This window comes from Sciurus carolinensis, chromosome 2 (genome assembly GCF_902686445.1).
Source record: "Sciurus carolinensis chromosome 2, mSciCar1.2, whole genome shotgun sequence".
Lineage (NCBI taxonomy): Eukaryota > Metazoa > Chordata > Mammalia > Rodentia > Sciuridae > Sciurus > Sciurus carolinensis.
In genome coordinates this window covers 47,801,914-47,946,092 of record NC_062214.1, presented here as the reverse complement: position 1 = coordinate 47,946,092, position 144,179 = coordinate 47,801,914, and the positions used below count along the sequence as shown (strand labels likewise).

At 40.7% G+C, this 144,179-nt stretch overlaps 6 protein-coding genes across 10 annotated transcripts in view; 3 read left to right on the top strand and 3 right to left on the bottom strand.

Annotated features, from left to right (window-relative positions):
• Cstl1 (cystatin like 1) overlaps positions 1 to 2,177 on the bottom strand; it is a 4,569-nt gene extending 2,392 nt beyond the window's left edge. Inside the window, exon 1 of the mRNA XM_047539255.1 lies at positions 1,959 to 2,177. Coding sequence (XP_047395211.1) covers positions 1,959 to 2,177 — 219 coding nt within the window. The remainder of the gene's footprint in view (positions 1 to 1,958) is intronic.
• Positions 2,178 to 28,149: 25,972 nt separating this feature from the next.
• On the top strand, positions 28,150 to 72,999 carry Napb (NSF attachment protein beta). Of its 2 annotated transcripts, XM_047538929.1 has the most exons (11): positions 28,150 to 28,316; positions 47,595 to 47,674; positions 50,441 to 50,557; positions 52,335 to 52,381; positions 52,528 to 52,605; positions 59,523 to 59,578; positions 59,749 to 59,833; positions 67,497 to 67,601; positions 68,599 to 68,667; positions 69,048 to 69,098; positions 70,027 to 72,999. In XM_047538929.1, the coding sequence occupies exons 1-11, from the start codon at positions 28,219 to 28,221 to the stop codon at positions 70,135 to 70,137; spliced, it is 897 nt and encodes a 298-aa protein (XP_047394885.1). In that variant the 5' UTR covers positions 28,150 to 28,218; the 3' UTR covers positions 70,138 to 72,999. The 2 variants fall into 2 exon arrangements, with proteins under 2 accessions (XP_047394885.1, XP_047394886.1); XM_047538930.1 differs by lacking the exons at positions 28,150 to 28,316; positions 47,595 to 47,674; positions 52,335 to 52,381.
• Positions 52,799 to 53,809, top strand: LOC124976141 (small integral membrane protein 12). Its single transcript, XM_047538931.1, has one exon. It carries the CDS (start codon positions 52,878 to 52,880, stop codon positions 53,154 to 53,156), a length of 279 nt encoding a protein of 92 aa, XP_047394887.1. The 5' UTR covers positions 52,799 to 52,877; the 3' UTR covers positions 53,157 to 53,809.
• A 2,010-nt stretch (positions 73,000 to 75,009) lies between the features above and the next one.
• On the bottom strand, positions 75,010 to 85,991 carry Gzf1 (GDNF inducible zinc finger protein 1). Of its 4 annotated transcripts, none has more exons than XM_047538926.1 (6): positions 85,838 to 85,991; positions 81,775 to 83,152; positions 80,315 to 80,409; positions 78,557 to 78,724; positions 77,536 to 77,693; positions 75,010 to 77,194 (listed from the first exon to the last, which is right to left on the bottom strand). In XM_047538926.1, the coding sequence occupies exons 2-6, from the start codon at positions 83,136 to 83,138 to the stop codon at positions 76,844 to 76,846; spliced, it is 2,136 nt and encodes a 711-aa protein (XP_047394882.1). In that variant the 5' UTR covers positions 83,139 to 83,152; positions 85,838 to 85,991; the 3' UTR covers positions 75,010 to 76,843. The 4 variants fall into 4 exon arrangements, with proteins under 4 accessions (XP_047394882.1, XP_047394881.1, XP_047394880.1 ...); XM_047538925.1 differs by lacking the exon at positions 85,838 to 85,991 and adding an exon at positions 85,453 to 85,542; XM_047538924.1 differs by lacking the exon at positions 85,838 to 85,991 and adding an exon at positions 84,187 to 85,445.
• On the top strand, positions 84,908 to 85,706 carry LOC124976314 (predicted GPI-anchored protein 58). The gene is made up of 2 exons (XM_047539254.1): positions 84,908 to 85,199; positions 85,243 to 85,706. The coding sequence occupies exons 1-2, from the start codon at positions 84,908 to 84,910 to the stop codon at positions 85,704 to 85,706; spliced, it is 756 nt and encodes a 251-aa protein (XP_047395210.1).
• A 12,090-nt stretch (positions 85,992 to 98,081) lies between the features above and the next one.
• On the bottom strand, positions 98,082 to 101,262 carry Nxt1 (nuclear transport factor 2 like export factor 1). The gene is made up of 2 exons (XM_047541100.1): positions 101,005 to 101,262; positions 98,082 to 98,853 (listed from the first exon to the last, which is right to left on the bottom strand). The coding sequence occupies exon 2, from the start codon at positions 98,789 to 98,791 to the stop codon at positions 98,369 to 98,371; it is 423 nt and encodes a 140-aa protein (XP_047397056.1). The 5' UTR covers positions 98,792 to 98,853; positions 101,005 to 101,262; the 3' UTR covers positions 98,082 to 98,368.
• Positions 101,263 to 144,179: the final 42,917 nt, after the last annotated feature.

Sequence of the window (144,179 nt, the reverse complement as noted above, 5' to 3'; positions counted from 1 at the left end):
TGGTAACTGTATGAGCCATGGGGAAGGCAAGTCAAGGCCATTTCCTATGGTTGTGCTTTGTCTTCTTTTACTCGCGATCAAGTCTAAGCCTGAGAAGACTAAAGGGAAGATGGTTAATAAAAGGCCTCTATGGACGGGGAGGTCCCACACTCAGAAGAAAATCTCTAATCCACTTTTCAAATGAGAAATTGAGACTTTCAGAGTTTGGGGATTATCGTCCCCTGTTGGGAACTGAGCTGGATTCACCAGGTAAATCTGTGGATTAGAGAACTCTGAACTGGTAAGGGAAAAGGTTACAAGGAGACCCCTGCTTTCTTGCCCAAATGTCAGAGGTCATATCAAATGAGATAACTTGATGTTTTCTGGGGTTGTAGAAGCAGAGCATCTAGAAGACTCCCCTAGAAAACTTCAGGGCAGGGCACCAGGTATATTATATCAGCCTAAAGCAGTACTGTGACCCCAGCCCCAACATCCACTGGAAGCACACCAGGGTACAGGTGCTCCTCTGCTGGTCATCAAAGGGCAGTTCCAACTATTAGTTAGCCTCTTGCAGGGCTTTTCAAACAATTACCCTGACCATCACACTCTTTGTATATAGGAAAAAATTAAAATTCTGGTAATACATTTCACTAACACTCCAGTGTGCAAAGTATTATTCTGTTAGCCTTGATTTCTAAGAAAAGAAATTGTTGTAATAATGGCAAATGTTTTTACAAGTGCTACTAGATGTCAGCACTGTGCTAAGTATTTCCCTCTTATTCTGAACCACTTTGCAGCTGAGGAAACTGATACCTGCAATGTAGGGATGACACTTGACCAAAAGCTCACAACTGGGCTAAGTGTCAAACCCAGAAAGGAGACCTGGAATGCAGACCCAGGCAACCCTCCATACCAACCTGCTATACTCCTCTGGGAGGTATTGGGACATTCAGAGTCAGGGGGTACAGGGCATTCACAGTCAAATCTGCCCAGAGACCTTTCTCAGAGATCACCCAGCAATCAAGAGGCAGACCAACTCTTGTGGCTTATCATTTTGAATGACATCTGATGTCAACTTGTTTGGAAAGTCTTTAACAGTTAACTGTTGATCATGGATTGATTTCACAATGGAATCTCAACTTTATCCTTAGGAAACTGATCCAAAACAACAAGCCAAAAGAGAACACTGCCATCTTGTGGCAGAAGTGTGTAACTGTCAGGGACCCTTTGGAATGCCAACCCACGCTGTGAAGAGAAGGCAGCCTCTGTTTGTCACACTGACACTGACCACCAAAACTCCCCTGCCTTCCTGCCTTGCTGATTTTTCCTGTACCAACTGCCTGCCCTACTCTCTGGCTATAGATCTTTACCCTAATCAATTATTTTCCCCCAATCTGGCTAACCTAAGACGTAGTATTGTCTTTGTCCTAACTTACATAATTTATCATCTGACCTTGAGGGAAGGTTACACCAATGAAAGTGGTTTTCAAACAACTTCCCTTCCTTTATCATCTTTCAATTGATATATTTTTAAAACCTTGTAAAACAAAATGGGAGGCGACCTAATTGAAGTCTACCTCCCACTGCCCCCACCATTCCTCCCTCGAAAAGACTTTTGAGATTCCAAGTGACTGCAGAACACAGAAAACCCAATCCGAAATTCTTACAACCCTAGACACTAAAAAACTATTTTGGAGAAGAGAAAACCTATAGAATGTTTGCATTTTGCCAAATGAAATGCTTATAAAAGGCAGAAACATCCTTATTTGTTGTCACTCTGGAAAGAGCAGTTGGGAACCTTGGGGGACATGCTGCTTCCAACATGTAAGGGAGTGAGGGTTGAATCCAATACTCAGACCAACATTTTGAAAGTATGACTAAGGTAAGCAACTCTACAATGCACCCATTCCGAAGGCTGTGTGTTGGAGAGTGCAGAATGGGGGCCCTGAAAAAATGTCTGGAGAAACCAAGGCACAAACCTGCATCTGACTTTGAATTAGCTTCCGTACTCGAAATAAGTAGGTATCATTGCTGGCATTGTTGTAGGAATCGATGAAGAAGCTGAGTGTTGAATTCATATTTTTCTTGCTCATGGACACATTCTGGAAGCCCTCCCACCTTTCAATGCGACCGAATACAGCTGCCAGGACCAGGGCAACCAGCAGCAGCAGGGGCGTCCTCCAGTCTCTGAATCCCATTTTTGCAGCCTCAGAACCGCCTCTCAATTGGCACAGGTGAGGGTAGGCAGTGTCAGGTAGCAATTCTCTTGATCTTCCAAGGTGGACCTCACAAAAAACCTTTCCTGAAAGATGACTTGTCTGCATTTAAACACAAATCAAGACCCAGGCCTTATCCTTCCTAGGTCCTGAAGGAGGTCAACCAGGGAAATCTCCCTGAAGGGTCACTCAGCCCACACCCCAGTCAGTTTTCTACCCATTTACAACACACAATCCAGGCAAAGGAGGTTTCCGAACACCTGATATAAAAGCCTCCTCCTTGCCTACCTACCTAGGCATGGAAGAAAACCCCAGCACAGACCAGTGCAGTGTTATTCAATAATAACTGATGTATAAGACAGGGTTGAAGGCTAACAGAGAAGTAATATTTGAACTGAGCTATAAGGAGTCAGCTACATTTAACAAAGGAGTAGTACATTCTACATATCTACCTTGGGTTCCCAGAGTTTTACCAAGCCATCAACTATTTCCCGTACTTCCTGTAAAGACAGGTTTTCCTTGCCAAACAGTTGCCACAGATTTCTGCCTATTGAGTGTCACTGTACCTGCACTGACTCTTGCCATCTTGTTGTGACTCCAATGGAGTTTTGTGACATAATCCTACCCTCCCTATGAGGGTCAATATGATGTGGGCCACATTCAGAAATGAATCCCACAGACCCCTAAAATTTTCCTGTACCCAGAATCCCAAGTGAACACCTTAATTTTAAAACATTTGTTAAAGTGAGACTTGAATAGGTTTCTCCAGAAAAAGAATGATCATGAGAAATTGATGAAATGTGAATGAAACCTATAGATTAGTTAATAGACTTGTCGTATGCTAACTTCTTAGTTTTCACCATTGTACTGTGATTATAAGATGTTAACATTTGGAAACATAGAAAGACATAGGACAGGTTTTATGTTATTTTTGAAACTTCTTTGGAAGTCTGAAATTATTTCCAAATGAAAGTTAAAATGTACAACATAAAAGTTAAAATGTCCCAAACTAAATAAAACTATCTGTAAAAAGCAGCATGATACAGCCGGGGAAGTACAAGTCTTATTATACAATTGTCTTGGACTCAAATCTTGTACTGGGGACTCTGGAAATGTTATTTATTCTCCCTGAGACTCTACTTATTTGTCTATAACATAAGAATGGAGAAAATACTCATGGATGACTAAATAGATGAAGGCAAAGAACCTGCTCCCAAGTCAGGCATTTGTGGGTTTTCAGAAAACATCTGTGTGATTTTTATCTGACTCTGAATGCACATACTTAAGCTTGTGATCTGTTGAGTCCCTAACCCCAGAACCAGGCCACCTTCCATTGTGAAAATCCTTCCAGGACCCTTTATAACATCCACTGTTGACCTGAGAGTCTTACTATGACCTGTCCAGCCAGTGGAAATGGCAGCTTTGGAATTCCCTGAACCAAAGCAGAAGATAAACTGGAGAATAGATGCAAAAGGATTCCAATTAATATGTGAGGTTGCTCATATCTAGGTAATCTCAGCATGCTCTGGAAATCTGGGATGTACCTGCTGAACTGTGGATCTCCAAGAGGACAATTAAAATTAAGTGACTCGTATTAGAAAATCCATGAACATGAGGCTAAAAGCATTAAAAAATAAATTTGCTTACGAAATATAGGAGTTATCAACTCTAAGTGGATCAAGAACTTAGGCATTAGACCAAAGATCCTGTGCCTAATAAAAGAAAAAGTAGGCCCAAATCCACATCATGTCAGCTTAGGAACCAACTTCTTTAACAAGACTCCTAAAATGCAAGAAGTAAAATCAAGAATCAATAAATGGAATGGAATCAAATTAAAAGCTTCTTCAGAGGCTAGGGTTGTGGCTCAGTGGTAGAGCACTTACCTAGCATGTGCAAGGCACTGGGTTTAATTCTTAGCACCACATGTAATTAAACAAATAAAATAAAGGTCTATCAACATCTAAAAATTAAAAAAAGAAAAAACTTCACAGCAAAGGAAACAATCAAGAATGTGAAGCGAGCACCTACAGAATGGGAGAAAATCTTCGCCACCTGCACCTCAGAAAGAGCATTAATCTCCAGGATACATAAAGAACTCAAAAAACTTAACACCAAAAAACAAATAACCAAATTAATAAATGGGCAAAGACATTGGACAGGTACTTTACAGAAGATGCAATAAAATGAATAAAAAAAATGTGAAAAAATATTCAACATCTCCAGCAGTTAGAGAAATGCAAATTAAAACTACACTGAAATATCATCTCAATCCAATCAGAAAGACAATTATCGAGAATAAAAGCAATAATAAATGTTGGCGAGGTTGTGGAGAAAAAGGTACACTCATGCATCGCTGATGGGACTGCAAATTGTGGAAAGCAGTATGGAGATTCCTCAGAAAACTTGGAATGGAACCACCATTTGACCCAGTTATCCCACTCCTTGGTATATACCGAAAGGACCTAAAATCAGCATACTACAATGGCACAACCACATCGATATTTATAGCAGCTCAATTCACAACAGCTAAACTATGGAACCAACCTAAATGCCCTTCAACAGACACATGGATAAAGAAAAAGTGGTATATATACGCAAGGGAATATTACTCAACCTTAAAGGAAAATGAAATGATGGAATTTGCCAGCAAATGAATGGAGCTGGAGAATATCATGCTAAGCAAAATAATCCAATCCCAAAGAACCAAAGACTGAATGTTTTCTCTGATATGCGGATGCTAATTCACATTAAGAGGGGAAGGGTAAAGAAGAATAGAAGGACTTTGGATTAGACAAAGAGGAATGAAGGGAAAGAAGGGGGAATGAGAATTGGAAAGATTGTAGAAAGAATCAGACATTAATTTCCTATGTGCATATATGATTACATAACCAATGTAATTAATACATTATGTACAACCAGAAGAGTGAAAAGTTATACTCCATGTATGTATAATATGTCAAAATACATTGTCCTGTCATGTATTTGTAAGAACAAATTTTTTAAAAGAAAAACCACCTATAATCCCAGCAACTCGGGAGGTTGAGGCAGGAGGATCACAAGTTTGAGGCCAGCCTCAGTAACTTAGAGAGGCCCTGACCAACTTAGGAAGACCTGTATCAAACAAAAATTTAAGAGTTATAGGATGTAGCTTGGGAGTTAGTAGTCTACATAGCAAGAGAAAAATGAATCACTGGTAATTTCCACAGAAAAAGAGGAAAGCATAGACCCTGGGCATGTCCGAAGAAGATTAAAATGAAGGTCTTCTACCAATCGAAGAGAATAGAAGACATAGAGACAAACCCACATAAGTACAGTTATCTCATACTAGAAAAAGGCACCATAAACATACATTGGAGAAAAGATAGCCTCCTCAATAAATGGTGCTGGGAAAACTGGAAATCCATATGTAACAGAATGAAATTGAACCCCTATCTCTCACCCTGCACAAAACAACTCAAAGTGGATCAAGGACCTTGTCATTAGACCAGAGACCCTGTGCTTAATAGAAGAAAATGTAGGCCCAACTTTCCATCATGTTGGTTTAGTTACCAACTTCTTCAACAAGACTCCTAAAGCACAAGTAAAATCAAGAATTAATAAATGCAATGGTATCGAACTGAAAAACTTCTTCGTAGCAAAAGAAACAATCGAGAATGTGAACAGAGCCAGGTACAGTGGCTCACGCCTATAATCCCAGCTTCTCAGCAGGTTGAGACAGGAAGATCTTGAGTTCAAAGCCAACCTCAGCAAAAGCGACGTATTAAGCAACTCAATGAGATCCTGTCTCTAAATAAAATACAGAAAAAGGCTGGGGATGTGGCTCAGTGGTTGAGTGCCCCTGAGTTAAATTCCTGGTACCAAAAAAAAGAATGTGAACAGAGATCCTACAGAATGGGGGGAAATCTTTGCCACCAGTACTTCAGATAAGGCATTAATTTCCAGGATATATACAAAGAACTCAAAAAACTTAACAGCAGAAAAGTAAACAACCCAATCAATAAATGGACAAAGGAACTGAACAAACAGAAGATGAAATAAAAACGATCAAAAAAATAAATAAAAAATGTTTAACATCTCTAGCATTTAGACAAATTCAAATTAAAACTACACTGAGATCCCACCTCACTCCAGTCAGAACACAAATAGCAATAAATGTTGGAGAGGATGTGGGGAGATAGGTACTCTTTTACATTGTTGGTGGGACTGCAAACTGGTGCAACCATTATGGAAAGCAGTAAGGAGGTTCCTTAGAAAACTTGGTATGGAACCACCATTTTGACCCAGTAATCTCACTCGTCATTCTATACCCAAAGGACATAAAATCAGCATACTACAGTGGTGCAGCCACATCAATGTTTATAGCAGCTCAACTCACAATAGCCTAGCTATGAAAACAACTTACATGACCCTCAATGGATGAATGGATAAAGAAAATGTGTTATACACATACAAAGGAATATTACTCAGCCAAAAAAAGAATGAAATAATGGCATTTGCTGGTAAATGGATGGAACCAGAGAATATCGTGCTAAGTAAAATAAGTCAATCCCAAAAAAACAAAGACCAAATGTTCTCTCTGATTGATTTGTGGATGCTAACCCAAACAAGGGAGGTTGGGGAGGGAAATAATAGAAATATATTAGATTAAACAAAGGAAAGCAAAGGAAAGGGAGGGGGAGGAGAATAAGAAAGAGTAGAATTAATTGAACATAACTTTCCTAGCCTTGTATTTGAATATACAATCAGGGTAACTCCACATCATGTACAACAAGAAGAGTGGGATCCTACATAGAATAAGTTATACTCTATGTATGTATAGTTTGCTAAAATACATTCTACTGTCATGTATAACTAAAGAAATAAATAAATAAATTTAAAAGGAAGAAATAAATAAAAAGAACATAAAGAGAGAGCCTACAGAATGGGAGAAAATCTTTGCTACCTGCATCTCAGGACATTAATCTCCAGGATATACAAAGAACTCAAAAACTGTAACATCAAAATAAACCAAAAATAACCCAATTGATAAATAAGCAAAGGAACTGAATAGGCACTTCACAGAAGAAGAAATACAAATAATCAACAAATATATGAAAAAATGTCGAACATTTCTAGAAATTGGAGAAATGCAAATTAAAACTACACTCAGATTTCATCTCAATCCAGTCAGAATGGCAATTATCAAGAATGCAAGCAATAATAATTGTTGGCGAGGATGTGGGGAGAAAGGTAATCTTATACATTGCTGGTGGGAATACAAATTGGTGCAACCACTATGGAAAGCAGTATGGAGATTCCTCAGAAAACTGAAGGCAACCACCATTTGATCCAGTTATCCCACTCCTCAGTATATACCCCAAGGACTTAAAATCAGTGTACTGTAGTGACGCATCCACATCAATGTTTATAGCAACTCAATTCACAACAGCCAAACTATGGAGCCAACGTAGGTGCTCTTCAACAGATAAATGGATAAAGAACATAATATGGTATGTACACACAATAGAGTATTACTCAGCCATAAAGAGGAAGGAAATTATGGTATTTGCCAGTAAATGAATGGAATTGGAGAGTATCATGCTGAGTGAAATAAGTCAATTCCCAAAAAACAGAGGTCAAATATTCTCTCTGATATGTGGATATTGACACACAATAGTGGGGAGGGAGAATAGAATTTCACTGGATTACACAAAGGGGAATGAAGGAAAGGGAGGGGAGAATGAGAATAGGAAAGATAGTACAATGAATTGGACATTACTTTCCTATGTTCATACATGAATACACAACCAGTGAAACTCCATGTACAACTCCCTGGGATCCTAATTAGCATAAATTGTACTCCATGTATGTATAATATGACAAAATATACTCTACTGTCATGTGTATCTAAAAAGAACAAATAAAAAGTTTTTTAAAAGAAGTATATTGAAAGCACATGAAAATTAAAAAAAAAAAAAAAAAAGATCTTCTCATGTCAGTCCTGACGTTCTTGGAATTGTGGCAGCAGATCTCCAGCCTTAGTGGGAGGTGAAGACAAAGGCAGAGACTGACCTGGCTGCCACAACCACACAACATCAGGAATGACATAAGCCCCCACTTCCATTTTTTTGTTGTTAGAGCTTTTGTTTTTGTTTTCATAGTGCTGGGGATTAAATCCAAGTCCTTGCACATATTAGGTAAGCACTCTACTACTGACCTCAACATCCCCAACCCGAGGTCCCTTTTTTTATCTTCTTCTATGGACATGAAACAAGAAGAAAACTGGATTCTAGTAAGGCCCATGGTGTTAGGGGCAAACAAGAAATTTAGCTAAAACCATGGAATAAAAGAGAAATCACTGGCCTAGTTATATTCGTGGAATAAGGAAGAACTTGGTAGCAATTTAATATCCATAAAATAAAAGGAAAGGAAAAAGTGCTGTCATGCCCATGGATATGTGGAAAATAGAAGCCTTCTTATGTTTTTTATTTTTTCTGTTGTGTAGATATATCATCATTCATTTAATCAATATTCTGTTGATACATAATCAGGTTGATTTATGTTTGTTGTGGTATTGTTACAACTAAAGTCCTGAAATCAACTTTAGTTGTAACAATACCACAACAAACATTTTAGTACACTTATCTGTGCCTACTTTGTTGGTATGTCTATAAATTCCTAGGAATGAAATTGTTATACCTTTGTAGAAGAAGGTATTATCCAATTGCCCTCCCCAAATTTTGCACACCACCATCCCCTTTTCCCCCAGAGCATAACAATTATTTTCCCTGATCATTACTAGTTAGGAAGGTGTCAAGCTCTTTCATTACCTCATTCTGAGAGTTAGAAAGTAGATACTGCATATTTTTTTTTTACTTTCCCTATTTTTTAATTAAAACTTTATACATAGTAGTTGGGCTCATCCTGACAAACTCATACATACATGGGATTCAATTTCAGTTCATGATCCCCTTTTCCCTCCCATCATCCCTCCCCTCTCTCATTCTCTACTAGACTTCCTTTCACTCTTCTATTTATTTATATTTGATTGGTTCTTTCTACCTATGCATAAAGGTGAAGTTCCCTGTGGTATGTTTATATGTGAACATATTATCTTTTAAGAATTCATTCTGCGTTGCCTCCCCTTACCTGTCCCTCTACTCTGCCTCTTGATCTCCTCTTTCTACATTACTGATCTTTCCTTTATCTTCATGTTCAATTCTATCCTTCCCTCCCCTTGCCCTGATTTTACTCTAGCTTCAACCTCTAGTTCAACCTTTAAGCTTTTGAGTTTGAGCCTTATTATGTTTGAGAATAAAGGTAATATATGGACCCTGGTGATATTCATGGATTGTGAGAAATATGATGAAAAGAAGTGTCCTGACCATTTCTATGAATTAAGGGGAAAATATTGAACCATATGAAATCCATGCAAAGGAAAATATATTAGGCCTGATTATTTTCATAATGAGTAGAAAATAAGCAACTGGTTGTGTCCATGTAAGAAGGAAAAAATAGGGCAACTGGTCATGTTCATGGAACACAGGTAAAGAAGAGGCATGTTTATTTTCACATAAGAGGTGTTATAGTTTAGTTACGAGGTGTCCCCCAAAAGCTCATGTGAAAAACAATGCAAGAAAGTTTAGAGGTGAAATGATTGGGTTAGTCTTAACATAATCAGTGTATTAATCTCCTGATAGGCATTAACTGGGTGGTAACTGTAGGCAAGTATGGTATGGTTGGAGGAGGTGGGTCATTTGGGATATGCCTTTAGGGCTTATATTTTCTGGTAGTAAAGAGAGCTCCCCCCCATCTCTCTCTGTCTCTCTCTCCCCTTCCCAGTGTCATGTCCTGAGTCCCTTTCCTCTGCCTCGCCTTGGGACCTGAGGAATGAAGTCGGCCATCTAGGGACTGGGACCTCTGAAACTGTGAGCCCCCAAATAAACTTTTCCTCCTCTATGTTGTTCTTGTCAGGTCTTTTGGTCAAAGCAGTGAAAAAGTTGACTAACAATAGGAAAGTGGGATTCCTAATTAGGGACATGAAATAAGTATGATGGCCTAATTATATCCTAGAATGAGAAGAAATATGCAAACTGGTCATGACCATAGAATAAAAGGGATGTCTGGAACTGGTTATGTGCATGGGATAAAAAGAAGTTAAGGAGCTTGATCATGTACAAGGGAAAGGAGAAAATAAGGTTCTGTTAATGTTATATAAATGGAGGAAAATATATGCCTCATTGTGTCATATGATAAGGGGAAGGTGAGGTCTGTATGACTGTAGAAAAAAGTGGAAAATAGGGGGCGGGGTATTAGGTTCATAGAAAAGAAGAACAAAAATGGGCCATGGCTGTGTTCATGTGGAAGACAATTATAGGCACCTAGGTCATGTACAGAGAAAATGAGAAAAATCCAGACTATATACATGAGAGATAGGTGGAGAATAAGAGAATTTACTGTGCACACAAATAATGAGAAAATTAAGCCTGATAATGTCTGTGGAATTGGAAAAAGTATGAGGTCTGATAGTTTCCATGGAATAAAAGGAAAAGGAAAGATTTAGATGTCTAGGAATAAAAGTAGAAATAGAGGCACAGTCATGTGCATGGGATAAAGGGAAACAGTTTTTCAGGTCCTTAGAACAAGAGAAAAATAAAGAACCTATCATTTGCCTGGTTATTGGTCATAGAGTAACAGGAAAGTAGGGGATGTGAGTCTTTCCACAGAATAAGGGTAAACTAAGTATGCTGGTTAAATTTGTGAAAAACAATGTGAAAAGTAAGATCCCTGTTCTTCTCAATTAATAATTGAGGACAAATTAGGAAATAATTGAGGATATTTTAGGAAATAATTAGAAAATATGAGGTCTGCTTATGTATGGAATAAGGAGGGGCTAGAGGAAAGGATTTTAAAGTGGTAAGAGGAAATTTTAGGCAATAGATATGTTTGTTGTGTGGATTGTGGTTATGATTCTACAGATGTGCAAATGGTAAAAGTCTTCAAATTTTGCACTTTCAATATATGCAATTTATTACTGGTCAATTATGTCTCAATACTGTAGTTTGAATGGATGAATGAATAGATGGATGGATGAGTAGGTGGGTGGGTGGATGGATGGAGAGATGAAGTATATGTGGCCCTAAATACAGTGCTTCTTATTGGAACACTCAGTCTGGGGTTCCCTTCCTGCCACCACCATTATTGGTGACTTAGACTCTGAGTGACAAAGAATTGACCTTGTCTGAAGCCACAGGGGCACATTTGGGAACAATGAGACAGGCACTGTGACCATTCTCATCTGCCTGTGCCCAGGTCACCTTATCATCTGCTGCCACACCACCCAGTCAGCCTGCCTCATGGGGAGTTATTTCTTAAGAAGGAGGGACTATATTTCCCAAGCATCCAGAAAACCTGGCTTCCTGTATCATGAGCTGAACCTGGTAACTGAGCCACTGCTGGACCAGTCACAGTGGCAAGTGAATGGATTTTATCTTAAGCCCATGGCGGGCTACATGGGGTATAGATGAAATGTCTGAATTTGAAGGGACCCTCTATGAGCTGCACAACCCTGTGGTTGCCTGTTGACAACTGAGCTTGAGATTTCTTTGTCAGTCCAGTTCCCAGAATAAAACAAACAGCTAACAGAGGGATAATGTGCTTAATCACTGTGGGTTAGTAAGCTCTGCTGTGTGGGTTAAGACAAGGGAGTTTCCTAGCTGTAGCTTTTTTAAAATTGGTGCATTCAAATTATACATCACAGTAGGATTCATGTTGCCATATTCATTCCTGCATATAATTTGCTCAATATCACTTCTTTAACTACCTATCCTTCTTGTCATTGCTGCTGTCACTCCACACCCCTAGAGGCTCTTCCTTGACTTTGAATGAGCTCTCTTGGGCCTGCACAGAGCCACCCATCAATATGGTCAAAATCCGTTGTTTACTGTGTTACACCTCTGACTGGAAACTTGAAGAGGGGTGCCCTTACTCTCCAAATTGGAAGTTATCCAGGAAATGCCAAGGTTCCTGGGCATGTTCCTAGAGAGGCATCTGGATACAGCATTCCGTTTCCAACCAGCCCCTGTCTAGGCATTTAGATCCAATAAACTTTGGGGACTGTGGACCTTTGTGAAGGCAGGAGAGATGGGGATCAGAGCAGCCTTTTTCACTGCAAGTTGACCAGTTGCTTTACCTGTTTACCAGTTACCCCACCTGTAAAACTGGCACAACAGCAATCATAAATGCCTCATAGAATGGTAATGAAAATTACCTTATAAAATGCACAAGTTTAGGGCTCAAGGCACATCAGGGTTCATATTTATATCAATGTCACACATCAGATCACATATTTACATCAATCACATCAGTTATTTCAATAAGAAGGAGGAACCACCAGTGGAAAGCAAAGCAAGTTGAAATTGCACTGGGACTTCATACTATTTCCTGTGAATGTATGTACCCCTTCCTCCATCTCAGTTGCTATTGCCATGATTCTAATAGCACATAGTGTAATGTATAAAGCCGCTCTCCGGCCCACCAGGTACAGCCATTTTGCCCGCCTCCCAACCACTTGTCAATCTGCGCTCCGCCCCCCTCTTCCGTTACAGGAATTTCCAGCTTACGCTGCCACCATTTTCCTGCTTCCCACATTACGTCCTAACATACTATTGGTTCATCAGTCAGCTTGCAAGAATTCTCCTCCGCTATTGGTTCCTTCCAGCCCGCGAGATTCCAATATCTGGGAGAAGCCACGCGCCATATTTCTCTTTTGCCCCTTCTTTTCACCCTGAGCCATTAGCCGTCCGCATAAATAAAGTCTCTTGCGTGAGATCTGTGTCTGTGGAGCATTTTTTCTGGGAGCTATTGGCGAGCCACAACTGCCCCTAACATCTGGTGCTGAAACCCAGGATGGGTCCTTCCACTAACTAAGCAAGTGGAATCCCATCCAATAGCCCCAGCACCCGCAGATAGAGGCTCACCTTCCATTTACCTGTACACCCAGTTTTCTGCATGCAACACCGGACTCCAAATTGGTGAGTTCCCCTTAGGCAGGTCCCCTAGACCACTTAAACACATCTCGGCTGATCTGAGAAGCAGCCATTGAATCTGGGGCTCTCAAGACTGCCGAGGTGTGGGGGTGCCTCCAACGGTTGGTCCTTATAGTTGGTCCTATTTGCTGAGTGGATTCCTGATTTTATGGTGCTGAGATTCTTTCTCAGGGTTTGAGGCTCATTTTATATTTTTTCGTCTCGCTCGAAATCCTGGCCAGGTCTTCAAACTCTCTCGGCTAATGCCCAGTAGACACTGGTACTGTGTGACGACCAGACCATTGTACTACCTTCTCATTGCCTAACACGTGGCCATTGATCACTAACTAGATGGGTCTCAGTCTTCACCATGGGATCTAGGACTTCCACCCCAGCAAACTCGCCCCTGAGATGTTTATTAAACAATCTCAAACACCTTCACCTGTTCCCTGAATTACAGCTAAACTTTCCTTTAGATAGTAAGTCAGAATGGTCTATTTATGACACCCTAAATTCTAGCTTTATACTAGGTATAATTAAATGCATAATTATACTAGTTATAATTAAGTAAATATGTGGGTGACCTGGTGAATGAAAAGAGACTTTTCCCCTTCATGTTTTTCCTTTCTTTCGGGCTAAATCTAATCTCTGCTCTCCTCAAAAACCTGAACACGTTCCCTTGGTTTCTCCTCCCCCTTTTAATCCTTCTTTCTCTTCTGAGTTTGATCCAGCTGATGAATCATCTCCTTACAGGCCTCCTACTGCAGAAGCCCCTGTTCATTCCTTTCCTTTGCCTCATTCTGTTTCTCCTTCTGCTCCTCCATTCAGCCCACCAAGTCCCCCCTACCACACCGTCTCATGCACACATTCTAGCTCCTTTACGGGAGGTGGATGGCACAGAGGAAGTAAAACCTGAACACATTCTCTTGGCTTATTCCTTATTTTCAAGTTTTTCCTTCTCGGCTCTCCCTGCAGGCTCAAGCCCTCCAAACCTATTAACCCCTTTCAGATTCAGATCTTAGTCAAGGGTTACATTGAAATGTAAATGAAGAAAGGTGCAGTTTCAAACCCAAGGAAAAAAGTGTTCATTTAAAATTTCTCCTGGGCTACAACTCAGAATACTTTTCTCCCTTTCAACTTTTCTCTCCTTCTCATTTTCTCATGCTTTAATTAATAACCATTATCATTTTTCTTCTAGGACTTTTGTTTTTCTCAAATGCTGTATTTTTGAGCTCACAATTTTGATCCTACATACCTAGGTTAATTATTTTTGATCAGTTCTTTTTATCCAACTCTAGAGTTATTTTTGAACGTCCATTACATTGCAATGGAGATAAATTTTACAAGGCCTTTGCTTTTTTGTTAAATATAAGGGTGCATAAAAATTAAAATTTTAAAAAATGGATCCAAATATCTTTAATTCACGTGATTTAAAGAGGTTCAATTTAAATTGGGTAAACTAATAGAAGTAAAATGTCCTTAAAATTAACTCACAAGTTTGTAGGTGGTCACACTAATAAAATATTAATGTTTATAAAATGTCTAACATCAATTTTTTAGGAATTTTCTTCAACAGGAGAGAGACAGCAAATACTGTTAGTACACTTGTCTGATATCTTGGTTTTTCTACAATAAGATGAGTGATTACTCAAATGTGTTTGTTAGAGACATCTGATTAATTTATAAAGCTATTCCATGGAGTAACATACTTAAAAACATTATTCTTTGTATATTAAATGTGTTCATATTTTCCAGGTATACAAGCCTTTAAAGCAGAAAATTTATCAAGCTGCTGTTCTCCAAATTAAACTTGTCTGTAGTGGCAAACCTATCATTTAATGTTCTATTATAGGACCTGTCATCAATAGGGTATATGTAAACATTTAAGAATTCTTATGCTAGATAACCAGTGTTTCATCAGGTCCCTTCTCTGGTTCCTGCCCATCTTACAGTAACTTTGGAACCTAACATTGCACATGTATAAAGATTGCTGACATAACTCTTTAGATCTGCATTTCCATCAGAGAACAGAGTTCCATCTGATCTCAGTTTAATCTTCAAAATCTGTGTTTATAACCCTTTATTTTCTAATACTCCTTTGCCCCTCACTGAAAAGCCCCACGTTACCTGAGATAAGGCTCTGCCTCACCACCCTGCTACACATTACAATGGCTCCAAAGTAAGCCTGACTTTAACTCATTTAAAGTTGTGTTCAAAAGTCTGATGTTTGTTGTACTGTGATCTCAAACGGAACTCAACCAAAATTCAAGATAGTTATTGCATAAACTGAATGTTTTACTGTTGATGATTCCATTTTGTATTTTCCTTGTAAACTCTAATTGTTGCTTGATCAATATTTTGCAGAAGTACTGCTTCAAGAGCCAACATCATAAATTAACTTGGAATAGTAAGCCATCACCTATAGAACAGATAATGTAAACCCCAATTAGATAAAAGGGTGTAAAAAACTGTAAAGTTATAGACATTAAAGCTAAAGCCCAGTACTCTTACTTTATGACTGGTGAGACTGACTTGCTTGATGGTTAAGATCAAACTTAGAGATTGAGATTAAATACAGAGGTCAAGAAAAGTCCATATTTGGGTCTTGCCCTCAAAGTCAGCCTGAACCCAGGGAACAAGAGGACTTCTCCAAGGAGCTTTGCAACTCTGGGTCACACAACCTCCTGACCAAGGAGATTTATGAGGCCACTAGAGGAAAAGCCACTCAGTGCACCCTGCTGCAGAGAGGATCATAGAAAAAGGGAGACATCCCTAATGCTTCCAAGGGGAGCCACCTCATCGAGAAGACCCTGCCTAACCAAAAGGCACTAATGGAGCTAAGAAGCTGCTCTTAAGTTCTCCATGAGTGACCCCTGTGGAAACTCAACTGACTCTTTAACAGACAGGAACAGGTCACTTTGACCAGCTTGATCTTAAACACCTAGCAAAGCAGGTAAAAGCAAAATATAGCCATTCTTGGGCATTTAAAAATAATAATAACTATCAAGAGAAACTGCCAGAGTCAGAAGTTTTTAGTCAGTTTAAGACCTACAGACACAGGTAGGCTTAATCTATGTTTGCTAGTATATCTACTAAATTGTGTTTACATTCCTGATAACCTAGACAATGTTAAAGTTCCCAAATAAAGGCCTGTCCTCTCCAGCCTTTGCTAGTCCTTGTTATGGGAACAACTTCTCAGTTCTTCTATCCCCTGGTGAGGAATTATTGACTTCTGTCATCTTTATAATATGCATTAGCATGTTCCAGATTCTGCAACATTTATATTGTATCAATCTCATTTCACATAGGACCTCTATTATCTGCAAGTTCTGCATCTATAGATTCAACCAACTATGGATAGAAAACATTTTGGGGAAAAAAATTGCATCAGTACTGAACATTCACAGAATTTTTTCATGTCATTATTTCTTAAACAATATAGAATAGCAACTATTTAGATTGCTTTAGGTATTATAAGCAATCTAGAGATGATTTAAAGTATTCAAGAGGTGCACAGATTCTATGCAAATACTAAGTCATTTTATATATCCATATCCATGGAACCAATACCCATGGATACCAAGGGACAACTGTATTTCACTGGAAAGCATGGCTTCAGGGTTGAGAGAAGGATCATGGTGTAACTTATTTTATAAGCTTACATCTGATATCTGCCAACTTTTCACTCTGGGGGAACAAATGAGCCCTTGCAAATAAAGATGGTCTCAATTGGTTTTTTCTCTCTATCCTCTTTTTTTCTTTTTTCTTTTTTAATGTAGCACTATTTGATCAATTCTTTTTGTACCCTGAATAATCCTTGTTATATGGTTTGGAGGTGAGGTGTCCCCCAAAAGCTCACATGTAAGACAATGTAAGAAGGTTCAGAGAAGAAATGATTGGATTTTGAGAGTCTTAACACAATCAGTGAATTAATCCCTGATGGGATTAACTGAGTGATAACTAGAAGCAAGTAGGGTGTGACTGGAGGAGGTGAGAAAAGGGGCATGATTTTGGAAATATATATATATTTGTATCTGGAGAATGAAATGTCTCTCTCTCTCTCTCTCTCTCTCTCTCTGCTTCCTGATTATGTGAGCTGCCTCCCTCTGCCAGTTTTCTGCCATGATGTCCAGCCTCAGCTCGAGCCCTGAGGAATGGATCTGACCTTCTATGGACTAAGTAAGATCTCTGAAACTCTGAGCCCTCAAATAAACCTTTCCTCCTCTATAATTGTGCTGGTCAGATCATTTAGTCACAGTAGCGAAAAAGCTGGCTAAAACAGTCGTGTTCTAGATAAGCAGAGTGGCTCCTGACCTGTATATAGCACAGACAGGAAGCAATCCTATTTGTGACCCACCCTATGACCAGATACAATCTGTGACCCTCTTGAGTACTCCAAGGTGTGGTAGTGGGAGACCATTGCCTAAGCTGCCAACAGCAGTCCCTACGGCAGCCCTGGACCCTTGTCCCTGGAGCTGCTACAGAAGGACATGGCTGACCTTGGCTCAAAATGCCCCGAGGTCCTTAGAAGCAAACCAGCAGCAGGCACGCACACAGAACCTCAACACGACAAGGTGGTGCTACAGATGGCTTGAGCTGGCATTGCCTCAAGAGGCCCAGCGGATGTATTCTCTTTCCAGACTCAGAAACCTGAGAAATTGCAAGGCGCAGGAAGTCAGAGCATTCTCACAGTGCTGTGCTTCCCCCTGGTTATATGACATAGAAAAGGATGCCCAGAGTGGAGGGGCTATTGGCAGGTCGTCTTTTTCATCTTGTCTTTTTGTTTTCTTTATACAGATGTTTTCCACAATTCAAGATGACTCACTAACTACCAAATAGGCTACTCCATTTAAATCAGGTTCTTTGGTTTTTTTTTTTCCTTTTCTTTTTGATTAAAACAATTTAATTATAGTTAACAATTAGGCATTTGGGGGTAGCTGTGATATTTTGATTCATGTGTACAATTTATAATAACAAAATCAGAGTAGTTAGCATTTGCTTCAAGTTTATTATTTCTAAGTGTTGGGAACATGTAAAATACATAATGTTAAGTGGAATAAGCCAGAGGTGGAAGAAGAAATAATATTCTCATATACGACATGTTGTCACTCCTATATGAAAGTCAAAAATATTGATCTCATTGAGGAAGAGAGAGTAGGGATTAAAAGAAGCTGGTAAGAGGAGGGAGAGGAGGGGTAGAGCGAAATTGGATAACAGGTACCAAAATACAGATAAATAACAACAACAGCCAAGGTCAAATGCTGGTGAGGATGCAGAGAAAAGGAACTCCTGTACACTATCGATGGGAGTGCAAATTAGTATTGCTGTTATGGGGAATGGTGTAGAGGATCCTCAAAAAAATTAAATCTACTATAAAATCCAACTATCCCACTTCTGGGTATATATCAAAAGGAAATTATATCAGTATATCCAAGAGACACTGCGTGCCCATGTTCACTGCTGCACTATTTACAATAGCTATATCATGTAATCAGCCTAGGTGCCCATCAATGGATGAATGAGTAATGAAACAATAGAATATTATTCATCCACAAAAAAAGATAGTGCTCTATACTAAACAGCAAAATGGATGGAACTGAAGGACATTGTGTTAAATAAAATAAATCAAATGCAGAAAGGTAAGTATTTCTCATATGTGGATGCTTTTAAGAAAAGTCAATCTGAATATGGAATCATGATTATTTGAGATTGAAAAGGAGATGGGGGAGTGGGACAGAGAAAGGTTGGATAATGGATACCCAAACACAGTTATATAAAAGAAAGAAGTTCTAGTGTTCTATAGTACAGTGAGATGACTACATTTTACAATAACCTATTGTATATTTTGTGAATAATTAGAAAAGAGAAGCTTGAAGTTTCCAAAAACAAAGTAATGATAAAGAGTTGGAAATGTTACTTTGACTTACTCATTATACATTGTACATCAAATTATCATGCTGTATCCCATTAATATGTACAATTACAATAATAATTAGAACTTTATAAATACAGGTAAATAGAAAGAATATTTTCTAGTGTTCTATAGCACAGTAAGGTGGTTGTAATTTACAATAATTTATTATTATTTCAAACAGCAAGAAGAGAGGGTTTTGAATCTTCCCTTAAGTCCCACTTTGAAAGTAAATAAAAGGTCAGGAGTTTCCATGGGCTGCTTCTGCTTTCTGCCACTATTTTTCTGTTTTTCTGTGAGCAGATGACCATCTCACCAAGAGCAAAGAGCAGACAAAATTGAAAAAGGCAAAATGTTGATTGAAATACTCTATATCTTAAAGTTCAAGGCCTTTGCCAATTTTTCTATTTGGTTGTTTGTGTGTCGTTGGTTTGCAGAATTTCTTTAGCCTTGATAAATTCCTTTGGGTATATGTATTACAAATATCTTTTTCTAGGTTGTGGTTTCTCTTTTCATTTTATTTATGGCACATTGGTGAAAATAAATTCTCAACTTAATGGAGTGAATATATTGATTTTCCCTCTTCTGGTTTGCATTTTTTATGTCTCATTTAGGAACTCAAGGTCATAAAGCTTGTTTCAATAAAGCTACTTTCCTTTATTTCCTTTCAAACATTTTAAAGTTTAGCATTACCCATTTATGTCTATAGTCCTCCTAGATTTTGTGCATAGTATGTTTGCTAATATATAGTTCAGACTTTTTGTATCTATGGTTATGAGTAAGACTGCCCTACCATTGTCCTTTTCCATATTTTCCTTCTCTGGTTTAGGTGTCAAGGTCACACTGGCCTCATTCAATGAGTTGAGGAGTATGTCACTCAAGGTCTCCACAGTAAACAGAGGTACACTGACAACAGAAAATTTCAGCAGAATTTATTTACAGAATTTCTACACAATGATGTAGATGCAAGGGAACCACAGTTGTCTGCAGCCATGGCAGCCATTACTCACCTCTCTCCTCTTTATTATGCCTGAGCATCAAATATAACTGGATGTCACAGGACTCAACAGTCCTGGGGTAGAGAGCAGCATAGAGTAGGTGTATTAGTTAGGGTTCCCCAGAGACAGAACTGGCAGGAATATACAAGTGTGTATATGTATGTATGTATGTCTACATGTATGTGTGCATATATTCATATGTGTCTGCATATGTACTTGTATACATCATGTTTATGTGCAGATACATATGCACACATGGGCTGTATGTGTGCATATGTTTGTGTGCACATATGCTAGAGTATATGTGTACTCAGTGTGCATGTGTGTGCATGCATAAGCCTGTGCATATACATGTGTGCATTCCTGTGTGTATGTATGTGCCAATAAGTGTGTACCTATATGTGTGTACATGTGCATTCATATGTGTGTATGTGCATCTGCATGTGTACATGTGCACACATACATGTGTGTGCATGCACATTTGTATGTCTATAAGTATATATGAAGAGATTTATTATAAGGACTTGGCTTACACAATTATGAAGGATGAGAAGTCCACAATCTGCCATTTGCAAGCTGGAGACATGGAAAGTCCATATATAAAATCCCCAAAATGTCAAAATATGGTACTAGACAGGATGTGAAAGGGACACTTGTTAAAAGTATGAGAAATGGAACAAGAAGGCAGAGAACACTGACCTTAGCTTGGAATGTATGTGTCAAGACATTCACATTATTCACCATCCTGAGTATGTCTGTGTGTATCTGCAAAAGCATCACAAGTTGTGGTTTTAAGATTACAAATAAATTTTGTAAAGTAAGTAGATTTGCAAATATGTAAACTATGAATAATAAGAATAGGTTGTAATTTCAAACCTAGTTACTGCAATGCAGAGCAGGTTTATATAGACTCAGTTTCCAACTGACTATGAAGAGTTGCTAATACCATCCATTAAATAAGCCTGGCACAGTGTGGTCCAGCTATGATTAAACTCTCTCACTTTTCAGGACAGATGTATTTTCCATAGGAGCCAAATTTTATACAACTCATGACACAATGGGAAAGGGTTATGTAAAATGTGATACATTCAACCACTGGCAATTAACAATTAGTCTTGTGTCATATTATGGTTTGGATATAAAATGTCCTGAGCCTGAGGTGCAACTGGGAAGTAGTGGGACCTATAAAATATGGGCCCTAGTAGAAGGAAGTTGGATCGTTGGGGAAATGCCCTTGAAGGGGATAGCGGGACTCCCTTTCTCTTTTTGCCATGAGATTAACAGTCTTCCACCTCCACATACTCCTTACTATGATGTATAGCCACTATCGGCCCAAAGCAATGGAAAAGTGACCATGAAGTGAAACGTCTGAAACTATGAGCCAAAATAAGTATTTCCTCCTTTTAAATTGGTTTTCTTAGGAATTTTGTTTCAGTGATAAAAGATAATTTGTCATTTAATGATAGGGAAACATTCTGAGAAATGTGTTGAGATTTTTGTCATTGTGAAAATATAGAGTAGACTTACATAAGCTAAGATGGCACTAGGCAATATAAATTTTATGAGACTACTATCACATATGTTGTTCATCATTGACCAAAATGTCATTGTGTTAGACAACTTTCCATTACTATAACAAAATACCTGAAATAATCAACTTATAAAGAGACAAGGTTAATTTTGGTTCACTGTTTTGAAGGATTCAGTCCATGGTCAGGTGAATCCATTGCTTTTGGGTCTATGATGAGGTAGCACATCATGGCAGGGAGCAGGTGGTGGAACGAAGAAAGAGACAGGAAGGGAATGAGTCCCACTATACCCTTCAAAGACACACCCTCAATGACCTAAGAACTCCTACTAAGCCTCACTTATCAAAGTGTCTACCACCACTATTGCACCATGCTGGGAAATAGCCTTTAACAACATACACCTTTGGGAGACAGTCCAGATCCAAAACACAACAATTGTTATGTAGCACATGACTGTAATTACAAATATTTATAGCAACACAAAAAAACATGCTTCATAAACAAAAAATACAAGCTATAAAACTACACTTTAATAATGACTAAATATTTGGAAGTTTGATGCATCAAGATAGGAACACATATGTTAAAAATGAAAACGGTCTTTTTTAAAGAATATTTTTTTAGTTGTAGATTAACACAATACCTTTATTTTATTTGTTTATTTTTATGTGGTGCTGAGGATGGAACCCAGTGCCTCGTACATGCTAGGCAAGCACTCTGCTACTGAGCTACATCTGAAAACAATCTTGATAGTTATATAGAATTATGGGTGAATAGCTTTTTCCCCAAAATATCTTTGTAACATTAAATAATAAGGTGAAAGAAAATCAAAGGATCTGGGGGAAATAAAGCACTTTTCTTCCCAAGCAATTATTTATGTGGCTGAACCATAACATTTAGAAGATCTATCTTAAGTATGAGAAAGATCTTAGTATATATCATATTAAATTGTCTACTTTGTGGTATGCCCATTTGCCATACTTAAAATCACCAAGTTAACTTTAAAACTTGTTTATAGACTTTTATACCAACTAATGAAAAGAATAACATTAACCAATGAAAATATATGAATAATATATATTTTCATATATTTACTATTTATTATGTTTTCTCTAAAAAATACTTATGTATATTTAAGTTTACCCTTTTAATTTCTTTGGTCTAAATTTTACAGACCATTTTCTTAAAGAAATATTAAATTATATTTTAAAAGACCTATCTGGGAATATTTGGAGCAATTTTGACATAGTGTAAAATGTCACCTCCCCATACACACAAACGCACACATGTAAACTAATGGTGTTTTGAAAGTTTTCAATTAAAAAAAGACATATCTAATTAATTATTCCTCTGAAATTTGCCATTCAAAGGTTTTGGAATTTTGCAAGTCCATGAAGAAAATGAAGAGAATCACTGTAAGTAGAACAATTAAATTCTGTCCCAAATTTGCACAATCATTGTTGATTGATTGTATTTCTTCTTCTGTGAAGTGTCTGTTCAGTTCCTTTACCCATTTATTGATTGGGTTATTTGATTTTTTTGGTGTTCTTTTGAGTTCTTTATATATTCTGGAGATTAATGCTCTATCTGGGGTGCATGTGGTAAAGATTTTCTCCCACTCTGTAGGCTCTCTTTCCACATTATTGATTGTTTCCTTTGTTGAGAAGAAGCTTTTTAGTTTGAATTCATCCCATTTATTGATTCTTGATTTTACTTCTTGCACTTTAAAAGTCTTATTAAGAAAATCAGATCCCAGGCTAATGTGGTGAAGAATTGGGCCTACATTTTCTTCTATTAGGCACAGGGTCTCTGTTCTGGTGCCTATAGAGAAATACAAATCAAAACTACTCTATGATTTCATCTCACTCCAGTCAGAATGGCAATTATCAGAATATCAGCAACAATAAATGTTGGTGAGGATGTGGGAAAAAGGATACACTCATACATTGCTGGCGGGACTGCAGATTGGTGCAACCATTATGGAAAGAGGAATGGAGATTCCTCAGAAAAGTTGAAATGGAACTATATTCAACCAAGCTGTCTTACTTCTTGGTATATACCCAAAGGACTTAAAATCCAGTGATACAGCCATATCAATGTTTATAGCAGCTCAACTCACAATAGCTAAACTATGGAACCAACCTAGGTGTCCTTCAACAGATAACCAGACAAAGAAAATATGGTACATATATACAATGGAATATTACTCAGCCTTAAAGAAGAATGAAATGATGGGAGCTGGGGAGATAGCTCAGTTGGTAGAGTGCTCACCTCACAAGCACAAGGCCCTGGGTTCAATCCCCAGCACCGCAAAAAAAAAAAAAAAAAAAAAAAAAAAAAGAATGAAATTGATGGCATTTACTGGCAAATGGGTGGAACTGGAGAATATCATGCTAAGTGAAATAAGCCAATCCCCAAAATCAAAGGCCAAATATTTTCTCTGATATGTGATTGCTAATTCACAATAAGTGTTGGGGAGGGGGGACTAGGGAAGAATAGAGCTACTTTGGATTAGGCAGAGGGGAGTGAAGGGAGGGGTGGGGGTGATGGGGATAGGAAGGATAGTAGACTGAATCAGACAGTAATACCCTATGAACATACATGACTACAGGAACAGTGTGATTCTACAAATCATGTACAAACAGAATGAGAAGTTACACTCAGGTATGATGTGTCAAAGTGCATTCTACTGTCACGTGTAACTAATTACAACAAATTTTTAAAAATTTTAAAAACTTGCACAATCTCACTCACATACACGGAGACATTTATTTTCATTAATGTGTTGCTTAATGATTTTGGATAAATAACCTTTTGGAATGGACTCTGTTCTTCCTTGCTTTCTCAAAGAGAGCACATTGCTTTAGAATATTCTGGCACTGAGCCACTCCACCATTTGCAGGCTGGAATGTCACAAAAGGGGGGCAACTGAAGGCTCTGGCAGTAGCCTCTGAACAGCAGGACCACCGTGAGGACGGCTGCTTCTCAGTCTTGTGGCTCCAGTTTTATAATTTGCTCAACATAACTAGAATGGACAGGGTGAGAACTGACTTCCTCACATAACAATGGTTTTAATCTGTCTGTAAATCGGTTGAAATTCCCTGGCCCTGATCCAGACTTGGTGTTGATTTCTCTCTGAATGTTGGTAAGCTTTATCAATTTGCTTCAGTGTAGAAAGTGATGCCCTACAACTTTCAAGATCATAAAAGGTATACCCATCTGTCAGGAGTTGTATTAGTCAGGGTTTTCTAAAGGAACAGAATCAACAGGAAGTATGATTATAAAAAGGAGCTTTATTAGACTGACTTACACGACCAGAAGCTGGATAGTCCACAATGGCCATTGCAACTGAAGAGCTAAAAGAACCAGCAGCTGCGCAGTCCAAGACACAGAAGCCCCAGAACAACAAAGATCAACAGTGCTACCCTGGTCTGAGACCAAGGACTCTGGAAACTACCCAGAGAATCACTAGCAGAGTCCACTTTGGAAGAGTGAAGAAGTGAGAGTCCGATATCCTCAGATGATCAAAGCAGCAATCAAGAGCCCATTCAAGAAGAATCAAGCTTGCATCTCCATCTGCTTTCTTGTTCTTCCAACTTTTATTCCATCCTATTGGACTCCCTTAGGGAGGGTCTCCACTTCAATCACGCCCTCCTTGACACACCCAGAAGCCTCTGAATCATGGGCATCTCTTAATTCAATCGAGTTGACAATTCAAATTAACCATTATAGGACTGTCCAGTAGCAGGAGCACAGATATGCTGGGAACCTCTCATGCAAAAATGCAAGTTAAGACTGTCCAGTTGCTATGGTTGACACCCTGCTTAGAGGAAGTTCTGTGTGTGCCAAGGGACTATCAGTCTTGACCCTGAGTTCAGACATCAGCTGCCACAGTAGAGAATTATGAGCGCAAAGGGATAATTATAGTAGAAATTCATCCTTCAGACTGCTTGCTTTGAAGAAACTTTCTCATAGAAAACCCTTTTGATCTTAAAACCTATATAATAAATGTGCTAAGTTAGTCTGGGTCATTCATCCCTCAACAGGGGATGAAGAACCATCCAGCCCCAGCTTTTCTATGTGTGTCGTTTGTTGTTTCTCTATTCCCCCATTGCCCCTTGCCAGTTTCTGAATTAATGACCATGCAAGTGGTGGCACCCTTCTACCTGGTACTTTTTTCCCTTCTAGAACACACGCAGAAGGCCAGGCCTTTTATCCACATAGGTCATTTTCTGACCCTACTTTTCTTAAGAGAGAGGTCTTCTAGATGGCTTCAGTGCTGCCTCTGTGGACAATCCCTTGGGATGGGTGTGTGGACACTGCTAGTCAAGCCTCCTGTTCACTGATTCAGACTAAGTGATCACGTGTCCACTCCACTATGTGTCTGCTCCTGGGGAAAGGTCAGCAGACTCTGTTTGGTTCTGTCTTGTTCAGGGTGCAGCCTCCTATTTTCCTACTCAATCTCAGAAAATGACTGAAGCTTATTCCCTTCTTTTCTTAATAAGTATACAGAACTGTAAGTCAAGATGCTATAGTTTGGATCATTGTCCCCCAAAGGTCCATGTTTTCAACACTTGGACCCCAGAGAGGTGCTTTTGGGAAGTGTTTGCAGACCTTTAGGAGGTAGGTCTTAGCAGGAAGTCCTTAGATCATTGAGGGGGCATTCCCATGGCCCTTCCTGTTTCTCTCTTTCTTGGCTCATGATGTGAGTGGTTTCTTCCAACATGTGCAGCTGCCACGATATTCTAGTAGGTGAGAGTACCCATGGACTTCCTGTAAGAAAGAAGAGAATGAGATAATCAGAAACAACCAAAAATGTTAAAACATATCCCTGCCACTTTTCATTGCAAATTTTATGTTAGAGGAGATGATACACACTAGCTTCTTTTCTGCTGACTACAGATTTGAGAGTCTAGAATTGTGAATTTTAGAATGGAGGTAGAAGGTTAAGGATGCAGCTTAGTGGTACAACACTTGCCTTGTATAAGCCCCTAGGTTCCATCTCCAGCACAGTGGGGAGAGGGGAAGTACTGCCTAGATTAGGAGTGGAAAATTCTTTTTAAAATGTGTACTTTCTGTACTCCAACAGAGATTCTTACACTAAAAGCTAATGGTCTAGGGATCAGTATTTTCTGAATATCCCACAGAACTTCTTTGTTGAGCCAGGTTTGGGAACTGTTTTGATCAACAGTGATACCTTGGAGTTTTTGGGTTGGCCCACTCGATCACATGCTCACAAACTCTACTTTGCAGATGCCTACGTCCACTTTTTGCAGACTTTCCTCTCTTTGCTCCTGAATTTGCTGCCACCTCCAATTTCCTGCCTTTTCCTCCATACTGCTCCAAAACACACAGATCAGTTTTTCAAAGTCAGAATTATGCACATAGTAAGTGCAAATAAGCTGTGCATAAAGAACTGAGATTGCCCTCTCTCTCTCTCTGTCTTTCTCTCTCTAGAATGTCCAGCAGTGTATGAACTCAGTGACATGCTTTACTAACTTTTCCTTCTAGGGGTTTGGCCTCTATTGCATTGCTTTCTAAAAACAGGCTTAATTTTCTTATGTAAATTTTGCTTGCCAGTACCCACAGTTTATTTATTTTAATAGTTTAAAATTGTCATAAATTCTCATTTGTGATATAAAATTAAATATAGTGATTCATATATTTGCTTTACCACCTCTGCTTTAGCATTACCAAGCACAAATGGTCTAGACATAATATTAAGATATAATTCCCTCTGGGACAATCCTGGAAGCCAGTATTGCATCTATCTGTGCATACTTCTTAGGAGATTATAAGTCTTAACAGCAGATAGGGATTTTGTTCCAGGAGATCCACCCTCTGTGGCAGGCATTATGTAAGGGATAAAAACACTCTAGTGTTCATATCCATTTAATAGAATTCAGTCGATAAAAAGTGGATTGTGCACATATGGCATATATTCAATTCATTTCTAATAAAAGAGAGGACAAACAAAAAGTTGCAGTTAGGAGAGAATCAGGAACAGGAATTTATATCTGGACGATGAGTATTCTTAAACGTCTTGTTCTGGGAGATAAAAATAAGTAACAGCTGTTACTCCTATTTTGGAGAGTTGTGGGGTGGGCATCACATGGTTGATGAAATTGCTTTCAATGGCTACATAAGATTCCGTTTTGCAAGAAGCTGAGAATTCTAATCTGTTAAGTACCATGTTCTTTTGTCCATCTCAAGTTGAGCAGGGAATCCTGATACTGTGTATTTTAAGTAATCTTTACCGGAAGCCACAGGTCCTTTTCCAACTCCCGATTCTTAAACATTCAAGTCCACCCTGGCTCCGGACATCTTCCTAGGGCCACGCCCCCCGCACCAAAGGTGGGGAGCCAACGGTATAGAAGCCTGGCACCCGACCTTGCCCAGTGGCCTTCTGGGAACTGTAGTCGGCGCCTCTCGCGCCTCCGCCGCCATGGCACGGTCTCAGACTACAAATCCCGATAGGCCTTGCGCTCCGCGCTTGCGCGCCAGCGGCCAAGAGCGGGCAAAGGCGCCCCGGGCTCTCCTGAGCCGGCTGAGCAAGCTTTGGTGACTGCGGCGGGCGACATGGACAACGCCGGGAAGGAGCGAGAGGCGGTGCAGTTGATGGCGGAGGCCGAGAAGCGAGTCAAAGCCTCCCACTCTTTTCTCCGAGGGCTGTTCGGGTGAGCAGCAGATGTTTGTTCCGTAAGGAATCTCCGTACCGGGCTCCCTCCCCAGTCCGCAGCCACCGCAGTCCCCCAGTCGCTTCCTGTGTCCCCCAGAACGCACCTAAAAGTCCTCAGCTCCCAAAGCCATGCAGAAAATCCCCTCAGGTTCCCTGCGTCCCCTTGAGTCCCCTGGAACTCCCCCAAGGTGGTAGGTGACCTCCGGCGAACCTCTTGGGGCCTCCAGCATCCCCCTTGGGCCCCCCCAAAACGTTCCAGGAACCTCTGTACCCCACATGCCTTCTAGAGACCCCATTTGGCCTCCAATGCCACCTTGAGTTCTCTAGAACGCGCCGAGGGACGCTACGCGCCCTCTGGATACCCTCCTCTGGCCCTCAGTGTCTCCCTGGGTCCTCGAGAGTGAACCCAGGGCCCTATATGACCTCGGGAGAATCCCTTCGGATACGAAGAGCACCGGGCATTCTGGAGGACCAGGGAGACCCTTCTAGGACCCCCAGTGCCTCCCTGAATCCTCCCAAACGCCCCCAGGACCTTCTGACCCCACGCTCTCTGCAGAGACCCCTTGCGTCCTTAGACTGCGCATAGGGGGCTCCAGTCCCCGCGCACATTTCAGAGCCCCCGACAGGCCCGGCTCCCGGAGTCCCCAGGACCTTTTAGGTGCCCTTAACCGCCCCACGCGCCCCCGAGACCCCTTAGAGTTTTCCCAGAGACTAAGCATTCCTGGAAACCCCCAGAACGCCCCAGAAGCTCTCAGCCACCGCCTGCCCTCCAGAGATCTCCAGGCATTCCCGCCACCCCCATTTTCCTCCGTCCCGGAGGTGACCGCGCTGTGGTGGCCAACGCCGCCTCAAGGGGCAAAGGACCCCACCGGTGTGGTGGGTGGGATATGTGCTTTTGACCACCGTGAAGCCCACACTGGATAGTGGCGTCGGGGGAGGGGCGGACCGGGGACTCATTCTGGCGCCTGCCCAAGAGTCTGGTGGCCATCCGCGGGGGTGCAATGGTTGGAGCCCCCGTTCCAGCGGTTGGACTCCCGCTGGCCTCGACCCAGAGGCCTTGTGCCCAGTGGTCATTTAGTAGATACATTTCTTCAGCATAGTATTTTTCCTTTGCCAAAGATTGATTTATAGCCAGGGCCTCCTGTTTGATTAAGGATAACGCAGCCCTTATTTTAAGTCATCATCTTTTGGGAATCCTGTAAATTTCCTATAATTCTTCCACGCTGTCCTCGGGAAGGTTTTATTTGGACCTCTTAAAAAGCCCGAGGTTGCACTGACAGCTTGTTAAGAAACCTGGGCTGTTGATTCTGTGAATGATTCAGCTGTTTAGGATGACCGTGGCAGAAATTTTGTGAGTGCATGTTTTCTTTTTTCCTTTTGAAAATGAAAAATTCTCTGCCATCACCAAGAGCCAGTTTTTATTCTTGAGAAGGACCAGTGGTACATGTTTAGCCATTGCATTATTAGAGACAATTTTATTTTTATACAAATTCAATTGAGACTCTTAGTGTAGAAAATACACTCAATGGGTTTTGACTTCTTTTGCCAACCTGGTTCTATACAGTGCCTAGTAGTACGGACTGCAAAGATGCATGAAGAAAAGGGTCCCTGTCCTCAAGGACACAGCATAGTTGGTTTCTAAATCTCTCATGTGACATGTAGATTGAAGATATGGCTATAAATTATATATTTTATTTCCCCTCTTAAGTTATAAAGAGTATTGATTCGTGTTTGATGCTAATGCCAAACAATAACACTTTATCGATTCACAAAACATTTAAAATTTATTCAGATAAAATTTAATGTCATAGCACCTCACACTGGGAGGTGGCAGTGTATTTCAAATCAGGAGTGTCTACTTGGCAGAGGAAAAAGCGTGGCAGTGCTGAATGCTTGTCTCAGGACAACATTCCATTGGGTCAAGAGGTGTTTTGTTGTGTTGGAAAAGTAGGTCAAATCTTGAGCCAAAAATCCTAAAAAGTATTTTGAAGGACCTTTTTGTTTTTAAAGAAACATCTCTTTGGCTGTTGTTGCCTTGCCTCATTGTCAGGCCATATAGAAAGACTTCATTCATACTCGGTTGACACAAAAGCCTTTGCCTTCTGTGTCTGACATAAATTAAGCTGGTCAATTTATTATCCTAGCTTTGAGACCTGGTTTGCTTTTCTGTGCCTCAGTCTCTGCTGTAAGATGGGGATATGTCTAGTATATGCCCTAATTTGTGAGGGTCAGTGAGTTTATGTTTGTAAAACATTTAGACTATGGATTTTGGAGATGATGATTACGGGAAATGAATTTGCATATTTATCGAAACTTAAAATATTGTCAGATTCAGTTATTTAGCAAGGAAGCAAAGGGCCAAATGAATTAATCGACTTCCAGGATTTCAGAGCCAAAGACTTGATCATTGACCCTTTAATGAAATAAATACCTGAAAAATCTTTTAACCACATAAAGTACCATGAAAGTGTTATTTATATTCTGGTGATTGTGTTATATCCAGTAATATTTGGTTCCTGAAAAGTTCTGAAAAAGAAGAGTATTTGGAGTCCCATGAGTTTTAGTACTATATAATTACTCGAAGTAAAAACTAGATATAGTTTCTTTGTTACAATGGGAAGACTGAGATTTTACATCAATTTTAAATGTTTGGAGTCCTTTTTTTATATGTGGCATCACATGCTCTTGTCATCACCTTTCTGGGCTGGAATATATATCACTCTACCCTGACTCCTCCCCATTATCCGTTATTTAAAATAGTATAGTCTGTGGGGGATGGGAGGGAGGCAAGAATGGAGGAAGGAGGGACTGTATAGAGGGAAAAGAGGGGTGGGAGGGGTGGAGGGGAAGGAAAAAATAACAGAATGAATCAAACCCCATTACCCTATGTAAATGTATGCTTACACAAATAGTATGCCTCTACTTCATGTACAGAGAAATAAGATGTACCCCATTTGTTTACAATAAAAAATAAAGAAAAAAAATAGTATAGTCTGTCTCCCTGTCATACTCCTTAATTAACCACACAGAATTAACAAAACACACTGTATTGACCTGAATGTCATCAGAGCACACATATTTAAGAACAGATCAGGTAGTGCTTTCAAAGGGACAAGTATTATTTTGAAGATGTGGAACTTATTACAGGGTGCTTGGCATATTGCAGGTTTCACATGTCACAGATATTCTTAATATCCTAACTGCAGCTTAAAACCTTTCATTAGTTCACCTCCTCCTTCACTCAGTGTTTATCCCCCACCCACACTGGTTTTTTTGTAGCAGTACTGCATTCTCAGTGCTTTTCCATAACTCTTGTTTTTTTGTAGCTTTTAGTAAAATTAGATGAAAATATGCATCAATACAAGAAAGCATCAAATCATTTTTCTTTGTGTAATGCACAAATCCTATGACTTGTCTGCTTGGTAGGCAAAGTGTCGGTGTTCTTTCCCAGAAGATTCCCCTTTCCCCCTACCTGCAATACCCCCACAGTTGACAAGGGATGCAAAATTGCATGAAACTACTGTTACTAGTATCATTTTTCTGCTTAACGGCATGTTAGTTAAATAGTAATGTTTTCATTGCTGTGGAATCAAACCTTACTTTTTCTGAAAGAATTGTATTGTCATTTAGTTTGTTGCCCGAAATCAGCTATGGAATTTTGTAGTTAATTTCAAATTCTAATTTAGAATCTTAATGAATTACTAGTATGATCTTAAATTGGCCTGAGTCTGACAGTAAGAGTTTTGAATTCCAAAGACCTCCTTACAAGTTTATCATCTTGATGCTAGGAGACCATAGATTGAGGACAAGCAACCTTCTTAATGCACATCAAGTGGTGCTTGCCAGGCATGGTGGTGCATGCCTGTAATCCCAGAGGCTCCAGAGGCTGAAGGAGGAGGATTGAGAGTTCAAAGCCAGCCTCAGCAAAAGTGAGGCGCTAAGCAACTCAGTGAGACCCTGACTTTAAATGAAATACAAAATAGGACTGGGGATGTGGCTTAGTGGTTGAGTGCCCCTGAGTTCAATCCCCTGTACCAAAAAAAAAAAAAAAAAGAAAAGAAAGAAAGAAAGAAATTGGGGCTTTAGAATTAAGACAGTGGAAAGATGTTCCTGATTATTAATGCTATCTTCCCCTTTTTCCAATCTCAGAGGTTCTCAATCTCAGAGGTTATTTTGAAAACAAAACAAAAACCTAAAAATCTGGCAGGATCCATGTAAATTTAATGAAGGACCTTACAACCTATGAGGTATTTGTAAAAATTGGGAATATTTCTTAAGCGTTGTAGGCTCTTACCAGTATTCTTCACTAGGCTTTTTCAATGAAGATTGTGTATCCAAGTTTTTCCACAATATAGTGGGCCATGTGGTAGCCTTCATAAATCTTTTAGATCTTTCCCAAGTTATGATTCATATTCAAATGTAGATTGAACTTTTAAAAAATCATTAGTTTCAGATTGATTTATAGAAACAAGTGATATAGTATAAGCAATATGTATATATTTCTTATAATGTAAGAACTAGGATAATCTACATATTGGATATTTTTTATATATTATACATAAGAAATAGAATACCTATTATATATGGGAATGCAAAGCATGGACTTTGACTGATGAACATAGCCTAGTAGGTCATACTCGGAGCTTCTGATTTTTTAGCTTTCAAATGGGCAGAGGGACAGGAGTTGTTGGGATTGAATGAGGTATGAGAATGCTTAGTAAACCGCACAGAGCTTATTACTGTTCATTATAATCATTTAGTTGTCTGATTTTATGTCAAGTTACAGTTTGGATATCAAATGATAAATTGTCTGCAGTGGCCTTTTTTCTGTTTGCAGCTTTGTGTTGTTTGTTGTATCTCTCATTTTGGAAGATCTGTTTAGAAGAGGTGGTACACAGTGATGGTGTGTGGCTCCTTGGGAGTCTATTCTGTTTTGTTGGTGTAGAGACTGAGTATATTAATGTTAATACAAATCCTGATTTTTTTTTTTTCCTTTAAGAGCAAAGGGTGTATCATAGTAGCTGCACATGGTAGAAAAGTACAAATAGTATAAAGGGTTTCAGTTGAACAGTAAAATTCTTCCACACTCTTCCCTTTTCTTAATCCCCAGAAGTAGCCATTTTTAACTTTCTCTTTTTCATTCTTCTGATGGTTACCATCATAATTCTAAAAAATTTCAGAACACTTCTAATTTCTTCATCAGTATCTATTGATGATGCTGAAAATGATGAGGAATTTACTGAAATTTACGTGGTCTTCCATTTCTCCTTTGACCTTCTGGTTTTACTTAGTTGTTTCTCAATCTCCAAATATTACCTTTAAGTATATAAATAATATTTAAACCTGTAATTCTGGATCCGTGCTGATTAATGAGTGTCCAGGACACTGGATTACCCTAACTAGTTCTAGGAGACTTTACATGTTATTTTTAGACCTTTACATTGTGTTCATTTGATTAGATGATAAAGTCAGTAAAGTATTTTGTACCTTCAAATAATTTTTAGTGACTAATACAGTCACAGTAAAGAAATTGGAAGTAGAATTTTAGAATAATTATTTCTGCATTTAAATGGATCTTAGTGTAAATAATAACTTAATTGAAATTTAATAAATCAATATTTTCTTAGATTAAATTATTTTTTCATGGTAAGCAAGTATCTGTTGATCCTGTTTTATTGGGTGATTCCATTAGACATCAGTGTTGTATTTTGAAGCCCTTTTCAGTATCTGTGAGGCTAAACCTATTGCTCTTTTAGAGGTACTGATGTGGTCATTAATGGTAGCCTCATTTTGAGCTATCCTTGCTTTCCTACAATAAACCTTTCTGGATCCTACTGTATTATTTTTTAATGAGTTCTGTTGGATTTTGATTTTACATATTTTATTTAGATTTTGTCATGAGCGGCAAGGAGGGGGTCAATGAGAGTAAATTTGGTCCAAAATCAGTTGGCTTTTATCTGATGCTTTTGTCACACTAATATCACACACAACTTAATCACTAAATTATTATAAGCCCCGAATAAACAAAACTCACTCCTTACTGAGACCCGTTCCTAAGGTCCACTCCTGTGTGACGTGTCTTGAGTCCAAGGACAGCGACTCCCAAGGGCAGCAGCCAGGAAGACAGCTCAGGAGATCTCGCTGGGGAACTCCCTCAGCCAGAGTCCTGATTGGCGAGGACAGTTGGGCGGCGAGGTCACAGCAGGCAGGCCAGGCAGAGACATCTCAGGCAGGATGCACACAGGCAGCTCCGCTGTCACTTCACAGGAACGTCTCAGTCATGGTCAGGATGATGGATGGTCCATCAAGCAAAGAGCAAGTCAGTAAGTCCCCTTCAGGCTTGGTGGGACACTGGTGTCATTGATGTAAAACGGGGGCTGGAGCTAGGCTCTTCATGAGTCCTTTTAAACCCTTTTTATCAGATCCTGGCATCCGGTCTTGGTCCAAGGGAAGTTAGTTATCTTACTCAGGGACAGTTGCACATGTCTCCAACTTGGGGGCAATGTCAATCTTATCTTGGGGCAACACCACATCATTACCTCATTATAGCACAGAGCACTCAAGTTATTTTTTTGCAAGTTACACAGCACAAGTTTTTTGTGAGTTACACAGCACAGAGTAAACAAGTTGTTTTTTTGCAAGTTATGCAGCACACAGAATGTCACACATTTAACTCTGCTCCTTACAGATTTGTTTTACTTAACAATTTTTTGATGTATAGTCTTTATCAGGTTGAAGTGTTGGTGTTACAGGTGCCTCCCAAAAAGAATGTAGGAGCCAGGTGTGATGGTGTGTGCCTGTAAACTAGGCAGCTCAGGAGGCTTAGGCAGGAGGATTGAGAATTCAAAGCCAACCTCAGCAACTCACTGGGACCCCAAGCAACTCAGTGAGACCCTGTCTCTAAATAAAAATTTAAAAAGGACTGGGGATGCGGCTCAGTGGTTGAGTGCCCCTGAGGTTTAATCGCTGGTGCAAAAAAATAAAATAAGATAGAATGTAGGAGTATAATCCACTTTTGTGAAACCATTGAACATTTTGTGGTATTTCTTTGATAACTTTTTCTTCTTTGGAATTTAGAGTGTTTAACTTTTCTATTTGTACTAAGGTATGTTTTGATAACTCCTAAGCATTTTCCTAGGAAACTTTTCATAAAGGTTTTTAAAAATTTACTTGCAGATTTCTGAAAATGTTCTGTTTCAACAGTTCTTTCCTTCTTACCATTCTTAGTTTTGTATTTGTGCTTTCCTCTTTTCCCTTGATTCTTTTGATCCTTTTTCTCTAATTAATATTTTGATTTATTCCACTGGTTTCATGTCTTCTGCCTTACTAAGTTCTGCTTTACCTTCATTATTTTATTTCCACTTTATTTGACATTTTTTGTTTTTCCTTCAGGCTCTTTTTTGGGTATAGATATTAATTTGTTGTTTCCATATTATTATTATGGATCCAAATACTTATGGTTTTATTTACATTTGTGGCTATTTAAAACTACTTCAATTGTACACAACTGTAGATCCTTATGTATGATGTCTTCATTTTGATTTGTTTCCCCTCTGAGCCAAGAGTTATTTAGGGACTTTATTCCAGGCAGAAGAACCTTTTTGTATATTATTATTAACTTCTGGCTTTACTTTATTATAATTAGAGAACTTCCCGAGATTTTCTTTGCTACCTGTGTTCAGGAATGAGAGAGTGAATATTCTCTTACTAGGGATTGATAGAGATTTGTAAAATCTAATTACTGATTATATTGTTTAGGTCTTCCTTGTCTGTATTTATATATCTATCTGATCTGCTTTGGAATAAAGGGAGTGTATTAATGTCGCCTCTGTTTTTTTGATTCTTGCATCTCTTGTAGTTTCTGATTTATGAAAGTGACTACTGTTTTTGGTACATACATATTTATAACTAAAGTAATTTCATTAATTTTATGTTTAGCGTTATGAAGTGAACTTTATTCCATTTAATGCTTTGGAGCTCAGATTCTACTTTGTCTGATTCCAATAGAATCTCTGCTTTCTTATAGTTTGTATTTGCCTGCTTTAGGACTGTATTATGTAAGAGGATCATAACATTGTTCGTTCCATTGCCACATGCTCTGTGCTGCCTGGCTCCCTCTCCCCTTGGAGCCTATGATGACCATGTGACTGAATTGAGGAAGTATCAGTGGAAGAGACAGGTGCTCCTTCTGATCAAAAGTGCAGGGAACACCTGGGCAGCTGCCATGGGTTCCCCCCTATAAGAAAATAAGAAGATATCCCAGATAACTGCTTTCCAGAATAGAGAATGGTGACCCTTAGAGAAAGGACCAGTAGCCACATCACCCTGCAGTAACCAGTACACTGAGCAAGAGACACCTTTGGGAGATGTTGGGGTTATTTGTTGTGACAAATCTAAAAAAGTCAATTGATATATTTGGTATACTTTTGGCTATTTTAAGTGTTACAGAATGACTTTTAGTTTCGTCCCTTGTACTGAACATGGAGTTGAGTTTTATTTTAAGAGCAAATCTGAAAACCTGTTTCAGTGGATATTTTTTCCTCCCTTCTACTGGGTCTTTTGGCTTTTTGTCTATCCTCAATATCACTTTTTCGCCTATTCTTTTTTCCCCTTCATTTCATTTTCATTCTCTTGGCTGTTTTCATTTTTCTCCTCTATAACAGTAGTACCTGTTCTCTGAGGTATAACAAAGATTTCACTTCTAAGATGATTTTATCCTTTTCTCTTTCAAGAATTTATAACAAAACTTCATCTTATTTTTTTGTGTATTTCTGGTCTGAGACTTTTTAGATTTTTACTTTTATGACGTATTTATATCTGCAGAAATTTTTTAAATATTTAAATCACATGAGGTGTTGTTTTCCTCTGTTTTGTGGTTGTTATGGGAAGTACATTTTTGTCAGTTGCAGTTTTCCATCTTAGATATTAGCTTTGTATGAATACTGCTTCTTTTTTCTGTTTAATGTTGCCAAGTTTCGTGGGCCTACATTAGCCCAAGTTTTTATGATGGAAGATTGAGGGGGTTGATTTATTTCATAGAGTCTGAGTTTGCTCTTTTCTGTTAGTACAATTAAATGCAATTTCTGTGCTGAACAGTGTTATATGGAGCGGTGGGTAGAGGCTTGGTCCGTTTTCCAGTTCTGTGATGCTCCTTTCTTTTGGAAAGATTCTGAATTTATCTCCATTGCTTACATTCCTTCCTTTCACTGCAAGGCCTCATAAATTAACCTCCACTTTGTAAGTTGCCCCCTCTATCTCAGAAGCAGTGTCTTCTGGAGATTACCACCTTAGCAAAGGCCCTTCCTCGTTTGCCAGCTGCAGTGCTCCAACCCTGTAGGTCTCTCTTCTGGTCTTTCCTCACTCTGATGGGTCTAACCCCCAGTAAGGAGTACTGTCACTGAACCTCCATTGCAAGGGCTCTGTGGATCCCCTCTTTTGGCCACAAATTCCCTCCTGACTTTAGCAGGAGCTCTGTTGGCTCTGCTGGTTTAGTATTTGTGTATATAGCCGACATTGTCCTTTAGAAATTGAAAAACTCATCAATTATTTTTTAAAGGTTGAGATTCAACTCAAAGATTTAATTTTTATAAAGATTAAAATTTACTGTTGGCAACCATTTGGCTATGTAACAGCCATTTCTGTTTACCTAATAGTTGCTACTTCTTAGCTTTCTTATGTATTTATCTTCGTTTTATTTTATTACTGGATCCAGTCTATAAATATTTCCCTCCATAAGAAAATGACTGCTCTATCTATCAAGCTGAAGCATTGTGACTGTTGCCAAAATGAAGTCCAGTTAGCTTTCTTTGACATACCTGTTCTCATCCACTATTTTAGGAAATTATGCTTCCACACAGGTGCTTTTGTCAGACAGTCCTTAAATGTCTCAGATTGTTTCCTGTGTCTGAGAATTTATAATTATTTTTTTCTTACATAGATAAAGTGAAAAGCTCTTAGAATTGAATCCAAGAATCCAAGACAGCACTGAAAGCTGCTCACCTCACTGACAGGCTTTAGGGCAGGTAGTGTTTTTCTTCCCATCTTCATCCTGATTGCTCATGGGAACAGGCAGCAAAGTCAGGTCCCTGGGCCTTTCTGCTGTCTTGAGTTTCTGTATCATCAGTGTAATGAAAAGACAAAGCAACTTTCAAAAACTGCCTCAAGTCTTATGGAAACAGCTTTAAGAATTCACATTAGCATTCTGGAGAGTCTCCCTCCTGCCTACCTCTTTAAAACATGTATTTTTATTTTTAATTTATACTTATAATTGTATAATATGACATTGCAGTACACATAGACAATATAATGATCAGATTAGAGTAATTCCATTTCTGTCACCTTAAAAATTTATCCTTATGTCAGAACATTCAAATTCTCTATTAGCTATTTTGAAATAGAGTTAAACCCTACTTAGCTGCAGAACATTCGAAGTTATTCCTTCTATCCACCTGTACCCCATTAACCATCCTTTCTCCATTCTCACCCTTCTCAATCTCTGATAACCACTGTTCTACTCTGCACTCCTGTGATATCAACAGTTTAGCATTTTAGCTTCTACATATAAATGAGAACACATGATATTAATCTTTCTGTGCCTGACTGACTAAATTTACTGGCCTAGTTTCATCTGTATTGCTGCAGATGACAGAATTTCTTTCTTTTTTTATGGTAGAACAGTATTCCATTGTGTGTGTCTACTGCATTTTCTTTATCCATTCATCTATTGATGGACACCTGGGTTGATTCCATATTTTGCTTTCTGCCTTTATTTACAATGTTCACCTGGGGCCACTATCTCCCCTGCTGCAGAAATTTCTACTTTTTCTATCTCATGAAGGAAACTAGACTCTTTAGAAATATATTAAATCCAGAAATAAAATAATCAGTGTAATTTACAGAAATAAAGCATCATCTGAAAATAAATTGCACTTGGAATTGATACTATCACCAAATAAATACTTCTATATGGCAGAGGTATTTTTAAACAGATTTTTAATTTGTTTTTCCACTTCTGAATACTTAACTATATTTCCTTATTGTTTTGAGGGGCACATGGAAAACTTCTTAAAAACTGTAGTGTGGACAGGTTCTTTCACCCAGGCAGGCACTAAGCAGTTAGCATTGTCACTGTGGCCTGGACAGGCCCTATGCTGGTCCTTAAACCCAGAGATCATTCTAGTGGCTAAGGAGACACTGTTGGTAAAGTAATGAAGAGGAGAAACTATCCTGTATGGTAGGGTACCACCCCACCTTGCCCCAGGCACTACTAACAGTGATTCCTGTTTTCAGTTCTTTGATATGGTTTGACATTCCTTCAGGGTATCCTGATGATAGAACTGAATTTTTTCTTTGGTTCTACATGCACATCATCACAATGCTGTCATTGTTATCTTTTGAGATATTTCTACTCTAATGTCTTGTGATTTTAGAGGCATTTTTATTTCTGCCTCTGCAGTTGTCACCTTTTTCTTTCTGGTACATCTCCTTATGTGTGTGCCATTAATTCCCACCCATCTATTTTCTTATCTCCCTCCTCCCACCTGCAGTTTTAAAATAGTGTGTATTATACTTGCCAGTGTGATACAGTGCTCCAAAACAGTGATTACTCAGGATGGGGGAAAATCAAGACTTAAGAGTATTTGAGAATTAATTGGTTTTGACAGCTCTATTCACTGACCTCTGTTGGGACATATTGAACGTGGTGAGGTTGAATGTGCTCTCTCAGACTGCCTCTATCCCTGAGTTTGATATTTTTTCCTCAGCATTCTGACCTCTCTGTGGACAAAGTATTTCTCTCCTGAAATATGGCACATGTTGAGCTCAATCAAGTGTTTGCTCAATAAGCATGATCAAAAAGAGGGACTCTGCCTTACCCCTGAAATTGAGGGGTCTATTCTACTAGAGCTGCAGGGTGATGGTGGTTCCTGTGTAGCTGGTCAGTGTTTTCCTTTCATGGTGAAGAAAGCATTTTCTTCTTCAAGGTCAGAACTCTATAATACCAAAAAACAGTTAATTTAGCTTTCTACAAGTCAATTTAGTGCCATGTAGTTACATTATACTACTTTATAAGATAGATTCTCTCACACAATCTCATTTCTGTTTTCAAGATCTACCCCTCTGTGAGACTCTACATAGCAATCTGTGGAATTATTTGAATTTGAATTCTGAATATTTGTTCTTAAAACTTAAAAAATTAACTTTCATATGTATAAAACAATTTCAAAAAATACATTTTTCTATGAGATTTTACAGTTTATATTCTGTTTAGAACAGGGAGTCTTCTCTGGTGTTTTTAAAGTGAAGCTACTTCCATTTCAGGAGGAGCAAGCATCTCTTGGACTAGCAGGGTTCATTTAATATTTTTATAGCAATCATTAAATTTTAAGCCAAGAGTTAACCTGTACTGCTGTCCTAGGCTGGTGACCACTGTGGGCCACTGACCTCCAGATATCATTTTCTCTTCTGTAAAATGGAAATGGTGTCTTTTGTGATTGTTGTAATAATGAAAATGACATATATGAAAATATCAGGTATAAAACCTAGCATAATGTACAAGTTTTATTATTCTTAGCTATGTCTATCTCTGAAAATAATGTTACAGTGGTCCACTTTCTTTTTGAATATAGCCCTTGCTGCTCTGAGGCTTATTTTTAAAAGGACTTTTTTTCTCTCTTCTCCCCTCTCCCCCTCCCTAGCAAGATTAGGGAGAAAGTGTTATCTTTTTTTCTTCCCCTAGTTTTTTGTCCTTGAACACACCCACCACAGGAAGAAGATATCTGCCAGAGGATCTAAGAAGTGAATATCTAACATACCATTAGGGCGCCCTGGGACCCCTTACCCCAGAGCACAACTGGAATGCAACCTTTGAAGAGTTCCTTTAAAATCCCCCTGTTCCTGAGGGGCAGAAACACAGCCTCTGGGACTGGGAGTCCCCCTGGGTTTCTCCTTTGCTAGCAAAACAATAAACCTTATTTTTCCTTTTTCTCAAAATCGTGTCCTCATTATTAAATTGGCATGAATTGGCATCAGAAATAAGGACTGAGCTTTCAATAACATAATAGGATAATGTACATTTTAATTAAAGTAGTTTTATTTAGAACCTTTAATAAGAATGATTGCACTGTAATTACTGTTCAAGATTTCTGGTACTCTGTAGAAAATAGATAACAACCAAGTGGCTTGTTTTCCTTAGCTCTAGGGAGCTATGGCTAAGATTGAGAAGACTCTCATATTAGGAACTTTCCATTGAGGAAACCTATTGGCTAATTGTTTCTTTAAATGTAGATTTGAAATGGAGAAAAAAAGGGACGTGAAAGAAAGCTTTTCTTATTGTGATGCATCCTTTTTGGTGTGGCTTGTTTCCCACCTGTCATTCATGGTGTAACATAACCCCCAAAGGTTTTTGGGGGGCAGAGAACAGTTTTATTTAGATACAGTTCATATACCAAATTATTTACCCATTTAAAGTATATTCAGGGACTTTCTTTTTTTTTTTCATATCCAGAGCTCTGCAATCATTACAACAATTTTAGAACATCTTACCTCCAAAAGAAACAGTGTACCCACTAGCTGTCATTCCTAAACATACCTTTCATCAACACCACCAGCTCTGGTATGTCAGTCTGTTTTGTGCTGCTGTAATAATACCTGAGGCTGGGTAACTTTACAAAGAACAGAAAATTTTATCTCAAAATAATGGAGACTGGGAAGTGCATAGGGTATCTGAGTCCTTGCTGTGTCCTCACATGGCAGAAAAGTGAAAGAGAGAGAACCCACTCACACAAGCCCTTTCTGTATGACCTAATCCATCGTATAGCAGCTTAGTTTATTCATCATGAATTTAACAAAAGCTCGGTCCTTGTCCCCTGATGCCAGTTTAATAATGAGAACACAGTTTTGAGAAAAAGGAAAAAGAAGGTTTATTATTTGGCTAGCAAAGGAGAGACACAGGGGACTCTAGTCCCCCAGAGGCTGTAGTTCTGCCCATCAAAGCAAACTGAAGACTTTTAAAGAAGCTCTTCAAAGGCTAAAATTCCAGGTGTGCCTTGATGGTGTGTTGAAATTTACTTGTTAATTTGGGAGGTAGTCACTTCCTAGGCCTTCTCCTTCCTGTGGAGCACTGATAACTCAAGGTAATCTTGTTCCTCACCCCCAGGTTAGGGAGGGGGAGAGGGAGAAAAAGGAAAAGAAAAACGTATTCCTTTTAAAATAAGCAGCAAGGACTGTATTCAAAAGGTAAAGTGAACCACTGTTACAATGATCTAAAAAAAAATTCATTAGTCTTCATCTCTCCACTTCTGTTGCATTGGGGATTAAGTTCAACATGAGTTTTGGAAGGGACAAAAGCATTCAAACCATAGTACTAGACAACTATTCTGTCTCTAGATTTGCCAACTGTGGACATTTCATGTGTAAGAACCAGAAACCACTCCAGACACGGGAACTCACTTAAGAGAGTTTATTAAGCAAACAGTGTCTCCCTGCAGGGTAAGAGAGGAAAAGAGAGAGAGTACGCACACAAGAGAGAGAGTGAAATGGAGGAGAGAGCATAAAAGCGAGAGAGAGAGAGAGAGAGAGAGAGAGAGAGAGAGAGAGAGAGAGAGAGAAATGGTGGGGAGCTCTCCTTAACCAGTCGAATTCCGCAGGGCTTACAGGGGACCAATAAGGGAGAAGGATACTTGCTAGCTGACTGATGAACCAATAGCTAGCTAGGATGTTCACAGACTGACAAGAAGTTGGGAGGCAGGGAAATGACTAGCATAAAGGGCGGGGGAGCAGCTTTATATTATATCATGTAAGCGGAATAGTAATGTAACTGGCTTCTTTCATTTAGTTTAGTATATTTTTAAGGTTCAACCTTGTAGTAACATGTTTTGGAACTACATTCGTTTTCATTGCCAGATGATATTCCATTGTATGTGTATACCACATTTTATGTATCTATTCATCAGTTTCTTGCAGGGCTGGGGCCTTCCAGGAACCTGAGGCAGTGTGAAGGCCCCTCTTGAAACCCCATTTCTTGGGAACAAATCAGAAAGATTACAGACAAGTTGCTGAGTTTATTAGAAGGGGTAGGAAAGGGGAAAAGGGGATACTCTCAAAGAAGAGAGTGAGTGGGTCCTCAGAGAGGAGAGGGACAGCTTGCTCCTGCCCTCCAGTTTTCTTGGGAGTCCCATTGAAGCCAGGGGACAAAAAGACGACTCCAGCCTGTTGCTAAGGTGACCTGCCTCAGGAATTGTTCCTTCTGGTAAAGAGTTGTAAGAGTTGTTAATGGGCTGCTACCTTCCTGGATCATTCCACTTCGGCCCACCATTTGGTTATATATACAGGATTGGGAGAGGAAAGAGGAGAGATGAGGCAGGTAGAGGGCAGGAGAGCAAAGAAAATCTAAAATAGAGGGGCAGGACATCCCTCTGTACCCCGCCTTCCTCCGGGGAGAAGTCCGTTTCTATAAAAAGTCTGTTTTAAATAAAACTTGATTTCCACGCTTGCCTTTGTGTTTCTGTGGTGCTCAGTCCGGTATCACCATAGAAGTTTCCAGAGAGTCACACCCAAGTCCATCTCTTTACTTTTGACTGACAGTAGTGATACCTCCGATTACTGATGACAATTCTACTTCCTCAGGTGTTGGATTATAACAACCAGAGAAACACGCCAAGGCAAGCTTATATTTAGCAGATTTTATTTAAAAGTAGTAACAGACTTCTCCTGGGAGGGAGAAGGAGGCCAAGGCTGATGTTCTAGAGTCCCAAGAAGTGAATGCACCCTACATCTTTTATAGATTAGGGTCTTCTTCCTTCTTTCTCCCTGATTATCTCTCTCCTTCCTGCCTATCTGACTAACCCCAGGAGTTGCCGGTGACAGCCAAAAAGGTGAGCTGCAGATGGCAGGGGAGGGCCAAAGTGATTCAGGCAGGTAGGGGCCCAGGGGGCATTAATTAGCAACTCCTTGCCTGTAGTCTTGACAAGAACAGGTAAATTTGGTAATCAATGGACTTGGAGATCCTTGACATTCTATTCTGCCAGGAGCAGTCTCCAACTTCCAGATGCAAATGGCTTTCTTGGCCTGCATTCCTGTATTTGACCCAATCTCCTATTCTACACTAACTGCCTATCCCCAGTTCTGGCTTCAGTAGGATGAAATCAGACTATGAAGTCCCCACTGCCATGACAACTCTAAGTCACTTTGGGTCCCTGCTGACCAGTCTAATTGGATCCTATTCTTATAGATTTTTGTGGTTAGGGAGGGCTGGTGGCCAAACAAAAGTGGACAAAAATGACCCAAGGAAGCTTTATTGGAATTTGGCTCTTGGGCGAAATTCCCAGCCCCAGGGGGTTACAGGTCAGGGTAGAGAGCCAGAGAAAATCACATGTGGCCCCCTGCCTGCAATAGGTTGGGGAAAGGGCTTGAGGGTTTAGTGTCCCCCTAGGGTTGACTGGGGACTTCCATTGATTGAGGAGCGGTTGCAAGACGCCACTAAGGTTTATCTGCCAGTGTCTGTGTGGTTGTTCTTTAGCATGCTGCTCGCTGCCCGCTGCCTCAGTTGTTCTGCTCCCTCCCACGTAACCACTTAACTTCCTACCTAACAAGGGGGAATTATCCTTGTATTTCTGAATTCTGGGATCTGGTCTGTTTAAGGGTCACAAAAGTTTCCTCTTTTAGGGTAACTTGTGTTCTTTTTATCTGCATTTTGGGGCCTGCATTTTTCCTGCAGATAGCTGGTAGTTTGCTGAGCATGTAACACATATCCTGTCCACTTAAGCCAGGCGGGGCTCAGGTAAATTACTTTTCAGAGGTGAAATCATGTGGAGTCAGCATGGTGGGACCATTTACAAAATTACCTCCTGATGATTCTGCTATTTACCGGTGAGGAGTTCTGCTTCCTCAAATTTTGAAGTGTGAACATTAGAGAAGCACACCAAGGCAAGCATATTAAGCAGGTGTTATCTAAAGGTAACAATACAGACTTCTCCCAGGAGGGAGAAGGGGGCCCATAACTGATGTTCTAGAGTCCCAAGAAGTGAACGCGCCCCACATCTTTTGTAGATTGGGGTCTTCTTTGTTCTGTTCTCCTCCCTTATCTCTCCTTCATGCCTACGTGTTTAGGACCAGGATTTGCTGGTGACATAGCAAAAAAGGTGAGCAGCAGATGGCAGGGGGAAGGGCCAGATAGAGATTTAGGTTTGGGCCCAGGGAACATTAATTAGCAATTCCCTGCCTGCAGCATTTTGGGAGGGGTAGTTAGGCAGGTAACCTTGGTGATCAAAAGGGTTCTGGAGACACTGACATTCCAGTCTCCCAGGGGCTGTCTCCAACTTCCACATGCAGATGGCTTTCTTGGCCTCCATTTCCTTGATTTGACTGATTCCCTATTTCTACACTAACTACCTGTCCTCAATTCTGGCTTCACTAATCTCATGTTCCCACCCCTCCTGTCTGGTATGTATCCCCTATCAAGTTGATAGGCATTTGGGTTGTTTCCATTTTATGACTATTGTGATGAATGTTATTGTGAACATTTGTATACAAGTTTTTGTGTGGACTTAGGTTTTCATTTCTCTTGCATGTGTGCCTAGGGGTAGAATTACTGGGTCATATGGTAACTCAGTGTTTAACCTTTTGAGTGACTGCCAAACGTTTTCCAAAATGACTCCACCATTTTACATTCCTGCCAGTAGTAAGTGATAGTTCTGTTTTTCCCCTACATCTTCCCTAAAACTTCCTGTCTCTTATTTGAGTCTAGCCATCCTCAAGGGAGCCAAGTGGTATTGCCCATGTGGTTTGCATTTCCCTGATGGCTAATGATACTGACTTATATGATGTTGTCTTTAGTAGTTACTAGCATATCTTTGGGAAAATGTCTAATCAGACCTTTGCTCATTTAAAAATTGGGTGACTTTTAGTCTTTTTATTATTTAGTAAGGATTCTTTATAGATATATGTTCCTTATGAGATGAATGATGTACAAATATTCCCAAAGGTTTTTATATGCTCAACACATGGATCTAGTTTATAATAACCATCCTAATTGAGGAATTACTCTGGGTCAAACTCCGCAATGGCACCTACATGTGGATTATTTCTTTTGCCTCTCATAATAACCCAGAGTTATAGATAGTATCCTCAGTTTTCATGTGTAAAAACTGTGATACAGAAAAGTTAAAGAATTAGCACAGGTGCTTAGTAGTTATTGCCCTCAATCTGGTGAGTCACACCTGGTCCTCCCTGTATATTCAGCCTTGACTCTGCAACAGGACTCCTACAGAGCTGCATACCCTCAGCTTATTAAGTTCCTGGCACATGTGTTTGCATTCATTAATTTTCATATTGTGTCCAGTCTCCAGGGTTCAGCCTTGACCTCTCCTGTCTGAGTCCTTAATGTCTACACTCCACTCTGAGTTTCTCATTATGTGTACTACACAGTTAGGGTCTGCTGGGTCTTGATTTTCCTCTGGCTAATTTTTATTTATATAAAATATGAATATGGATAGACAAGATAGGTAACTGTCTTTCATAGAGGAAACTTAGCTTAGTAAAACCAAAGTTGAATTAGGAAGCTTTGGGGAAATTACAAAAGATTAATTTTGCTTTTATGTAAGAAGAAATTTCTGCACAGCTAAAGCTGTCCCTCAGTGAAATCAGCTACCTGGTGAAGAATTTTCCAGAACTGTATGTATTCAAGCAACAGTGGAACACCCTGTGCTCAGGATATTGTAAAATGCCTTCTTGTACTGAGTGGGGGCTGTGCTGAGGCCACCTCTACATTAGAGAAGGGCTTGCCCCTGACAAATAATACAGTAAGCATGGCACTTTCTCATGTGCTCTGGCTTCAGGTTTTCTTTCTATTTTTAAGTCTGAATAAACATAGTGCTAAACTCTTGAGTAATAAGTTAAAAGTAAATCCTTCAGAATTCAATCTCTTCTGGAAAAAATACTTCTAATTACTCAGATTGATATAAAATTTAAGTTTTTCTAAGTGGAAAGGGCTTTGGTTAAAGTTATAGACTGGATTCAGTTTGATCTGCCATTGAGACTCAATTCTGTGGTATCCATGCTATGTGCCCTTGGGCAGTGGCTTTACCTTTGTATGCCTTAGTTTTCTTATCCAGAATATGGGTATAGTAAGAGTATCTCCTTTGAGCAGCTACAAAGATTCTCCAGTGTTTGTGTGATACATACTAAGTGCTAATTAAATGCTTGTTATTGAGGGAGGGAGGATGAGGGGTGTAGATTGTTGTTAGAATTAAATGTAACCTCATGTTTAAATTTTTCTTAGAGGAAACACAAGAATAGAAGAGGCTTGTGAAATGTATACCAGAGCTGCAAATATGTTCAAGATGGCTAAAAATTGGAGTGGTATGTACAAAGACTTTGCTTGTTTGCTTTTTAGACAGATACTTTAAAATCATTTTGTAGAAGGAAATGACTTTTTGTTTTCCCTAAAAGAGTGAGACTGCATGCCCTGGAGATAGGTATCGATCCTGCAAGGACTGCTATCTAAGTGAGCCAAGCTTGAAACTTGGCTTCAAGTCTATAAGCACAGGGACAGTGTCTATCTTAGTTTCTATAAACCGCCTAATACAATAGGTTTGTAGTAATAATGAGAAAGAATTAAAATTGCATGGAATTAGGAAGAATAATCTTTGCTTTTTACTAATGCACTCAAATACATACAGTGCTATAAGGAATGAAAGTTGTAGTGAAACTCATTGAAAACAGGTAGAATAAAAAGAATTGCTTGGTTTTCTTTACCTAAACATTGGTTGAATATTGCTAACCATTCCCTACTAAGATAAGTGATTGTGAGCCCATCAAGAATTGCTATGAGGGGAGTTGGGGATCTTCACATAACCCTCAGGGACTTTTTTTTTTAAGTAATGACTTTTACTCAGTTAAATTACACATAACAGAATCAGCAGGATTTTTCCTTTCATTGGCCTGAGAAGAGATGGCCCTTTCTAATACTGTTTTGAGAAAAAACTTCATCTCTCTTCCCCTGGAAAAAGAGACATTTCAGGGCCAAATAAGGTATTTCTGAGTGAAGATGGAGACAACCTTAGACCAGAGCAGGGAATGTGGGTCCCTAGCTACGGCTCACAGCTTCACTGTGATGGAAAGTGGTTCTCTTACCTTCTACAAGCTATTTGTTTCCTTGTTTGTATTTGAGTATACACTTTAAAATCATTTCAAAGGAGAAAAGTCTTTTGAGTTAGATGAATTTGAAAGGTCTCTACTGGTTCTGAAGTTCTTTTTAAGTTTAGTTTTATAGGTAGAGTTTAGGTAAAGGGAGATACCATGTTTTCAAAAATGCACTGAGGCCTGAATTATATTGCACTGGTAAAAATGCAGGAGGAAAAAGTATTATTCTAGCATCCCATCTTCTTTTCAAATCTTGTAATATAGTTAGAAAGTGATCTTATCTAAGAAGACATGTTATTTTTTCTTGTGAACAAATAGTCTACCCTTTGAAAAACTGCATCAGACCATTTATCATTTATATAAGATATAAATTATATATAAAATTATATATAATGATATTATTTATATAATGAATGGGGGCTTTTTGTGTAGCCCCTCCCCCAGTCTGTTGTCTGGTGTGGTGCACCCTGTATTGTCCACCTGACATTTCTGTGTATCTAATCTGCACTTTCCCAATTTGTAGTAATGACATGAGGTTCATCCACTTATATCATTCCAAATAAGAAACGACCTTCTTAACAGCAGCCTTCAGGGATGTCTCCTTCATCTCTGACCTCATCCCCTGTTTACGCCTCTTGTGCTCCAAACTTCCTCCTTGAAACCTTTGCTTGTGCTGTTCCCTCTGCACTTCTCTGCTAAATAGAATGTGACCAGTTCACTGCTTCCCTCAGGTCCTTCTTCAAATGTCATATTAGTGAGCTTTTCTCTGGCTACCCCTTTTAAAAATAGCAATCTCCTCGTTCCTGGAAACACTTTTTTCTCCAATGCCCTATCATCATCTAGCAAAAATACATAAATTATGTGGTGTTTTAATCATTTTATATTTATGTGTTTTATTGTGTGGTGGCTCTCATTAGAATGTAAACCTTGGAAGACAGGCTGTTTCGTGTGTGTGTGTGTGTGTGTGTGTGTGTGTGTGTGTGTGTTTTTATCTCTGCTATATCTCAGAGCCTGGATTTTTTACGACATAATAGCTGCTTGGTATGTTTGTTAAGTGAATTAGTAAATATTAGACTCTAAAGTTAACCCCATGTTGCTGTGGTAGTCATTATGACACTGGTTGCACTTTGTAATTTTGAAAGTTTTTTTTTTTTATAATGATTAAGCTAATGCTTTTGATATGCATCTTTTGAGAGATGTTACTGACAGGTATTAGACTTAGTTTTACAGATGAGGAAATTTAACCTGAGAGATTGAATGACTTCCCAGAGACTGTCAAGTTTAATATATGCTCCTTTAATGACACTTGAAGTCCTGGCAAGGCTGAACTGCCATTTGTTAGCATCAATTAAAATGAGTGCTCAGAGTAAAAATGTAAGCCAGCTGCTAGTTTGAGATGGTAGGAGCATGAAAATGTAAAATTAAAGCACTTACTTATTGTCTGGGGAAATAGAGGTTGCTCAAGAAAGCCTTAATGTTGTGTTATTATCTTCAGCAGAAAAAGATAGACCATGATTGATTCTGGACAGTTAACATGAATTGTTGAAAATGAAATGCTGGCAGGAGAGGGGAGAGCTAAATTGTAAAGAAATAACAATATTTAAACATACTGAAGCATAGGTATGATCTAAGGATGGATTTGCCACAATAATAGAAATGACCAACACTGGCATAACCTGAACCAGGCCCTTCTAAGCACAGTACTTAGCGTCAGGGTATAAGCATTAAGTACTAAGGGGTCAGAGATTGGAGACTTTTTGTCCATGGGTACTTGGCAGGCCTACTGAAACTGAGATGGAGAAACTTTCTCACATTTTGACTTGTTTCTGATTTTTTTTTAAATAAATACTTGAAGTGCTTGACCATATTTGTGTGTGCCTCTGACTGGAATTCAGGGAAATGTAACTTCTCTAGCTCATTGCCTTGGCAGTTCTATGGGGAGGCGTTTCCCCCTGTGTTTAACTGTGACATCTTCTTCTCTAGCCGCAGGAAATGCATTTTGTCAGGCTGCTAAGCTTCATATGCAACTTCAGAGCAAACATGACTCTGCTACTAGCTTTGTGGACGCTGGGAATGCTTACAAGAAGGCAGACCCTCAAGGTGAGTCAGCCCATCTCTCTCTGTGCCTAACAAACTAGCCAGTGTTGCCTTCAATATCAAAGTCAACGTGTCCTTTTCAGTCCCACTACAGGAAATTTTTGTATTTAGGAATAATGACAGAAATTTTGATGATTAGAATTTTTTATTATTTAATCATTTGGGGGCTTTTATGAAGAGAAAATATTTTAAGTTTATCTTGGCTGTTTAGTTATCAACACCATTTTCTTGAACTCCATTTATGTATTTTGGAGAACTGTTTGGAAAGTACTTTTAATTTTATCTAAGACTTCTTTTGTCTTGGTTTTACGAAACATGTTTCTTATCATACAGAGAAATTCTAATGTTCCTTTTCTCCTAATGCCCAGTGAGTTTTAAGATACAGTTGGTGAAAGATTGGATAAAAACATCTTTTAGTCACACAGCATTCATTTGTGATTTTTTTTCCAAAGTATTTTGAGCAAAGAATGAACTTGAATAAAGTGCTAAATTTTTATAAAGGTTATTTCCTGTACACTTAGCAATTAAAAGTATTCATAACTTATCTCCCACACATATGCATGGATAACCTCGAGTCTCCCTTTTTTTTTTTTAGCAGTCCATCTTGTTTAACAGAAAAATTTCAACTTTTATGAATGTGTCATAAAGAAATAAGATAACGTCAGGGGATTTTGTATAAAGGTTTATCACAGTTTAGTTCCTAAAGTGAAAAGCTGGGTACAGCCCACATAAACAGTACAGGTAGAGTGGTAGACTTACAATGCATCAGTATTTAGAATATGATGCAGGCATTAAAATTCCTGAGTCAAAGAATCCTTGGTAACCTGGTGGTAAATGTTTATGTGTTAAAGAACCACATGAGACCAATGTTGCATGTCCTTAACTTTGGAAAAAAGTTCATGCACACAGAAGAGGATCCAAGAACACTGGAAAGAAAAGTTCATAAAATACTGCTATGTTTTTAAAGATGTAACAGTGAATTCATATTTTTTTATATATTAAAGGAAATTAATTTTAATTTTTGTTATTTACCTAATTCATCAGTCAAGCTTTTCAACATTGCTGCCTCTTTCAAACCAATACAGTAAACTTAAAGATGCCAATCACATGCCAACAGTATAAATACCAACTTTTTGTGAGAGGGGATTTTTTTTGGCTGTTTTAAAAATTGATATAATTTATTAACATTATCATTTGTTAGATTTGTTTTTTCCTTCCTTTTCTGGATATGTTAGTATACCAAAAGTTAACATCTTTGCACAGTATACACAGTGTTTGACTTCACTTAAGAGTTGTCTGAACAGGCATTTCAAGATGCTTTTTGATTTGGAGGCCATGAAGAATAGAACCTATTGAAATGATCTTTCGTGTGAAGTGATTCTGTCTTCCAAAATTAGTATATATCTGTACAATATTAATGAAGAATACATTTACACTTATGTGTTAGCAGATATAATTTGTCAGTTTGGCGACAATCCCCATGGTCTTGATTTCTTCATAATACCATATGTCATCTCACTTTAAAGTTGAGAGGAACTATTAGCCAATATTACTCTAACCACATTTCCTTAAGTTATACTGTTGCTGCTGGGAACAAAGCCATACTGATGTATCTAGACCTGTGCGTGATCGGTATTGCTTCTCACTAACTGACCTGCCCACCCTTCGCCCCAAATTGTACCTCACTAACGTTCTGATAACAGCCAAGAAGACAGGCTTACCTGAACCCTCTTTGACTGAATGGATTTTTCATTGTTTTTCTTAAATGCCCACGCTTCAGAGGCTATCAACTGCTTAAATGCAGCCATCGACATTTACACAGACATGGTAAGATATTACATTGCTTGAGCGGCTGTGGGGTGGAGTCCTTGAGATGGCTTAGAGTTGTATCTTTTTATTTTTTTCCTCTTCCCAAAATAATTGGCATTCGAATAGGTAAATGGGTGTGTGACTCTGTTTTTTTTCCCCTCTAGGGAAGGTTTACAATTGCGGCCAAGCACCACATCACTATTGCTGAGATCTATGAAACTGAGCTTGTAGACATTGAAAAGGTAAGCAGTGGTCACAGCTCCTCATAACTTGATGTGAAGCAGGTGGACAGATGGACTCCAGGAGCCCTCCCCTCTCAGCTGACTTTGAGTTTTTTACAGTGATCACAGAGGTCTTCCTGGGGACTTCATGGGTGTGACTGCTTTCCTGGAGTGTCTAACACATGAGAGCTGGTTAAGATTAATTGAGGCCGGGAGCGGTGACACCCGTGCTCCCGGCTAGCGCGCGGAGAGTGGGGGCCAGGTCGAGGAGTGCGGGCTGGGCCGCAGATGTCATGTGGCCTGTGTTTTGGACCGTGGTGCGTACCTATGCTCCTTATGTCACATTCCCTGTGGCCTTTGTGGTCGGGGCTGTGGGCTACCACCTGGAATGGTTCATCAGGGGAAAGGATCCTCAGCCGATGGAGGAGGAAAAGAGCATCTCAGAGCGCCGGGAGGATCGCAAGCTGGATGAGCTGCTGGGCAAGGACCACACCCAGGTGGTGAGCCTTAAGGACAAGCTGGAGTTTGCCCCTAAAGCTGTCCTGAACAGAAACCGCCCGGAGAAGAACTAATGGAGGACATAGGGCCCTATGGTCCACAGGGCTGTGACTGGTTCTGCCACCATGTTGACCCAGCCCCAGAACATACATCTGATTTGCTTTGCTGCTTATTCTGGCCCCTCCTGCACCCCACAGCCACACTGTACTGGCTTTTCCTTTATGGCCGGGCAGGCACAACAGCAACTGAGGGGCCAGCAAAGAGGAAGGCCGCCTCTGTTGAATGAGGTCTACAACTGCTCAGGCTTCTGGGCTTACTTGGGTGCACTACGCAGAGGAGTGTTTTGAAATGAACACTGGTTCTCAGACTCCCTGGGGAGGTGGTTTGATCTCAGGTGGGAAGGGCTGGGATTTGGGTGTTACCTTTAGGAGGGAACCACACATGTCAAGTTCTAGTTTGCACTGGGAAGAGTTAAAAAATCTACCTGGCTTCCTCAACTGGTTCACCTTATCTTTCAGGTTCATTCTTCCTGAAATTCTGTTGTCAGCTCAGGAATGGGATTCCTTAGAGAAGGAAAGCATTTTTTTTTCTGTTGTCAGAAGCTCAGGCTGTTCACCTTGGGGCAGGGAGGAACATGTACCTGGTGAATTTGCTTGAAAACAATCACCGTCTTCCACCCTTCATTACTGTGTAGTGAAAACCTTGATTAAAGTGGCATCTGAGCACCTGTAAAAAAAAAAAAAAAAGATTAATTGAACTCACCCATTATTTGCACACTCTAGTTTATGTCAGAACATTAGTATGGCCAAAAGAGTCTTCTACTGTTCAGCTAAGGTGTCCGATGCCCACTCTGGGAAGGAAACTGAAGAGGCGAACTCTCCACTCACTCAGCATAGGTAGCTATGATATTATGATATTAAAGTAGTTTAATATCATCTGTGCAGCCCAAACCTTGCTCTGAACTGAGGATTCCTACCTGCACCTGCCTGCTGCTAGCTTTTCCACTTTTCCAGCATCATCTCAAAGCCAGTGGATCTGAGACTGGATTTTGATCTCAAGTGCCACCTCACAACCCCCTTGCTTCCTTCCAATGGCAGGCTTTCTTGTCCTTTCTCTTACTCCACATCCAACCCTGTGAGCCAATTCTGTGAGCACTATCCTCAGTGCTTCTGAGTGTCAGTACTTCTCACTGCATTGTTGTTCCTCAGCTTTACTTGATCACTGCAGGAACCTCTTAACCAGTTTTCCAGCTTCTACTCCCTCCTTCCCCTCATCATGAGCCCTCATGCAACAGAATAACCAGAGTGATCTTTGTCGGTAGTATATCAGATTCTATTTCTCTGTGGTGTACAATCTTTGGTTGAGGCTCTCATCATTCAGGAACATCTTCAATCTTGAATGTAGTCTGCACTGCCCCACTGAATTTCTCCTTCCACCCCACCCTATTGTCTTCATTCCCTTCTGGAATCTCCTTTATCTACTTTCCTCCCCTTGCATACCCTGCTCTGGCCCCAGGACCTTTGCATGATGATTCCATCTATCTGTATAGCTCTACCTCAGATGTCCTGATGGCTAACTTCTCACATTCTTCATGTCTTTTGGTTAACATCTCCATATCTTTCAGTTTTTGCTCATTTATCACCTTTTCCATGAGGATTATCTTGACCACTTATTTGAAATTATAACTGTAGCCCCTCAGGAATACTTAATCAGACTATCCACATCTCAATTTTTTCTCGTTTTGCAGCACAAGTGTGGCTTGCATCATGCTTTATCATATGCTTGCTTATGCTTGTGTCTTTCCCTTTACTAGACTGAGTGCCTAAGTCAACAGAGAGCTTTGTCTCTGCTTTTCTGTTACATCCAAAGGGCCCAAAACTTTGGATATAGTAGGCTTTAAATAAATATTTGTTTATAAGAACTATACCCCAGTTTTTGACTTAGCAAATGTTTGGGGAAGTCTTTGAGTCAGTATAGAAGTTTTACTGTTATGGTTCACGTTTACCTTTCAGACTTGATTCTGACCACCACCTTTTAATTAGTCTGTTCAAAACTTGATACATAATATTTTTTAGCCTCCCCTACCCTGTAATTGCCATGCCTTCTTGAGGAATCACTCTGATCTTAATCAAATCAGAGCCACCATGTGCATTGGCATGTGAACCATCTTTGGAAGGTTATCTATGAATCCTGGAGGAAGGTGATGAAACCTGGACCTAAGCCCTCATTTGTTCCCCTGTGTGGGATTAATGATGAGTTAGAAAGGAGACATATGTGGTATGGCTAGGGTCTTTGTTTGGGCAGAGTATCTGGGATGGGCATAGTATCTTTATTGAGGCTGAGTGAGTCTCACAGAGGACAAGTACTGTGTAGAGCATCTTCTCAGGTTAGCTTCCTGGTCTAAGTACTCTAGTATGGCAGGACATTGTGCCATTTCTGCCACCAGGGCATGGTCTCAAACAGCCACTTCACCATGTGGTCTCATAAAGTTGGGGGTGAATAAAATGAACCATGGCATACTCTTCCTCTTTTAAAAAATTAAAAAAAAAAAAAAAAAACATGATTAGTGATAGCAGCTTCTGAAAACCCACACCAACTAATATGTCCCTGCCATGCTGAGAATTGGCCAGTAGGTGGCACCTTCTTTCACTGATGTCTCCTATCCTGTTAAAACCAATTTTAGAAGGATATTACTCACACACATCTAGCTTGTTATGTTCCCTTATGTTTGAGCTTTATTGTTTAGAAACATCATTGTCTTTTCCTTGCTTGGATGTATAAGATTGTGATCAGTGGAGTGTGTGACATTGTGTAAAGTTTATTTTTGAAACATCATTACCCTAAGGTAACATATCTAATTTTTACAAATGAATTTATTCCCTTTTAATTCTCTCCAGTGTCCATTTCTGATTCATTCATAGAATTTAACTGTTGGAGAGTGAAATTTGAAATTCATAAACTCAGTTATCTCGATAAAGTAAAACACTGAACCACATAGTAAATAGGTCCTCTTTTAGATGATCTTTTAAATGACCCAGAAGAGCTATAACTCATTTCTGTTTTCAGCTTCTGACCATACAGCAGGTTCACGATAGGTCCTGTCTGACAGTATTTGTTCTGAAAGAACTGATCCCGTTATAAGTCTCCTTAAGGCTATTTCACCTACACAGTGGACTCTTAAGCTTGAAATTGTCAGATACAGCTGATTTCTAGTATGTAAGGATCTACTTATCCTGGTAAATTTCACTACATGTTAAAGTTCCACACTAAATGTGAATGTCCAAAGATTATATGCAGCTACTCTGTTTTTTCTAAAACTTTTCTGTGAAAGCAGTGTATATGCATGCTTTCCTTTCAAGTCCAATCTCTGTCAAAACTATGGATTTGATAATTGGTTTAATTAGCATTATTAAAGGAAATGTCTTCTTTTACTAATATATGTAGTTGTAGTTTACAGTTCTAATATTTTGCTGTGCCAGCCAGTCTCATTACTTAATAAATATTAAGTTAAACCAGATTACCAACATTTGTATGTTTCCCCCTGGAATTGTCCCCTGCTACCACCATAACCACCAGGCAACTGTTCCATATAGCTCAGCTCAACCCTATTAATTGATTTCTGTTAGAACTAGGAAGATAAACAGTTCTCCCTTCTATACCAGGAAAAGGTTATATCTTTCTTTGTAGAAAGATTTGGTTATGTTTTTCATGCCTTACCTCATTTATTACAATGGTAAATGGTGCTAAACACTTCAGAGAATGAAGACAATTAAAAAGATTTTGGGTGGGGGGAGTGTTGAGGGATCAAAACCAGGACTTTTGTACATGCTAATTAAGCACACCCTCTTACCATTGAGCTTCACCTCCAGTACCATTAGTTTTTACTAATCATAAGTTCATTGAAAACTTCTTCTGGTATTTCAAATTCATCAAAAAATTAGCAGTAGTTTAATAGGGGCCTTTATTTGTGTTGTCATTTGCATTTATTCCCTTAGCATCTATTCATTGAACACCTACCATGTGCTAGGCATTTTACTAGGCTCAGGGATATAATAGTGAGCAATAGTGCTCATACCTGCTCTCAGAGGTTACATTGCAGTGGAAGAAGATGTATATTCAACCAGGTAATTCCATATGTATGTACATGACAACTCTGAGAAGTGTTCCAAAAGAATATATTCTTCCAGACACTTCTGTATGACTGTACAATTGCAAAAAGAGGATCATGGTATATCTATTCTTTGGCAACTGAAGCTTTTTTTTTTCACATTTTTTTATTGGTGCCTTGGTACATAACAGTGGGATTTGTTATTGCATATTCATACATGCATATAATATAATAATATAGTTTGAACAATATTACTCTCCAGGTAACTGTTTTAAAATTTAGTGTTTTATGAAGAACTTTCCATCTTAATACTTTCTACTCCTTACTGTCGATCATAGTCCAATAGCCCAGCATATTTAACCACTTATGTTATATCCAGTTTTTCTTCTATAATAAATCACACTGAGAAAATATGTTTGGGAACATATTAATTAGGATAGCTAATAATTGAAACAGTAGACCCAAACATAATTATTCGAAACTATTCAAGGTGATTGAATGCTCTACAGTCCAGAGGCTAGGGTAGTGCTGACCCTGCCACATCCCTCCTGTGACTTAAGAGGTGCTGTGCTCTGGTGGTCATAGCCACTGCCGCCTGCAGAAAGGCAGAGACCTGTGGACTTTATGGACCAGTTCTATTTGCTTCTTGTCAGCACCTTTTTCCAGGTAACAAAGACCAAAGTGGCATTCTAACATGATTCCCTAGCCTGTTGTTTTATTTGTTTCCTTATTCCTGGCTCTTAACCCATAAAGAGCTGCCTTGAAACCATCGAAATAATGAATGGACTTCTGAGGAAGGCAACACCTTTAATCTGATTTTTGCTTGCTGCTTGCTCCCTGTTTGGGCTTATTGGGAAACCTTTGTCACTTCAAACAGGGTCTGCAAACCCACCACTTGTGGTTCTGTATGTCCACAAGTTAAGAGGAAGAATGGTTTTTATGTTTTTTAATCATTGAGATAAAATCATTTGTGACACATAAAAATAATGTGAAATAGAAATTTCCTTGTCCATGAATAAAGATTCTTTAGAACACAGCCACACATCTTCATTTATATGTTGTTCTTTGTCATGCTGCCACAAGAGACCTGAGTTGTTGCAGCAGAGATTGATCGGCTTACAAAACCCAAGATATTTGTTATCTGACCTGTTACAGAAAAAGGTTGCTAGGTTCCTGATTTAAAGCCTTGTGCACACTTACCTCTTGCCATTTGAGATGTAGAAGCCATTGCTTTTCCAATCTTAGGAGGCCCTTATCTCTGATGCCTTTCATAACTACCCACAGACTGGCTAATTTTTCCCATGATTTATACATCATAAAATCTTGCTGAAAAGAGCAGCACACATCATAAAGTGGCTCTTCCCAGATACTTAGACTTTTAGGCTCTGGTAGACACCTGTTCTACCTTCTAAATTGTCCTATTGCTTAATTTCACTTAATCATCTGCCACAGTATGACAAGGGCTTTTGGCTTTCTGGCTTGCAATCTCTTTCCTTTCCACTTGACAGTTAATTGAGTCAGTCACATTTTAGTTTGAAGGCATATTGTTGTTTAGGATGACATTTATGTGACTAAGGAGACTGAAGCACAAGGATCATAGATTCTTCACAACTTAGTGAGACCTTATCTGAAAATTATAAAAATAAATAAAAGGTGCTGGAGATGTGGCTCAGTGGTAGAGTATCCCTGGGTTCAATCCAAAGTATCCTCCCCACCCCCCAAAAAAAGAAAAGACTCTTTATGGTATTAATCTGTGCTGTAATAATGGTTGTAGATTTTAAGTGTAATGGAATTTCATATCTTCCCAAAATAGAAGTCCAGTGTAGCTGTTGTGAGTTTGACAGTGATGGATAAATTAGGGATGGGATATATTTTGCCCTTTGAGACTATTTAGGAAGCAGAGTTCTGCCATCTTCAGTATCATTCTAGACTTGGATCATTGCTGTTTTATCTTATAGGAAGTGGAAAAGAACTGGAGGAGGATGCAGGCAAAGTAAAATAAATAGCCTGAGCTTGAAAATGGCCCACAGCATGTCTGTTTGCATTTTATTGGAAAGAAATAGTCCTGTGGCCAACCCTAACTGCAGTGGAGGCTGGGAAAGTGGGGTAACTGGGCATTTGCTATGGGGGAAGGGAAGATTTTAATGGATAGAAAGCATTCTTCAACCAGGAGCCCTGTAGAGGTGTGTATTTCCTAAATAAAGTTGGCTGAGTTGTGAAAGGTTTACCACTGAAACAGACAGATTTATAGGAAAAATAACGGCAGGTGTAGTTTAAAAATGTAACTCTCTGAGTTAATTTACAAACGTGAGTAAACTGTATGTATTTTCAGGCTATTGCACATTATGAACAATCTGCAGATTATTACAAAGGAGAAGAATCTAACAGGCAAGTTTTTTTAAAATATTATATGGATTTTATTATGTGTAAAAAAAAAGATAAATCACCTTTATACTATGTGACTGTCTTTGTACCAAATGCAAACATACTGTTGTTGAAACACACACACCTTTTATTTTTCCTTTGGATTCTTACTGTGCTCTGGTTCTTGATTTCAGCTCAGCCAACAAGTGTCTGCTGAAGGTGGCAGCATACGCTGCACAACTGGAGCAGTATCAGAAAGCCATCGAGATCTATGAGCAGGTGAGGATACTTTTGTTTCCTCAGTGTAAGCCAGTCAGTCTCATTGTTTTAATTAAACTTTATATTTAATTTTTATTTTTACTGAGATCATTCACACATGTAAATAAGTACAATTCATTAGTTTTTAGTATATTCACAAACTTGTATCACCATTACATACTGCCTAAATTCTAGAACCCCCAAAACAGCCCAGTACCCTGTTCTCTCTTCCCAGTTCCTGGTGTATGTCATCTATTTGTTTGTATGGATTTGCCCTTTAATATGTGTGGAATCCACAACATGTTCTTTAGTGACTGACTTCCTGGCATATTGTTTTCAAGATTCACCCATGCTGTAACCTGTATTAGTACTTCGTTGTTATGACACTGAGTGATACTTGATAGTTTGTGTACTCATCAGTTGATAAACATTTGGGGTGTGTCCATGTTTCCACTTTAGGGCTGTTAAGAAAAATGCTGCCATGGGGCTAGGGATGAGGCTCAGTGGTAGAGCACTTGCCTGGCATGGGCTATGCCCACAGTACCACAAAAAAAGAAAAGAAGAATGTTACTATGAAAATTTGTAGTTTTTCTCGAGGTATGTTTTTAGTTCTGTTGGTTATATACATAGGGATGGAATTGCAATTGCTGGGCCATATGGTAAGCCCATGTTTAGCTTTTAAGGGAGCTCAAGCAGTAGCTGTACCATTTTACATCACCACAGTCATACATGAGGATTCCAGTTTCTGTACCACTAATGCTTGTTTTTTTAATAGCTTCCCTTAATGAGTGTAACTGTGTTGTCTGCTTATGGTTCTGATTTGCATTTCCCTAATGATTAACAATGTTGAACTTCTCTGCATGCTTATTGGACATTGTTATATCTGTAGAAATACCTAGTCTAGTCCTTTGCCACTTTTAATTGGGTTGTCTTTTTGAGTTCCGTATATTCTAGATATTAACTCCTATTAGATACATAATTCACAAATATTTTCTCATTACATAGGTTGATTTTCACTCTTTGGATAGGTCCTTTCCCATTTTCTAATTGGATTGTTATGGTGGTGAGTTTTAGGAGTTCTTTATATATTCTGGATATTAACACTTTATCAGATACCTGATTTGCAAATGTTTTCTCCCATTCTGTGGGTTTCATTTTTACTCAATTAGTGGTGCACATTTTTAGTATTCTTAAAGTCTAATATGTCTGTTTTTTTCTTTTGCTCTCTGTGATTTTGGTATCATATCCAAGAGATCATTGTCAAATCAAATGGTATGAAGCTTTGTCCTATGGTTTGTTCTAAGAGTTTTATAGTTTCAGCACTTTTGGTTTAGGTTTTGATCCATTCTGAGTTTACTTATATGCATATTAGGTAAGTGTCCCACTTCATTCCTTTGTTTGTAGAATTCTAGCTTACCAGCACCATTTGTTGAATAAACTTTTTGCCATTGAATACAACCCTCATCTTTATTATTTGACCAGTCTATGAGAGTTTATTTCTGGGCTCTGTTTATTTCATTGTTCTGTTTATCTTTATGCAAATATCAGCTCATTTCGATAACTGTATCTTTACAGGAAGTTTTGAAATCAGGAACTGTTAGTCCTATAATTTTTTTCTTCTTTCTCAAGATTGTTATGGGTAGTGTACACATGCATATGCATGGAAGAAAAAGAAGGGAGAGAGAGAAGAGATGATTTTAAGGGATTGATTCACGTGGTGATGGAAGTTAATAAGTCTGAGATGTAGTCAGCAGGCTGAAGGCCCAGGAAAGCAGATAGAAGTTCCAGTCCAAATCTGATTCCAAATGCATAATACTGGTGTCTCTGCTCTAGGACAGTCAGGCACTGAAAATGAATTATCCTTTACTTATTAGCTTTTCTTCCATTCAGACCTTCAGTAGATTAGATAATCTCTTACTCATTGTACTGATTCAAATGTTAATCCTATTTAAAACCTTCACTGATATATCAGAATAAAGTTTAATCAATATCTGGGTACCCAATGGTGTACTCAAGTTAATATGTAAAATCAACCCTCACAGAGTATTGTCATTTTAACTCTTAAATCTTAAGTGTGTATCCAATACAGAATGTCTTTCCATTTATTTAGATTTAAAGATACAATTTAAATTTAAATTAAAATTCACTCAAAAATGTTTTGTAGTTTTCAGTGTATAAGTTTTGCACTTCTTTAGTTAAATATATTCCTAAGGGTTTTTTTTTTTTTTTTTTTTTTTTTTGATGCTGTTGCAAAGGAATAACATTCTTAATTTCCTAACATAATTGATTTTTGCTTATCAGTTTTGGTTCCTGCAACCTTGCTGAACTTGTCAGTTAGCACCAATAGATGTTTCTGTGGATCTCTTAAGATTTTCTACATATAAGATCATGTCATCTGTGGATGTTTTACTTTTTCTCCCTGGTCTGAATGCCTTTTATTTCATTTTCAACTGTCTTGGCTGCAATCTCCAATGCAATATTTAATAGAAGTGACTAGTGCAGACATTCTTGTCTTATTCCTCATCTTAGAGGAAAAGTTTTCAGTCTTTCAGCATTAGATATGATGTTAGCTGTGGGTTTTTAAAAATTGCTTTTTGTCAATTTGAGGAAGTTCCCTCGTGTTCCTAGTTTGTTCAGCTTTTTTCACCCTTCATCAGAAGGTATTGTATTTTTTAAATGCTTTTATGCATCTGTTGAGACAAGCATACAGCTTTTGTCCTTCATTTCATTAATAAGGTATGTTATAGTAACCTTATTAATACCTTATTAATCAGGTATGTTATAGTAAGTTTTGTCTGTTGACCCAAACTTATATTCCTAGGACAAATCCTCCTTAGCAAAGTTTCAGTGTCCCCAAGAATACCCTCAAATTCAGTAATTTGCTAGAGGGCCCCAGAATTTTCTAAATAATAATTTGTTATTATCACAGTTATGGTTTATCACAGCAGAAGAATACAGGTTAAAATCAGCCAAAGGAGAATCTTATGGGGTGGTCCCAGAGAGCTCCATGTATAAGAAGTTCCAGTTGCCTTCTCCCAGTGGAGTTGTATAGACAACCCTTACTTCTTCCAACAGTGATGTGTGAAAATATGTATAAGTTACTAAACCAAGGAAGTTTACCTGTACCTGGTGTCCTGAGTTCTTACCAAGACTCTGTCACATAAATGTGGTTGATCACACTGATGACTGACCTTATTATCCACCCTTTCATAGGTTGGTCTGAACCATATTACCTCAATCTCCCAAGTAAACAGTGACACTGTTTTTAGGCAAGACATTCCAAGAGCTTAGAGGTAATTCCAAGAGCTCACAGGAGCCACAGGCAAAGGACAGTCCTCTCTTTGGGCAACATTAGTTCTTTACTGTATAACCATGGCATGTAATAATTTTTCTAATTCGCCAGAATTGGTTTCTTAATATTTTGTTGAGGATTTTGTGAGGATATTCATAAGGGATATTGATCTTTAGTTTTTCTTTATTTGTGATGTCTTTGGTTTTGGAATCAAGGGAATTCTAATGTCAGAGTAAGTTAGTGTTTACTGGTTTTTTTTTTTTTTTTGAGTTTATAAAAGATTGATATTTATTATTTAAATATTTGGTAGATTCAGGGATTTTTCTGTTGTTTTGTTCTCGTGTATTGATTTCTGTCTTCATTATTTTCTAATGTTTTCTTTGGTTTTATCTTGCTCTTTTTACTTGTTTTTTTTTTTTTCCTGAGCATTTCAGGTGGAAGCATAGTTTCTCCTCTTTGTTGTATGCATTTTAGTGATTTCAGTTACCTTTTCAGCACTGCTTTGAATGTGTCTCATGATTGATTCATTATTGTCTTTTGACTCTAACTCATTTCTTTTCTTTCTTTCTTTTTTTTTTTTTGGTTGATTTCCTTTCATTGACTCATGGATCACCTAAAAAGTGTTTTATTTAATTTCCAAATGTTTGGAGATCTTCTTGAAGTCTTTTCTCTTGTTGATTTGTAGTTTGATTCCATGTGGCTGGAGAAAACATTTTGTGTGATTTCTGTTTTTATGTATTGAGGATTGTTTCTGGGCCCAGAGTGTGGTCTGTTTTGGCAATGTGTTTGTGGTATGCTATTACTGGGGGCAGTCTATTCTCGCTGTTGGTCAGATCCTGTTGACTGTTGGCATCATTGAACCCTGGATACATGCAGACTTTCTGTCCTGTTCTGTCCCTGACCTGATGGGTTCTTGTGTTCTCTATCAGAAGAATCAGGCAAAGGCAGTGTAACAAGAACAAGCCTCCTTTTTGGAGGCTTCTGCTGTGACCAAAAGGGAAACCACACTGACCAGATTATTAGGGTGGCTCAAGCAAATGACAAAGGTGTGCAGCTTTTATGGCATCTATAGGGTTGGCAGGAACTTGGTCTCTTGATGTCATCACATTTAGAGGAGGGATTTTAGTTGTGCCTGCACTCTTCATCATGATTCTTCATGTGTTGCGTGCTTTACTACCTTAAGTCTCCACACAAGAAACTATGCTTACTATAAGGTAAAGGAACTGTGGGTTACTTAAGTGACTAGTCTACATGTGCGTTTGCCCCTTATCACCTGGGAGAGTCCTCTATATTATTTGCAGACAGGACTGAATGTTTTTCTTTTTCCCTGGGTTTGATGTTAAAGTCTAAATAGCTAAGCTGACTTTTTAGCCTCTATTCTCCAGGTAAATTATCTTAATTCATAGCCTTGGAGACTGTTTCACTTCATTTAATTTCTGAGTTACTAGTGTGTCTGTTAACCATATAAGGCTGAGAGCTAGTTTGATTCTCTCATTTCCTGAGAGGTTTTAACAACTTAATCCTAAGGGTTTGGTTTTCACAGGGGTTCCTCACTGTATCAGTTTTACCCATTATTGAGAGTTGGGTGTGAATCATTGTGAATTTCTCTCTCATTCTGTCATTCTTTGTTTCACCTATTTTGCAGCTGTGGATTGTTGTTCTTTGTAAATTGACCCTTTTATTGTTTTATGATGTCTGTCTTTGGTAATTTTCTTTTTTGTAAAATGTATTTTATCCAACTTCTAGCCTCATCTGTTTTCTTTGAATTATGCTTATGTATCTTTTTCCACCCTTTTTTCAACCCATGTCATTATAATCAAAGTAAATTTCTTGAGTTTCTTATAGTTGGGTCACTTTTTAAAATCTGTAATTTCTCTAAGTTTTTATATCTAGTTTATGCACACTTAATGTAATTTGTTTTATCAGGGCTTAATTCTGCCTTTTCATGTTTTGCTTTCTATTTGTGCTAGGGGTTTTTGTTTGTTCATTCTGTTCTCTTTTTTCCTGCCTTCTTGTGGGTTACTTGACTTTTCTATAGTGTTTTTTAATATATTTCTTGCAAAAGCTTTTTTAGTGGTTGCTGTATTATGTTATAGTTACATAAATTATCACAGATTAATTTTAACAATTTCAGTGAAATACAAAAATCTTATGTTCATCTGCTCTCCCCCTTCAGTATATGGCTTAAGTATTTCCTGTGCATACATTTAGAACCACATCTTTCAGTATACGAATTTTTGCTTCAACTATAATTTAGAAAACTCAAGAAGGAAAACCTGTTATATTTACTTACATTTTTGTTTCTTGTTTTTTTTCTTCCTTCCCCTTGTTCCAAGATTTCTTCTTTCATTGTTTCCTTTGTATTTCGAAAACAGCCCTTTAGCTTTGTTTCAGGGTACATCAGCTAGCAACAAATTATCTTGATTTTTCTTCTCCTCGGAGTATCTTGATTTTCTTCCTTCAATTTTTAAATGTATTTTTTCTAAGTGTACAATTCTGGGTTGATAGTTCTTTTTTAGTTTGGAAAATGTGCAATTTGTAGCCTTCTTAGTTTCTGACCAGAAGCCTGCTATCACTCAGATGGCTTTGCCTGTTTTAGGTAGGCATTTTTCTCAGCTGTTTTCAGATTTTTTCCTTTGTCTTCAGGTTTTAGAAGTTTCATTATAATGTTATATGGGAAGGATCTCTTTGGTTTTATCCTGTTTGGGTTTCACTAAACCCGAATCTGTAGATTTACATTTCTTGCCACATTTGAGAAGTTTTCGGTGATTATTTCTTCAGATATTTTTTAGCCCTTTTCTCTTTTTGCTCCCCTTCCAAGACTCAGATAACACAACCTTGTTTTAGTCCCATAGGTCCATGATAGTCTGCTCTTTCCCTGCCACTCCGCCTCCAATCTGTCTTCTCTCTGTTGTTTGGTCTCTGTTGTTGAGTAATTTCTATTCTGTCTTCCTGTTCACTGATTCTTTTCCTCTCCATTCAACCTGCTGTTGAACCCACCCAGTTTTTATATATGAGTTTATCAGTTCTAAAATTTCTATGTTTTTTCTTTGTATCATCTTTTTTTTTTTTTTTCCTTGTGGCTATTTTTTCTTGTCATTGCTTTTTAAATTTTTTTAGTTTTTGTAATTGCTTGTTGAAGCATTTTTGTAAGCACTTTTTAAAAACCTTTGTTTGATAATTCTAACATTTCTGTCATCTGGGAGTTTTCTATTTTCTTTTTGCATTCAGCTTCAGATCTTGTGTTTTTGGTATTACGAGTGATTTTCAGTTGAAAATGAGCATTTTCATATCATGTCAGGACACTTGATCTTATTTAAACTTTCTCTTTAAGCTGGGCTTCTCTGACACTTCGCTGCCTGCAGAGGGTTGGGGGCAATATTGATGGAGATAAAATCTCAGCCCCCCCCACCCCAGTTAGGCCTCCATTAATATATAAAGGAGACCCTCATTCCTCAGCATCCCTGTTCGCTACTTGATCTATATTAGCACCATACTAGGGTTGTGCTTGTTTAATTGATGATGGTGAGAGTCTTCATCCTTCACTAGGCCTCTTCTGACCCCTCCTCACCAACAGGGAGATGGAGGTCACCCTAGTCCTGCAGGGTACAAGTGGAGTCCAATCTCTCCCTGTGGTTTCCTTGACCTCTGTGGTGGGGTTGAAGGCAGGAATAAAGTCTCTGTTCTCTGGCCTCACAAGCCACCCTGGCAGGGTTAGGGGCTGTTCCTTATGGTCATACTGGAATGGACATTTAGGCTCCCTCTTCAGCCTTTGGTGATATAAGTGGGAATGGGGCCACAGCATTTCTGTGGTGTTTGTCTGTAAAAGAGTACTTACTATCTGAACATTGTCTCTTGTACCTTTCCCAGTCCTTTGGCTAGAGAGAGCAGGTGTGTTTTTATTTGGGTGGGGGGCGGTCGGCACCTACAGGCATTTCTGGGTTGCTGGGTCTCAATTCGATATTAGAAATATAGGAAAGAAAAAACCCAGAAGACCCACCCCTGTGTTTCCCTTGAGTCTCAGGGCCCCTCACTAGTTTGCCGTCTTCTGTTTACCTTTCACAGATGTTTGTTTTATATAAAATGACCAGAGCTTTCAGTTGTGCTTAGTGGGAAGAATAAGGGAAAATATATCTTCATCTTCCTAGATGCAGAAGTCTTCTGAGTCTTTTTTTTTTTTCAAGGTGGCGCTTCAAGTATTTATTACAATTTATTGTCTAATAAAATTTTCTACTGTTTGATATTGGGTTAAAAGAATGTATTCCATGGCTAAACTAACATAAGATGCACAAATATTTTCTAAAAAGCAATGGATGGATGAATAGAATTAATTTGTCTAGTATAAGAAGGTGAGATAGACCTTTTAAATCTAACTTTGCTTTCTGTACCTAGGTTGGGGCGAACACTATGGATAATCCTCTATTGAAGTACAGTGCAAAAGATTACTTCTTTAAAGCAGCCCTCTGTCACTTTATAGTAGATGAGTTGAATGCCAAGGTAAGGAGTCTTCCTACACTCATTTTCTGATATGTTTTACCCTTGAGAACAGGTCCTCTGTTGTTCTTGATGTCACTTATTGTGGGTGTTAATAGTAGCAAGATTAAACTGAGTGAATTAAAAATAATAATTTTGGGCTAGGGATGGTAGCACCTACCTGTAATCCCAGTGACTCAGGATGGTGAGGTAGGAAGATCACAAGTTCAAAGCTAGCATCAGCAACTTAGCAAGGCTCCAAGCAACTCAGTGAGACCCTGTCTCTAAATAAAATATAAAAAAGGGCTGGGGAATGTGGCTTAGTGGTTATGTATCCCTGAGTTGAATCCCCTATTCCAAATAATAATAATAGTAATAATAATTTTGTGGTATGTGTTCCAATTTTAATCTCTTAACAGCTATCAAAACTGTACAATAAGTTTTCCTTCAGTAGTTTTGCTTTTTAAAAGAATTAGGGAACTAAAAGGGAGACAATAAAAGTAGAATATTCTTCAAAAAATAAGTTGGAGTTGAAATGCAGTTGAGAAAAAGTAGAAAAGCAAAGTGAAAACTGCGAGATAAAGGCAAGGACTTAGGCAGCCTCAGTGTTTTCACTGTATAGAGTTGCAGAATTAAAGACACTGAGAGAGAAATATTCTAGAATCCTTCAACCTCAAGCAGTAATCTAAACAGTTTTATTTTGGTGTATGTACAGTGTTAACAAAGAACATCTCCACTGAGTGGATGAACACACACACCTGACTGGCCTTTTGAGAATTATTTTTTGACCATAATGTCTTCACAGCAGCCTAATTAAAAAAAAAAAAAAAAAAAAATCAGAAATTTATTCTCAGTTGAAATTGAAAATTCAAAATAAATAGGTTTCTGTGTTCTGTTGAGTCTAATGGCATACTTATTAAACATTTAAATGCATTATAGATAAATCAAAGTTCATAGAAAATTGAAAATTTGTTTCCTATTTTAGTAAGTCTGACATTGATGAGTGGTTTTCCTTCCTCAGCTTGCCCTTGAGAAATATGAGGAAATGTTTCCAGCATTTACTGATTCAAGAGAATGTAAATTACTGAAAGTAAGTAATAGAACTTTAAAGAAAAAAAAACCCTTTGCTTTCAGGGGACAACACCTAAGTGGGACTAGCTTTAAAATGAAATTCAGTTGATAAATCTGCAAAGGGGACCTGGTACTCTCCTGCTTTTTTATAATAGGTGTTTAGATGTCATGAGGTTCAAGGACATAAGCATTATGTTCTGAAACAGGCAATGTGGAAATTTTAATACCAAAGCTAGACCCCTAATTTGGATAATTCTTATACTTAAATTTCTTCAACTTTGTGAGCTACTTGGCAACATCAGTATAATAACAAGGCTATTTCGGGGTTGAAGTATCCATTTACAACTGGGACATTTGGTCTTAACCAACCTAATTTCTTTATTTTTTTAATACTTCTAGAAACTTCTAGAAGCTCATGAAGAACAGAACAGTGAAGCTTATACTGAAGCAGTAAGTTATACCTTTGGAATATGGTATATTTTTGAAGGTTTATGTTAAAGAAACTTTTCCTTTTCATTGTGTAAGTTCTGAACTTTTATTTGAACATGATTCTACTTCAATACCTCCATTTGTGTTTTCCAAAAGTCATGTGTTATATATCTCACAAGTCAGACAGTACAGTCTTTTAACCAAGCACCATGCAGAACTTCTAATAGTACTTAGCCCTTTTTGACTTATACTCACAACTTATTTAGCTCCAAGGCTGCTTCAGGAACAAATGTCACATACTATTATAGATGGCTGTTTTAATGTTTATTTTTTAAAACAATCTGATCTATAAGTAAGTATAAAGTAAATTTAAAGTATACAGTTGAAAATACAAAATTAATTATTAATTAAATTAATATAAAGTTAAATATATATTATGTTTTATATAAAATATTTAAGTTTTCCTCCCAAAATAATCTCATCCTGTTTCTATTTTATTCTTTGGTAATATATTAAAGGAATTCTGCTTCCACATCTCCTAACTCTACAGATATGTTATTCAATGAACATTAGTTTTCCTTATTTTTTCTAATTGTTATGCTATATCCAGTTTCTTCCATCACATTGAATGTATTCCTCCAGTTATAATTTATGCTGTGTGTATTTACATACAGAGCAATATAAAAGGACAGGAACTTGTCACTAGTGCCATCAAAATAGACTCAAAATAATGAAAAAATAAAATTGTTTTAATGAGGAGAGTTATAAACTAGAATGAATTCTTTCTAATGAAGAACATTGGTTAGTGGTATAAAATATTTGAGCAGTACTTGTTCAAAACACTTTTTAAAAAGCATTATATACTACATTCAAGTGGGATTTATTTCATTTTTTTGTGTTTTTAATATATTTCCATGGAATAATCCCTGTTGCTCTTTCTTTAAAATAGGTGAAGGAGTTTGACTCAATATCGCGCTTGGATCAGTGGCTGACCACCATGTTGCTTCGTATCAAAAAGTCCATCCAAGGGGACGGGGAAGGAGACGGGGACCTAAAATGAAGTGTTTTATGTCTTTGTGGCATGCAGCTAACTCCTTTAGTTTTGTCTTAGGGCCAGGTGATCTATATGGGATGCCCATTTAATGGCTTAATTTTGTTGCATATGAGCCAGTCTGTGTATTGTTCAAGCTCACCACTTCTGTGTTACTGTGAAATGGTCAAACTGGAGGCTCGCGTTCATATGGTTATGACAACCAAAGTATATTTCATGCTTGTCAGTATCCCCAGAGTTTTTTAAAAAGAACTTCAGAATCTTATTCCTCTTCTTTTGATATTTACAGAACCCATGTTTGATGTTGCCACGTGTTTTTATGTCCTTTTTCTTGGACTATAGTCCTCAATCCAATTGTTCTAAGAGATGCTTTGCAAATTCTCTATACATTGGGCATCTGGATGTATTTAAATGTGTGTGTTTAGTTTCAGGTAGTTACTAGGAATGAGTTTTTAATTTCATTAGAAATCGTTTATTTTTGTTCAGTGATTATTTTGACGGTGCTAGTGACAAGTTTCTTTGCTATTTGTATTCTGTATGCTCACATGTGCATGGCAGAAATTTTAGAGCAGCTGGAATCTTGTTGGCATCACTTGCATTGTGAAACAAAGAAGTCTTCTGTCAATACTTTTTTGTGTATGGATGAATGTCCAGGTGAATTTGATTGATTTGTACTTGAACACACACAGTCAAATGTGTAAGATCTATGAAAGATAGAATTTTTCCTTACCCTGGATAAAGATTTCATTTTTTGTTGGGGTATTTTAAAACACTTTTGAAAGTGTTTTAATCATCACATCCAGTTCTTCATTTTCATATGTACACACTTACCCACATTGACCTGTTGAGCTCCCATTGAGCTGCTGTGGGTGCCATGGCTGTGCAGATCTTGGTCAAGCCTAGCTGAGTGATCCCATTTGGAGCATGGGAATGTTTGTGATTACCTTATTCACCTGTTCAACATGTAAGTTAGATGGGGTCAACATGGCACAGAAGTTTATACCTGGTTGGGCAAGAACCCTGTCTGAGGAGTCTTGGTTTTTCATTGATGTACCTCTGGCCTGTTTGCTTGGCTTACATAACATATGTATGTAAGTTCTCTTGAATTAAGAACTTGATCCGCTATTACTTTATATGAAGATAATATAGACATGATCTTGTTTCCTGAATCTTCTGGGTATATTTTATGCTGAAATGATTTGTTTGAGGTGCATATGTTGCCAGACAAAACTCACAGTACTTTCTGAATTGTCATTAGTGACAGTTATAATGAAACTTACTATGTTTTGTCAAGATACTAAGTTGTATTGGAATGGTGTTCTCATTTTTGGATGGCCCTGGACTGGGACTACTAAAATGTGATTAAGTAGAAGTGAGTGGCTAATACCACTGAGTATTAGGGCTGAGTGAGGATAGTTTGAGAATAGATGAGTAGCTTATGTCAGTCTAGGCTAAAAGAGGAAGTAGCAGGAGGTCAAGTTGAAAAGGGCCCACCAAAGCAACTTCAAAGACTTACTGATCCACTCATGGTGGTTATATGCATGAGGTCCTGGGGGAGCAGAAAGCTCAGTGATGTCAGTGCACTGGTGGAGGTAAAGGAAACCAAGGAAGACCCTGAAAGCCAATATTCCCTCTTTCCTTAAAAGTTCTAGGGGGTTCTTAAATGAAAACTGGCTGTCTCTGAAAGGATAAGTTTGAAGTGAGCCCTTTTGGTGCTTCTTGACTCCCTGTTAGAATCACATATGAAAAAAAGTGATGAGAGAACAGTGGGTTCTTGTTGCTGTACCTGATATGTTCTTTAACCCGTCACATACACATTTGTTGAAAACGATGTTTTGGAAGTAGTTCTGTAGCACAAGTCCTCTGGGTCTGAGTCAATTCCAGGAGGAAGGATTTTAACACAGCCACTGTGCTTGTGTCAGCATTATTCAAGAAGTGTGTGTCCACTTGTTAAAAGAGAACTGGTCTGATCATTTAAAGTAAAAACCAAGTGATGCCTTTCAGGGCAACTCTTTACCTTTCAGCACAGTCCCCTGACTCCTGTCTGAAGAAGAGGCATGTTTTTTAAACAATAGTGTTCGTACCATTTTGCAATGCTGATCAGAGTCTCTTGTTTGTATTAAAGTAAATGCTGGGATCAGTGTCTGGGTTAAGAAATAATTTTTGTTTTTAATATTTTACATTCAACAAATAAAAGTAATTATAATGTTAATAACAGACCTGCCAGAAAACAAAAAAATCAGAAAGAGCCCAGACGATAGTGTGCAAACTCACTTTCTTCAAATGTCCCATGAGTACAGTACAGTGCCATGTCTCAAGATGCCTAGGAGTTAGGCTTTCCAGATGTCTAGTTACTTATGAACAAAACAGAATGATCGTTTATGTAACAGTTCTTGTACTTCAGCAAATCTGAGATTAGTTCACAGTTAAAGTCAGTTAAAATTTCTTACAGGAAAGCTTTGCTTTTTGTGGCAACATTTTTATATAAGCTTGTGTGGATTCCTTTTTTATTTAATGATCTGAAAACAGTATTTTTGCACAATTGTGACCATGTGTGATGGTGTCACTATAACCAAAGTCTGTGCACCAACCCTTGTGCATTTATTGTTCCTTCCAGTATTGTGCATTTAAAATGTCCAAATACAAACTGCTGTGACTTTCTTTGGAGGATCTGGCAGCACAGCATGCCCCCGTGACCTGCCCGCTGAGGTGTGACCAGTAGAAGGCTTCCTGCCCTGTAAAGTCTTGAGTTGATCTCAGGCAGGGGATTACATTATGAAAACTAACCATGTAACGTTAAACCTACCCTTGCAGAAAGAATGTGTTTTATGTGAACCTGTACAGTAAATAAAGTGGAAATTATGAGTAGTATTTTGACTAGTCTTTCTTCGCAAAATTGACACAGATCAAAAGTAGCTAGCTTCCTTTCCTTCAAATTGTCCCTGTCATTATCTAATGCAGTGGCATTAATATTTTCTAGGCTCTTTGAACCTTAGTCATTTGATGGCACCTCAGGCCACTGAGGTGAGCTTTTTGGAAGGAAGCCATGGTGCCCTCTGTTGATGCAGACACTAAATGAGCTTGATAACTGCTGACTTCCCCTTCTTGTCCCTTCCTTGAATCCTTTGGACTCTATAGTTACTTACAAAATTGAGGGAGGAGTCATTGCTGGAAAACTGTTAAGTTGGGCAAGGTAAGGAACCCTTGAACCTGATTGCCCCTGCCTCCCCAAGAAAGTAAGGTGATTTGGGCAGTGTGGGCATTTAGTTGAATCTTACAGGTATCTCTACAGGGACAGCAGATGCCTCTGGGAAAGGGTCATGCTCAGTGACCTCCTAGGGCCTGAAATTCTGGGGAGGAGGAGGACCTGTGTGTGGGTAGTATAGGCCAACTCATCCTATCATCCTGCCATAGATCATTGACTTTGGGTGCTAGAGCATATTCACAAGTTAAAGTAATTCAAAGCGGAGCACAGCAGCACATGCCTGTAATCTCAATGACTTGGAAAGCTGCTACAGAAGGACTTCACAGTCAGGCCACCCTCAGCAATTTGACCAGACCCTGTCTCTAAAAAATAAAAAGTAATAGGAATGTAGTTTAATGATAGAATACTCCCAGCTTCAATACCCAGTACCACACACACACATATATATGTATACATATATAAAATGTATATGTATATATTTACATACATTTTTTTTAATCAGTGAATTTTAGTGAATGGTAGAACAGACCATTCCAATCTAGGAATTCTGAGAAGTTGAAGTTTAAAGGTCTGCTCTTTCAAATGGTTTTCTGACAGAAGTCTTGTCAACCTTCATAAGAGGTCTATACAGATGGTCAGAGTGAATGATTTCTGAGGCTGTTTGGGGGACATCCTGGATGGCTGTGACCTACTTGTGGCCTTCTCAGTCCCATCGGCTCCTGTTCAGTTGCATGTGAATAAAAGTCTTTTGCATGAGTACACTTCCCAGCTGAATACTGGTACTGCCCAAGTATGAATACTACTGAAAAATGTTGGTCCTTGTATGAAAAGTATGACAGGTTAGTTTTGTAGGTTAGTTTAACAGGTTAAAACTAAGGTAGAACTTAAATTTGGAGAATCACCAACAGCAAAATCGTGAAGTCTTCCCCACTGCCTGGCCCACTTTTTTAAAACTCTGTAAGAGCCCTGTGAAGTTTGGGCTGATGTTTCACACAAAATGGTTGGAATGGTACCAGGTCAGCACCTTGATGACCTTTTTATTGACATCCTTTAGAAGCAGCATACATACCACCATCCAGACACTCTTCATTATGTGCTTGGGACTGACATATTCTTATCTAAGTGGCCTCCTTTGTACTCAGTGTGGCTACACTTAGATTAGGTGAGACAGGGAGATGTCCCCCTCCCCCAAAGTCTTCTGCAGGTTTTATGGATTTCTCTGTTCTCACATATCCTTATCCTTTCAGGAAGGGCATAAAGAATTTTTTTAAAAAAATTTTTTAGTTGTTGATGGACCTTTATTCATATGTAGCGCTAAGAATCGAACCCAGTGCCCCACACATGCTAGGCAAGTGCTCTACCACTGAGTCACAACCCCAACCCTGGGGATAAAGAAATTTATGTATCTAAAAGTCATCTCTGATACCTACTATGATTTATATTGAAGAGCTGGGCAAAGGGCAACCTTGTACTTATACCTTCCCTAGTAGAACATTTTTCATTTTGCCTGAGCAGCAAGTAGTATTTCCTTCCCAGACTGTCAATTCTAAAGACTACTGTGGATGAAGATTAGTTCTTAGATTTCAAATCTCATTATTCATACTAAGCAAGTTATATGTGTTTCAGTTAAGAATCTTAAGTATATTATTTCTATAGACCCTAAGTTGTATAATAAGTTTAGAACTGCAGAACTACTTTAGCAAAGCAGACTTTTATTAACACATTAAACAATTTCATGTAGAACTTCTAAAGAAACAAATTCAAGACAAGAGTTCTTCCAGTAGGTAACAAAATAAACTATTGTTTAAATTCCTTCTCAGGATGACTTTATTCCATAAACAGTACATGGGTTGAGCAGGTTCAGTCTTCTTCACCAAGATTAAAAATGTTTGTATGACAGTCACTGTTTTTTGGTTCTGTAAACACAACTAGGATACGATGATGTGGTCGTAACTGAATTTGGAGTAATTCAGTCCTGTGACCTTCAAGAGCAGTGTGAAACAGGGCCTGAAACACCTCGAAGCGACTTCACTAATTACTTGAACATGTTAACACAAAATGAGCAGGGAGGAAGAAAAGCTTCCCTCAATTTGTCATACTGCAGCTCTGTCTTCATTATGGAGCTTAAGAACAAGGTACCTTCCTCTTAAGAAAATCAGTGTCTTCACAGGAAAATTTAATAAATTAACATCTGGGAGAAAGCAACTAGTAAACAGTAATGCTCCTTTAAAGCACTCTTAAAATTAATGTTTAAGGATTACATGTGGAATCAAAGCATTTCACAAGCACATACCACACACCCAAGGCCCTGGAACCAAATGTCAGGAGTAGTAAATACAACAGAATCCTCTTTTCACTGAATTTTTCTGAGCAATAATTAAGTCCAGCATGAGAAAGCCAAAGGAGCATTTAAGACAGTACTGGTTCTATATCATCTGCTCATTAAGGCATATCAGAGATGAATGTGCCAAGGCTTTTGGTCCCTTCCAGATTCTTGCATGCTCCCAAGGAAGCAGATTTGTGGCAATCATTTCAACCTCCTGATGTGGAAATGAGGAAGTCTGGGTTTCTGGAAATTATAGAAATAGAGGAAAACCTAGCAAAAATACTAATATTCTGCATTCTAAGATTTGCCACAATCATCTCATTTTGCTATTTGTGAATAAAATGACTACCCAATGTTCAAGTGCTTTCTAAAGCCTCTTCATTTTTCACAACTCTGTAAAAAATACTACACAGTTTGGCTAGACTCTTTGGTAGAATAGCTCTTAACCTAATCCAGTTTTTAAGAATGAAACTGAACAGCCACATCTCATTTCAAAAGTTGATTTTATGACAAATTCCCTACCTCTATATGTGCTATGAGTACAGATATACAAAGTTTTGCAAGTGTTCAATTTGTTATTCCTTTTTTCGTGCCTACAGATAGGGTGTTGAGGAGGAATGAATGCAATAACACATTTCTTCAGTCCCATTCAAGGGCTCCCCAGAGCAAATCTGATTTGTTTCAACTCAACAAGGAAGAAATAGCTGAAAATACATGGCCCCAATTTTATTTCAGCTTGTAGAAAAATACCTCAAAAGAATCAAAAGAAGTAAACACACATGGAAGTATAAGGCAGGGCAAGACCGGGAAGACCATTAACAGCAATTTCATGAGCTGGGTCAATGCTCTGTACTCTGCAATTAAGACAAGCAGTCATCTAAACATCAAGAGAATCAAGCATTAGGATGATTAGTGCATACAGTATACACCAGAATTAAGTGAGCTTATGTTAACTGTCTTTGTCGACAAAGTGTAGCTGAGATCATGCAGATCAGGATTTTTAAGGGATAGCTTTAAAAAACTGCTGTGATAAAGGCGTGCAAGTTAGTGGAAGTTTAGGAATATCTGCAGAGGTCACTCTTGCCTGCATCTTTGCACACATTCAATTCTTTCTCTTAGCCCCTGGCATCGTCTAGAGTGTAGCTATCACACACAAAGACTGCTTGGCACACAACTTCAAGCTCCTACTCCATATTGGTCAAAGAGGGAAGCTGTGTGGGTACTGAATCTGTCTGTGGAGTCAGCTCGCTAAGCTCACTGATGGTGGTGGCAAGCAGAGAGTCCTGGGACACCACGGGGTCCTCCACTTTGCAGACTATGTCTGCAGAACTGTTCTCAGGCACAGTAGGCACACCACCTTGGACTGTGGCCAGGTTGTGAAAATGGCCATTTTCTGCAAAAGACAGCAATTTATCTGGAAGTTTGGGTGATGCATATTCTTCATCAGGCTGTTCCATCTTGTGTTCTTCATCATTTTTGGGTGAACCATCTACAATAACAAGGAAAGACTTCCATGGAGTATTCTTATCGTGTATCTACAAATCAAACACAAAAGTCACTTAATGAGTCTCCGTACATATCCCAATTTACAGATACACTGTTAACAAGTGCCTCTTTTTTAAAAAATAGGTCTTTCTCCAACTTAGTTTTTTTTTTGCAGTGAAACCTCTTTACTAAATGAAACACCTGCCTACCACCAGTGTCACTACTGGATATTTGCCATGAACTTGGTTCACTCTGTACTCACTGCAGAGAACACCTGAGCTGTTACCTCCTCTAACCCCCTTACGAAATGATGTCAGGTATTTCTGGCTGGTTCAGGGTTATGTATCTAAGGACCAACAGTGTCCGTCAGACAGGCCATTCTGTCGCTTACTGTGGTGTGCCTCCGGAGAGTGGACTTGTCAGTAAATGTCCGTCCACATGCATTACACATGAATGGCTTCTCTCCAGTGTGAATGCGATGGTGGCGCTGGAGGGCGTTGAGCTGGGTGAACTGCTTTCCGCACTGGTCACAACAATATGGCCGCTCCCCTGAGGTAGGAAAAGAAAAACCTGTTGGGAGATCTCTTCAGCCTACTGAATTTAATCCTGAATACACTCCAGAAAAATCTGTCTGCAGACTCCAGGAAAACCTCAACACTTCCACATATAGGAAACAATGTTGGGGGTGACTCCAGGGCCAACTGTGCGACATACCAATCTATTGTCCTTATAATATCGAATTTATGCCAACACCAAAAACAGACCACAATCCATTCCTGCAGGTGGTATATCTGTAGAAATGACACCTGTTTTTCACAGTAAAGACTATAAAATTGCAAATCCCCTAATAACTGAATTTGTGTGCATACTTGTGTATATACAATAACAGATCATTATCCCTACTTACAATCTAAAAATACTAAAATATGCACATCCATATTGAAATATTCATTCATGGATAAGGTGTCTACCTTTTCTAGTTAAAAACTCCATGCAGCAAAGGAACTTGATTGTCCCCCATTTGCCCACAAAAATTTTCCCATTTTCCAGGTTCTCAGAGCCAGAAATTAGAAAAAAAAAAATTTTTGGAGGGGTACTGGGGATCGAACCCAGGCGTACTTAACCACTGAGCCACATACCCACTACGTTTTATTTTTTATTTTTGAAACAAGGTCTTGCTAAGTTGCTGAGGCTGGCCTCAAACTTGTGATCCTCTTGCCTAAGCCTTCTGAATCGCTGGGATTACAGGCATGTGCCACCACACCCAGCTAGAAACTCATTTAAAAAAAAAAAATGCTACTGTGACATACAGTTTGGCCATTTTTCTCCTAAAGCTTTTCTATCTAAAACCTTTGGGCTGTTTTTCTTGCTGAACCAAACTAACTTCCTTCCCTGGGACACTGCAGCCATACCTGTATGGACTTTATTATGCTGGTAAAGTGAATTCCGCTGGGCAAAAGTCCTGAAACATACTTCACATTTGAAGGGTTTGGATCCAGTATGGATTCTATTGTGGTGTTTTAAGTACTCTTTAGACGCAAAACTCTTGCCACATGTTTCACACATAAAAGGCCTTTCACCTATATGAAAAGACAAAATAAAATTAAAAACAATAACAGGCATTCCAAAATGCATGGGAACAGTAGGTCCACACTCAAACCCCTTGGTGGGCAGCATGTTATATTTTCTAATTATAACCATTATAAAACATTTATTCACAGAAGATGCTTGCTATTTGCTGAAAGTTAGTATAAAATACCCTTAGAAATCTAAGGAACATTCCACTAGACTAGATCAAGAGTTACCATTCAGCCAGCTCACATTTTAGAAATGTCATTCCATGCAAGAAAACAATTTCACAACTTCTCTTTGGAAGGCTTTTTGGATTGTTCTCAAAGAAGCACTTCTGTGGACTTCTTATCAGAATAGGTCTGATGGAAAAGTTCCTCTCCTTTTAAGAGGGACTATTTTTTCTGAAAAAAGGAGAACTATATGGATTTATAAATGTAACTTCTAGAGTAACAACTGTAATCAACTTGACTAGACTGCAGGACAAGAAAATGTTCAATACCATCTCACTTGCTATAGCTTAAGTTCTTTATTCTCACAACTTGGATTCATCTACAGGCATGCCCCTGATTTCACAAACATCCAAATAAAAATCCTGGCTTTAATAAAATCTTAATACATGAATAATCTCATCAAATGACCAATTCTAATTTAATCCTTTGATGTGACCTGACACTGCCCCACCCAGCTTCCATTAGACACCAGTTCTACTCATTTTACATTATGAAATGCCTCATCTCTGTCTTGCTTGCATCTGAATTTGAGGCCAGTATGACAGTGCTTAGAAAGTGAAACATGTAAGCAAAGAATGAACTGAATTAGTAGAGTAACTACAGTACACAACAGTTAGATTCTGTAACCATTTATGTAGTTTACAAGATTCTGAACCTCATGGTCACTGTTGAACCAGAATAAAGCCAATTTGAACTTTCTCCCCCATAAAATAAAATTGTATCACAAAGATTTTGGAAAATAGGAGACTATTCCACTACCTTAATTTAACAATTTATCATACTGCAATTTATTTTCTTCGTTTATGTGCAGGTTTTCAATATAGTTGGGAGTGACTGTGAGCTTATTAATTGAGCATTCTAAAATTCAACAACCAAGCCCAGTAGTTTTTTTCATGCCATTCAGAGTCCCTGATCTGAATGGTCACGTCATGAGCCAGGGAATGGATTTACCAGAGTTTGTTGAACCATTTCCTTACATTAATTTGGACAATCAGGGTGTTTCCAATTCTATGTTATTAAAATAACAAAAGGAATACTAATAGCATATAGCTTTTTTCATATGTTAAGCAATTTCTTCATGCAGATTCCTGGAAATGGAATTTTCTATGCCAGTAAGAACTATTTCATACCTTTGACACCTAAGACCCTTATGCCAGATCTTATTGCCTGGTGGTATAGAGGCCATGGCCACAAGCACATAAACACTGCAGGCAACGGGTGTATTTTGATTTATTTTTTGCTTACTAGATAAAAAAATTATAGCATGGCTTTAACCTGGACCACTTTGGTAGATGCCAACTTCTAGTCAATTGCAGTTCCCTTCTACAGCTAGGAAAGACATTCAATCACAACAGCATGGGTATTTACCTGTGTGGCACCTTTTATGATAAATCAGCATGTGGTTCTGAGTGAATCTTGCACCACATTCATCACAGACAAAAGGTTTTTCCCCTGTATGAATTCTGAAAGTACAACATTCAGATGGTAACTTAGGGTGTATTTCAAAGCTCACTTTGCAATAAAATTTCCACTCTATCCTGCAAAAATCGTTTACTCCAAGAAACCTGATAAGAATAACCTAAGGGAAAGGTCGAAAGCCCATATTGCCATCCCAAAATAAATGCAATTTCTGTGGAAGGCTAATAGATCGACACATAACCATTTTAGTTCACATCCCAGTGTGGAATCACTGAACATCATCCATGTCATGCTATAAGGCAAGTGCATGCATGGGGAGCCCATGCGTTGGTGTATATTTTAGAACACTAAAGAGTGTCATCTAATACTGGTAAAAGCTTCCTCATTCAGAATCAGCCACAAGCACTTAAGAACTATTGCTGACAAAGTACCACATGACCAGAAATTTTACCATCATTTCCTAATGACATGACCAGTCTCAAAAGGAGAGCTGTTCTCAAACTGCTGAAGCAACCTATTTCCATTTTCTAAGGAGCATACATGAGCATTTTAATTTTGCAACCAGCATGATGAAGCAATCAACCGTACTTTACTGAGCACTTCCTAAACAAGTATTTTACACTAAAAGATGACAAATGTCATGCCACCACCCCAAAGACTGGCCTAGGTTTGAGATCAGACCTAGAACAGGTTAGAAAATTTAACTGCTTGCCTGGATTTTGAATATATATATAAGGAAACATTTAAATACTGACCACCACCCACCTAAAAGTTCAAAAAACAAACAGAAAACACAGTCTGTCCTGAATCTGGAGTTTAACCATACAGCACATATTCCAAGTCCTATGAACTTAAAGATAAGATCAGAGAAGTGTTCTAAAGAGGTCATCTGAGCTCTTTAATGGGACCCAGCTGGTCACAGAACCCAGGTTCTAAATGAGGTGTCCAGGAAAGCCCAAAAGGGTGATTATCCCAACTCTTCAAGGATGGAGGGGACTGTGAATATCAAAGGTGGGCGGCACATGCCAGGTAAGACTTCCAGGTGGGGGCTGTCAACATGCCCTGCAGCAGTAGAGTGGCTCTGCTCTGAGTCCAGGATTCTGTGCCTGGACATGTCAAGGCAGACAGTGGAGGATCTCCACTGGTCCATGGGCCTTATGAGTTGAGGAGCCATCTCTCTGAGCCTCTCTACCTCCAAAGAGAATTCAAAACTTTCTCACACCAGTCTCTCCATTCTTAGAGGGAACTGATTAAGAAATGCAACAATGCAGAGACCACCACACTGGTCTAAATCCCAGAACCACCTTGGTTTCTCAAAACTCATTTCAAGAATGATTAAGTCCCTGCAAACCAGCCAGCCCCGTCAGAGGCATTGGCCCTGGGCAGCCAAGTGGTCAGGTGCCGCCTACCTCATGTGGGTCTTGAGCGCTGAGGGCTGTGAGAACTTGGCACCACACTCTGTGCAGCTGTAGGGCCTGTCGCCTGTGTGTGTCCGTTCATGGAGCCTCAGCGCCGTCTTGGAGCTCAGGCCCTTGCCGCACTGGACACAGCGGTGCCTCTCACCACCGCCCTCGTGCACCTGTACCACATGCCGCTTTACATCCTTCTTGCGCTTGAACTTCTTGCCACACAGCTCACACGGGAAGTGGCGCTCACTGCTATGCACATGGCGCTGATGGCTCTTCAGGTTGCAGCGGTTGGCGAATGTCTGGCAGCAGGTGTCACAGCGGTACACCACCTCAGTGGCAACGCCATGGTGGTGCTTGATGTGCTTCAGGAAGCTCTTCTCATATAGAAATGCTTTCTCACAGATAGTACACTGAAAGTTGCTCTTCTTCTTCTTCTCTCCCTCTTCCCCCTCTTCCTCCTCTTCCTCCTCCTCCCCAGCTGCTTTTGGCGGCACTTCCTCCAACTCCACACTGGTACTGCCATCCTGGATTTCTGCAACTGGTTCCATCTCTGGTTCCACACTGTCTGGGCTTTGGTCCTGGGAAAATGTATAATTCTCAGCTTCATCCCCAGCACTTTTTTGCTGCTCCCGGAGTCTTCTTGTATACTTCTTTTTAGGGATTTCCACAAATACCTTTCTTCCAGCCAGCCTTCCACTAGCTCTTCTGATTTTAGGGTAGGGAGGCTTAGCCACATCTTTCTTTTTGTCTAGTTTCTCCTTAGACTTCCTCAGTGGCATATCAGGTGACATGCCATTGCTGATTCTCTCCACTGGGGAATCTGGGGAATCCACAAGGCCATTGGAGTGAGCACCATCCAGGGCTGCACTTGCTGTAGAGCCTGGAGCAACACCTACCTGTGAGCCATTGCTCACCTCTGCCTCCTGAGATTCAGAGAAATTCTGTAATTCCAAAAGGACTGACTCTAACATTTGTTTCTTTAACTGGAAACAAGTTTCTGAAAGGTCCAAACATTTTAGCTTTTCAGCCATTTCCAGCATCCGCTGTACCCGATCTTCTTCCACCTGTACCTTGGCAGTATAGACAAACTCCAGAAATGAAGCAAAGTCAACAACTTGTACTTCATTTAAGTAGACATTAGTTCTGGTACCATCCTCACTCTTATCATTAAGGAACATTTCCTTAAAAAACTTGCTGGTGGCTGCCAGCACTGCTTTATGGGCTACAAAGTCTTTCCGGACACCCTGATACTCCACACTGACTGTGACATCACACAGGTGACCCAGAAGGCGGAGCTCATGCATTTCATGCAGAAGGTTAAATGGCGAAGATTTGGATTCCAGCAGAACTGCACCACTTTCCATCTTTCCAAAAACAGCTTTGAAAACAAAAGCAAGAATTATTTCATGCATGAGCAACCACTGAGGTAAAAGGACTAGAAATTATGAGGATTATTTCAGTTCTTTAGAGGACATGCACTGATTAACAACCTAGCTTCTCATTTAAAGATTCAAATCACATTTCATTTCTTAGTGTTTTGAAGTGAACTTCCTAATGCACTTTTGTAAGATATTTGCATGAAAAGTGTACTACCAAGATTTTCCACAATGATACACATAAACAATTCAAGTCATGACTAGTGAAATGCACTGAAGCAGTAATTTGCTTATCAAAGTCATTTTCTGATTTGCTCAAAGACACACCCCAAAGCTATAATAGAATTTATGGCAACTATAATATGTACTTCATTGATCAGGAAACCAGATAACTAAAATGAAACACATGGCTACCACTGTCTAAGGGCAAAACTTAGACAAACACTGCCACTGAAAACAACTAAATAAAGCACTACTTTCCAGGAGGAAAATTTCCTGGAAAAGTAGTTTATAATTTCTTCCCCACTTCCAACACCCCTAAACACCCGTTAATTTGCATTATCATTACTCTGCTGAAATAATGTAAGTTCCACAACTTTTTTTTTTTTTTTTTTTTTGCAGTGCTGGGGCTTGAACCCAGAGCCTTGTACTTGCAAGGCAAGTACTCTACCAACTGAGCTGTATCCCTAGCCCACAGTTTCACACCTTTTTAAGCTGTATTACCTTAAGTAAGTAACTTAACCTTTCTGAAGCTTAATTTCCTCCTCTGTAGAAGACTCACAGGTTACTGTGAATCTTTGAATGCAGTATGTCAAGTCATTACAGCTATGCCTGGAATTTGCTGGCTAGTTGTCTGTCTTCCCATGTACAAAGGTACTACTATGATCCCCATTTCACAGATGAGGAACTGACAAGTTGGTGGGGACTTGAGCTTGAGCCCAGTGGGACTCTGGACCCAAATACAGCTGTTCAAAACGCCCTTCACCTCAGCTTCACCAAATGCAAAAAAAAAAAAAAAAAAAAAAACTATTTTTACCTTCTAGATCTTTCCACTGCAGCAACATGAAAATTTCACCTCATGCTATCCCAAGCCTCCATGAGACCCCACATTATCTTCATTTCTTCTGCTTTGCCAATTCTAACTCTTTCCACAGATTCCTTGAGTAGGTGCTTTCTCCTTAAGGTTCAGTCTGAACTTCTGCTCTTAAATCTTCCTCCATGTTACTTTGGTTCCTAGGTACCCACCTTCCTTCTAACTCTTCACCCAGATTCTAGATGTCATCTCAGATTCAACATGTCTAGAGCGAGATTTGTCACTGTCTCTGAAAACCCAGTCCCATCATCCTTCTGTCCCACCAATGATACTGCTCCTCACGCCCACCAGCCCCCAAAACATGGAAAAGATCACTCCCTGAGTGTACAACTATAAAACCTAGGAGGTTTGTGCAATGTTGCCTGAAGGAGACTCTACAGCAAACTGAGGAACCCTAAGGAAAGGACATGCTGGAAGTGGGAACCCAGTAAGTTAAAGGGTCTGGCAGTGACCCCAAGGCCAGCCTGGGGAGAAAAGGCTGCAGATGGCTCTTTTAGCCTATGCCCATGTCACCAGCCCTGACTTCCCTAAAATTCTGTTAAAAGGTCCACAAGGGAACCCGAGTCCTTACAGGCAGCCTTACTGGCAGCAACTTCTGGATCGACAAGATGAGTTTTGAGCCCTATTTACTAGTTTACCTGCATAATGGAGAGTGTGGCCATGCATGGCCAGAGACTATCTGCGGCCTAGTGACAACTGTGTCCCACTGCAACTCATTGGCATTCTGGCCACCTCCCAGTGCAGGAGCATATGCATCAACACCGACAAGCAGACCCCCGGGTCCACAGGGACCCTGCTTTCAGCAGCCGGTCCACAGAACTGTGGTTCTCCAGCTAGACATAAAGTCGGCAGACATAAAGCGGGGGTCGCCCTCTACGTTCTGACCGCGCCCGCCCCCACCCTGCCGGAGCGACCACCTCAGCCACCTCGTGCCCCTGGCGGCCCGAACTCCCTGGGTCTATCAAACAGACCACACGAAGAATAAACCACTGCAACCAGAGTCGAACCCCTCCCCCGACGGACGTGCCCCTTCCAACGCACGCATCCGGGGCCGCGTGGATCCGGCCTGTCCCTTAGCTCCAGGCCGGCCCTACCCAGCTCCCGCATCCCCGAGGCCTGCCTCTCCTCCAGACTGCCGGGGGCGCGGACTGGCGAGAGCGGCGGCAGACGGGGAGGGTCCAGCCGGGACCCTGAAGGCGATACACTCACCTCCCTACCCGCACCCCAACGCGGCCACTAAGCGCAGGACCAGGCCCGCAGGAACAGCCGGCCGGGCTGGGCAGGGCGCACCCCCCAACACCGGCGCGGGAGTCGCTGATTGGCCGTGGTGGGGGCTCTTCCCCGCCCCCAACAGGCCCCTCCTCCTGGCGGGAGGGGGAAAGGCAGTGCGCACGCACGTCTGGCTGCGGAGGCCCTTCGGGTCTAGCTACGTGATCCGACGTATGCTGGGGCGGAGCGACTAACTGGCAGCACAGGATGACGTCACCCGCCGCGAGCCAAAACCTGCGCTTTCGCTGTAGGCACCATAGATGCTCTGGGCCCGAGGCTGAGGTAGTCGCGGAAGGTCAGCTGTCTCCAGTGTGTTGTCACTTACCTGTCTATTATCAGCCGCTGTATCCGCGGCACCTGCAGCTTCCGGGCCCCACAGCCTGGGTACTGCCTGTGACCGGTGACTGGTTTCCTACTAAGAAGCGCGGAGGTTTACGATGCCAGGCGGCGTCCTAGGATCGCGGTAGTGGACAGGCCGACACTGCCTGTGTCGACAGTGGACACGGGGCGAGACAAAAACGCACTGAGGCGATGAGGGGCTCTGCCGGGCGCAGGGTCCTGGATGGATACCGCGGGGAGCTGCTACCAGGCAGGGCGCAAGGCGCACTCCTGACGGGCAGACGTCTCTGCTTTGTAATGTTCGCGCCTCTACTGTCCACCGCTGGCGCTTGGGGACCGGGAACCACACCTTAGCATCGGCAGTGCTTGGTTTGTTTTTCCGGGAAACTGCAACCAAGTGAACTGTTTAACTGTTCAATAACGGAATTTCCCTGAGAACCCAACCATTCTTCAATGGAAAACACAATTTATGCCCTAAGATTCTTTGAGTCCTTTAGCTCAAATCTTGCAGTTTGCACCAGTTCTAAACAAAACTCTGCTATGGAAGAACCACCTTAAATCAAACTTGCACTTCTCCATAAATTCTGACTTTGCCTTCCTGCTCCCAGCCACCGCAAAATCTTTGGGAGATTGCATTCTCTTACTGCCCCAGTAGTAAATTCAGACTTGGCTTACAATTGGTTGTGTTGGTAATGTTTGGGGAGTGAAAGGACAAATACAAATTTAAAATGAGACAATTTTTCCTGTTGAAGATGAATTTCTACCCCCCTTTTTCTTTTTCTTTTCTTTTTTTTTTAATTTTTACAGACTGCGTTTTGATTCATTGTACACAAATGGGGTACAACTTTTCGTTTCTATGGTCGTACACCAATGTAGATTCATACCATTCGTGTGATCATACATGTTCATAGGGTAATGATGTCTGTCTCATTCCACCATCTTTCATACTCCCACCCCCTCCTCCCTCTCCATTTTCTTTGAGCATTTACTTTATTAAAATTGATAATTAAGTACTCTCTTTGAAATTCGTATAAATCCTTTTGAAGACTAACTAGAACTTTTGTAGGTTTTATGACTAGAACTACCTTTCTCTAGTACTTACAAGCTGTCTTTTTGAAATGTAAATATCATGAGAGAGTATTGTTATCTCCCAGTTTCTGAGAGGCTAGGAGCCTAACTTCAGGGGCATTTTGCTTCAAGTTACAAAACTCTCTCTTGTCATGGAGATAGCAGAAATTTATTTTTCCTCTGGATAAAGTCAGTTAGCTACCAGAGGTTCACCCCAATTACCAGAGAAAGTTAGAATGCACTATCTAGTCCTCTTACTGGAGGATTGGTTATTACCTTGAAAACATGAACATAACAGGTTGTATCTGCTTGACTGTTCAAAACGGTAAGAATTGTTTTTGCCATCTCTTAGTGGATTACCTGTGATATACCTACATTCTAGTTTGGGTGTTTTGAAATGGAGTCTCTTGCTGATAGATAGCAGACAGACATAAGGAGTTGGTAACATGAGGATAAGACAATAATTCTAAAGAGTAGGCCTACTATGCTGATACCCAGGTGTTTTCTTTTAAAAAGCAGTTTACCGGGCTGGGGTTGTGGCTCAGTGGTAGAACACTTGCCTGGCATGTGTGAGGCCCTGGGTTTGATCCTCAGCACTGCATATAAATAAATAAATAAATAAATAAGTAAATAAGTAAAATAAAGGTCCATTGACAACTAAAAAGCAGTTTACCTGAGACCACTCTGGCCCTGCCTAGCTTAACAGCATATACTACATTCCTCAGCAAACAACCTGTTGATAGCAGGAGAGATACAGGCCCAAAGGTTTCTCCCTGCAAATAAGAAGAATGCAAGTTACCTGAAAAGGGGACTTTTGTGACAATTATCCAGACTAGATTCCAGAACTCAGGGAGATAGGATAATTCAAAGCAAACCCTCCTTCCATAAAATCTATAAGAACAGGTTCCAATTAGAGAGGTAAGTGTTGGGGGGCCAAGTTGACCTGAGTTACCTTGGGTCTTTACCATGGGGTAAAACAATGGGCAGTTGGACCTGAAAGTCTGATGCAGTCCTGTCAGTCAAAAGTCAAAAGATGCATCTGAGAAGTAAATACTCTCTGGAAACTTCCCTGGTACTCCCCAGTAAAACAGGAGAGCAGAAGGAGCTTGCTGTCTCTTTCCTCTCTGAGATGACCCACACTCCCTTTCTCCTTTGAGAGTGTTTCCTTTTTCTCTGTTTCTTTTCTAACAGACTCATGCCTGCTACTATGTAAAACTTACTTAAAATTCTGCAGTTTACATCCCAAGAACCAGTGATTGCAGATCCCCATGGTAACTTCAGTCTGTGAGCAAATCTCCCTCTGTAACATTGCTGTGCTGCCCAGGCTGACCCTGGGTAAAGCATTCCTCCTGTCTCAGTCTCCTGGGTCTATAGGTACACACCACTATGCCTGGCTTCTAGCTTGTTATGTTTATTCAAAAAAAATTTAAAGTGTTTTCTTGGGTAACTCAGGAACAGAGCATTTGCCTAGCATGGACAAGGCCCTGGGTTCAAACCTTAGCACTGCAAAAATTAATATCTTTTCTTTCCCTACTACCTTTGTGTAGAGGATTTCTGGGTTGGGGAAATATGGTGTTAACTATATCTCCCCATTAGGAATTAGGAGTTGGCTTCAATAAATATTTGAAGGACAAATAAGTGACAGCAGGCATCTTTTCTTAGGCAGATTCTCTTTATAATATGTATTCCATGATTCCAGGAAATTGGAACGAATACATTTGTCACTCGTGGCTCTAGCAGTCCCAGCCCAGAATTATTTTTTTTGAGACATTGGCCTTACAAAAAAGTGATCTGTACTAAGGTGTACTCAGTGGTAGAGTGCTCACCTTGTCTTGTATTCAGTGCCCGGCACTACAAATAACAACAAACCACAAAAAGTGACGGCTTCCTTGTTCACTTCAGTGCCTGTTGGCCTCTTGTATATTCCCTTTGGAGAAATTTCTATTCAAATCCTTTGCCCATTCAATACCCCGCCCACCTGACGCCTGCACCTCCCACTGTGGTCCTACTGGCTGTCACCCAAATGCTCTGCAGCGCGCGCCCAGCGGCCCAGTACGTGCTCACCACCGGTGCGCCTGGTGGTTCAGGTTCCGCAGCTGTCGGAGACCCCAGCCCCGCCCCGCCTGGCCTGTGTCATTGGGATTGCTCCTTCTTAGGCTCCTTGAAGACGGAGGGCGGAGCTAGAGCTCCAGGGTGACTTGGCGTGCGCCACAGGGTCTCCCAACTGACAGATTCTTCTAATTGGTCCTGGGAGGTCGCGGAGTAATGGCTTGGGCATCCTGGGTAAAACTGAGGAATTGGATCCAAGTACTTAGCGTTTGATGATCAACAGAGTCTGGAGTTGTGGGTTCACCGCGTCTCTCTGTGGAGCTGCGTTGCTTCCCCGAGGTTCCCACTTGGGCTGCGTTTCCATTGGCCAGTCGGCAAGCACGGGAGCCGTCCCTGGGTCTCTCTGGTCTTCGAGAGCTGCTTCGGGCTCCTGGTCGGGGTCGTGGGCTCCCTCCAAGCACGGGCGAGGCAGAAGCAGCTCCGCAAGGGGAGGAGGCGCCGCTCACCCAGAGCACCCGAGGGGAAGAGGACCCCTGGGGACGGTTGTGGACTCTGATGGTGGATCGCTACCGCTGCCGCCGCCCCTTGGATGATTTTCCTTAACGTGCTGTCTAAAATGCTGCAAATTGTATGGTATTACAGTGGCTCAAATTAAACATATTTCTAGAGCAGATTAAGGTCAGTTTTAAGCATTCGAATTTTAACACATCACAGTTCTTTATCTGCCTTATATTTGAGCAGAATATTACAACTTTTAAGATAAACCATTTTTACAAACTTGGAGAATTTTAAATTTTAAGATAAATATATTTTTGTGAGATCCCTATATGTTTCAATGAAATATATACCTGAGGCTTCTCAATTGCTTGGGTTTGGCTGATTCTTGCAAATCCCCTCAACCTGAATGCCCTTCATTTCTGCACTTAAAACACATTCCTGATTCTTTAATGGAATTTTAATTGAAAAAGGAAGACGTGCATTCTATTATAAAATACAGTGTTAAAAGAAGACATACAACAGCGAATGCTTTATTTCCACATTAAAATCCTAGAAGCCACCAGCACAGGCCTTTATGCCAGCGACTCAGGAGGCTGAGACTGCGTGGGCAATTTAGTGAGAACCCATCTCAAAATAAAAAGGGTTGGGGATTTAGCTCAGTGGTGGATCCTTCCTGGGTCCAATCCCCAGTACTTGATGGAATTCAGAAAGCCACTTCCTAGATACTTTAATTTTTAGCAATACTTTCAGAAAGTTCCTGCATATATAATAAACCTGTTGGAATGTCATTCTTTTTTCTTTCTTTTTAACTCACAAATCAATTCCCTCATCTGTAAGATGAGGTTGAAAATAATGCAAAGTACTTTGAGCCCTTATTGGAACATTCATACTGCCTGTAATAAATGTTAATATTCTGCAAAATTTCAATTTTGCTTTTCTGACCACCAATAAACCTTTTATATTTATTTTATATCACAAAAATTCATATCACAAAAATTCTGCCACTTATTTTCAAAATTGCACAATAATTCCTCATAATTGCCAATTATGATATTTGGTAGTATATTTTTAAAAAAAATTTCTTACTGTTAGACATGTAGAACTCACTGTCATCACAAAGAATGTATGATGAATTATCTTGTATGAAAATTGTGTGTGTACATGGTCAGCATCCATAAATAAACATACAATTCTCCGTCTGAATCAGTGTGGGATTAGTTCTAGGACCCTGTTGTATACCAAAAACTATAGATGCTGAAGTTCTTTATGTGAAATGCTGTAATATTTGCATACAAACTACCCACATCCTCCAATATACTTTAAATCATTTCTGGATTACTTATAATGCCCAATAACTATAAATAAATTCTATGTATATAGTTGTTATGTTGTATTTAGGATTAGGGAATAAGGACAAGAAAAGTGTATGTTCAGTAATGATGCAATTTTAAAAAATATTTTCAGTCAACGGTTGAATAAGCAGATGTGGAACTATGTATTAATGTGGAGGGCTGACTGTACATAGAAATCGAACAAGGCGTAGTGATGCAGGCCTGTAATCCCAGTGGTTCTAGAGGCTGAGGCAGAAGAATTCCAGGTTCCAGTCCAACTTCCTCATATAGCAAGACCTTAAAATAAAAAATAAAAGAAACTGGAATGTAGCTCAGTGATAGAGCACTCCTCCATTCAATCCCACAAATAAATAAATAAATAAACAAAAAGAACTTCAGGGACCAAGGTAGGCGAGCTTTAAATATTATGTGCCCTCAGAAGACTTGCACCAAAAATGCCCAAAAATTGAGCAGGAATGCTCTTTTTCTGGCAACTGGCAATATGCTGTACAACAAAATGTTCTGGCCCATTATCAGTATGATAAATGTAAGGTGGTGATTCATATCACTTGGATGACTTTGATTGCATTTTGCAGAAGGGATAATCAAACTGACTTACACATCAAACATGATTTAATGTTGGCTTCCTTGACCCCAAGATCTGGAGTTCTGCCCATGGATTAGCCCCCTATATCAAAACCACCAAGAACCCCATTTCTATTTCAGCTCTTCTTCAATTCTGTTTGCTGTGCCCAGGTCTCTGAATGGGACAATGTTGCAAGGGCAATGGGATTATTCTAACTAACTGGAACCCATTAGGAGGTACACCTTGGAGATGAGTACCCTAAAAACCTAGTACAAAGTGGGATTCAAGGAAAATTGCCAGAACATCCACTACAGTCTGTATCTTTGTGATACACATTTTAAAAATGAGGTTGATTTGCACATCTTGTCTGATAATCAATAGTTTATCTGTACTTCTGTGTATGCATGTTTTTTTCCAAGTTTTCCATTTTGCTAAGACTTATATAAACTTTTTTGTACCAGAGATTGAACCCAGGGACGCTTAACCACTGAACCACATCCCCAGTCCTTTTAAATATTTTAAAGGTCTCACTAAGACCTGGTCTCACTAAGTTGTTAGGGGCTCACAAAGTTGCTGAGGCTGGCTTTGAACTCGCAATCCTCCTGCCTCAGGCTCCCAAGCCGCTGGGACTACAAGCAGACAACTGCGCCAGGTTTATAAGCTTTTTAAGTAGTGAAGAAGTCACCTCTACCCTAGGTAGTAGGTAATGCAACACAAGTCAACCTTCTGGATGCTATGAACACCTTTTTCACAAGCTTTCCTCCACTCCCACTCCCACCCCAAACCGAATGCCAAGCCTCATATGGAAATGACAATGAAAAAGTTGAGTAGTCACAGTATTGTTTCTGTTGGTTGTATAAACAAAGCCGAGATTAGGATGAGAAGAGTGGAAATCTGAGACACACAATTAAAGGAGGTGTTCTAGCTCAGGTTTGTTCTGGTAGGGTCCTGCACTGACAAGACCCCGAGAGCAGCACCTCCTTAAATTCTGCATCCTAGTGTCCCTCCTCTCACCTACTTTCAACCCCTTTTCTAAAAGGGGAAGCAACCTCAAGTTTAGTTTTTATGAAAAAGAGACTGGGCCCTAATTCTGCAAGGTAGTAGAGGAGGTAAGGATGGTTTTTAAGATGGACCAAAGCAGTATGTAAATCTTTGATTGTCCCACACAAAGATCCAAGGGTAACATGTGTGTTTGTTTTGTTATTTTGTACCAGGAATTGAACCCAGGAGTACTTTGCCACTGAGAAACATCCCCAGCCCTTTTTAATTTTATTTTTTATTTTGAAACAGTTCCTTGCTAAGTTTCTGAGGGTCTCACTGAGTTGCCCAGGCTGCCTTGAACTTGTGATCTCCTGTTTCAACCTCCTGAGATGCTGGCATTACACGTATATACCACTGTACCCTGATATAAAATCCAAACAGGCAAGATGGGTATGCACTTACCAAGTTTGAAACAGACCACAATCTGAAACTTTCTGATTTCTTGGTGCTCCAGGAACATCTGCATGAAGGCTAACATGGTTCATAAGGGCCTCTCAACTTTGCTTAATGTTCATTTCACACCCCTACTGAATTCCAAGTGACTCCCCTTCACATACTCTCTCCATCCCAGCTCTGTCTGGACCTCCTCCCCTACATTAACAGGACCCCTGTTCTACCAGAGTGGACTTTTTCAAACAAACTGAAGACACAAAAGATTGTGTTCTGTTACAACCTACCTAATTGACCTGTGCTGCCTTACCCCAGAGCTGACCAGCAGGCTTGGGGACCTAGAGAAGAAGGGGGCTGAGGATATAGCTCAGTTGGTAGAGTACTTGCCTTGCAAGCACAAGGCCCTGGGTTCAAATCCCCAGCACTGCCAAAAACAAAGAAAAAATGGAGAAGAAGAAGGACTTCAGAGAATGAAACACAGAGAAAGGAGGATGCCTTCTGTTTATTTTTTCTATGTGATAACCTTTGTTTGTTTGTTTTGGAGCAGGGGAGAAATGTACTTGAGGTTAGTCCTTATTGCACTTTTAAACCAAAATCATAAATCTTCATTTGTGTAATCTGTACTTCATGTTCCCTATTGTAATATGTTAGCCAAATTCAGGATTATGGATTCTGCTGTAACCTGTATTTCGTTTTAGCAAAGACATAAAATGTTTTAAACTGCTGCTATGCTACCTTATTGGAAGTCTTTTTTTTTTTTTTTAAGTAGTAGACTGACATAATATCTTTATTTATTTATTTTTATGTGGTGTTGAGGATCGAACCCAGTACCTCACACAGTGCTAGATAGGCACTCTTCCACTGAGCCATAACCTCACCCAGCCCCCAATTGAAAACAGTATTCACTTTTTTTTTTTTAAACTTGGGATAGAACCCAGGGCTTTGGGTATGCAAGGCAGGCATTTTGCCACTGAGTTACATCCCAGTTCACACTGTTTTAACAGTGAGGGTGAAAGTAGTTCTTAACCCATTTGTCCTTAATCTCAGCAAAGATGGGACTAGGATCAGTGAACTGAACACACACAAGCTTCTGGGACTCTCCAGAATCCTCAGGGACACTTTTGTCTCTTCCTCCCCAAGACCCCATCCCCTGGAAAGGCATTAGCCTCTGTCATGTTGGGAATGCCTAGCAGGAAGCTCTTAAGGGTTGGTCCAGCAGCCTGGACTTTGGGGACAAAGTGATGGTCATCAGTGAGCTGGCTTGATTCTTCCTGGTATTCCAGGCATACCTGGGGCTGGAATTCCCAGTCACAAAACAGTGCAATGACTGCAGGGTGTCTTCCAGAGGACAGGGGTGCGCTCATGGCTTGAGAATTTCAGGAAGGTACGGTGACCCTGGTATTGCTTCCTGCCACCACTAGCAGGGTTGGGGGTGCCCATAGAGGAACTCATGGCCACTTGGTGGTGCTGCTGGTGCTCAGGAAGAGCCGCTGGGGGTCCTTGGCATCTGTCAGGTGGGATTCCTGCGCCCAAGGCTCCCCATCTGGTGCCTTGCTATGTGAACAAAATGGACAAGAACTTGCCCTGTAGGGTCACATTATACCCAGGATGACCACAGCACCATGAATAGGGACAATAAGTATAGAAGGTGATGCCTGCAAAGGATGAAGTGGAGAGCAATCAGGTGCAAGGTGGCCGAGGTTAGTTGTTCTGAATAGTTTCCAGGAGTTAAACTGAGCAAAAATTCAAAGGGGTGAGGGCGCAACCTGGGGACATTTGGGAAAGTATCTTCCGACAGAGGGAACAACCAGTGCAAAGGCCACGTGCAAGAGGGGAAGGCCCCGCCTAAATGAGGAGGATGATCTAGTACAGATCCAGAGAACCCCAGGGCATGCTGGTCACTGGCTCTCTCCAGGCAGTTCCCCTAAGGGGAGGTCTGGCATATCCCCACTCCCAGGTCAGTCCTTTGTTCAGGAGGGAATCCAAGGGCGCAACTTTAACCAATAGGGAAGGTGGGACAGAATGATCCATACCCTGGTCACGCCCTGACCCCTCCTCACTCTCAGACTCCAGTAAGATGGAGACTAGCATGAACACTAGTTACTTAAGCTCAGGAACACATTCAGACAAGTGTCTGGGGCTGTGGAGAGGTTTCTAAACCTGGTGGAAGGCCATAACCCCTCCCATTTGTCCCACTCAATGCCTCTAAGGTCCAGCCTCTAGGTCAAACCCATCAGAGGCCCTTGCCTCCCAGTCTTTCCTAGGGACAGAGACCAAGCCAGAACTGGGGAGGACAACATGATTGGAGGAGACCAGTTTGGAACTAGGAAGCAGTCCTGAGAGAGGCAGAGGTGTGGGACTTGGTGACAGGGAAGAAATCCCCATTCAAACCCCAGTATTCCTCCCACCTCCATCATTCCTGAGATTACAGGCATGAAGCAAAATTTTTACTACGTTGAGTAATTTTGAAATTCAGAAATGTTTTCTTCCTTTCCTACGCTCATTGTTTTAATCCCAGCAATAGAACCTTGACATTATTTCAGTGGACAATATTTATATATGCAGTCTATTAAGACAGACAACAAGGAATAAGATTTATAAATCTGGTTTAGGAAAACAAATTTGACAAAAAGTTGCAAAACCAAAAAATAGTAAAATCTTCACCTAATTTGTCTTACAATTAAATTCTCCTAAAGCAAAACTTTAAACAGCTGGCTTAAGAGTGATCACAAACACCTGGTGCATATTCTTGTTTATTCTGGTTCACAGACCCTATGGTATGTTGTGGAGAAAAGGAAAGGCTTTTGACTTTTTCTGTCTCACCCTCTCCCTTCACTTCTATTCCAGGTATCTCTGTGGTGACAGAGCAGTGTCTATTAGTTCTTCAGTTTAAGTTCACTCTGGTAGAACAGGGGTGGTCCTGGGGAGGGTGTACTGATGTTGGGGAGGAGGTCCAGATAGGGCTGGGATGGAGGGAGTAGGTAAAGAAAAGTGACTTGGAGGATTTTAGCAGAAGAGAAATGAGGTTCAGTGGTGGTGTGAAATGATATTTAGCAAGACTGAGGGGTCCTTGTGAACCATGTTAGTCCTCATGCAGATGTTCCTGGAGCACCAAAAAATCAGAAAGTTTCAGAATGTGGTCTGTTTCAAACTTGGTAGGTACACACACAGTCTTGCCAGTTTGGACATTATCTGGAGTTTAAACTTTGTAAGGGCATAGTGGTACATACATGTAATCCCTGCAACTCAGGGGGCTGAGACAGGAGGATGACAAGTTCAAGGCTAGCCTGGGCAACTCAGAGAGACCCTGTCTTAAAAAAAAAAAAAAAAAAAAAGCCTGTAATCTGGAAGTTTCTCTGGTCTGATCAATGATAAAACTCCAGAGAGGTTCCCTTGAAACTCATGCCCACTGTCCAGACTTGAGGTGAGGGAGGTAGTGTCTCAGCTTACTTTCTAGTGGGCATAGGGGGCTTTATCTTTAGTCGAGCAGCATCTCACTCTTCCCACAATTCATTTGCCACTCTCTTTCCTTTTCTTTTCCTATGGGACAGTAGTCAGTGTTTCAGGGTATCAGACAATTCTACATGTTGGTTTGGAACTTCACTTTGGTGTCTTCATGTTTTACTAGCATTTCAGCTGAACTGCTTGCTCAGCTTGTCAGGTATGAGTCTGTAAGACCTGTTTGACCACTCTAGATGTGGCTTTGAAGCTGCATTTACAGTCATGTGTTGCTTGATGACAGCAACAGGTACTAAGAAATGTGTTGTTACTTGATTTCACTGTGTGAGCATAAGTGTGACACACAAATTAAGACCAGTCAAGATATAAGGCAATATGATCTTATAGGACCAGTCATAGATGCAGTTAAATGTTGACTGAAATACTGCCACAGGGAACTTGATTGTACCTAATTTGCTATTTCAATTCACCTGATTAGATTAGGAAACCCTTGACTGCAGGGAACACACCTGAACCTACTCTGGTCCCATGGCAGAGCCACCTGTACAAATAAACTACTTTCTACTCCTGTTACAAATCTTTTTCCTTTCCTAGGATTACTGCTACAATCCAGGACACATATCCCATACTGGTAACTGCTAAGAGAACTGGAGCAATTTTGGTGGTTCCACATAGTTACCAGAGAGTTAGCTTCCTTCTAGCTCAACATGATCCTACTTCTAGGGTGTAGCTGCCTATCCTTGTCCAAAACAGTTAAGGCCAGTGGTCTGCCCATCATTAGCTGTTTCTAGGAAGCAGGGTAGAGAAACGAGGAAGAGTCTATTGAAGCAAAATTCCCAGCAATCCAGTTTTTCAGCTTCTACATCATTGGTGAGGATTTAATCACATCAATCCTAGCTATAAATTGAAATTTAACACCAAATCTCAGTCCTCAAATGGGATTTAGTACTTAGTAGAGAATGGGGTATCAGGAAGACACTGCCATCTGTGTCACTATTTCATGTTTCTTTCCCTTCTCACATTTTCCAATTGTGAAATACTGTTACAAAATTCTAACTCATAATCCCATCCAAGACCTAGCACACAATTATCAAAGACAACTTGACTGGGAAAGTTGCTGGAGATGTCATCTATTGATTAAGGAGTAAAGTAATGGAACATTTACAGGTTTTTTTTTTTTTTTTTTTTTTTCCCCTTTTTCTTTTTTCTGGAGAAATGCAATTAGGGTTGGCCTAAAAGTAAAAGTAGCTTCTAATTTAAATGCTGCTCCCAACCTTAGTGCTTCTTTAAAAAAAATTATTTTCTCATTTTGAGAATTTAATGTAATCACTCACATATAAGCAGTAATTAGCTAATTCTAGTATTTCATCTGTTATCACCATTTAACTCTCAGCTCAGGTGCTAAGGTAGGGCCCAGTTATTTCTCCTGGGTGATTCTGATGTGCCCTCAAGTGAATCACACATTTAGAGAAGTTTGAAAAATGCCAATGCCCACCCCTAAGCTCAGAGGTTTTGGTGTAGTTGGTCTGGGGTGTGTCCTGGGCATAGGTAATTTTCAGGGTCCTAAGGATTTCTAGTCTCACCTCAAGCCTGGACAGTGGGCATGAGTTTCAAAGGAACCCCTTGGCTTAACATGAACTCCCTGGATCCTGTATCATTGCCCACCTGTGTACAAACAGTTGCCTCAGGTAAATGCTCAGCCCAGGAATACAAACCTCCACAGGTACCTTCTCTTATGCTTTCTGCCTTCAACCCTCCTCCTGCATCCTCAAAACCTAGTCAAATGCATCAGGCAAGGGGAAAAGAAGCAACATTTGTATTATTTTATTTGTCAGAACTTCCAGAATCAGGATCTCTACTGGACAAGTAGAAAAATAGAAAAGTTTACTACTTTTAAAAGGCAACTATGACAAACAAGTATTTACTCAGGAAAGGGGCTCCTGGGGCTGCAAGAAACACAAAAGAGTTCAGCCTCAGCACAATGTTGTCTGCAGTATCACTGCAACAATAGAAATTAACTTATGTTCTCTGTATCCTGAGATTTGAGTCTGGTGTTTAAAGCTGGGGCTGAGCAAGGAGGCCTCTCTTGCCCCCACTAGCTAGCCCAGTCCTGAAAGCGAAAGCAGTCACTTGCTATTTTCCATACTGTGTTGCTAGGTGAGGCCTGAGCAGTTAGGATGAAGTTCTGGTTGAAGTCCCGTTGTTTGTTGCCCTCAAACTTCACTGTTCCACAGATCACAACAAGGACTGTGGTTTGGCTCGGTGTGGCTTCATCATGAACAGGCTGGCAGTCTACCACATTGATTTGGAATTCACTGGAAGGCAACATTTCAAAAAACTCACTCAAGGACTCTTGTCCTGAAACAGCATTTCCATTCCATACCAGGGTGGCTGTGCCCATGTACAGGCGGGACAAGAGACGGCGCCGTTTATCCATGGTGGTATAGTAGACGTTGACAAACTCCTCAGCAGCTCGGCAGGCCTGATCCACGTAGGTCTTAAAATCCACGGATGCCATCTCTGGATCTGTGGAAGGTGGCCTCTGCCAGGGTGTTCGCTCTGACTTGAGGGAGCCAGGGGCTGTAGGGCAATAAAGTTGAAAAGAACCTATGTGAATTCCAAAGTTTACTGTGCTCTGACAATCCTCCTTTTCTATTGGTGGCAAAACATTTATATACTACAGAGAGATGACTTGAAGCTCAAACTGTAGCCAATACTTAGTAAGCCTCAGTCTGTTCACTGTAAAATGCAACTATTTCAACTGTGGCTTAGCTGTAATATGAGAATTAAGTAAGACAGCATACATCAAGTGCTAAGAAGTTTGATACCTGTTTACATTACTATGAATTTTTAAAAAATCCTGTTTTCTTAAATTGAGTACCTCTGATGATGGAAGGTTACTCTTTGTTGGAAGCTTGGGACAGATGTGACTGCCCCCAGAAAAACAGGAAAACTATATCTGCATAAAGAGAGTGGACCACGTTGAAGAGAAGAGTGGTCACTGGTCTAATAATATCCAACCAGAGACAGCATATGCCCATCAACTGGTTAGTCTTTCATTGAGTTTTTCTAACAAAGACTACAGTGTGAAGAGAAAGGTGTTTCTTGAGAGCTTAAGAGAACTAATGCCAAGTGAACAGGATCAAAATGGTGGACACAATCCCAATGACAAGTTCTAAGGAGCAAACATAGAGGGTGAGCAGAAATTAGAAGGGATTATTAGCTTCTGTGGTACTAATATCTACCATATACGTTGCATAAAACCACAATGGAAAGATGTCTTAGAATTTAGAGTTTCCTAGAAGTCAGAGGAGTGGATGCAATAAATTTTAACTATAGCTAAAATGTCCCATTTCCTTAAAAACAAAACAACTCCAGAATCACAAAGAAATACTGATTGTTTTTTCCATAACTGGTATGCTTTTTCCCTGTGATTATATTCCACTAAAAAAAAAAAAAAAAAGACATTACAATAGTGAATATGTTTACATTTAAAAACTTAAATCATGAACTTTTCCATTTCAATGACCTTAACGTTTTTAAAAATAAACACTGTATTATGAAACAGACAAGATTCAGTGTAGGGCTGGGAAAAAATTGGGTACTCTTCAGGGCAAAAAGCTAGGGGGAGCTGGTCCCAGAAATGAGCAGTTACAAGCCAACCTAGAACATTGATCTTTCCACCTCCTCCATAGGCCTCAAAGTTAAGCCTCAACAAACACTCTTGAGTTGTGACTTGCTAAATACTTTACATAGACCCCCTCACTTATTCAGCACCACAAAAGGATGAGGATATTACCATAACAATTTTACAAATGAGTAAAAAGCAAAGTCTACATTCTTTTTTTTTTTTTTTTTTTTTTTTTGCAGTGCTGGGGATTTGAACCAGGACCTTGTGCTTCCAGAGGCAAGTACTCTACCAACTGAGCTATATCACTAGCCCAAGTCTACACTCTTGACTTAACATTTCTAAAGAAATTTCATCAAGACCATGATATCTTTTATACTTGTGAGTTCCTGTACTTTTGAAATCAAGTTCATATGAACCTAACTCCAGGCCTGCTGGATTGGTAATTTCCTCCCAGGGACCTACATTTCTCTCTGGCTTTAATTCCCAGGCAACAAGCTCCACATCACTCCTCCCTAATAACACTAGTTCTTCCCCCACCTCCACTCTCCTCCACCCCTGCTTTTGGTTCCCATTTTCCCTTCAGCTGTCTTTCCAACACAATCTAATAATCAGGCACGCCCCCTTCCATCCCCAAAGAAATGACCACCTTCACTTTTGGTTCTCAATTACCAACGGAATTTAGTCATTTCACTTATCGACTCAGAAAGAGAAAAGGATAACAGTGAAGCAAAGTGGAATAAGTAAGAGGTTGTGAAGAGTCCCTCCTCTCTATTATCCACACTGTCAACTTCTCTGAGGCTGGACCAGTGTAACTGTGGCACAGGCCTTATTTCCAGCGGGAAGTCGCTTCTAATCAAACACAAGCACTCTCTTCCAGGCCATCTTCTGGCCGCAAAACTACTCTCTCATTGCAAGGCAAATTTACAGCCACTTCTCTTGCACAGGCAAAAGCCTGATAGAGAAGTGCAAAGACACCACGTGGAAAAAGGACAACACCCGGTCTTATTCTTGACAATGGACGGAGGGCAAGAGATGCACGTGGGAGGGGTCTCGAGGTCCCTCCTCGTCATCCGTGTGGCCCCGCGGGTAATACAACCTACCTGCGCCGTGACGTCCAAGTCCGTAGCGACTTGTGTACCGGTGCCCCCAGCGCGGGCCGCGCTCCCCGGAGGGACCAACCCCGGAAGGTCACGGGGTGGGCTGGTCGAGAGACCGCGTTCCTCCGCCGCTCGCCTCCGGCGGGGGCGCAGAAAGAGTCGTTCTTCTTCCCTCCCCTTCCTCCGGCAGGCTCCTCCCGGTTCGCCGGGCTCTCAGAGGCGGGGAACGCTTCCGCGCTCTCCGCGGCTTCCCGCGCGCGGCCGGCCGCGCTCTGCGCAGATGCGAGCGTCTGGGCCCCGCCTACTCTCACCTCCCAGTTATTGGCAATAGATCGGCCAGTGGGATGGCGGGCCGGAAAGCTAGCTCCGCCCAGGTGTGGCTGGAAGGAGCGGCTGCTTCCGGGGTGGTACTTTCCCAGAAGACAACGGAAAATCCAAGCTTGGGTTTTCATTGGTCTAACCGATTATCTGAGGCCCCTGATTAGATCAAACATCCCAGATCCCGCCCCCGGAATTGGTGGTGGGGTCTGCTCTCCCGCAGCGCGGCGCAGATTGCTTGGCAGTAGAGACTATGGAAGTTGTGGTGGTTGAGATGCGGCGAGATTTCCGTTCCATGTCCTCCATGCACCTGTATTGGAGTGATTCCAGTTAAGACGCCTAAAACGTCTCGGCTTGATGCCATCCAGGGAGACGGCAGCATGACCTCAATAAGCCTCATCAAGCAAAGCATGTGGGGCTCCAGGAACATGGAAGTCTGCTGAGAGTGCGAAGCCCGCGGGGCCCTATGGAAGTCTATATGGTCAAGTACTTGAGCTGATCACTCCGTTTATAGTTTAAGGCACTCAGAATTGGCATCCTAATGGGCACATAGAGGAGAACCAATTTTAGTCAAGTGAGAGGAATTGGTGGGGACGAGGATGTGAACGAGGCTAGACAGTGAAAAAAGTATGCAAAGGGAAAAATGGCAGTTTGCCTTACTGTCTTGTGAATTGAGCGGCTCCTATGAAACCCGCTTGACTCCAGCTCTAACTTAGAGCTTGCTTGTTAGGTAATTCTGTTTATCAGCTACCAACATGTTGGTTGGTTGGAACCAGGGCTAAATCTGTACTGAATGTTAAGAACAACAGGCGTAACAGAAAGAAGCCATTTAGTGTAAGGATTGGGAAACTTTAAAGTGTAAATTAGAAAAGGAAAACTTGTTCTCTTCAGACATCATTCTCAGTTTCGTCTCCTGGTCTAAGAGTTTAAATAAGTTCCTTGCGAAACTGGGAAAGAGCCCTCTGGGTGTGGCTAGATTAAATGAAGTAGTTTAACCAGTACTTTTTTGAAGTCTTTTTGACTGCCTTTGCTTGTGTTCCTGGAAGAACCCTTGCTGTCAGATTGATAAGGACAACTTTAGATGCCAGGTAGGTTATTTAATATAGACCACCACCCCCACTTCAATCTAGTATTTGAAACACTTGTATTATTTAACAAGTGAGAGGGTGAATGAGCATCTTCAGAGCAGTAGTCACGTAAAAATGACTTTATAACCCTCCACGGCAGTGATTTAGGTATATAATCCAAATCACAGTGTCAATGGAATGAAAATGGTTCACTCCCAGTAGGTTGGATGTTGTGTTGCTTTAAGTTTCCTTATGTGTCCCATCCCTTTTCATTTCTTTCTCATAATTCTTTGGGGCAGCTATGGTTATCACTTATTTTATTGATAAGTAAGCTGAGAGAAATGAAATAATCAGCTTGAAGTCACAGAGTCAATTTAAACCTAGAAAAGCTGGTTAGGAGGACATTTTTTCATTTCCTAGGAATTGTTAAACAATACTTTAACCATGAAAGGCAGCCAGAGCCAGCAGAAGGAGGGAGGAGGGCAAGAACCTTTCAAATTTTTGTCTCCAGCATCTAAAATTGTGCCTGACCCACAACAAAGGCTCAGGAAATACTTTTTAAATGAACATATGGGCCTGGGTCTATGTCATTGCTCTATAACATTCTAGCTGGGGTGAGCCTTCCCCACTAGCCACTCCCCCTTCTCTTGGAAGAAGCCTTGTTTTTTTTTTTTTTTTTTTTTTTTTTTTTTTTTTAATTCTCTCTGTGGTTCTTGAGTCTGGGGAGGTTGGAGACATCCCCTGTCTCTAAGAGATATACCACTGTCAGTGTAGGCCCTAAGTACAGTAGAGGGTGGTGGGAGGCCAAGTTAGGGCCACTGAGCTTGGAGAAGGTGTTTGCCAGGGAATTCTGAGAAAGGAGCCTGTTCTCTCTCCCCTTCTGGACATGGTATTTGGCAGTCTTGCCACCCTGAGGGAGAATCCTTTAATGATGAGGTAGATGGGAAAGGTGAGATCAGGCCTCAGTTTTGAATTTTGCAGTTTCAAGATCTAGTGTTTCAAGTTGGGCATAACCATAGTCACTTGAGCTTAACTAGTGTGGCTTAGAGCATTAGGGTGGACTGAGGCAAGTGCATTTACTTTTCTGGGTCTCAGCTACCTCCTCTGAATAGTAAGACAATAATAAAATCCATTTCATTGGGCTGAAATGTGGAGTGAAGGACCATGTGGGAAGGGCTTCACATGGTGCTGAGCCTAAAGTAGCATCCAGAAAGTGTTAGTTAGGCAGAATTAATGCTTTGACATTTTGCTTCAGCAGCAACTTCCTCATTTGCCAACAGTCCCTTCAACTGGCTTTTAAACTTGGGGAAAGCTTATCAACAAATTGGTAGGATTTGTTACCAACTCACATGGGCATCTTCTGAAGATGAGCCTGGCTTAAGCAGCTGTGGAGCCAGTGGTCCCATTTGTACTGTGGAGCCCATCTAGGGAAGGAGGACACATCTGGTCATACATGCAGAGTCCCTGGCAGCTCTGAATATGGGCCTGGCTTAAGTCTGTAAACACAGGATTGATTTTCTTCCCCACTGTCAATGTTATTCTCTGGGGCGGGATCTTAACAGCAATTGTTTGCTATGAGAGTCTGTGTGACTTGGAACCCATTGACCCACAGTGATGGTTGAGTAGTCCAGCCTCTAATGCACTGCTGCCAAAAACACATCTTGCTCTTTCTGTCTGTCTGCCTTAGCAGGAGTGCTACTGTGGACCAGGTTGAGCTGGGGCTGTATTTCTGTGAGCTCAGTTGGGGACTTAACTTTTGGGGAGACCCCTGGAGGCCATGGAAGAAGCAAATCCTATGGGGTAAGATGATGTTTTGTGAAATCTGAGCTCTGATTTCTCTTTCAGTTGCTTCATCTGTAAAATGGTAGTGTATTGGGGAGGCACCATTTGGAATGTTTGCCTACCCTGTGATGATGTGCTTTGTCTGAGAAGGTTGTAGGGATTATTGCTGATATGTGGCTCTCTCCCCAGCTCAGCCACTAGCCATCTGGGATTGTGGTAGGGATCAAACAGGGCTACAGATCCTCTGTGTGGGATCAGAGCTAAATATGGATATATATTAGTATTTGCAAGAATCAGAAACCAATTTTGGTTGATTTAAGCCAAAATTAAGGGTCTTTATGGGAAGACTGCAGGGTGCTTGCAGAGTCAATAGCAGCTATTGGTAGAATGTCTCTGGGGTCTCAGAACTGGCCAGCAGGAGCTTCAGGGCCTATGATGGACTGACTGAGCTGTGACCAATTTCCAGCCCCTGGGATTCTCCACTCAAATCAGATTTCTGGAAAACAGAATTGAATTGGCTAAACTCCAGCTGTGTGTCATGTACCTGTAGGACACTCCCACTGAAACCACATGAGGAGGAAGTTTCCCATGGAAATGGGATGGAAGGGCTATCACCAAAAGAAAGGGAAAGGGATTCAGGCAAGGCAGGAAAAACTGAGGCTCATAAACTTAGATATGACTATAAGCACAGATAGGAAGGTGGAGCAGAGGTAAAGGCCATGTGACTGGAGTAGAACGTATATGCTTATACGTAAATACATGAAGATACAACACATACACATGCACACGTGCTCATACACGTGAACATGCTCTTGTGTTCATGCTCACACATGTGTACATGTGTATACTAAAACATGTGCATGCATACAAATTCACCTGCCCCCACATCTAGAGTGCAACTACCTTGATTCCTACTTTTTTTTTCTTTTGTTTCTTATTGTGACAGATTATATTTTCCATATCTGGTCACAAAGGTATTTCTGGTTTCACCTGCTCTTCTGGAACCTGGCCTAGACAATTCCTTTCCTTATCAAGAGATTCTATTAGCCCTCTCCTTTGAATCAGGGAGGCCTGTGTGAGTTCAGAGGAAATGGTTCTACATAACCACTCAGCGTGGGCCATAAAGAGAGGTAAGTCTGTGCCACACTTTTTAGGCTTATATTAAGAACCCATCTGCCAGCTGACCTACCCAACAGTTGGTGCCCAGTGGCCAGTTATATTACTGAGTCTCCCTGGTAATGGACCTCTGGTCCATGCTTGGGCAGCCCCAACTGCATGGTATGAGCAGAAATGAAACTACCCTGCCTAACCCAACCCAAATAGTAAATTCGTGAGCAAAATAAATGACTATTGTCACATCAAAGTTTTTATTAACTTATTTATTTTTGTTGGTACTAGGGAGGTAGTGCTTTACCTCTAAGCTACATCCCCAGTTCCTCCCGCCCTTTTTTTTTTTTTTTTTTTTTTTTTTTAAATTTTGAGACAGGATCTTGCTAAGTTGCCAAGACTGCCCTTGATCCTGTGTCAGCCTCCTGAGTTGCTGGGATTACAGATGTGCACTACCATGCCTGGCTAAAACTATTTTATAGTGGTCTGTGATGTAGCAGAACCAGAATTCTTGCTTATTACTATTGTTATGATTTTTGGATTTTTAATTTTCCCCACAAATCTCATGTTTTTTATATACATGTACACATATGTGTGCGTGTGTGTGTATATATATATGTGTGTGTGTGTGTGTGTATATATATATATACACACACACACACACACATTTGTTTTGTTTTGTTTTTTTGGTACCTGGGATTGAACCCAGGGGTGCTCAACAACTAAATCACATCCTCAGCCCTTTTTTATATATGATTTAGAGATGGGGTCTTGCTAAGTTGCCTAGGTCCTTGCTAAATTGCTGAGACTGGCTTTGAACTCGTGATCCTTCTACCTCAGCTTCCTGAGCCACTGGGATTACAGGTGTGCTCCACTGAACCTGGCTAACCTAATGTGTTTAAGGCATTGTCCACAATACAGAGATTAGTCTTTTTGTTAGGTTGTGGGGTACAACCTCATTAGTGGATTAATCCATTTGATGATAATTTGACTGACTTGGTTGCTAACTGGGCATGGTTGGAGGAGATAGGTCATTGGGGGTGTGGTCTAGACTATATTGATTCCTGGCCCCCCCCATCCCACACATGCTTTCTGCTTAGAGCTGCCATGAACAGAGAAGCTTTCTTCTATGATGTCTTCCTCACCTCAGGCCCAGTGCAATAGAACCAGCTGAACATAGACTGAACATCGAAAAGCATGAGGTCAAACTAAATTTTTCTTCCTTAAGTTATTTTTGTTTGGTATTTTGATCACAGTGATGAAAAACTGACTAACACAACTGACCTTCAACACTCTGCTGTGGTTTTACTCCCAGGTTCCAGGAGAGAGCCTAGTGCCCATAGTACCTTCTTTTAAATTTATCAGCTGGTTTGTCACTTAACTGGTAAAGAATCTTTGAGAATAGGATCTCATGAGATCTTATAGGGTAATGCCACCTCAAAGAACTCTTTACTCTTCTGAGACTGATTCCTTCCTGATATCTGCATATGGGTCCATTGGGCAGGGAGAGTTACAGGAACCAGTTTACAAGGTTGCACTTCAGATGGGTGTCAGTGGTACATGCCAGAGCCACCCTCCCAGGGACTAGGCAATATGTTTTTTGAGCAGGTAGAGGTGATGCTGCAACAGCACTAGAAGGAGACTGTTAGTCAGCTTTCCATTGCTGTGACAAAATACTGGGGATAATCAATTTATAAGGAGGAAACATTTATTTTGGTTCATGGTTTCGGTCCATGGTAGTTATATGACTACTGTGGTAGAAGTGTGTGGTGGAGGAATTGCTCACTTCAAGGCACTTGGGAAGCAAAAGGAGAAAGAGGAGGAACCAGGGTCCTGGTGTCCTCTTCAAAAGCACAGCCTCAGTGACCTAATTAAGCCTGGGTACTCAGATGACACAGATGGGACAGAGGGAGAATAAGATTTTGAGTAATCCTTGCCCTCAATGAGCTGACCTTGGAGCTGAGTGCAGGATGCTTTGTTTCCTTTACCAAAGATGCTTTTCCTTGGACACACAAATCAAAACCCTAATGAGGTACCACTTCACACCCTCTGTGATGGCTAGAATCAAGCAATGCAAAATAACAAGCAGTGATAAGGAGGTGGCAAAATTGAAATCTTTGTTCTCTGTTGCTGAGAATGTAAAATGGTGCAGCCACCATGGAAAATGGTATGGATGTTCCTAAAATAATTAAACAGAATTACCATGTGTGCCTGCAATTCTGCTTATAGGTATGTACCCAAAAGAATTGAAAATAGGTACTCAACAAATATTTGTATATCAACATTGATAGTAGCCAAAAGTTGGAAACAACCCAAATTTTAATCAACAGATGACTAAATAAACAAAATGCTCTGTCTATACATTTAATTTAGCTATAAAAAGTGAACGAAGTACTGATGCATGCTGCATTGTGGATGAGCCTTGAAAACATGATAAGTAAAAGAAGTCAAACTCAGAAGGTCTGTTACTGTATGATTTCATTTATATAAAATATCTGGACTATATAAATCAATAGAGACAATGCAGATTGGCATTTTGCAGGGATTATGGGCAGGGAGGAATGGAGAAGAACAGCTTAAAGGAACAAGATTATACTTTGGAATGATGGAAATGCTTTGGAAGTAGTAGAGGTTGAACAACATTGTGAATGTATTAAATGTCACTGAATTATTTTCTTCAAAATGATTCATTTTATTTTATGTGACCTTCATCTCAATAAATTATTAAAAGGAAAAAATAAATCCCTTTTCCCAGGGTTCAGCTCAAATGCCACCCACTCTCAGGTACCTTCTCTGATCCTGGCAGCTGGAGGCAGCCTTTGTGACTTTTCAGTTCAGCTTCTTGGACTTCTAATGCTTTACCCTCCTGTGTGCTGTCCTTCTGTCCCTCCCATCTCAGAGCATGGGGCCAGGGTCTGGGTCACCTTCTTCCCATGCTCTCCGGCCCACACTTCACTTTAGCCTCACCTCTCGTGCCCCTTCAGCTTCTACTGTGGGCCTAGAGTTCAGATTTGATTGTCCTTTTGCAGTCATTAGAATAAATCTGTGTGAATGGAGACAAAGAACATGGGAAGTTGAGCCAGCCAGTCCTGCAAGACTTTGTGTTTATCAGTTAACATTTTGAGGGTCTGAAATTGGGGTGCCTGTGCCAGAGTGCTGACATATTAAGACAAGCAAGCCTGAGTAGTATGTGCAGCTCTTGGCTTGTCCAGGCAGCATCCCCAGCCTGACTCTGTCTTCCTTTCCTTCTCAAACTGTGGTACAGTTCTTCTAATCCAGAATCCAAACATGCTCTCCAAGTTTTTTACTCAGGCATGACTCTTCCCCTAGATATGGTTGGGTTTATTACTGCCTATCCCTGAAACAGACTTGATAGCTGAGGTACTGACCATTCAAGGGATAGGATATCCCTCATGGAGATTCTGCAGGTTTTTTTTTTTTTTTAATTTTTATTCTGCAGTTTTAATTTGAGAGTATGAGTTTTTTATTCATGGGCTCGGGCTCAGGCTGGATCACCAGCAGCAGCCGCAAGACAATCATGGAGGTGAAATCCACTTATTTAGGAGGTGTACATGTTGGGGTGTGAGGATGAAGATGAGAGGGCAGGAGAGAAACTAGCACAGGCTGTTGGAACAGTCATGGGGAGCTCGACTGGTGCCTCAGAGACACCTCACGCAGGGGTGCAGAAGCTGGGATATTTAGGATCCTGTTCCCATCTGCCCTTGCTGAGGACAGCTCAGGGGTGCTAACTCCAGGTGTTCTGACCTTGCCCTGGGTGAGTCTGTGGCCATCGCCCAGCAGTTCTCAAACTCGAGGGAGTGTCAGAATTCTCTGGAGGACTTATTAACACAAATTCTAGGGTGCTAGCCTCAGTGTCTGATGTGACAGCAGTTTGCATTTCTAACCAATTCTTAGGAGATAACTGGTGCTGCTGTCTGTGGATCACACTTTGAGAACCACAGCTCTATACTAGAGAATGAAAGCTCCCAGAGTCCAAATGTGCTCCCAGGCTTGTTTAATAAAAAGAATTATTTTTACACCCTCTGGCAGTTAGTTCAGGCCTGAGACAGAGGTGTAGTTTTCCTGTTCTCAAAGCCATTTGGACCTTGGCCTGCTTAAGTCTGTGTTGCTATTCAAAGCACCTGCCACATGAGGGTGCTCTTGCACTTGGAAAGAGAGATGCTTTGTTGAAGTTAGACTCTGAGCATTGGAAACAAAAACATTGCTTTCCTAGATTAACATTTGAAAATATAGAAATGAAGAAGAATATCTCTCATGTATTAATGGGTGGCTGCACATAGGAGCTGTTACACTCTTCCTTTCCCTAGGAGAAAGTTTTGTAAACTTAGTTTACAAAAACCGAAGTGCTATTTTCAACAACACTTCTTGGTTAGCATTTTCTGTCAAATGGTTGGCATGTAGAACTTTGTCCCAGGTATGTTTTTGAGGTAGTGGAAGAAGAGTGTGCAGTGGGGCAGACATCATGAGTAGGTGAAAGGATTTTTTCTGGGTGGTGTCATTTGTCCCCCAAGGCCACCAGTTCTTGTCAGTCTGGTGCCCACCAACCAGAAAAGAGTTTCAAGAAGATACTGCCCCTCACTGAGATAGCGGCCCTGAGCTGTCTAAGGTAGTGGATTATGGTGATTATTCCCATTCTGTGGAGGGTGCTCAGGCAGTGAGAAATCCCATCTCTGTCAAGAGTCACAGGGAAACCTTGACTAGGAGAACTGACCATGTCCTAAGCTAATGAAATTAGCTAAGAGACTTTCTTGTCAGTGAGGTTTTCTTATGGTGTCATTGAAGACTGCCTAAAATTTATAGATCCAGCAATTTATTTACAAACTCATTATTTAGAATTTAGAGGTAACTTCTAAAAGAGCAAAAGATAGAAATGCCTGCAAGTGTATGCTTTCCCACAGGGACCTGTGTTGGGAGGGAAAGCAAAGGGCTAGACAAAAGGCACTTGCTCTTCCTTAGAAACCTTTCTACACTTTTGGTGATTGTACCATGAACCAAAATTTTGGCTTAACATTTTAAATTAAAGGCAACCTCTGCTTCCTCTTAGGGTGGAAGACAGAAAAGTTACCAGAAAGTGGACCATATCACTTAGCTAGGTGCTGACAACTGCCCTTCTCCATCCTCATGAAGCCAGGTCCTTTTTGGTGAGCGAGATCTACATGTCTATTTTGTTTACAACATTTGGGGATCATTGGTGAAATGACATCAAAGCTGATTCTATCTGATGTGGTGAGGACTGTCTGCATTCACAGTGTCAAGGTCAACGTTTATCTTCTGTTCTACCTTATGGACACACTGATCCTCTGTCTGGACTGTATCTAAGTGCTGAAAGTGAATAGATAGTAGTCACCATGCTGCACTGTTGATCTCCGCAGAGCTGCAGTCTGTGGGACTCAGGCTTCTTTCTTCTTGTGACATCTATACCACTTGTGGGGTGATGTCCCAGTTTCAAAATCCTGTGTGTTCATGTGCTTCTTAAATTATGCTCACCTTATTTTTCTTCCTGTTTAACTATCTTTCTGGGGCAGGATTTTTTTTTTTTCTTAGATTTTCTAGTTTATCTTTGTTGATTTTGTTGTTGATAATGATGTGTCTTAATCCTGTCCTCTACTCGACCAGCATTTCCAGAGCATTCACTCAGCATGCCCTTTTCTCCTGGAGTCATTATGGATCCTTGGACCTTCCAGGTCTGCCTTGTTTGCCTTCACTGGTTTAAAAATTTATTCTATTCTTATATTGAATAAAATGATTTTGTTATGTTTTTTGGATGATTTTTCCTCCCTCATCTACTTTCCCTTTCCTTTTCTTTTATAATTTTGATACCTCTTTCTCTCTCATATATGCCCTGGGAATTAAAAGATGTAGCTCAGTGGTAGAGCACTTGCTTAGCATGCATGAAGCCTTGGATTTGATCCCCAGTTCTTGGGGAAAGAAAGTCAGCAACTCTATTTTGTAATCTTTCTATTACTTTTTAATATTTGCCTTATTTTGCCAATTATATCTGCATTTCCTAAGATTTCTTTTATAATCTCATGTCCTATGGTCCTTTTTGTCTAGTAATTTGTTCTTCTTTGTTCCTTTTTAAATGTATAATTGATACAGATACCTTTCAAATTTCATCAAGTGACACTTCTTACCAACTCCTCATTTGTTGCTGTTTGAGGGCTACTCCTGTGATATCACCTTCTCTCTTAGAATTTTTTGCCTTGGGCCTGATCCATCATACTGAAGACCAGAATCACCTTCAGGCAAGTCCCAGGCACTGGTGGTAGCAGCTTTAGGGTTGTATAGATAAGTCAATGGAAGAATTTATGCAGGTCTGACCCCAAAGTTCCTGAGAAGAACCCACCCACCATGTGGAAGAGGTCAAAAGGCAGTAACTGGATCTGTGTCATCAAAAAAGTGACATATCACTTGGAATTTAAGGTAAGTAATAATCACAGTGTGGGACACAGAAGTTAGTGTACATTTCATAGAAATGAGAAATGTTATGAGGGGATGGAAATGCTAGGTACCCCAACTTGATCATTACTCTTTGTATAAGATGGAATTATGTGCAGATATTTTGTTAGTTAAAATAAATTTTTAATAGAGAAAAACAAAAGTTTGTATGCAGTCATTCATTTGTCAAACATTTCAGGACTTCCCACATGCCATGTGCACCTTACTCAATATAAACATGTCAACTACTCTTCCCATCTTCCTGAGAGCTTGCAGTTTAGAGGGACAGATAGACTTGGTATAGATGAATGGTCAAGCTCAGTTATCAGCTTCCTTTCTGCTACATCATTATTTGGGAGCAGTTAAAAAGTTTGGTTCTCTGTAGAGTCCCCATCTTGGGAAGAATCTACAAAGAGCATGTGGGACAGGATATAGATTTAAAGGCCATCTTTGGAGGAAATCTGCTGTAAGTTACATGGCTTGAGTATCTCTGGCTCTGGAGGGTACATTGGGGATGATACAGGAGGCAGGAGGACAAGTTAAAGACCAAGGGCTCCCTTGAATGTGTAACACTGAGGGTATATAACAGATTACATATGATTGAAAGAGAAACGTGTGAGACTTGGGGACTGGTTTCAGGTGGTGGTGAGAGGGAAGAATGAGGAAAAAGCTAGAGTCTTTACTTTGTTATATTGATGCTCAGTGACTCTACTTGATCATGTGGGAAAAATAGAACAGGGGTGAACTTGGGGAGAGATGGATGGCACTTTGGAATCTTATGTTGGGGACAGTGATGCATGGGCTGTCAAATGGAGAAAGCCATTTGGCATGGAGGCTGGAGCATGGATTATATTTGGGCTGAAGGTATAGATTTGTAGGTCTCATTGAAGATGGAGGACAAAGCCACAATTATGACTGATGCATTGTTCTTGCTTTGGCCTATGGGTACAACCAGAAGCACAAGACCCCAATTTTTTATGTGCTTAACTTTGAGGAGGTTTTAAATAAATGGCAGCTGTCATAATCATATTCCTCATAGTGTATTAGCTATATTTTCTTAATTTTTAATAGTTTCTTCTGTGTCTGTTGAATATTAGAATTTATTATCCTTCTAGTAGGAGGGAAAAATGATAAGTTGCTTGGAAAAGTAGAGCTATTTTCAGGGCTAAATTGAGCTCAGGAAAGATTGCAAGGATGCAATGAATCAGAACTTATTTAATCACTGGGGATACTTAAGTGGCGTAAGTACCTGAAAATACAAAACATGTGGCTGATTCATGGAGCAAAATTGTCAGGAAGATTTAGTGGGACATTGTGAAAGATTAAGGTTTGGTGGTGGGGGGGCTCAGAAAGGATAGTAGTTGGGATCTTTCCCTCCAAAGACTCCCTATACTCCAAGAACTGAGAACTCAACTGAGATGGGAAGATGCACTGATCCAGTTACTATAGCAACTGACTGGTCAACCTTAGGCTTCAGTATGGGATTTAGGAGGAACCCCTTGGGACTACCCAGGTTTCCTGGGTTGGAAGTGTCCCCTTAGCCTCCAGCTCCAGAGAGTTCTCAGCCTTTGGTAGTTTTCCATCAGGAACATTCTTTGAAGCTTTTTTCTCCAGACCCATCAGTCAATTTTCTTTCTTTTTTTCTTTTCTTTTTTTTTTTTTTTTGCGGTGCTGGGGATTGAACCCAGGGCCTTGTGTTTGCAAAGCAAGCACTCTACCAACTGAGCTATCTTCCCAGACCAGTCAATTTTCTTAAAGCGACAGATAAAGCATGCACAGAAAGGCAAGCTGGTCACCTCCTGGACCCTGAGCCCCTCAGTAAAGGTTCATGAGAGCAGTACGCCATCCTCAAGGTGGAGACTGAGGAAAGAATGTGTTTCGGGTGGTAATGTTATTTAACCAGGGATTGATGGAAGACAAAAGGCGTTGGTTCCATGAGGGGGAGGACAAATGAGAAGGGAGGCTGAATTATTCATTTTTATTTGCCTCTCTGGAATAGGCTGAAAGGCTTATTTAGTAGAGGAATGAAGACAAGAAAAACGGGGCCCAGCTGGCATTGGAGGGAGACAAAGACAAATGACATCAGGGTTCTGATTTATTTATTTATCTTTATTCATATATGTTGATTGTTTTGGTTCCTTTTCATTGATCAAAACTTATAAGTCCATATTATAAAGATTCAAAAATGTACAAAAAATATGAAGTGGAAACCAATGATATAAAATCGCATTTATTTAAGTAAAGTGTTGTTTTACCATAGTGGGCAATAATTAGTAATTTTAATAAAAACATTTAAGGATCATCCAGATGATGATGGAGTTAATGACTGCTAACTACCAACCAGTGTCAGAACTGTTTGCAAATAGGAACTGCAGGAGAGGATGCCTATGATGCATCATTTATTAAAACAGAGGCAGAAACCAGTTACATGATGAACTATGTCATCTTTGCACTCCATGTTGGATCTACCAGGGAGAAAGATCTGAGTCTACCAGGCTGTACACCTGGTTTCCAGGCTCCTCAAACTAGCTGCCATACCACCTCCACACTGCATGCCTGAATACTTCCAAACCAAAAAGGGATGTGTCTGAACGTGTGTAGATGGATGTTTGAGGGAGACACTTGATACTGATGGGGGAAATGATTCTTTCTTCCTAGGTCTGGTGTTTTATTTGAGAATGAGAATGATTTCTTAGAAATTATTTCTATTTTTTTTGTTGTTATTGGTGGTTTTTTTTTTTTTTTTTTTTTTAAACCAAGGGAAGGATTGTACAAATGTCAAATACCTCACCTTTGTCCAAAGAAGATGAAAGTTTCTATGGAGAAATGAACAGGTTGAGTCTTACAGTGTTAAGATTTACACTGGAAAGTAGTGAGGATTCACCAGAATTCTATTGTGATGACTTTTAATGAAGCTGCTGGGAGGGAAACATGAATTGATGTTCCAGGTATTGGGTGTTTGGAGAAGGATTTGATTGGTCAGATAGGGCTTTACAGAGTATCTGAGATACATAAAGAGGACTGAGGTGGTTTATTTTTGTTAGTCATACTATTATGGTGTAGATCTGGGATGGCCACCAAAGATTCATATGTTGAATGAAGGCTTAGTCCCCAGTGCAACAATGTTAAGAGGTGGGGATTTGGGAAGTGATTGAATCCTGAGGGCTTTGATGGCATCAGTGGATTATTCCATTGATTGATTTATACTATTATTGGGAGGTGTTTGAAACTGTAGAAGGTGGGACCCAGTTGAAGGAAGTGGGTTCTTGTGGGGTGTGCTGTTGGGAACTAAATCTTGTCCTCTGTCCCTTTGTCTCTTTCTGCTTTCTGTCTGTTATGGGTGAGCAACTTTCTTCCACCACACCCTTCTGCCATGGTATTCTACCTCAGAATATTTATCTAAGACTCAAGGAATGGAGTCAGCTGTGGATTGAAACCATGAGCCTGAACAAATCTTTCCTCCTTTAAGTTGATTTTCTGAGGTGTTTTGTTACAGAAAAGAAAAGCTGACTAACACACATACTTTATCTTCCCAGTTAGTCAATGCCTAAAACATGATCTTGTGGTAGAGGGTGCAATTCATTTTGAAGTCCAGTAGACCAGGGACACTGTGATCAGCTTAGTGTCCTGGATTGGGCAGTCAGGTGACATGAATTCAGTCTTTCTCCACCTTTTTATTCTATTCAGGCCTTCAACAGATTGAATGACACATTGGGGTGGATCATGTGCTCTAATCAGTATACCAGTTCAAATGCTAATACCTTTCAGAAACGCAGACACACTTGGAAATAATGCTTAACCTGCTATCTGGGCACCCTGTGACCCAGTCAAGTTGACATACAAAGCGACGATCACATCAGATGATGTTTTATTGTATTCTTCACCTGTGTGTATAAGACCTTTGAGAATACAGTACAGCCATGTGAAAGCAGGCATCATCTTGCAAATTTTCTTTTTTTTAATTTTTAAAAAAATCTTAATTTGTTCTAATTATACATGACAGTAGAATGCATTTTGACACATTGTACACATTGTACATTGTCCTCTGGCTGTACATGGTACAGCATCACACTGGTAGTGTAATCATACATGTATATAGGGTGATAACATCAGTCTCATCCCACTATCCTTGTCACCATCCACACCCCCACCTCCCACTCCCCTCTGCACAATCCAGAGTTCCTTCATTTTTTCTTCTCCTTTCCCCCTTTATGAATCACCACGCGCTTATCAGAGAAAACATTTGGGCTTTGGTTCTTTGGGGTTGGCTTATTTTGCTCAGCATGATATTCTCCAGCTCCATCCATTTACCTGCAAATGCCATAATTTCATTCTTTAAGTCTGAGTAATATTCCATTGAGTATATGTACCACATTTTCTTTATTCATTCATCTATTGAAGGGCATCTAGGTTGGTTCCATAGTTTAGCTATTGTGAATTGAGCAGCTATAAACATTGATGTAGCTGTGTCACTGTAGTTTGCTGATTTTAAGTCCTTTGGATATAAACCAAGGAGTGGGATAACTGGTCAAATAGTGGTTCCATTCCAAGTTTTCCGAGAAATCTCCATACTACTTTCCATATTGGTTGCACCAATTTGCAACCTCACCAACAATGTACCTTTTTCCCCACATCCTTGCCAACACTTATCATTGCATGTATTCTTGATAATTGCCATTCTGACTGGAGTGAGATAAAATCTTAGAGTAGTTTTAATTTGTACTTCTGTAATTGCCAGAGATGAACATTTTTTCATATATAAAATTTTCTTTGATATAAAAATTGTCTCAATTTCAGTCCATTGGTGGTGGCAACATATAATAAATCCAAGATGTATCATGGAGTCAAGAATAGCGTCTAAGTTTTTTAGATAAAATTCTGCAGCAAAGGTAGTAATTTTAACTTTCAAGGATTAAACTGTTTAGAAGATGGCGAATATATACATTGGTATGGGTGGTCGGTCAGCGAAAGAGGGTATTTGTTTAACCCAAGGAAACTGAAATTAGATTTCATCTAATTTTAAAAAATGAATGGAATCCACTGTTGACAAGCATCAGCAAGCCTCAGTGGGGGTCTGATTGGTTTCAGGTGTCATTGACTGGGCCGCAGAGGGAGGAAGAGGACTGATGAGGTGGACCTGTTTCCCCTGAGAAGGGAGGATCAAAACTGTGTGGGAACCTGCTGGCACCTATAAGGGTTGGGGAAGGGGTGGGATCCTCGAGGCATGAGTGGAAGTAGGCATCACCCCAGTGAGACCACCTCAGTGGGATCAAGGCCATTGCTACTAGGTCTCAGGAGGTCAGCTTGGTTTGGGAAGGTGATGAGCCTTGGTAATGGGGGAGCCCATAGCCTCTGGAAACCTATAGGACAGGTGTAGGAGGGCAACTCACTCATGGATGTGTGTGGAAGAGGGGCCTGGGCAAAGCAGAGGTTGACCACTTACATTTAGTAGGGACCTACAAGAGACTGACCCTGGCCCTGAGTAATGTGGTGTTTGAACCTTGGGGATTTGGAGCAGGAGCCAGGGCAGCTGGCGTGGCCCATGGACTTAGCACGTTGCAAACATGATCTGACATTCCTGTTGTAGTTCAGATATTAAGCAAATGGCCCATCAGGACGGAGGCCTACCTCAGGGGTCCCCTGCCCCCACTGAGGAGGAGGAAACCACTTTCTCCTTGAGACCCCTGAGACTGAGGGTTCATGGTAATGGAGAGGCAGACACACCACAGCTTGTTCTCAGCCAACACAACTGCTACTAAAAAAAGAAGCCTAGATTCTCTCTGATCTTGTCAATATTTCTTAAAGCCTGTGCATGTTGCTTAGGAACAAACCCTATAATTTGGAAATCAGATCAGATGATGTTTTACTTTAAAGAACTTGTACAAAACAATTGCAAACTTACCATTATGCACTATCAGGATTTATGACTGGCAGCAGCTCCCAAATTAGAGATTTTTGTTGTTGAAAAGAAAATTGATGCTCCAAAGTGAACACTGTTGCTCCAGATTTGGAGTGAACAGCTCCTTTTACTGACTTAAATGGTGACGACTGCTTCTGACTGTGTGACTTTGTAATATGCAGAAATCTTCACAATAGTTCTGAGGAAGGTTTTATGAATTTATTGCACAAATGAGGAAACCAAGGTGAGGGGTGAGCTTGGGAGCAGGTCTCCAGTGGAGGTGTCACTCATGTCTGATACACCAGTCAGTTGCACAGTGAATTTCTGTTGAGCTTAGGTGATGCATATATGCCTGACCAAATCCTGAGACCTGAATCCCTTTTACTTCTGCCTCCAGGTTGGAATTGACCCAAAAAGGAACATGCCTCAGATTCCAGAGAACACAGCAAGCCAGTCATCAGTCTTGAGCATCCTTTCATCAGATACAGTGATGGACTGGTGCAGAGCTGTTTGATCAGTTCCAGTGTGGCTTTTTCTTCCTCTGCTTAGTATTCAGTCCATCCTTCTGATAACCAGCTCTGCTGACCAGCAGCCTTGGCTTGGTTGTAGTCCCTCTGAGTGGCCATTTGAACACTGAGCAGTCGAGGGCCATCTGCTGATTAGAATGGCATTTTGTTTGTCTGATGTAAGAAGTGGATAGTCACACGGAGAACTCTCTGGTCTGTAGGTTGTAGCTGTAACTCTGTCCTTTTGCCCAAAAGGAGAAAACAAAATCTCCAGCATTCATGGAGGTTCAGCAGCTGGAAACAAGCCTGCTGTCTCTGTGCTCCCACTTCAGTCCTTTTGGGGGTAGACATTGAGTCTCCTGAGAGTTCAGCTTTCATGTGTCCAGATCTCATTTTGACTTATGCCCCTGATCAGTCCGATGGTGCCAAACTGCATCACCAGGCCTTTAACAGGACAGCATGTACGAAGCCACATGCTGTTCAGTTTGGGGGCAGCAGAACATTGTTGTAGGAAGGGCCCAATGCTCATGTGGATGGGAACCTCTGTGGTGTGAGTGAGAGGAGAAAAATGAAAGGCTAGGGGGCTGAGCAGGGTAGAGAGGGGAGAAGAGAGAGTGACTGGAGGTTGCATACAGTGAGAAAGAAGAAGGACAAGAGAAGAGGTGGGGCAGAGGAAGTTGTGGAGAGTGTAGCCCTGATTAAGGTCTTCTCCTTTAAAAGAACTTGGATGGACATCACCCTCATTCAGATGGAAAATAGTTATTTCACTTCCCAAAGTTTCCAGGGTATTTCCTGGTTCATCCTTCTTACCAAGCAGCTCCAGATAACCTTGATCTGTTTTTGTCACTGTGGATGAGTTGAACCTCTTTCTGATATTTCCACGAATGAAATCATACTGCATGAAGTCCTTTGCTCTAGTTTCATTTGTTAAGTAGAACAAATCTTTGGGATTCATCACACTGTTAAATGCATTCATGGTTTATCCCATTTTATTGTTGAATAGTGTTTCCATGGCATGGATGGTTCCATCTCTCTATCCATACAACTGTAGGCTATTTTCATTGTTACTCTATTACATATAAATTCTTATAGGGACCAACTGTCTAAAAGACTTTTTGTGGCACTACCTGTTCATTTCCCTTGAGTAAATATCTAGGAATAGACTCACTGTCTCATAACTGAGTGTATATTTTACTTCATAAAGAATGACACCACTGATTTCCAAAGTGGTTGAACCATTTTACATCTCACCAGCACATTGTGAGGGTTCTTGTTCTTTTTCACCAGCATGTGGTAAGAAAAGTGAAAGCATAGGAGTTCTAGCCAGTGAGGTATGAAATAGTAAAATAGCCTCATACTGGGCTGTGATCAGTGAAGGGTTTGCTAGAGCTGGAGAAGAGGATACAATCTTGGTATCACCAGGAAAGCTTTTTAAACTTGTCTTGTCAAGGCCTTACTCCACAATTATATTTAGAATTTCCAGGTTGGTTCCCAAGCATTAGCATATCTTTTTCAAATCTGCCCAGGAGGGGTTGTAGAAAACATGACATCTGATAGAGAGAGACCCTTTGTGGAGAAGTGAATGACCTGGTGCAGTGTATGTGCTGTTACTTTCTGGAAAATAAGAGCTGGTCCCAGAGGACCTGCTATTCCTGCTCACTCCTGGAATGGATCTACCCTCCCAGCTGCCACCCTGTGCTGCTCCCTCTTCTTCACTGAACGACATTGCTTCTGACAAGAAGGGCCATAGTTAGAAAGCGAGACCTCACAGTGCACAGTGAAACTGTAAAAGAAACAAACAAACAAAAAAACACTTTTGGCCTGCTTCACCCTGCCAGAAACCCCTCTGGGTCTCCTGTGCTGGTCCATCCCCGCTCTCTTCTCTCTTCTAAGCACCGAGTGCACTTCCTTACTTCTTATGCCTGATGTCATCTGTGCCAGTCCCATGGTTGCGCGGGTCCATCCAGTCATTGCTGAAGCTCCAATTTACATTTCCTGCTCAGATCCCAGAATTTCAGATTTAACCACCTTACCAGCCGTCTCCACTTCTTATGGGGTGTGGAGTAGGATATCTCAACTCAAGATAGCCAAAACCAATGCTTGACTTTCACCCCCACTTCAGAAATTTTCTCCTCCAACTCCAGAAACTTTCTCCTCCATGTCACCAGAGGACAAGTCTACTCTCCTGGTTACTCGACCAAAACTTCTGTAGAAGCAGAATAATGACCACCCACCCCCCAAATCCAGGTATCAATTAATTAAACTTATAAATATGTCCACCTTATGTGGTAAAAGTCTTATAGGTATGATTAAGTTATGGTTTTGGAATGGGACAATTTCCTGGGTTGTCCACCCTGGTGACCTGGGGTAGTCACGAAGGTCCTTATGGGAGGAAGGTAAGAAGGTGAGAGTCAGAGAGGATGTGGGGAGACAGAAGCAGAGGCTACAGTGATGGGGTCGTGAGTCAAGGGATGCAGGTGCCTCTAGAAACTGGAAAGTCAAGAAGCAGATCTTCCTGAGGGACTACGGAAGGATCACAGCCCTGCCTTCTTACCTCCAGAACTGTAAGATGATATATTTGTACTTTTTTAAAAAATATTTTTAGTTGCAGATGACAATACCTTTATTTTATTTTCATGTGATGCTGAGGATTGAATACAGCTCCGCACATGTACCAGGCAAGAACCCCAGCCCATATTTGTGTTTTTAGCCACTAGTTTTTGATAATTCATCATGTAGCAACAGGAAACTAATAGAACCCTGAAGGCTTCTCATGCCACATTAATCCATCCACAAAACCTGTCAGTTATGCCTCCCAAGTGTTTCCAGAATTTGATCACTTCTCACTTACCACCCTGACTCTCCCATTCCTGGACTGGTGTGGGAACCTCCAAGGTGAAAATGGCTAGAGGTTCCCCTCCCGCATATTCATTTCTCCCATTTTTCTTTTTCTTTCTTTTTTGGTACCAAGAATGGAATCCAGGGGCAATTAACTGAGTCACATCCCCAACCTTTTTTTAAAATTTTTTCTTTTGAGACAGGGTTTTGCTAAATCGCTCTGAACCTCACTAAATTACTGAGGCTGGCTCTGAACTTGTGGTCCTCCTACCTCAGCCTCCCGAGCTGCTAGGATTACAGGCTCCCCCATTCTTGTTAGGAATAGAATTCCTGATTGTTGTGAAGTGGGAGAGCACATGGTGATCAAGTGTAAAGACCTGCACCTGCCAACCTCTTCCACACTTCTGGTCAGTAGGAAATAAGCAGAGTGTCCTATACAACTTGAAGTATGCTGGAAGGAATAGGACAGGCCCTGCACCCTTTCCTCCCAGTGGCTGGCTGGATTGCTGATGTGCTGGATGTAGCTGAAACGCCACCTGGGACCACGAGGCAGCAACTTAGAATGGAATTTGGAGTGACTGTACTGTCCTTGGTCTGCTCTCTCTGTATCTGGTTTACAGGGGAGAGAAGAATGTCTGTGTCACTGAAGGCATTGTTATTTTGGGACTTTGGCTACATGCAGGTGATCATAACTAACACACCCCTCCTATAGGATTTGACTGCTTCTGCCCCTGCTCCAAATTCCTCACCGCTTATTCCCAGTGTAGCAACCAGAGTGATTCTTTAAAAATCGTGTCAATACCTACCCTGCCGAAACCCTCCTACAACTAAAAGGCAAAATCAAATCAGCATCAAAGTTCTTGAATAATGTGTTAGATTTTCGTCAGTGTGACCAAAAATTCCTTAACCAGAACAACTTAAAGGATGAAGAGTTTGAGTTCATGGTTTCCAAGTTTAAGTCCGTGGTTGGCAGACTTCATCACTCTGGGCCCAGGGTGAGGTGGAGCATCATGGTAGAAGAGCATGGCAGGGGAAAAGAACTCAGCTCATGGCAGCCAGGAAGCAGAAAGAGAGTGGAATGATCCAGAAACAAAAGGTATAATCCCCAAGGGATGCCCCAGTGACCCACTTCTTCAGCTACACCTCACCTGCCTAGTTGCCACCCAATACTCCTTTTAAATTATTAATCCATCAAATGATTAATCCACTGATTATCTTATTACTCATAATCTTAATTTCATCATCTGCATTAATTCAGGAGCTTTTGGGCAGTACCTCATATCCAGATCATAGCAAGTGATATACCCCTTCTACCTCCTCTACCGCATCCTTTCCCCCTTGTACCTCACTCATTGCCATCCAGCCACAGTACTCTCTTTGCTCTTTCCAGGGAATGCTACATTTGTTTCTGCCCAGGTACTTTGCATGTACTGTTCTTGCAGCTGGAATGCTCTCCTCCAGATATCAACAGGGCTGATTTTTCTCTCTTCATCCTGGTCTCTGCTCAAATGTCAGCTTATCTAAGAGACTTTCTATCTAAAGTGCCCTTCATTGAAAATAACTCAGGCTTCCCCTTCCTATCTGGGTACCCCATTTCTCTTCATAGTCTTTCCTTTGAAGTTGTATGAATACACTTCATTTACTCAAGTATTGGTCCCCTTCCTGGCCACTAGAGGGAAAGGTCCTTGAGTGAGCTTGTCTCTCTGCTGTTTACAGTTTTATTCTCAATTATTGGACCAGTGTCTGCATGCAATAGATGCTCAGTTGTATGAATTAATGAACAGAGAAATTGTGTTGGAGCGGGTTCCTGGCTTTTCTAGGGCAGGGAGAGACACAAACTTGATGGAACAAACTGTGGAGACCCAGGATGCTTGGAATAGCTCACTGTAGAGTCTGGGATTTTATTTTCTGCTAACCATCAGTGGGAGGGTGGAGACTTTTAGGGTCCCTTTGTACTGAAGTAGGATCTTGCAGAGCAGAGTAAAGGTTATTCAGGGTTACCCCCACCAGAGAAAGAGTTCTTTTAGGTCATCACTTTAAATTAGAGGTTCTCAAGGTGGTTGATTCTGCCCCCAGAGTATGTTTGGCAATATCTAGAGATGTTTTGCTTATGACATCTGGGGTTGGGGGTGCTACTGGCAGTGAGTGGGGCGAGGTCAGGGATGTTACTGAAACAACCTACACTGCACAGGACGGCCCCCTTCCCCCAGCAAAGAGCATCCAGCCCCAATGTCAATGGTGTCGAGATTGAGAAACCTTGGTTTAAACAAACATACCTTGTGGAACTGCAATATTCTTGTCACATTATATTCTGATGGTCACAGAAACTGGAGTTGTTTTTCTATGAGACTTTTCAAGTTCAGGAGACATGACAGCAGGACTGTTTTGCTTCCAGGATAGACAACCCTCAACTCCTTACAAAGGTTTCTACCAGCAGATCAGAAACCCACTTAGTGAATACTCCATGTGTGGAATGCTCTGGTTAATTACATTTTTATTTCTTTCTCTTCCCACCTCTGCTTCCTTCCACACCTGACCTTGGCCCTTGTCACTGGACTTTTGCATTCTTACTGTACACTGGAATCTCTTGAAAGAAAGGAAGAGAGAAGAGGGGGAGGGAGGAAGAGAGGAATAGGAAGGAAGAAAGAGAAAAACAAAGGAGAGTGAGTGAGGAAAAGGAAGGAGGAAGGAAGGAAGGAAGGAAAGAAAAAAATAAAGAGAAGGTAAAAAGAAAATGGGAAGGGAAGAAAGACACAGGAGGGTTCAGCAGAGACCCTTGGCAGCCAGCATGGGCTGCTGGGGAGGGAAGGCACTTGGAGGCACAACTATCACCATGCCATGATAGTTTATTTAATTGAAACTCCATTCTTTTATTTTATCAGGAAAACCCAACATGAGTTGCTCCCAATTAATCTTAGATATCGACTTCTTTTCTTCTGTTGGACTTTAACCCTAAAGGATGAATACCAAAAAGGTGTACAATTGTTTGAAAATTTTGGCTTATTTGGTTCTGATGAACGAAGTCTTAGATCATATGAAAATCAAGAGTTACAAAACTCAAATTGCCAGGAATAGTGCAGGGAAGGAGGCTGGTAAGTATTCTCTTCAACACATTGTGATTCTTATTGGGATTGTTTTAAAGGTCACCATTTCCAGCAGCTCACGAGTAAAACTGTTTGCCACAACTGTTACCTGCTCTTGGAGTAAGCCAACTACTGGATTTTTTTCCCCATTTTTTTATTGGTGCATTATGATCATAAATAATAGTGGAATTTGTTACTTATTCATATGTGTATACAATATAACAGTACAGTTTGGTGAATATTGTCCCCCAGTGTCTTCCCATTTTCCCTTTTCTTCTCTCCCCCTGGTCCCTTTACTGGTCTCCCTTTTAGTTTCAAGAGATTCCACCCACATTTTTCCCTTTTTTCCCCTTTAGTTTCCATATATGAGAGAAAAAATACAATTCCTGACTCTCTGAGTTTGGTTTATTTTGCTTAATGTGATGGTCTCTACTTCCATCCATTTTCCTGCAAATGGCATAATTTCATTCTTTTATATGACCGAGTAGATCTCCATTTTGTACACATATCACATTTTCTTTATTATTCAATTATCTGTTGATGGACATCTAGGCTTGTTCTGAAATTTGGCTATTGTGAAATATGCTGAAATAAGCATGGGTATGCATTTATTGCTGTAGTATGATGACTTTAATTCTTTAAGATAAACACCAAGGAGTGGTATAGCTGGGTCATATGGTGGTTCCATTCCTAGTCTCCTGAGGAACTTTCATACTAATTTTCATAGTGGTCATACTAATTTATAGTCCCATCAACAGTGTAAAAATGTTCCTTTTTATCCATATCCTCTCCAGCATTGATTATTGTTTGTGTTTCTGATGCCTGCTATTCTGACTGTTGTGAGATGAAATCCCAATGCAACTAACTACTGAATTTATTTTTAATTTTTTATTCTTTTCTTTTTTAAATTTGTTTTTACTAGTTATACATGACACATGATAGAATGCATTTTGACACATGATACATAAATGGAGTATAACTTCTTATTTTTGTGGTTGTGTATGATGTAGAATCACACTGGTAGTGTAGTCATATATGCACATAGGCTAATAATGTCTGATTAATTTTACGGTCCTTCCTACCCCAATGCCTCCTCCTGTTCCTTCACTGCTCTTTACCTAATTCAAAGTACCTCTATTCTTCCCTAGCACCCCCCCTGCCTTATTGTGAATTAGCATCTGCATATCAGAGAAAACATTTGGGATTGGCTTATTTCGCTTAGCATGATATTCTCTAGCTCCATCCATTTACCTGCAGATAGATGCCTTAGTTTCATTCTTCTTTAAGATTGGAGTACTGGATTCTTATGACAAACTGCTTCATCCCTTCTTCCTTCTTCCAAATGCTTCTAGATACATAATGCAACTCCATAGCCCTTTAAAGATGAGAGTGTCTGAAATTAGTAGAAAAGAATACATCCATATTTTAAGTGTGCCTAAACTTAATAAAAACCAGAATCCATCTGGTGCTGCTGCTGCCTTCCACACAATTCCTTGTATGGGCTTTGCTCATCGCCCTTGGCCTCTTTTAGACATCGGGTCCTCACCTTGGGGGATTGAGTGTGCAGTTGGCAAGGTTAAGGGACAGAATGAAGCACAGTCTCCCAGGCACCATGCCAGCAAGATCTGGATGCAACAAGAAGGTAGGAGAGATTATTTTGATTTTATCCTCTCATTGATGCTTAGCTTAATTGTTTATTTAGAAGAATAGAGCAGACAAACAAACAGAGATGGAATTTACTCAAATACAAGCAGTTTGCAAAACAAGTCCCTCAGTGAGGGGTTCCCACCTGCACCAGTGTGTTTTGCTCTTGAGACTTCTCACAACAACAACAGCAACAACAACAACAACAACAAGGATACCCAAGGGCTGGGGAGATGGCTCAGTGGGTAGAGTGCTTACCTTGCAAGCACAAGGCCCTGGGTTCAATCCCCAGCACCACAAAAAAAAAAAAAAAAAAAAAAAGGATACCCAATAAAATAACATAAAAAAAAAAAAAAAAAAACAACTTCTCATAAAGGCCTTGGTTTTGATGGGACACAGTCCTGTATCCACACAAGCAGAAATATTGTAGAGAAATGACTGGAGCCCTTCCAAAAATATGTTTCCCATGGGGTGGGAAGGATGGATGATGGGTAGTTTGGCTTTAATATTCATATCTGTTGGTCTCACTTTCAAACACACATTTTTAAATCTGAGATCCTGAGTTCTGGTTCCAGACTTCCTGGGGATTTTTCTGATTTTCAGTTGAGCACAGAGAGGTCTGGAAACTAGAGAGGACATTTGTAAAAATATTTTCGAGCTAGGAGGGTGGGGCCTGAATTCCCTAGCAAGGGTGAAAGATAGTCATTCTGACATAATTATAAAATGAACAAGGTGCCATTTCCTCATACAAACAACTCCCACAGCATGGGTTTGGTGGTTGGGAAGGGTGGAAACAGTGAAGAAGGAGCCAGAAAATCCCCACACCCAGACTGATTCTGCTGCCTTTTTGGTTTCTCTCTTCCTTCAGCAATTGTTAAATTCATGTGCTGAGCACTAAAAAAAATATTATTTGTTTTGTTTTTAAAATATTTTAAAATTATAATAGTGCATTACAGTTATTCATACTAGTGGAATTCATTGTTGCATATTTGTATGTGTACACAATGTAACAATACAATTTGGTCAATTTTGTTCCCCAGTACTTCCTCTTTCCCTCTATGTGTCTCAAACCTTTTGTCCCAGACATTGCCCTTGAGAGCCTCTTTACCACCTGTAAATGCCCATTCAGGTGTTTGGGGCTGAGGCCAAGGTGTAGCTTCTATGGTCACACAGGGCTTAGAATGGCTCTGAGCTAGCTTTAATGATCCAAAGTCATTATCTTGAAATTCTTGATAATTAAAAATTGTTTTAGATGTTGATAGACCTTTATGTTATTCATTTATTTGCTAAGACTTGAACTTGGTGACTCACACATGCGAGGCAAGGGCTCTACCACTGAGCCAGAACCCCGGCCCCTTGATAATTTTTGAACAAGAGACCCTGCATTTTTATTTTGCACTGCGTCCTGCAGATTATGTAACTCATTCTGGCTGGGACTTTAGTTTTTCAACCAGGGGAGGAAGGAAGATAGACTGGGCTTATTCGCCCTTAGAGAAGAGGATATGACATCTGAACTCAGTGCAATGGATGGGGGCTGGAAAAAGCCAGAAGCCAAAGGAAGGTACTTGTAGGGTGGCAGGGTGGAAGCATATGAGGAATCTTCCCAAAAAAGGCCAAGCTGTGGGATCAAGGGATCATGTACATGCTGAAATTGGATAGAAGATCAGTCATGCTCTGGCATCCAAATAGCAGTGGAGCCCAGAATGTTGATCATGGAGTGCCTGTGTCAGGAAACTTTCTGAGTGGCAGATGGTTTGTAAGCAGCAGGTGGCAACAGGGAATAGCCACAGAGAGATGAGGGACATAGGTACTGCTTACAGTGGCCTGTGAGCTCTTGTAGTGTTATCCTCTGGAGGGTAGGATTGGAGTCATTTTTTTGGAGCACTGGTAAAACTTGTACCCTAAGAGTTTTGAACCCTAGAACATTAAGCAAGAGTCTAGGGTCTCTGGGTCAGGGCTGCTATGGGGATTGAGAAACCTCAGTGTTAAATTCACTGGGACAAGGTCTAGGGCTGAATAGATGCTCAGTAAACAGAGACTTCCCTAAGAATATTCTGCAAACCATGTCATGAATTTATAAGACTGGAATCAGAACATGGAGGAACTGGGTTTCTTTGCTGCTAATAGAATGTAAGAATGAGTAGCCTTCAAAGTTACAGACTTCAATGCCTTCCTTTAGTTCTTCCTTTAGAAAGAACTAAAATCCAAAGCTGGATCATGTCATTCCTGAGGTCCTGGGCCAGAACAAAAATTCCCATCTCCTGACTCCCAAAGGAGTGCTCTTTACACCAAACCAGATGGAGACAAACCCAGATCCTTTTGGGTCTGGAAATCTGGTAACTCTGATTTTGAAAGTCTAGTATAAGAGAGCTAGTTAGAACTGAAGGAGATTGAGGAGAAAAGGGAGAATATCTTCTTGGACTCCTGTACCTGAAACCTCTTCTTTCCCCCTCAGGTCTCAGTTTAGATGCCATTAAACTGGAAAGGCTTCCTGAAATCTCTCATCACAATATCAGAGACACATGGTATACCCAGAGAAGCATAATAAAAAAGTGGTCTCAGACTTCCAGTCAATTCTGTGAGCTCTGATAATTTTCCACCAAATTTTCTTTTTCTTTTTCTTTCCTCCTTCCTTCCTCCTTTCCTTTCCTTTCTTCTTCCTTCCTCCTTTCCCCTTTCTTTCTTTCTTTCTTTCTTTCTTTCTTTCTTTCTTTCTTTCTTTCATTAGCTGGCTTCAGATGCTGTTGCTTGTGAACAAGATTGCTGACTGTCCTATGTGACCTGGAATGATCCACAAGGGGCTGGGGGGTTATGATTGTGGGGAAGACACACAGAAATTATTTTGATGAATTGGGACCTGTGCCTGGTTGGCATGCGTTGAAATCTTGCCAATAATGGTGGTCCAATATGAATGAAACACCTGCTTTTTGTGACTGGCCAGAACATTGGTGGATTTGGTGGCCTTGTACAGATAGCAGGGATAATGTCCCTGAGCTGGAAGTACTGGCTGTCAGGAGAGGGCCTGGAAGTGGGGACTGAAATTGCTTCCCAACCTGCTACTCATACTTTTCCAGGTGAGCTCACATTCTTAGGAGGGCCATATTTTGTGCTGATCAGAACTTTGAACCTTCTGCAGGTTTGCACGTATAACTGGAATGGAGTACGAAACACTCCAACTCCAGGCAAAAGTCCTGTAGTGACAGGAGTTTTCAGTCTACAAAGAACAGCATTTTTGTTTGGGTCGGCCAGAATCTGGAGAAGCCTTGGAGGACTTGATTCTCTCTTGGAATAAGGCTGAATGATATGACGTTTGGCCCAAGCAAGGTCAGGAAAATACATTTTCTTATAGTTGTTTTCTCTGAATGAGCCGCTGACCCAGAACTTTGGAGATGAATGTTTGTTTGCAATTGCATTTCTGAGTGAAAAAGCCCCTTAGGTCAAAGTTACAGAGGTATGCTCCCAATGATCATTCTATCCAGAATTTGAAGTCAGCACCTTAATAGACCTGAGAGACATGTGGCAAAGGTGCAGCTTTGACATCAGGGCCAGAGGCCCCTCTGTGTCTGATAGCCCACCTCCTTGGGCATTAGGGGATCTTGAGTGTTAGAGGGGAACATTCACCTTCCTTTAAATCTTTAGCAGCTTTCAACATGTTTCCCATTCTGAAGATCATTTGTGCTTTGCCTGACAGTGTAATGAAGGATATAAGAGCCCCAGTGCATTCCGTCTCCCGGTGGCTTCTTTACCATGTGATATTACTGCTTTTTCCATCAAAGAGTAGAACCTGCCTCTCCACCCTCACATTTAGACTGGGCTATGAACTTCTTTGATCAGCACAGTATGGAGGAAGTGATGAAGTTTAAGATATGGAAGGAACCTTAAGAGCCTTCTCGGCTCCCACTCTTCCTTCCTCTGAGCCTGAGACATCCATAGTGGGTGGAACACACATCCTGGTGCAGCCTGCTGGAGCACTAAGGCTCCTTGACTAGCAGCCACCCCTGACTTCCAGCCATGCATGTGTGTGACACCGTCTGGCCCAGCCATCAGTTAAATGCAGCTACACAAGCTCTCAGATGAATGCAGAATTGCCCAGGCCACCCACAGCATCATAAGGAATATTAGACTGTTATGTTGATTTGTTATGCAGTAAGAGACAACTGACACAGACACAGGCTTGACTAATTTTTTTTGGAATAATGTTAGTCAGCTTTTCATTACTAAATACCAGAGATAATCAGCTTATAAAGAGAAGATACTTGTTTTGGCTCATGGTTTTAGGGGTTCAGTCCATGATGAGGTAGACCCATGGTTTTTAGGCCTCTGGTGGACAAGGCAGATGACAATGGCAAGGAGGACACGGCAGAGCAAAACTGCTCACTTCATGGCCAGGAAGGAGAAGGGCCAGGGGTTCTGCTATAGCCTTCAAAGTCACAACCTCAGCGACCTAAATACCTTCCACAAGGTCCCACCCCTTAAAAGTTCTGGCACTTCCCAGTAGCCTCTCTGGGGACCAAATCTTGAACATATAAGGCTTTGGGAGACATTTAAGATCCACACTATAACAATGACCGAAAGGCGTCATGTGGCCGTTCGTTTTGTACTTTGAACACAGCATCAACTGGTATCCATAGTAGTCTATCTACTGTATTGATGACAGTCTACATTTAGTTTTATTTATCCAATTCCTGAAATTTAGTCTCAAAACTTGAAGGACACACACACACACTCACTCACACAAAACCCTCTAAGCTCACCAAAAATCCAAATCCTTTCACATGTTCTTTCTGAGTCAAAGATTATCATTCTGGATATATGGCCCTGAATTTACCAGAAATACTTTTTAAAATGTCTTCATGTGATAAGATGACATAAGTTGTCACCTTTACATCGTTAGCAGTTATTGAAAAAAGAACTTCAACCTGTATTCTAAAGTTGTCACAATCATTACAATAATTTTCGAAGAGTTTATGACATGCTAACTATAGTGAAAAGTTTCAACTTGGTTAGCATATGCCCACATTCCCCAGATGTGTTCTCCACTTACTGGAAGTGTGTTCCCAGTGAACATGCCATTGGCTGGAGTTCAGGGGGAAAGGAAAGGCTGTACAGGGGAAGAAACTCAACCAACAACTATCTTTGCAGTTCTGTTATGTCTTATGTCTGGAGAAGGTTCTAAGGATGTAAAGGAGTCCTTGGCCTTCAAGGACTGCTTCTCTGTAGCACCTGGGGGGAGAGGATTGTTTCTTAATCATCTTTGCATCCTCAGCACCTGACCCTGGGCTCAGGCTGGGATTCTCCCCTACAGATGTTTGCTAGTGGTGATGGGTGAGGGAAGGAAAGTGCTTCCTGTGTCTTTGGAAATATGGGAGTAATGTCAAGATAAAAGATGTCTTCACTGAATGGTCTCCAAAGAGACAGTCGAGATCCTCTGTGACCAAGTGCCTGTGGAAGATGAGTGTTTCTAGCACCAGCATTCCCTTGCCCAGGCTCTGTGGGAAGAACTCTTCATGTTACCTACATCAGATGCCAAAACTTGAGCAAGAATTGTAGACTGGTCTAACGAATCTCATCATCCTTCCACCCTGACATCCTAAACCTCCACCCTAAACGAAGCCTCTCCAACCATCCATCCTGTCTAGAGTTTTCTTCTCCTTCCCTTGCTGTCCCTTACCCCCTCCTCAACACGCCCATCTGGCCAAGCTCTGTCACTTGGCCACCTCTGTCAGTGTCCTCTCCTCCATTTGGGGATCGTTCATTTATTTCTTTGGCTTCTCTACTTGCCAGCAAATTCATGGAGGGCAGTGCTTTGTTGTGGTCATTCCTACATCCTGGGCTCTGACTTGGTGCTTGATGCAAGATATATGCTCCAAGTGTGTTTTTTGAAATAAATGAATAAGGCAGTCTTTGAGGAAACAATCAATTTGGTCACCTTTCATAGATGAAATGTGGGCGCTCTGAAATAGCCTGTGATTATCATTATTTCTATTTCTACATAAAGTCAGATAAGCCTATTTTATTTTTCCCAAGGATTATTTTGAGAACCTGATGATGTTTTGGAAAGAACTTTCTGATTTCTTTTTCCCAACTCGCCTCCTAACCCCAGAGACAAACACAAAGAAAAACACTTAACTTTCCTAAGCTTCATGAGCCAAAGCAATGAAACTGTTAGCTCCAAGACCTGGCAACCAGGTCACTGCAGCTTGCTATTAGCCCAGTAACGCCTACGACAGTAATAATATGATGGGTGTTTATTTGACATGGTCAAAGCCACTTAGCCTCCAGCATGGGAAAGAGACTGGCAACTTCCTCTGCCTTATCAGTCCTAGGAATGAGGCAGCTGTCACTGCAGACCCCTAGCACACAAGCTGGAAGCAGTCCAAGTTGACTTGATGTGTCAGCACTCTATCAGAAGTTTTCAGAGTGCAGACTCAGGATGATGCCTCCTTCCTTGAATCTGGAGAAAAGGTGGCTCTTTTCCTGTGACCAGCATGTCTCTTTTTTCCCCCTGTTTGTCAATGTCCCTGAGAGGTCACACACAACAGAAAATATTCAGATGACAACACTTTGCCTTGTTCTCATCTTCAGGAATTAAGGATTACAGTATCCTCGGCATTGCCCAGTGATGCATGATCACTCATTCACTCCTTTGTTCACTCATTCATTCAGCAGGTGGAAACTGAGCATTGACCTACTGCCATGTGTACTTGTTTCTGAGAGGCAACAATAAATGAGTCATGGCCTTGCCCTTGAGTGGTCAAAACAGAAAACAGACACAAACAGCATATATACCCACACAGAAATTGATGAAGGATGGCATGCCCTTGTGCATTATGAAGGAAACAAATAAGAGAATGAGATAGGACCTAGAATCCTTCCAAACTAGTTTATAAATATATTAACCATAAAGATTAAGTGACTAGACAGTAAAACAGCAAAGCCCAACTTGTCAAAAATTGTCAAGAGGAGACTCTTCAAAGAACAGATTCTATGGGCTGGGGAGATAGCTCAGTTGGTAGAGTGCTTGCCTTTCAAGTACAAGGCCCTGGGTGTTCAATTCAATCCCCAGCACCACAAAAAAAAAAAAAAAAAAAAAAAAAAAAAAAAAAAAAAAAAAAAAAAAAAAGAACAGATTCTAAGCCATGTTCTTAAATAGGGAAAGTGTTTTTTAGGCAAAAGGGAATAGCTAGTGCAAAGGCCCTGAGGTGGACAAGATTCAGGGGTGTTCAGATTTTATAGAAGGACAATCCTGATAATGAGTGCAAGATGTTGGCATGAGAAAATGGCATGGGATGAGGAGTCTCTGGTGATAAATATCTCCTGACCTAGTATAGCAAGAAACAGAGGGGAATATTGTTCTTATTCATGGGGAAACCAGTGGAAATTTTAGGCAGATAAGTGATGTAATTAATGTATGCTAAAGTACATCTGCTGTGCAGTTCTGTGGGAAATGGTTTGGAGAGTGGATTGAGAGGACAGGAGGGGTGACAGAGGGTGGAAAGAGGGTGTAATTTGGAGCATTTGATATTCAGCCTGTTGTTTGATCAATTAACTTATTGTTTCTGAGGTAAAGAATGGGAATCAGAGAGGTTAGTTCTGTCCTGGTCCCTGGCACACACATAGTGTGACAGCAATGGCTTATTCTGGCTTTAGTTAGGGTGTGTCTTAAGAGGAGTGTTGGGTGAGGGGGCTTAGACCCTTTCTGAATTCATAGGGGCCTGGGGAAAATATCGAAGCTGAAATATAAAAGTCAGGACGAGAGAGAGTCACGCAAGAGTGCAAAAATGAGGACAGCAATGAGGGAACCAAAGGGAAGGGAGAGAACTGCCTGGTTCTGCTGTCCTGTGAATCAGTCTGGTTCTGCCTAGCACCTCTGCAGACTGTGCTTCCATGCCCCTGGCTTCCTGCTGGGTTCAGTCACTAGTGAGGACAGGGACAGGCCAGGGAGCAGGAAAGGGGGCTGTTATGTAGCACTTCTTTCCCTACCTCAACATCCTGCCTGACAGTGGCTGCACCCTGCGTGCCACCAGTCTCACTGGGCTGCAACGACACCAAGAAGCCCTGCTCCTCCAGTACCAGGAACCAACGACTCCCAGGCACTGCCCATTTCAGAGTCCCTTGTCGTTCAGGTTTGTTTCCTCAAACCTGGATGTTTCTCCTGTTTGGAATCCTGTTTGGAGTAGAAATTCATTTTCTGCCAGCATCATGATGATACAATAAAGAATCTTTTAATCACACTGAAGCACAACAGACTTCTTTCGGAGTTTCTTGTCATTGGAAAAGCTCCAGGTGAATCTGGATGATGTCAGTTTGAGAAGCAGATGCCAAATCTGACTTGTGAGAGATTTGTTGGGGAACTGCTTGCCCGTCAAAGAGAAGGGATTGAGGGAGCAAGCTGGTCGTGGTTTGACCTCCATGAAAAGGGAGAGTAAGGGAAGGGGGTTGAGGAGGAAGCTTTTCAGACTGTGACACCAAGATAAATACTTAACCATCCCTGCAGGGAGCCCTGGAACACAGGTGGCCACTAGATGGGGGAAAGGGAGCTGGCTACGGTACCCTGCCATGCTCAAGCATGATATGGGAGCAGCCCAGGGTGAGCAAGACCATGGTGGGAATGTTCCTGTGGATCTGAAGGCATAGCAGCTGGGGATGAACATCATTTCTCTTGGAGAGAGATCTGAGCAGTACATCTCCACAGCTACTACATTTTGGTCATGTATTGGAGGTAAGGGAGTCTAGACAAGCTGACTTCTAAGCTCTTGGAGCTGTTTCTTTCTTTTATTTTTATTTATTTATTTTGGTGGTGCTAGGGATTAAACCCAGGATCTTGTGAGTGTGAGGCAAGCACTTTACCAACTAAGCTATATCCCCAGCCCCTGGGTATGTTTCTGAGCTCACATTGGGTCAGGTATGGGCTTTGCTCCCTTCCTGGATCACATTTGTCCAGATCAGCTTCCCCATTACTGGTCACTACTGGCTTTGATCAAGAGCTGTCATGTGCACTGGAAGTGAGTCCTCCGATGAGAACTCCATCCTAGAAAAGGACAATAGATTTCTGATCTGTTACTGAATGTTGTATGTCATTTGAAAGCAAGTCAGATATGTAGGCAGCCTAGTACAGGCAGTGGATATCTTTGAAAATGCAGATGCAAGTAGGCACCTTTGGAAAATTATTTTGAAGTAATGTTTAACTCCTGGGTGTTTTGTGTTACAGAAGCCCTGGATATCAGATGAGATGATCTGAGACCTGGACCTTGGTGTCCTGTGTCTTCTACCTCGGTGTTTCCAAGGTTTAAAGGACTTTCTCTTTTTTAAAATATTTTTTTAGTTGTCACTGGACCTGTATTTTATTGATTTATATGTGTTGCTAAGAATTGAACCCAGGGCCTCACACATGCTAGGCAAGCACTCTGCCACTGAGCTATAACCCCAGCCCAAGATGTAAAGTGTTGGTTTTTGTTTTGTTTTGTTATATGTGGTACTGGGGATTGAACCCAGGGCCTTGTGAATGCAAGGCAAGCACTCTACCAACTGAGCTATACCCCAACCCCTAAAGGGCTTTTATACCTTCCTTCTCTTGCTTTTATCTGTCAGTGAATTTGGGCAAAAAAAATGTCAGTAAAAACAAGTCAGATGTGTACAAAAATAAGTATTCTGTTGTCCTGGTATCCTCAGGAAGCTGGTTATAGGACCCCTTCAGATACCAAAATCTAAAGATGCCTAAGTCCCTTATATAAAATGATGTAGTATTTGCACATAACCTATGCAATCCTCTGTAATCTAGATTAATTAGTACCTCATAAAATGTAAATAATATGTAACTAGTTGTTATACTATATTGTTTGGGGAATAATGACAAGAAAATTGTATGTATTCAGTACAGATGTAATTTTTTTCTGAATATTTGGGTCTGAGGCTTAGCAAATCTGCTGATGTGGAACTGGAGGTTATCCCCTTTTGATATGTTATACAATGGGGCTTATTTACATCCCACAATTTCTATATAGTCTTTGATATATGTATTCAGTTAATTCCCTTTGACATGCTCAGTTTTAATACAAGAAGTTTTAATATAAGTTTAATACAGTTTTAAAACAAGAAGTCTCCAAACCTCTAAAAATTATTATTAGCTATTTAATATGAGGTATGTGAAGGTTTTTAAAAATTTTTTTAAGCAATGTTATGGGGATAGATGCTATTGTTTCCATTTGTAGGATCACAACATGAATCTCAGAGAAGGTGAACAACCAACTCACATCTTACAGGTGGAGAATGTAGTCAGCATCCAAAAGAGATACCCACATACCTGTGCTTATTGCAGCACTATTCATGATAACCAAGCCTAGATGACAGTCAACAGATGAATGGATTAAGAAAATATGGTATATATACACATTGGAATATTATTCAGCCATAAAGAATGAAATTGTGATTTATAGGAAAATAAGTGAAACTAGAGGTCATCATGCTTAGTGAAATAAATCAGACACAGAGAGACAAATGTGTGTTTTCTCTCATTGGTGGAAACTAAAAAAACAAAACAAAAAACAAAAAACAAAAAAAACATGACCTGAAAGTAGAAGAGAGACTATTAGGAGAGAGGGTAGGACCAAAGAGGGCAGAAGGGAGAGATTATATATGCATGTGTGGAAATGTCACAGTGCAACCCATTGATTCATACAGGTAAAACATGCTAATCTAAATAAATAAATAAGTAAATAAATAAATAAATAAATAAATAAATAAAAACAAGTGAGGATCCGAGACTCAAAGCCCCTATGTGACTTTCTAATCCTGTGCTTTGACCAGGAAAATATGTGGAACAAAAAGCAGAGTACTGTTTGAGAGATGCATCTTCTAAAACTAGATTCTAACTGGATCACTGTTTTCATATTGACACAGAGAGAGGAAAGAGATAGTTACTCTTTCCCTTGACTTCCTTGTAGTTCAAGAAACCTGCTTCTTATCAGAGCCATAAATACAGAACCTTCTTTTACAGTTGGACCAGAGACATGGTCCAGTGGTCGATACTGCTCTTTGCAGTGACCTTGTGGTCTTAGTGACTTCCTGTCTTGATTTGCCAAAGCGTCTTGGGGAAACTATTCTCAGTATATTTCTCCCTCAGCTCCCTCTCCATCATCCACATGGTATGCTCTTTTAGGGTAAGTAGGATGATGAATTGGAGGTTCTGCAGGAATTTCGTGTTGCCACTGTTGAATGTCACTGCCATGGTGGGTGAGTCCTCTGGAGCACGCTTTTTCTCTTCTGCCCCAACAGCACAAAGGGGTCTTTAATATTCACTAGAAGACTGAGCTACAGAGTTGTGTCTTACTGAAGCACATCATGGAGGCTCTGACCCAGCAAATGGTTCCCTACCCCCAGCACATCAGTCCCAAGGCAATAGAGCCTAGGTGTCACCTGTGTTTTATGATGGGCCAACTCAGGAACAGCAGGTGTGGGTGAGCAGCCGTATGTTCCTTCTCAGCTCCTCTCCTGGTCTCCATAGAGATGTTAGTGTACATGACTCAAGGATTGAGCGAAAACGTTGGAATCTCAAGAAGTACCTTGAAATTTGGTAGTGTTCTATATAGATGTCCCCGATGCAGGCTCATGCTGTAGAGATTTTTGTCTCTTTCACTCTTTCTATGGTTTATTCCTATTTAACGATGTTCCCATGTGGCTGTATTTTAGTTCATGGAGTTTCTTCTATTGTAGTTCATGTCTTTGGATGTTTTCCTTAAAATAGTTGCCCTTGTTGCTCTGATCCCCCTTGGGGACAGACTTGTTTAAATCCCAAATGTGGACTCTTCTCATGGGAGGAGTAGATTCCTGCTGTCCCCTTTGATCCCTCTCTCTCCTACATTCTCCACCACTAAGAACAATTATTCCACAGCACAGGTGCACACATAGATGCACTGCTTTTTTGTTACCAGCTTGTTATGGTGGACTCAAGAGGACTGAAAATCCTCTGACCATGGAGAGGTAGTGTCTAATTCCCTCCCCTCTGATCTGGGCTGGCCTCAGGGACTCACTAACCAGTAGGTTGCAGCAGGGAGATGCTGTAGGACTTCTGAGGCAGCCATGAGAAGCCTCACAGTTTCCAGCCAGCTCACTCTCAGTGCTTTTCCTCCTGGGTGTTCACTTCCACAGTCCAGCTGTCAGGCTGCAAGAAGCTCCAGTCACATGGAAAGGCTGTCCTTGGGCACCTGTGTCAGCAGATCTGAGCTCCAGCATCAGCTGTCAGCCGTGGGAGTGAGCCTCTGTATTAGTGTGGTAGGCAGACTGTTAAAAAGTGCCTCAGGCTGCTTGGCTCAAGTGAGAGAAATGTATTAACTCACAGTTTCAGAGGCTAGAAATCCAGGACAGGTGCTGGTAGAGTTGGCTCCTTCTGAGGGCTCTGAGGGACAATGTGCTCTAGGACCTTCCTCCATCTTTGGGAGGTTTTTTGGAATCTGGTGTTCCTTGTCTCCTGCTGTATTACCCCAACCTCTGCCTTCATCTTATATGATCTTCTCCCTGTGTGTGTGTCTCTGTGTCCAATTTCCTCCTTTTTTATGAGTATACCAATCATATTGGATTAGGACCTTCCCTACTCCAGGATGACTTCATTTTAACTAATGCCAGCTGCAAAGACCCAATTTACAAATGAAATCACATTCTAGGGTACTTGAACATACAAATTTTGGACACGGTTCTGCCCATAATAACCATCTTGGTCATTCAGCCTGGTTGTATCTCCAGACAACTCCATTCCTGGGCATCACTGGACTAAAGTCTCCCAAGAGGCCCTGAATAAGAACTGTTCAGCTGAGTCCAGTCAGCTCAGAACTGTGAGGCAATAATAAATACTTGTTAGTCACTGTGTTTGGAGTAATGTTTACACAGCATTAGGTGAGACCCTTCCTGATTTTCAAAGAACAGTTGAATATGGGACTGGGTACACTGAGTACCCAGCATCTTAAGTTTTTGAAGATGCTGAGGTCAGGGTGGACTGGACCCCATATATTTGCATATGTGGTGCTTTTAGTTTATTGTATAAGAGTTGAAACAAAGTTTCTCTAAGAGCAGGTTATTGTAATCTGTCGGGGTTTCCGGGACCCCCAGCCTTGGGCACGGTCAAGATGGCGCCTGGCGCTGAGCCAAAAGCGGCCAGCTGTACAGTAAACAACCAGCGAATTCCAATGATTGGCTAGTTAACGATGTGATTAGAGCATGCCCCCCTCGTGTACCTATTCTATGCCTGCAGCTGTCCGCGCGTTTACCTCATGTGCTCTCCCCTGATTGGTTGAAGTGTATATAAGCTTGATGGGTGGGGGAGTAGAAGAGAAGCTGAGAGTAAGCTGAAGCTGAGAGTAGAAGTAGAAGTGAGGAAGCGGAGCGGCCGAAGCAGGCGTGAGCCGAGCGGGAGAAGCGGAGCAGCCGAAGCAGGCGTGAGCCGAGCGGGAGAAGCGGAGCAGCCGAAGCAGGCGTGAGCCGAGCGGGAGGAGCGGAACGACCGGAGCAGGCGAGAGTTAAGCAGAGGGAAAGAGAGCGAGAGAAAGAAAAGAGAGAAGGGGATAGAAAAGAGGGAAAGAAAGGAAGACTGTGCACAATAAACTTCCAAAGCTTCAGACGTTTGTCGTGTCTCTCTCTGCGGGCAGAGGGAATACGATAACTGGTGCCGAAACCCGGGAACATGAAGGGTTTATAAAGAAGACAAGGTAAGATATCTTAAAAATTTTCAATAAGTTAAACCGGTTATAAAAAAGTTAAAGGGTATCAGGATATGCCATCAGCGGTCCTGGGGATACGCGGAATGCGGTCCAGTTAAAGGGTATCAGGATACGCCATCAGCGGTCCTGGGGACACGCGGGATGCGGTTCGATTAAAATAAAAATAAGGACACACGGAAGGTGGTCCGGTATCGGGATACGCCAGCAGCGGTCCTGATGCGTGGAACGCGGTCTAATTAAAAGTGAAAGTAGAAACACGCTTGAAACGGTCCGATTAGGGTATAGGTAGCACGCGAAAAGCCGCTATAAAAATTTTAATGCACACTTGATAGATAGTTTTCCTTTCAGTAATCTCGTTGCTCCTGGCAGCTAGGCCACTGTTTGTTATCGTAACTGCCATAACTGAAGCTATTCAAATTAGTAACAATGGGGTCTGAAACATCTAAATTCAGAATGCAGCAACCCCTCAGGGAGCTATTAAAAAACCATGGGACGCCATTAAAGGAAAAAACAGCTAAAGTATTTCTCGATACTGTGGAAAGGGTTTCCCCTTGGTTTTTGGATGAGGGCCTTTTGAATACCCTACAGTGGGAACAGCTGGGGGAGGACCTTCGTATAGCGGATAGGCAAAACCCTTTGCCAGTAGGCACTATGGCTATTTGGTCTCTTATTAAATCCTGTCTGCGACATAAAAACAAAAAACCTTCACTCACCGAGCCTTTAGCTGAGGGAAGACAGGTTTTGGAAGAAATAATTTCATTCTAAATTTCTTAACTCTGGATAGGGACGGCCATTCTGCAGCTGATCGACATTATAATCCCCATGATACTCCTCAAGTATGGGCAAAATGGAAAGATATCCTGACAGGTTGTTGGAAAGGACCGGATCCAGTCCTTCGTTGGGTCTGAGGGTCTGTTTGTATTTTCCCACAGGATCAACAGACTCCAGTCTGGATTCCAGAAAGGCTAATCAGAGTTTTACAGCATGCAAGTGATGCTGCTCCTCCTCGCAATGGCGAGCCTGAGCCTTCCTCCAATAACAAAAACTCAGACGGAAAGGCAAACCCGGAACCTATGGGCCATTGTTAGCCTGGCCATATTTTTTACTTCTAACTAACACATTTTTATCCTTCCTTTTCTTGTTTTTCACCAATTCCTCTACAAGCCTGTCAATTCTACTGATGATTTTTCAGGTCATGCTGTTTTTGGTGACAAGGATATCTCTAGTCTTTCTTTGCTTTAACAGGAGGAATTTTTGCACTTTGCCGTTGGAATCATACTACAAATCAGACCCAGAGTAGAGCAACTCGTTCTGCTGACCCTAGCTGTAATATTGCTTTTCCTCCCACGTCAGCTTGTGTATTTCCTCCCTTTTATGTTTCTACCAACTAACATTTCTAGTAACACCTCTTAACTGTTCACTAACCGTGTGCTATCTCTCACAATGCTGGAATGGTTCTTTTGCTACCTGTGCAATTTTGATGCACATTCCTATCTTCCTACCAGTCCTAGTTTCTGTTGCAGATGTAGAATTGCCAGTACTATTATCAAGAAACAGAAGAGGCTTTGACATTGCAACAGCCGTGATCATTGCCATCACAGTCCTTGCAGTAGCAGCATTGACACAACCATAACAACGATCATTTGGCCGAAAATACAGCTGCAGCCTTACAGACCATAGAGACTCTATCAGAGAGTGGACTTACTACAAGAACAAGTGGATACCTTGCAAGAACTTTTGGGACTGGGATGCGTTTATCCCCTGAGAGCTGTTTGTGTTGCCCGTATTGTAACTCTACTGGGATGTATATTGTTTCTGTATTTAATATGGCTACATGGTTTTTCTTCTGTTTATAGATTTATCAAACAGCGGGCAGGCTTAGGAGCTATGGTGGTACTCCTCTGCCTTGGCCTCCTTCTCTTCATTCGTTTTGGCATGCATCTACAAGCTAGCCAATAGAGAGATCAGATTATCTTTCATCAGGCCATGACCGCCCTAAAGGCCGACAGCCCCCCATTAGTATGGCTCTCGATGCTGGTCCGGTAGTCAAAGACGGGTAATGAAGGAGGTGGCTGTGTACCAACCTAAGACAGGAGCTGCAGCATGCTCTGCAGGCTCTGATGACGGGTAAGGACATATGCTGACCACTCAGCCTAAGACAGACATGGTCCCGAGCCTTAGTTTAATAATAAAGAAGGGGGATATGTCGGGGTTTCCAGGACCCCCAGCCTTGGGCACGGTCAAGATGGCGCCTGGCACTGAGCCAAAAGCGGCCAGCTGTACAGCAAACAACCAGCGAATTCCAATGATTGGCTAGTTAACGATGTGATTAGAGCATGCCCCCCTCATGTACCTATTCTATGCCTGCAGCTGTCCGCGCGTTTACCTCGTGTGCTCTCCCCTGATTGGTTGAAGTGTATATAAGCTTGATGGGTGGGGGAGTAGAAGAGAAGCTGAGAGTAAGCTGAAGCTGAGAGTAGAAGAAGCTGAGAGTAGGAGTAGAAGCGAGGAAGCGGAGCGACCGAAGCAGGCGTGAGCCGAGCGGGAGAAGCGGAGCAGCCGAAGCAGGCGTGAGCCGAGCAGGAGGAGCGGAGCGACTGGAGCAGGCGAGAGTTAAGCAGAGGGAAAGAGAGCGAGAGAAAGAAAAGAGAGAAGGGGATAGAAAAGAGGGAAAGAAAGGAAGACTGTGCACAATAAACTTCCAAAGCTTCAGACGTTTGTCGTGTCTCTCTCTGCGAGCAGAGGGAACGCGATAGTAATCGACACTGTTAGTTTTGAGAACAACAGAACTGCACATTGCTGGTAGTTTCTGTTATCATTTGTCAGCTTGCTGGTATTTGTGCTGCACAAGAGTTCTGGCAAGCCCTGCAGTCAAGCAGAGATTAGCCCAGGCATCAACTCCAGGCCAGGTGTTGATGCTTTCTCTTCTCAGTCTTTTGGACCTGACACTAACACCATTAGCAACAGCATCACTACTGTTTATATCGACTGCTTCCCTTGGGGCATCTAAAACCAGACTTGGGGCAGTCTTGCTTTTTCTGTTTCACAGATGTAGAAATGGAGGCTTAAGGAGGTGGAATATAACTGAGGCCACCCAATGGGTAGGCAGAGGTGTGAGGATTTGGACCAGTCTCACCAAATTATGGGACCAGTAGTACTTCTGAACTGGAAACAAAACAGGGCAGGTGAGGAGGAAGGACAATGTGGGTTGATCCAAGTCATGTTCTCCATACTTCTCTGGGGATGACAGTCTCTGGGAATTTTCAACATACAGGTCATAAGATCTCTCCCTGGGAATCCTGGTGGGGCCAACTGGGCCCGGGGATCTGCTTTCTGTTTGTCTTTTAGACAACATCACCGATGAATCATATTTTTAGCAGTTCTCAACCTAAGGTAGTTCTGGGGGTTACTGAATGGTCAGTCTCAGTTCTAGCCCAGATAGACTAGGGCCTCTGATGATACACAGGGTCACTTTCTACATGAGTGTAAGCCACATCATCATGCCTGGCTCGTGTTCTTCCTGAGTTAGTCCTGGAACTTTCAGAATGGCAAGTTCTATTATTCTACTAAAATGTGTGTGGCCCATAACATCTTTCAAATGGTAGCTCTGGGGGACACTGCAGCAAACCTGGGCTCTTTATCTCTGCCAGCTGTCCCTGTCTCTCATCCCTGGAATATGGTTGTCACCCTCCTAGAGCTGTCTGCACCTTCTTATGCACCTTAAGAGACCCCAAAGCCTTCAGCATCTGATGTCATGGAGGAATGTCAAGTGAAGAGAGCCACATTGCCCCCTCCAGAGACACCTGGCACCAGGAAGTTTGCTGTGGAGCTAGGTGACTCCCATGGGTTCTGTCTTGGGATGAGCCCCAGGGGCCTGAGTCTAGACCCTGCCACTCATAGTGGTACATCTTTGGGCTGGCATATCCTCCCTGAATTTTTGTTTCCTTATCTTTATGATCTTTTAAAATTATATATATGTATGTGTATGTGTCTGTGCATGTGTGTACACTTATATACCTATCTATATACTATTTTGCATATACCAATATTAACTTACATGTGTTTAACACACATTTATATATGCTTGTGTATGTGTATACATATATGCTCATGAGTGTTCATGTACAAATATATGTTTCAGTGTGTTCACATACATATATATGTGTGTGTGTGTATATAATATGGTATGAGTGTGCACACATAAATACTCATACAAGTGTGTGTACACACATGTACTTTTTTATATGCTCCAGTGTGTGTGCCTATAACCGCTTATATATTCTTATGCATGTTTTTGTATATGCTGTGTGTGTATAAAGAGTAAGAATGAAAGGCCCAGGAAACAATATAAAGAGTGTTTTTGTGTCCTCTGAAGTAAATCAAAATTAAGTCAGTCATAATCTTTAGCTTCTGTTTAAAAAAATATAAAATTAATGTGTTATAGGTCATGGTGATCCTTCTTCCTCCCTCCATTCCCAGAATTTCAAGACAGCAACAGTGGAGTATTAAGTCCTGAACACAGAGGTGGAAAGTGATCTCTTGCTTTCCTTTGCTTGTCTCTGAAGCAGCCCCCAGGGAGGGTACCTTCAATGTGGCATTGACTAGGGGTTATAAGGTTCATCCATTCAGCTTTTTAGGAAAGTTTTTTTTTTTTTTTTTTCAGTACTAGGGATGGAACCCAGGGGTACTTTACCACTATGCTACATACCCAGCCCTTTTTTATTCCACATTTTTTGTTAGGGCAGTATAGTTGTACATAATGATGG

What these genes read in the sequence shown, in the direction of transcription:
- Gzf1 (XM_047538924.1), bottom strand. Translation starts at nt 84,214, where the DNA reads ATGTTGCTGCAGTGGAAAGATCTAGAAG. An exon ending in GCAGTGGAAAGATCTAGAAG is followed by an intron (nt 83,153 to 84,186) that starts GTAAAAATAGTT and finishes TTGTTTTCAAAG; the next exon opens with CTGTTTTTGGAAAGATGGAA. An exon ending in CTCTCCGGAGGCACACCACA is followed by an intron (nt 77,195 to 77,535) that starts GTAAGCGACAGA and finishes TTTGATTTGTAG; the next exon opens with ATACACGATAAGAATACTCC.
- Nxt1 (XM_047541100.1), bottom strand. Translation starts at nt 98,791, where the DNA reads ATGGCATCCGTGGATTTTAAGACCTACGTGGATCAGGCCTGCCGAGCT.
- Napb (XM_047538929.1), top strand. Translation starts at nt 28,219, where the DNA reads ATGGACAACGCCGGGAAGGAGCGAGAGGCGGTGCAGTTGATGGCGGAG. An exon ending in TTTCTCCGAGGGCTGTTCGG is followed by an intron (nt 28,317 to 47,594) that starts GTGAGCAGCAGA and finishes AATTTTTCTTAG; the next exon opens with AGGAAACACAAGAATAGAAG. An exon ending in GAGAATGTAAATTACTGAAA is followed by an intron (nt 68,668 to 69,047) that starts GTAAGTAATAGA and finishes TAATACTTCTAG; the next exon opens with AAACTTCTAGAAGCTCATGA.
- LOC124976141 (XM_047538931.1), top strand. Translation starts at nt 52,878, where the DNA reads ATGTGGCCTGTGTTTTGGACCGTGGTGCGTACCTATGCTCCTTATGTC.
- LOC124976314 (XM_047539254.1), top strand. Translation starts at nt 84,908, where the DNA reads ATGGCCAGAGACTATCTGCGGCCTAGTGACAACTGTGTCCCACTGCAA. An exon ending in TGGCGGCCCGAACTCCCTGG is followed by an intron (nt 85,200 to 85,242) that starts GTCTATCAAACA and finishes CACTGCAACCAG; the next exon opens with AGTCGAACCCCTCCCCCGAC.